At 57.3% G+C, this 139,995-nt stretch overlaps 1 protein-coding gene across 2 annotated transcripts; it reads left to right on the top strand.

Moving 5' to 3' along the window:
- Nucleotides 1-57,920: 57,920 nt before the first annotated feature.
- On the top strand, nt 57,921-113,639 carry PCDH1 (protocadherin 1). 2 transcript variants are annotated; one of them, XM_058815271.1, is made up of 6 exons: nt 57,921-58,205; nt 64,182-64,996; nt 66,523-68,715; nt 86,079-86,298; nt 110,419-110,461; nt 112,432-112,641. In XM_058815271.1, exons 1-5 carry the CDS (start codon nt 58,142-58,144, stop codon nt 110,442-110,444), a joined length of 3,318 nt encoding a protein of 1,105 aa, XP_058671254.1. In that variant the 5' UTR covers nt 57,921-58,141; the 3' UTR covers nt 110,445-110,461; nt 112,432-112,641. The 2 variants fall into 2 exon arrangements, with proteins under 2 accessions (XP_058671254.1, XP_058671253.1); XM_058815270.1 differs by lacking the exon at nt 110,419-110,461 and having other exon boundaries at nt 112,432-113,639.
- Nucleotides 113,640-139,995: the final 26,356 nt, after the last annotated feature.

Genomic DNA, 139,995 nt, shown 5'->3' with positions numbered 1-139,995 from the left:
GGCTAGGCAGGCTCTGCCCAGTCTGTTCCCTGCTTTTGTCCTGCCCAGTAATCAGGGCAGCAGCAGGGGATGGGGCTGGAGCAGGTTCAGTCTGTTTTTTGGGATCAGACCATCCCCCTGCAGGAGCTGTGTGCTGTAGGGTCCAGCTCCTAGCAGCCTGGAGATGCCCCCAGCTCCTGGAGCCCATGGCTGCATGGCTGGAAGAAGACTCCATGCAGGGAGGGTGTTGCACAGACCCTGAAGGATAAGCCTGGCAGAGCAGAGCATTCCCTGCCCCTGTTTTCCATTCTCTGCCCTTGTTTTCCATTCCCTGCCCTTGTTTTCCATGCCTCAGTTGGGAATTCCCTGGAGCACATGCACAGCCCATGGCCCAGGCCAGCCATCCCAGCTCTGGTCAGGAGGTCCAGTATCCCATCCTGGCTCCCAGAGGGATGTTTGGAGCTGTGGATTTCATGGAATTTGGGCCCCTCTCCCTGCTTAGAGCCATGGCTTTGCTGTCCCGGGCTCCCCAGGAGGGAGCAGCAGGGCTGGGCAGGGCAGCAGAGCAGGGAGGGGTCCCTGAGATCCCTCAGCTGCCTCCATCCCCATCTGGGTGCCCACCCAGCAGCAAAGCATCTGGAGCTGTGCAGCTGGCAGAGCAACCCCGTGATCCCAGAGAATCAGAGATTATCCAGGGGACAACTCGGGGCTTAAGTGGGATCGGGAGGAGGAGAGCAGGATTTGGAGCTGGCCCGATGGGTTAAGCCACTTGTACCAGCTGGGATTAAGAGAGAAGGAGTCTGATTTAGATGGGAAATCTGCTACACCCACTCGGAGCCCTGGCCACGCATTCCAGCAGCTCCTGGTGCAGGAATGCAGCAGCTGCTCCTGAATAACCCAGCCCAGGGGGCAGGAACAGGGCTGGAGAGCTCCTCTTCCCTCTCTGGGATCCTGTGTGGGGTTGTGTAGGAGCATCGGGGCGTAGGACGGTCAGGATGGACAGAGACGAGAGATCTCTGCAGCCAGGTCGTGGAATTTGGGGTTTATTGCAAAGGGCCGGGGTGCAGGGCCCTGCTGGGAGCGGCCAGGCACAGCTCAGAGCAGGACTGAGAGAAGAGAGGGGCAGAGAGGATGAGAGGAAAAGAGAGTAAGAGAGTTAAAGGGGTGAGAGCGTAAAGGGGTAAAAGAATAAATGGGGTAAGAGAGCGAGGTTCCCATTACAATACAATAAATCTTCTGTGTTGAATATTCTAATTCTCACTAACCAATCCAGTACAAGATACAAATCCTATAGCATTTCCATACAGCCTATAAGAATCATTACATTACCACACTGTGTTACATTTCAAACCCTAAAAACTCCTCTTTGGGCCCCTTCTGCCAAGCTGTAGGGTCTGCTCTGACCCTTGGGCCTGTCTGCAGGCAGAGGGTGTTGTTCCATCAAAAGGGGATTACCTTCAGCTGGCCACACCATTGTTTTCCAGTTGTTCAGTAGCTGAGGTATCTCAAAGATTGCTTTCATTTCAATCTCACTTATAGTTTCCATATTCTCAAAATCTTTTGCCAGACAATCATGTTTATAAGGCTTTCCTGTTTCATCTTCCCCAACAGGGTTGGAAGTGCCTGCACCTCCTTCCTCATGGCCAGCATCAGTCTGGATGGCTTCCCAGGGGATCCTGCCCCGCTCCCCTTTGGACAAATCCCTTGCTGGGCCTGCAGATGAGAAGAGATGGAATGAATTGGCATTTCCTGCTTCCCTTTCCCACAGGGATCCATCTCCAGGACTGCCACAGCTCCAGCCCTGTCCTGGGGACACCTCCATGCTTGCCAGTCCCTTTCCCTTTCCCTGCTCCAAGGGATGCAATTCCTTAATTGCCTTGAAATTCCACCTGCCAGGAGGGGCAGCTGAATGCAGCCCTGAATCCCACAGGGATGCTCCACTGCCCAGGACAGCCATGGTTCCCGAGGATCTCTGCTCTCTTCTCTCCTGGCTGCACAGCCAGTGGAAGCCCCCAGCCCCACCACGCTGGTCTTTCCTTTCCTGCTGGGATCAGGATGCTGCTCCCCTTGGAATCTGGCAGGCACAGATGGCTCTGGAACATCCTCCATCCAATGGGAGCTGGGACCTGGCAGCTTTTTCAAGGGTGAGGATGAGATGAAGGAAACTGAAACAGAGCCAGAGAAGGGAGACAGGGTTTGGAGCAAAAAGAGCAGTCAGGAGTGACAGCCCCTCATGGCTCTGCCCTTCCTCCCGTGGCACTGCCAGGCCCTGTCCCCTGGGGGCTGTGCAGACACGGCTGGGAGAGGGTCCCAGCAGCTTCCCCTGGCTGCTGGCTCAGGGAAGCAAAAGGGACCTTGAGCAGCTGAGAGAGGAGATGTGAAATTGATCCCTGAGAGCAGCCCCGGTGTCTGGGGGTGGCCAAAGCAGCAACAAAGCCCTGCCGTGGCCACCATGGCCAGCCAAGCCCAGCCAAGCCCAGCCCGGAGCCTGGACTGCCCTTCCACACCTCTGGATCCAACCCAGGAGACCCCCGTGTGCCCCTGGGGAGGCTCTGGGGGGCAAACCCCAAATGCAGCCCCCTGTGCCCCATGAGTGCTAACGCCCTCAGCCCTGGAGCTTGTGGGGATGCAGAGAGCCCTGGGAGTGAGGAATGCAGGTTTGGGTTGGAATGAAGCCCCAGGAGCACAGGATGAAATGTTAGAGCCCTGGGGATGCTCTTGGATCCCCCAAAATGAACAGGGCCTGGAGCAGCAGCCCCCTCCAGGGATGGATTTGCATCCTGCTTGTCCCTCTGGGTGCCCTGGGCATGGAGAGCTGTCCCAGAGCTGGGGGACACCTGGGCAGGAGCCTGGCGGGGTAAAACCATTCAGATCCCATCACATTCCAGAGAAATCAGTGCCATCTCCAGCTGTGGACTGCCTCCTGAGGGGAAATGGGGAAGGAAAGGGGAAATGGGGGAAGGGAAAGGGAAGGAAATGGGGAAGGAAATGGGGAAGGGGAAGGGGAAGGGGAAGGGGAAGGGGAAGGGGAAGGGGAAGGGGAAGGGGAAAGGGAAGGGGAAGGGGAAGGGGAAGGGGAAGGGGAAGGGGAAGGGGAAGGGGGAAGGGGAAGGGGAAGGGGAAGGGGAAGGGGAAGGGGAAGGGGAAGGGGAAGGGGAAGGGGAAGGGGAAGGGGAAGGGGAAGGGGAAGGGGAAGGGGAAGGGGAAGGGGAAGGGGAAGGGGAAGGGGGAAGGGGGGAAGGGGAAGGGGAAGGGGAAGGGGAAGGGAGAGGGGAAGGGAAAGGAAAGGAAAGGAAAGGAAAGGAAAGGAAGGAAGAAGGAAAGGAAAGGAAAGGAAAGGAAAGGAAAGGAAAGGAAAGGAAAAGGAAAGGAAAGGAAAGGAAAGGAAAGGAAAGGAAAGGAAAGGAAAGGAAAGGAAAGGAAAGGAAAGGAAAGGAAAGGAAAGGAAAGGAAAGGAAAGGAAAGGAAAGGAAAGGAAGAAGGAAAGGAAAGGAAAGGAAAGGAAAGGAAAGGAAAGGAAAGGAAAGGAAAGGAAAGGAAAGAAAGGAAAGGAGAAAAAGGAAAAAGGATCTCCTGAGAGTAGGGGAACAGGAGCACCAGAGCTGGCAGTGGGAGCTGCACACCCAGACAGGAAGGAGACCTAATGAGGTGCTTTATTAATTGCATTGTGAACTTTTCCTTTAATGATTCTCCCCGCAACTCCCTCTAGTTAAAGCTAATGGCCTGTAGCATGTTCAGCAGATGGATTATGCAGAGGTGCCCAGGCAGCTGGGCCCTGCTGCCAGAGGGGTGTGTGGGGCTGCCAGCCTCAGCTCCCAGTGTCCCACAGCCCCCTGGGGACTCTGCAGGACCCCCAGGGATCATGGGGCACCCTGTCCCTGCCCCATATTGGTCCCAGTGTGTCTCTGGAGGTGTGGAATGGCAAAAGCTAGAGGGGTTCCCATCTCTGGGAGTGCCTCTCTGGGGGATCTGTGGGCTCTCCTGCCCCATGGCTGGCTGGGACACCTTGTCCCTGCTCCAGGACAGCTCCTCCTGCTCTGCTGCTGCACAGGGTGGCCTGGAGATGGCAGGGACAGAGAGCAGGAGCCCTGGCAGAGCAGGATGTATTAAAAATTGCAGTGCAAGATATTTTCAATTGCCATCTGTATGGCAGATTACCTTTGTCAAGTGGGCAGTTTGCCTTATCTCTCTTTGAGTGACCACATTCACACCTCCCTCGGGAGGGGACATTGCTAATAGCAGACTATTGAATGTCACTGCATGGCTGATAAGAACTATAACATCCCATTGGGAGATGTGAGCCCAGAGGGAGGAGCCAAGCATTCCTACTCAGATATAATCCAGAGGTTTTGAGACACCAGCGCGGCTTTCTCCATGGGATTCCCCAGAGGAACAGCAGCTGCCTCTCCTTCCACTGGATCTTCAGAGGAAGAATTCATCCTTCTCTACAGATCCCCCTTGCTCCAACAGAACCGCCCCTGACACTGCAGGAGGGCTGCAGCCACATTTCCAATGGGACTGCCACCAACACCCTGACCCACAGGGTGTCAGGCTGGGTTCTGACTCTGTCAGTGTTGTTCTAGTGTACTGCATTGTTTATTTTATTATTTTATCCTTTTTTTTCCCAATTAAAGAACTGTTATTTTCTGCTCCCATATTTTTGCCTGAGACTCCATAATTTAAAATTGATAGCAATTGGGAGGGGTGGGGAGGGTTTATATTCACCATTTCAGGGGAGGCTCCTGCCTTCCTTAGCAGACTCCTGTCTTTCCAAACCAAGTCAGGGTGGCACTCAGTGACAGTGACCAGCCACCTCTGCCCAGCCCAGGACATGCTCCAGGGGTGACACAGAGCCTGCCTGAGCTCTGCCTTGTTATTTCCATCAAATGACAGCAGATGCTGCCCAAAAGGACCACGTGGCACCAGGACAGTGCCCAGCCCCTGAGGGCAGCAGGAACCTGTGCTGCCCCATCCTGGGATAACCCTGGCAGAGCAGGGGGGCCTCTCCTGCCACCCCTTGGATTTCACAGAGCCTGGTGAGAAAATATTGATTTCCAGCTGCTGCAGAATATGGGGTCACAGCCACCAGCTGCATTTAGCACTGGGAGCTGTCAGAATGTGTGCAGGGAGAGGAGGGAGCTGTGATCCAAGAAACCCAGAGGAGCCAGGGAACACTGGGGCCACAGCAGTGCAGCTCAAACCCTGTGAGGTTCAGCTGGGAGCTGTCCTCCCACAATTCCTCTCCCCCTGCTCCATCAGACCCCGTCAGAGCTGCCTCCTGCCCTGCCTCCCTCCCCATTTCCTTTCCCTGCCCCTTTCTGCTGCTCTTTTCCCGGGGAAGGTGGGCACGGGCAGCTCTGGACTCATCCTACACCCCGTCTACAGGCTGAGCAGTAGCAGCAAGGGGAATAAATTAGCAGCTCCAAGAGGAGCTGGAGGTTTCCATGTGGGAGTTTGTTTCATTTTTAAAGCTGCTGCTGGGGAGGGCTGGGCGCTGCCGCCCGGCCGGGGCCGTGTTTGCATTCAGTGCTGCCATTAATTGCTGCTGGAGATACTGAGCGTGGGCTGAGCTCTCTGAGGTGACTCAGCTATCCCCTCCTCGGCACCACAGCCTCGTGGGGTGGCTCTGGTGTGGCCTCAGCTGTCCCCAGTGCCCCATGGAAATTCCAGCTGCTCTGCTGAGAGGATTCTCCCTCTTGGAGCAGCTTTCCTGTAGATGCAGCAGCCTGTGCTGGGGTCTGCTGTCCCCTCCCGTGGCTGGAGCTCTCCCTTGGCTGTCTGTCTTGGTTAGGAAAGACAGGAGTCTGCTAAGGAAGGCAGGAGCCTCTCCTGAAATGGTGAATATAAACCCTCCCCACCCCTCCCAATTGCTATCAATTTTAAATTATGGAGTCTCAGGCAAAAATATGGGAGCAGAAAATAACAGTTCTTTAATTGGGAAAGGGAAAGAAAAGGATAAAATAATAAGATAAACAATGCAGTACACTAGAACAACACTGACAGAGTCAGAACCCAGCCTGACACCCTGTGGGTCAGGGTGTTGGTGGCAGTCCCATTGGAATTGTGGCTGCAGCCCTCCTGGAGTGTCAGGGGTGGTTCTGTTGGAGCAAGGGGGATCTGTAGAGAAGGATGAATTCTTCCTCTGAAGATCCAGGGGAAGGAGAGGCAGCTGCTGTTCCTCTGGGGAATCCCGTGGAGAATCCGTGCTGGTGTCTCAAAACCTCTGGATTATATCTGGGTAGGAATGCTTGGCTCCTCCCTCTGGGCTCACATCTCCCAATGGGATGTTATAGTTCTTATCAGCCATGCAGTGACATTCAATAGCTGTTATCAGCAGATGTCCCCTCCCGAGGGAGGTGTGAATGTGGTCACTCAAAGAGAGATAAGGCAAACTGCCCACTTGACAAAGGTAATCTGCCATACAGATGGTAATTTAAAAAATCTTGCATTGCAATTTTCCCCACTGTCTCAGGGGGTTTGGGTTGTGGAGGTGCCCAAACCCAGCCCCGCTCCCAGCCAGGAGCCCCTTGGGTGGGGTTGTCCCTCCATCAGTACCTCTTGGTGCTCCAGGCAGGTTCAGGAATGCTGGGGGAGCTCTGGGCACTGCCAGGGTCACCTCAGCCCCGGCAGTCGCTCATCCCATGGTCCCCAGGGAGCAGCCAGGCCCTGGGGATGGGCTGGATGCAGGGAAGGGATGGGGCAGGACCCCCAGCCAAGAGGAATCTGCCCCACAGAGGGGCTGGGGGCTGCTGGGGGGCAGGGAGCCAGCAGAGAGCAGGGGAAGGGACATTTTTTGGGATTGAGTTTCAGGATCACAGCAGATGGGCAGCATTTCCTCTGCACTGCCTCTCCCTGAGGTCTCCGAGCCCAAAGCCAAGCTCAGTTCCATGGAAGTGAAGCCTGGCATGGATGTTCAGGGGCTCTCTTGGCCATGGAGGCGGCCAGACCTGCTGGGTAGGGCTGAGGGATGGCTGCAGGGCTGTGGGAGCCAGGCTGGAATGGCAGGGGTGGGCTGGGAATGAGATCAGAGCACAGTGACCTGCAGGGAAACACGTGCAGGGCTTTGAGCTGCAGCAGCCACCCAGAGCTGGGCTGTGTGGGGACCCCTGTGCTCCTCAGGGTTCCTCAGAGACCCTCAGAACCCTGCCCATGCCCTTTTAGCTCCCACTCCTCCTCAGGAGGGCAGGGATGGGAGGTTCCATTCCCTATGGGGGGCTGATGGACAAGCCAGCAGCTCTGAGCTGAGAGAAGCCCCTCCCTCTCTGGGATGGACATTCCCCAGAGCAGCTCTGTGCCAGAGCCACAATTCCAGAATTGGAATTGTGCAATTGCAATAGTGCAATTGGAATTCCAGTGGTGGAATCAGAACTCCTCCAACGCCACTGGACAATCCTTGGCCACACCTGAGCTCCCAGCCAGCAGCTCCGTGTCCCACCAGGGATGCCACCAACCCAGGGTGGCCTGGACCAGCCAAACCCTGCTCAGTTTTTGGCAGCAGAGCAGTGAAATCCCCCCCAGGCCCCTCCATAAAAAGGCAGAGGGAACAGAGGGGTTGTGGCCACCAACCCAAGGGGCCCTGGATGTGCCTGCATCCCATGAGATCCCGGCTCCCTCCCTCTGGAGCAGATGTGTTGTTAGGTTTTTCCCTCCCTGCCTCTGGAGCACAAGGCAGATCTGTGGGCAGGTTTTTCCCTCCCATAGCTGGAATTTTGCTGAATATTTTGTCCTGGATCAGCTGAAAACATCTCCAGTCACTGTTAACAGTTCATTAGCTCGGTTTTGTCGGGAGCTCTTGTTGCTGCTGCCTTGCTCAGGGGGAAATGGCTCCGCAGAGCCCAGAGCTGCCCAAAGGCTGCTCCTGCTGGGGAGAGGCCTCCAAAGGCCCCTTCCATGGGCTGCACTTGCCTGACCCTGCTCCTGGCATTTAGAACGTGCTGGATTGTGCAAAGCAATCCCAAGGAATTCACGGAATCACTGGGTTGGGAGAGACCTTCAGGATCATTGAGTTCAACCCAGCCCCAACCCCTCAACTCAACCCTGGCACCCAGTGCCACATCCAGGCTTTGTTAAACACACCCAGGGATGGTGACTCCACCACCTCCCTGGGCAGCCATTCCAGAACTTTATCACCTTTCTGTGAAAAACTTTTTCCCGACATCCAACCTGTATTTCCCTTGGTGCAGCTTAAAGCTGAGCTCTCCCCTTATCCTTGAGCTTGTCCCAGCCCATTCCCACCCCTCCAGGGACACTGCTGGAGTGTTGTCATTATAGTGCAAGAGTTCTATTGTCAGTATGTGGCAAGGGTTCCACATTGCTAGAGTTTCACACCTCCTTGATGTTTCTCGTATGCAGTTCCTCCAGGCACTGACTCGTCCTTGCAGTAACCAACTAACTCCAGTTCCCCTCAGCCAATCCTCTCTTTTATAACACTCTTCTGATAGGTGTGGCCTGTTAAAATCAGGCCTGCTCCTAATCTTTAATAATTAACCTAGCTGCAACTCTTTAGGGGGTAAGATTACTTTCTATACTACCTTTACCTACTATTGTTCTATCCTCCTACACTGGAGCTCAGCACAACACTCTGAGGGTTTTGTCATTTTTGGAGCCTTTCAGTGCCACACAATCAATTGAGGGATGAGAGAACCCAGCACAGTCTTGGCAGCTGTCTGTCCCTCCCCACTCCTTCTGCCACAGTTGATGTTTTCCCATCTCCAGCTCTGTGCCTTCCCATTTCCCGCATGGGGAGCAGGGGTTTCATTACCAGCAATGTCCTTTCCTGGCTGCCCTCCTATTTATGGCAGTCCTTCTTTTTTATAGCCAATTTTGTAGAGTGCCCAGCAGTTAGCTCAACTGCTTCCTTTCATTTCGGCATTATTGCCAATTTCCTGTTCCACGGGCTAAATTTATCACTTCTTTAATTGTTTGATAACTCCAGGAACCAGCTGAGAGTCACCCTGCCCTGTGCCAGCCCCTTCCTGGGGGAGGGCCCCACACTCCACCTCCAGCTCGTCTTGGTGAGGAAGATTCCAGCCTCAGAGCCATTCCCAGCCTCTCCCGGGTGTTTCTCCCGGCCTCCTTTCTCTCAGTTCAATTTGCCCAGCCCAGTTCAGCATCCGTGCCTTGGTCCATTGCCAGCTCATCCTGGGAATCCTCGTGGGGTGTGAGGGCTGCCCAGAGCTTTTCCTGCAGCACTGTCAGCGCTGCCAGCTCTGGCCTCGGCTCAGACCCGGCCCAGAGGAGATGCAGGACTTGGGCCACGTGGGTTTCAGCCCATGGCACCCCCTCCCTGCCTGGCTTTGGGCTGATCAGCAGAGCAGAGGATGGATTCTGTGGGGTCAGGACAGCCCAGCCCTTCCCAAAGATTGCTCCAGGGAATGAGCCCATTTCCCACCCCGGAGCTCTGTGAGCTCTGCAGAGTCCCTGAGGACTCTCTGGGTACCTGTGCAGGGCTTCAGCAGCATCCTGGCTGCTGCTCCCAGCCCCAGGCCTGGCAGGGAGAGCTGCACACCAGCTCTGGTGCCTCCTGCTCCAGCACACATTTCCCTTCTGACTGCAGGCTTTGCTGGGAACCTTCCAGTTTTTCTCCTTGATTGGGCTGGAGCTGCTCTGTACTGCCTGCAGAGCTTGCTCTGGGTTCGTGGTGCTTCTTGCACCTCCTGACTGCACCTGGATCCCCATTCCCTCCCTGTGCCTGAGCACAGCTGGCTGGGGCTCCCTGGCACCAGCCCTGGCACAGGGGCCCATCCTGGTCCCAGTGCCCTCCCCTGGCACCAGCCCTGGTCCCAGTGCCCTCCTCCCAGTGCTGCTGCAGCAAGCTGGGCTCTGGGGCAGGGTGAATGCCTGGAACCCAACCCCAAGGCTGATCCCACAGATTTTCCATTTTTTCCATGTCATCCCATTCCAGGGGCATGCCATGGAGGTTGTGTCTCAGGAAGAGCAGTTTGAGGACACCAGTGTGCAGAGAGGTTTGGGCTCTGCTGCCCCAGCGCTCCACTTCACCCCATCACAGCTCAGTGACACCAAGCAAACGCCCTGCCAAGGCTTCCTGCTGGATAATGCCAAAATTCCCAAGACATGCAGGGCAGTGATCACAGCCCTGAGGCTGCCAGAGCTCCAGGAACATTGGGACGAGACCCCAGGCTCAGGGTGGGGTTGTTGGGATTTGCTGTGCAGCAGCAGGAGCTGCCCTGGGTGATCCTTGTGGGTTCCTCTCCATCAGCCCAGCCTTGCTGTCACAGAGGGGGTTGAGCTGTGCCTCCCAGGAGCTCCACACCTTGTCCTTGTCCTGCCCAATCCTCATCCATCCCCTTGGGGCCAGTTTTTTGTCCTCGGCGTTCCTTTGATGCAGTAATTAAACGGGGCTGGGTGCTGTGAGAGCTCCCTGTGTGAAACCCCCCAGCCCAGCGGGGAGCAGCCTCTCCTCACTGAGGTCCTGCCCCAGCCTTTCTGTGCCCTCCAAAACCACCCAGTCCTGCAGTGCTGGAGGTGACAGCTCCCTCCGAAGGGGAATTTGGAGGCACAGAATTACCAGGGGGCTTCACGCCTTGCATTGTTAGTGCTTGTCAAATATTTATGAAAAAACAATCTGGGGATAATTAATTCAGCAGCAATGGCAAAGCCCTGGCTGAGATTTATGGGATGGATGTGATTGGAGCATGGACAGAGCTGTGCCAAGCCCAGGGAAGTGCATCATCAATAATAGATTTGTCAATAGATGAAAACATCAGCAGATAAACTAGCCTTGAGTGCCACCTGGCCAGCACATCCCCGCAGCCACCCATGGCCAGTGCCTGGCAAGCAGCTCCCAGTGCCACCTATCCCTGCTGGCATCCTGGGGACTGTCAGAACTCAGTGAATCCCTCTGGGTGTCCAGAGCTGCTGAGGACCCCGCCGGGGGGCTCAGAGACCCTGGCACACAGCCCATAGCACCTGGGGATTTGATTTTGACCTGTGGAGCAAATTACCAGCTTTGTACGAGGACATGAAAGTCACAGAAGTTTGAATAGTATAATAATAAAATTATCACAGGGTGAAAATGTAGATTTTAGGAGTTTTGGTATGGGGGTTTTGGGGACAAGATGGAGGAACTTGGGCTTGTCCAGCCTTTCTTCTTCTTCTTGGTCTCCATTTTCTGCTGTGATGTTGGCACTTTGGGATTGGTTTAGAATAGGAGTTCACTGTCTAACATAGGTGATAGGTATTGGGAATCAAGTGTAAATATGTAATACATAGTTTGTAGTATAAAAGGACAACACCGCCTCGGGGGTGGTCAGAGTGCCTCTGGCTGCCCTGCTGAGCAAATCTCCACTGGGCAGCAAGAAAATTTTATAGATAAGAATTAATAAACAACCTCAAGACCCAAAAGTGAAGAGTCCAGACTTGTTCTTCAGCCGCACGGGCTGAAGCAGAGACATCCTGCACATCTCAGGGCAGCAATTACCAACAGCAGCCCGAGAGGGGACCGTATCCACCTCCAGAACCATCTCAGAGCCTCCTCCAGAGCCATCTCAGAGCCACCCCCAGAGCCACCAGCACAGTGGGGACGAGGGACCAGACACAGCCTGGGGGCAGCCCGGCCAAAAGGAGCCCCAACGCTGGCCGGGTGCCACCATCCCTCCCTTTGGTGTCCCCGCCCGTCCCCAGGGCAGCCGCGGCTCTCGATTCATGGCACAAAGGCGACCTTGAGCAGCTCCCTGCCCTTTCCCCGAATAGCTCCGAGCCCGCGGGGTCCCGCTGACCCCAGCGCCGCCGGCCGGGGCTGCGCACACTGAGCCCATTGACGGGGCAGAAAGGGGCCCTTGTTCCCTGCAGACACAACCGCAGGGCCCCGAGCAGCTGCGGCGACGCGGGGCCACCCGGGCCACCAGCGGCCCTGGGCCATGAGCAGCCCGGTGGCTCCGGCGGGAGCGCCCCGTGTCCCCAAGGCTGCAGCTGCGCAGAGCCTGGGCAATGTCACCCCATCCCCAGTGAGGGCAGGTCACCCTTTTTTTGGGGTTTTTTGGTTTTTTTTCCCTTTTTCTTTGGCCCTGTTTAACCTGCTCTGGCCTGAACACCCAGCAGAGCACTGGCAGCTGCACCTGAGGCCCACCGGGCCGGGCCTGGCCTGCGACATTTCCAGCACTGAGGGACTGACCAGAGACTGAGTGAGCTGAGCTGCAACCCAGGGAGGGATTTTCTCAGTTTGTCATCTCTTTTGGAGCAACAAGGGGTTTTATTGTTTAACATTGTTTAGGTTTTATTGTTTAATAAACGGGTTTTTTCCACTTTTCTCCAAGGAGGTATTTTCTCCCGGACCAGCTGGAGAGAGGGGCTGATTGAATCTGTTCTGGGGATTCTCTCCCAAATTTGCTCTGAACCAGGACAAATACATCTCTTGGCTGTCACCTCCAGCACTGCAGGACCTGGGTGGTTTTGGGAGGCACAGAAAGGCTGGGGCAGGACCTCAATGAGGAGAGGCTGCTACCCCCTGGGCTGGGGGGTTTCACACAGGGGAGCTCTCAATGGGGCACAGCACCCAACCCCAACCTGTGCAGGGCAGGGTGACCATCCCCATGCCAGGGGACACCGGGCAGCACAGCCAGGACTCAGCTACGATGGGGGATGGCCAAACTCAGCCCTGCAGCCTCTCCCCAGCATTCCTGCGCTGAACATCCCCCATATCCCTGTGCCAGGACATTCCGTGGGGCAGGAGATGCTGGAGGCGGCTCTTCCCCCTTTCCCCGTGGGCACCGAGGCTCCCCGGCCGGCCGGGGCGCTGGCTCAGCCTCATCGTCATCCATCTGCTCTCCTGTCACATCCCCGTCTCCCTGATTATTTTAATGAGGATAATGATTCACACCTGGGCAATTCAAACCCGCTAACAATAACAATTTTAATTAGTTTCCACTACAAATCTGAAACGTCGTCATTAACATTTAAAACGCTCGCGATTGGCAGCTCCGTGGAACGCCGGGGCCGGGTGGGAGCTGTGGGAGGGGTGGGCAGAGCTCCAGGGTGCAGGTGGGATGGGGAAACTGCTGACTGATGGGGTCAGGGCCACGGAGCCACACGCTGAGAGTGGCACTGAGCTGGCTCCTGCCAGCCCCCAGCCCTCCACGCTGTGAGAGGGAACTGGATCCTCTTCAGTGGGCGTGGGCAGGGACCAGCACCTGGTGACACTTTGGTGGCATCTCGGCTGCTCGCTGGGAGCTGTGGCCTTTGGGGACAGTGCAGGCAGGAGAGGGGACGTCCATCACTCAGGCAGGGACACCTACCTGCCCTATGCCAGGCACACAGGGCTCCAGGAGAAGGGATTGTGTCCCGGGGCTCAGCCCGCTGCCCCAAGGCTTTCTTGAACCCCAAAAGGCATTTTCTGCCCCCAAAAAAGCTTTGCTATAGACTACCCACAGCAACCACAGCATTGGGGTCAGCCTGTCTCGGTCCCACACCCCTTGGGGTGCCCCTGGTGCCAGCCCTGCCCTGGCCATCCCTCTGCCCAAACCATGCCCCTGTCCAAACCATCGCTCTGTCCTGCCCATCCAGCTGTGCCTGAGGAGCCCTGAGATGTGGGCAACACCCCCAGGAGGCCGGGTAGGGGTGCAAACAGGATCTCCTCTCCCATGAGGTGTGAGACTGATGGACAGGATGCCATGGTGCCCTGGGGATGGGGATTGGGAACTCCTGGGCACAGGGATTGGGAGCTCTCCTGGGGACAGGGATTGGGAGCTCCTGGGGACAGGGATTGAGAGTTCCCAGAGTGTGAATTCAGTGGGCAGCCCTGGCTGGCACAGCCCATGTGAGATCACCATGCAGGGACACACCAAGCTCCCTGGACCATCCCTGATCCCGGGTACAGGGATGGGCTCTGGATGCCGGGAGTGGTGCCTGGGGCTGGGGGTGCTGCCACAGGGCCCTGCTGCTGTCACCCCACGCACCCTGGGGTCCCTGGGATCCCACTGCCCACCCTCCCCACTCAAGCCAAGGCAGCTCCTCATTCCCAGGGCTGGGTTTTCCCCCTGGAGGCAGCCGTGGCTGCAGTCACAGGCTGTGCCCTGGCCCCACACTGCGGGAACCTGCTGCAGGCACCACAGGAACACGGCAGAGCACATCAGCCTCGGTGCCCAGGTCCAGCTGCTGCCAGGGAGGTGCCCCCGAGGGTCCCAGCTCGGTCTGGATGAGCTGAGCCCTCCCAGCCTCTCCGGCAGCTCCTCCTGCCCATCCCTGGAGGAGGCTGGGGTAGAACCAACCCCGCAATGCCCAGCCTGGGCAGCCTGGCAGCGATCACAGCAGCCACTCAGGGCTCCCAGGGCTGTGGGATAACGCCGGGCTGGGACGGGGGTGGCACATGAGCATCACCCCCCAGGCTCCCCCCCCCGAGCAGCAGCAATGAGCAGCCGAGCTGGAGCTGTGGTTCAGGGCAGCAGGGACCCAGCAGCCCCCTGAGGATGCCCAGAGAGGGGGGAGTGGCACAGCTCCTGCCCAGGTGTGCTGGTTGTTATGGGCTACAGGAGCTCACTGGGTGTGGATGGAGATGTGGATGCCAGGGAAGGATGTCCCACAGCCAGGCAGAGACCTTGGGGTCACACTGGGGGCTGTTTGAGGTCCTTGGAGCTCCTTGCTGGAGTCTGTCCAGCTCTCTGAATGCAGGTGGAGGGAGCTGCCTGATTCCTGCCCTGCTGAGAGCCTGGGCAGCACCAGGACTGCAGCTGCTGCCACTGTCCCTGCCCTCCTGTATTTTCAGGGACACCTGAACTCTCCTGGAGCCCTGAAGGACCCTGGGCTGGGGGCTCTGGCTGGGAAGGGGACAGGGGCTCTGGGCAGCAGCCCAAGGTCACCAGAACAGCCCCTGAGCCCTCAGGTGAGCCCCCACAGTGCTGGGGCAGGGCAGGCTGTGCTGGCAAAGCCCAGTGCAGCCACATCCCTGAGCCAGAGCTGTCCCTCTGGGCAGGACAGGGCTGGGGACCTTCCCTGCATCCTGTGGACAGTGAGGGACTGGCAACTGAGTGTGGGCAGTGCCTGGGGAGGGTGGCTCTTGCTGCCCCCCTGATCCTGCTGCCCTTTCTCTTTCCCATTCCCCCAGACTCCGTGCCCAGGATCAGGTGGGAGCAGCCCTCTGGCAGGCTTCAGTCCCCCAAAACCCCCTGAGTCCCCCCACAGGGGACCCCTGGGCAGCCTTGAGTGACACTCAGGGCTTGGGACAGACTGATGGCATCACTGCTGAGAGCCTTGCAGCCTGGGCCTGGCCTAAGCTGGGCTCAGCATCTCCTGGGGGACAGAAAGACTGAGTGCAGATTGCAGCCACCTCCCCTCCCCTCCTTCTCCCAGCTCCACCGGCTGTTGTCTAAGTGTAAACAAGGTATTTAATATGCACAAGCACTCATTAGCATCTCCTGCTTGCAAGGCACCGTGTCTGCAGCTGGACTCACGGGACGTGTCACAGGAAATCTCTACACACAACTTTTAATTACAGACAAACGGGTGGGCACGGTGGCACTGCCAGCCCCCAATGGCACTGCCAGCCCCAATGGCACTGTCAGCCCTGCTATGTGCCCCCTCTGGGGGGGCTGGGGATGGTCCCAGGATGGTGGGACTGAGGGGACACTGCAAGTGGTGGCAGCAGGGACCTTCCAGCAGCAGGGATGCACTGCCAGCATCACTGGGTCACTGTGCCAAGGGGAGGAGCCCCATCCCTGTTTTGGGATTTTGGAAGGATCTCAGGGGTGGCTGTGGCCCATAGCTGAGCCAGTGAGCATTGAGGGAGGGCACCCTGAAGCTGGGCAGGGGCTTCATCCATGTCACCTCACGTGTCACGGGTTTGGGTAACCCTGCCTGTGACCGTGTTCACAGGGGTCTGAGGATGAGGGAAGAGATGAGGATCTGACTCCATGGTTCAGAAGGCTGATTTATTATTTTATGATATATATTATATTAAACTATAGTAAAAGAATAGAAGAAAGAATTTCCTCAGAAGGCTAGCTAAGAATAGAATAGCAAAGAATGATAACAAAGGTGTGTGGCTTGGGCTCTGTGTCTGAGCCAGCTGACTGTGATTGGCCGTTAATTAGAAACAACCACATGAGACCCATCCCAGATGCACCTGTTGCATTCCACAGCAGCAGATAACCATTGTTTACATTTTGTTCCTGAGGCCTCTCAGATCCTCAGGAGGAAAAATCCTAAGGAAAGGATTTTTCATAAAAGATGTCTGTGACACCCTGCCAAGACCCCAGGAACTCCTGACACCCCCTGTGACCCCTCAGGGTCCTGTGGCTCATCACAACCAACGGACAAGGGGAAACCCAGCCCCCTGCTGGGTCATGGGAAGGATGCAGGATGGGCCCTGCTGTTCCCAGTGTGCCAACAGAGGCAGCTGGGTGGGCATGAAGGCCCTTGGGCAGGCAGATGGTTATTGTTATCCATTTTTGCCCAAAATCCCAGGTGCTGGCCCAAACCAGACCCTCCAGCAGCCCAGTGCTTCTCCAGAGCCTGGAGCTGCTCATTTGTGGTGGGATGGACAGCCAGGCCCTGCAGGGAGGAGCAGGGGGTGGGAAATCTACATCTCCTCATGAGGGGATCAGCCCTGGGCTGGTCCAGCCTGAAACAGCCAGGAATTGGGAATGTGCAGAGAGCAGGGGGATGGCACCCTGCACGCCGTGCACACCCTGCACACCCAGCTGGAGCCAGCACAGCACACAAACCCCTCTGAGCCCCTTGCAGAGCAGAGCCTGGCCCAGGGCACGGGCAGAGGTGTCCAACACCTCCCATGGCACAAGGCAACCATGGGAGCTCCAGGCCTGGCTCCTGACCCTGGGCTGCTGCTGTTCCCTCCTGAGCTTCAGCAGGCACTGCCTGCTCAGACAAACACTTCTGGGAGCTAATTTGGGGCAGATTTTCTTTCAAAAGCAACTCACTGCTGATGATTTCTCACTTGCCTTCCCAGGGGAGCACTCATGAGGAGAGGGAGGGAGGGTGGGGAGGGCACACAGGCACCTCACACACACCTTGGGATGGATGCTCTGGGGCACAGCAAAAAGCTGGAACTGTGACCACACCTGGCCCAGACTGCAGCTCCCGGGTGGCTGCACCCCTGGGGAGGGATTTATCCTCGTGGAATATCCCAGCCTGTGAAGCTTTGAGGAAGAGCTGTTTGTTGGGGTTCACTGGAGAGCATCCAAAGAAGGGGAAATGAGGCTGGAGAGGACTGGGAACACAAACCCTGTGAGGAACTGCTGGGGGTGCTCAGCCTGGAGAAAAGGAGACTCAGGGGTGCCCCCATCACTCTGCACAGCTCCTGAAAGGTGCCTGTGCTCAGCTGGGGCTGGGCTCTTTCTCCAGCAGCACTGACACAACCAGAGCACACAGCCTCGAGCTGCACCAAGGGAAATTCAGGTTGGATAGCAGGAAAAAGTTTTTCACAGAAAGGTGATAAAGCTGTGGAATGGCTGCCCAGGGAGGTGGTGCAGTCCCCATCCCTGGGGGTGTTTAACAAAGCCTGGATGTGGCACTGGGTGCCAGGGTTGAGTTGAGGGGTTGGGGCTGGGTTGGACTCGATGATCTTGGAGGTCTCTTCCAACCTGGTCATTCTGTTCTGTTCTTTGTGCTCACACCATTCCCACAAGGTCATTTCCTCTGCAGTGGTCACCAGTGACACCAGGACAAGAGGACACAGCCTCCAGCTGTGCCAGGGGGAGTTTAGGCTGGACAGGAGGAAAAAATCCTTCACAGAAAGAGTGACTGGGCACTGGAATGTGCTGCCAGGGAAGTGGGCACTGGCCCTGGAGGTGTTTAACAAAGCCTGGATGTGGCACTGTGTGCCAGGGTTGAGTTGAGGTGTTTGGGCTGGGTTGGACTCGATGATCTTGGAGGTCTCTTCCAGCCTGGTGATTCTGTGAATTCTGTGATTCTGTGAACCTGCAGCATGGGAATGTCCCTCCCGAGGTGGGCAGCAGGCAGGAAGCAGCAGCTCCTCAGGAGCTGGAGGATGCTCTGCTCACCAGCACCAGCCTCCCATCCCGGTACATCCCAGCCAGCTGAGGAGGCTGGGAGCTGTGTGGGGTTTCAGGCTCATTCTCAGGGAGTTTGGGCACCTCCAGGGCACAGGGACACCCTGCAGGAAGAGCTGGCTCTATCACATCTCTGTGGTCTGTGGGGCAGCTGTGGCTTCCCCTGCTCCCTTGGAGCGGCCAAAGAGACCAAGTTCAGGAAGCTGGGCTGGATTTCAGGGGTAGCTGTGGCTTCCCTTGAAAAGAGAGAGAGAGACCAAATTCATGGGGCTGGGCTGGATTTTGGGGCCCCCACCCCTGCGAGAGCACAGACACCCCCTGAGCTGCCAGGCTGGGAGGGAATCACAGCAACTCCCCCGTGTCACACCCTAAACCCCCATCTGTGACAGTGCCAGCAGGCTCTGTGCCCAGCCCAGGCCTCAGGGGACATTCCCTGCTCCTCCTGCTGCTCCTCATCCCCTGCAGCTCCTCCCAGGCGCTGCTGGCTCCGCTGTGCTGCATCCTCCCCCGGGAGCAGCCAGGCAGGCTCTGCAGCCCGGGGTCACTGCAGGTGACACACAGGTGACGTGTGCCCATGTGTCCTCCCCTCCTGACTCACCCCGGGTCTGCCAGGCGAGCTGGGGTGCCTGCAATCGGCAGAGATGCTGATAAGGGATCCCACCCATCCTCCTGCTCTGGCTGCTGTCACTTCATCCCCGCGATTCTCCATGCCAGGCACAGCCCCAAAGCCCCACAAATAACCCCCAAACCCCCCAGGCTGGCTGGGCAGGGCTGGCAGGGAGCAGAAGTGTGACAGTGTTCACAGGGGTCTGAGGATGAGGGAAGAGACGAGGATCTGACTCCACGTTTCAGAAGGCTTGATTTATTATTTTATGATATATATTATATTAAAACTATACTAAAAGAATAGAAGAAAGGATTTCCTCAGAAGGCTAGCTAAGAATAGAATAGCAAAGAATGATAACAAAGGTTTGTGGCTTGGGCTCTGTGTCTGAGCTAGCTGACTGTGATTGGCCATTAATTAGAAACAACCACATGAGACCAATCCCAGATGCACCTGTTGCATTCCGCAGCAGCAGATAACCATTGTTTACATTTTGTTCCTGAGGCCTCTCAGATCCTCAGGAGGAAAAATCCCAAGGAAAGGATTTTTCATAAAAGATGTCTGCGACACAGAAGGAGCAGCCTGGGGTGCACCATGCCCTCCCAGAGGGGTGAGCACAGGCTGTGGCACCGGGATTTCTGTAAAACCTGGGAATTGTGCCCCACTGCGGGCTGGGAGGGCCGCTGCTGCCACCCCTCCCCAAGGGGACACAGTGCCCATCCCTGGGAAACGGCAGAGAGGGGACAGAGCCGGCCTGGCAAGTTTGGGAGTGGGATTGGGAGGGGGGATGGCTTTGGCAGGTTTGGGATTGGGAGGGTGGATGGCTTTGGCCATCCCAAGTTAATTTTCCCGCCTTTCCCACTGGTTAGATAACATTAAAATTAAAAAACTCCTCATCTTAATGAAGCAATCCTTTTCATAACACTTCATATTTTATTTTCCAGAATAAAGAGAGAAGAATTAACAAAGATTTGTGATGAACTGATTGCCAAAATGGGGAAAGCTAACTTTTAACCTAATTTCTGGACTTCGATATTGGGATTGGGAGGGGGGATGGCTTTGGCATGTTTGGGATTGGGATTGGAGGGGGGAATGGCTTTGGCAGGTTTGGGATTGGGAGCAGGGATGGCTTTGGCATGTTTGGGATTGGGATTGGAGGGGGGAATGGCTTTGGCAGGTTTGGGATTGGGAGCAGGGATGGCTTTGGCATGTTTGGGATTGGGATTGGAGGGGGGAATGGCTTTAGCAGGTTTGGGATTGGATGGGGGAATGGCTTTGGCAGGTTTGGGATTGGGAGCAGGGATGGCTTTGGCATGTTTGGGATTGGATGGGGGAATGGCTTTGGCAGGTTTGGGATTGGGAGCAGGGATGGCTGTGGCAGGTTTGGGATTGGGATTGGGAGCAGGGATGGCTTTGGCGGGTTTGGGACTGGGAACAGGGATGGCTGTGGCGGGTTTGGGATTGGGACTGGGAGCAGGGATGGCTGTGGCGGGTTTGGGATGGGGAGCAGGGATGGTTTTGGCAGGTTTGGGAGCACACAGACGGATTTGGGCTGTCCCATCAGGGAGGAAGGGCAGAGCCAGGCTGGGAAAGCTTTCCCAGAGATGCTGCACTGGGGACACCGTCAGGATTTCCACCTGGGATGGGGGAATTGCAGAGGGAGGGCCAGAGGAGGGTCCCAGGCGGGGCAGGGGCGACAGGGAGCGCTCCGTGGTGCTCTCCATGGCAACTGCCGGGCTTGCAGGAGGATTAAGGGAATCGCTTTGGTGTGCTGAGCCTCAGCCACCGCCTGAGGGGCTGGGTGCTCCCAGGGGTGTCCTTGTGCCTCCTGTGGGTGTCCCTGTGCTCCCATGGGTGTCCCTGTGCCTCCTGTGGGTGTCCCTGTGCCCCCATGGGTGTCCCTGTGCCTCCCTGTGGCTTCCACCAGTGGCTGTAGGGGCATCTAGCTGCTGCCTGGCCAACATCTGCCCTGGCAGCAAAGACAGCACTGCTTTGGGGACAAAACCCCTGCTTTGGGGACAAAAACCTCCCAAAACCCACCAGCTGGGCATCCCCAGCACCAAACCCAGCCACAGGACATCCCGTGTGCCTGTGTTCACAGGGGTTCTTGGATGAGGAAAGAGACGAGGACCTGACTCCATGTTTCAGAAGGCTGATTTATTATTTTATTATATATATTATATTAAAACTATACTAAAAGAATAGAAGAAAGGATTTCCTCAGAAGGCTGGCTAAGAATAGAAAAAGAAGGAATGATAACAAAGGTTTGTGGCTTGGACAGAAAGTCTGAGCCAGCTGACTGTGATTGGCCATTAATTAGAAACATTCAACATGGACCAATCACAGATGCACCGGTTGCATTCCACAGCAGCAGATAATCATTGTTTACATTTTGTTCCTGAGGCTTCTCAACTTCTCAGGCGGAAAAATCCTAAGGAAAGGATTTTCCATAAAAGATGTCTGTGACAATCCCCGGCACCAAGCCCAGCCACGAGACATCCCCAGCCCCAAGCCCAAGCACAGGACACCCCTCTGGCACCAGGGGAGCCTCTGCCCTGCTGGGGATGATCCTCCTGCTCCCTGGAACCCTCCCTTGGCCTCCTGGTCAGCGCTGGGGTCCCTCTGAGCTCCTCAAGGGCAGTCTCCTCCCTGGGGAGGTGTTTTGGGGTCTCCCTGCTGCTCCCACCACTTGAGGGTCTTATTCTGGGACAGGAACAGGGATAGAGATCAGGATAGGGGCAGGTTCTGTGTGAGCATGCAGAGCCCAGCCCATCACACGGAGCCCGGGCAGGGCAGAGGTGTCTGAGAAGGAAGGGAGAGCCTCCCTGGCCCCACGTCACCGCCAGGGTGACCTGGATTCCTCCCCGAGGCACGAGCCGGTGACCTCAGCCATAAACAAAGCAGTGCAATCAAACCAGGCCAAGATAGATGCCTGCTTTAGAGGCTTTTAAAAAGCTTTTGACTCATCCTGGCAGGCTGGACTAACCTTAAATTGCCGTGTGATGGGACTGGGGGGGAAATCTTCTGGCACCATCGATGCTGCACACGGATCCATGAGAGAGGATAAAAATAACCGGTGTGGAGAGGGCCCTGGGGCTGCCAGGAGGGGCTGCACCCCACAGTTAACCCCTGCACCCCAGTGCTGCAGCCAGCAGGGATCAGCAGGGTGGCCTGGGGGCTGGCAGCTCTCCCTTATAGGATTTTCTGGTGGGAATATGCTTGGCTGGGATCCCAGGCCTCTGCATGGAGGCACAGCAGACTGGCTTAGAAAATGGACCTGGGTTAATGTCCTGCTCGGAAGGAGGAGGGGGGATGTCCCCAAATGGATCTGGGATGTCCCAAAGAGCTGCAAGAGCCAGCTGAAGGCACCCTCTGCCTGTGCCCATGGGGTCTGGCTGCGACAGAGGGGCTGGATGTAAAACCTGGCATCTGGGAAAGGCATCTGGGAAACCCCAGCCAGGAGCCAGCCCAGGGTGAGAGGGGCTCTGTGGGGCAGCATTTGGGGTTTTCCTGTCTGTCCCCTCCTCCTGCCTCAGGGGAAGGGACCTGCTCGATGCTGCAGCCCCAGGGCACAAATCCAGTGTGATCCCCCTGCCCTTGGCACACAGGGGGGCACACTGGGAGCATTCCTGCATCCAGGGAGATGGGCTGGCAGTGGGCACTGAGAGGCACAGCTCTTCACTGACACCCCAGGAGCACCCACACATTCCTGCATCCAGCGGGATGAGATGGCAGCTGGCACTGAGGGGGCACAGCTCTTGCCTGGCACTCACTGGGTACACAGGCCCAGGCTGGAGGCACCACCCTGGCACCGTGTGGGGGCACAGGGCAGGCAGAGCCCTGTGCCAGCCTGCTCCTCCTGCCTCAGCACAGAGCATCTGTGCCATCAGCCGCTGCAGCTCCCATCGGGGAGGGTTTGAAGCAGCTCCTAATGCATTTCTAATTCCTGCTCGCCGCCAGAGCCCGTCAGAGCTGCTCCCCCAGCCCTGCTGCAGTGATCTCACAGCAGCAGCTCAGCTGGGAGCCCTGGGCTGTGCCTGGAAAGCCTTCCCACATCCCCCTGCCCATGGAGAGGGAGCTCCCACCACAGCAGCTCCCACCACAGCAGCTCCCTGTCCTTGTCCCTATCCCTATCTCTGCCCCTGTCCCTGTCTATATCCCTGTCCCCATCCCTGTCCCTCTCCCTGCATCTCCTGGCCCTTGTTAGGATGCGATTCTGATCACTGCCAGGCTCTGATGGCACAGCTGGTCACATGTCCCTGTGCCTCCTGTCATCCACAGGCCTGGGAGATGAGGCAAGGCTTTGTAGGATGAACTCTGCAACCCATCCCCAGCCCCAGAGTGCCTGAGAGACCTTTTGGAGGTGACAAAAAGTGCTCAAAGGAGAGAACAGGTGAAGTCCCACCTCTGCTGGAGGCTGTGGGTCACAGGAATGGATCCGAGTGTGTAGGAGTGTTAGGGGATAGGATGGTGGGGACAGATGGAGACGAGAGATCTCTGCAGCCAGGTCAGGAACTTGGGGTTTATTGCAAAGGGCCGGGGTGCAGGGCCCTGCTGGGAGCTGCCAGACACAGCTGGAGCAGCCTGAGAGAAGAGAGGGGGAGAGAGGATGAGAGGGTGAGAGAGCAAAAGGGTGAGAGAGCGAGGTTCCCGTTCCAATACAATAAATCTTCTTCTGTGTTGAATATTCTGATTCTCACTAACCAATCTAGTACAAGATACAAATCCTACAGCATTTCCATACAGCCTATAAGAATCACTACATTACCACACTGTGTTACATTTCAAACCCTAAAAACTCCTCTTTGGGCCCCTTCTGCCAAGCTGTAGGGTCTGCTCTGACCCTTGGGCCTGTCTGCAAGCAGAGGGTGTTGTTCCATCAAAAGGGGATTACCTTCAGCTGGCCACACCATTGTTTTCCAGTTGTTCAGTAACTGAGGTATCTCAAAGCTTGCTTTCATTTCAATCTCACTTATAGTTTCCATATTCTCAAAATCTTTTGCCAGACAATCCTATTTATAAGGCTTTCCTGTTTCATCTTCCCCAACACCAGCCCTTTTCCCTCCCGTTCCGGCTGTGGAAGGAGCCCCCCCGGCATCCCACACCCCCGGGCTGGGGAATGGCTCGGTGGAAGTGCCCTGTGCTCTGTCATTAGCGCTAATGGCTCTTTGCTGGGGATGCTCAAACAGCATCCGCGGCTCCAATTTCACGGCAAAGCCCCCCTGCCCTCCCCGCTGCCCGGCACGGACACAGAGGCTCCTCCGGGACCCCCGGGGGGCAGCCGGGGCCGCTCATACAGCAAAGGGACCGGCAGGGAGGGGATGCATAAAGATCCCTGTGCCGGGAGCGGAGGGACACGGGGGACAGGGATGGGGACCCGGGGATGGGACAGGGACGGGGATGGGATGGGGATGGGGATGGGGATGCGGACGGATAGGGGCAGGGACAGGGATGGGGACGTGGATGGGGACAGGGGACAGGGATAGGGATGGGGATGGGGATAGCGGTAGGGATAGGGGCAGGGACAGGAAAGGGGATGGGGACAGGGACAAGGACAAGGACAAGGACAAGGACAGGGAGGGGATGGGGATAGGGACAGGGATGGGGATAGGGACAGGGACAGGGATGGGACAGGAATGGGGACAGGGATAGGCACACTGATAGGGACAGGGATGGGGAAAGGGGTAGGGACAGGTATAGGAACAAAGACAGGAACAGGGAGGGGACATGGATGGGGACAGGGACAGGGATGGGGGCAGGGATAGGAACAGGGATGGGGACAGGGAGACAGGGACAGGGGTAGGGACAGGTATAGGAACAGAGACAGGAACAGGGAGGGGACATGGATGGGGACAGAGACAGAGATGGGGACAGGAACAGAGACAGGGACAGGGGGGACAGAGGCAGGGACAGGGACAAGAATAGGGACAGGGACAGGAAAAGGGGCAGGGACAGGGAGAGCAGACACAGGGGGACAGGGACAGAGATGGGGACAGGGACAGGGATAGGGACAGGTATGGGAACAGGGACATGGACACAGCCCGATAGCCCACGGGGAGCAGTCTCTGGCAGGTGGGGGTGCAGAGCACACCCTGCACCCAGGGATGGGGTGGCACCCTGCCCACCTGGCACCTGCAGCTCCATTTGCATTTCACGGATTCACGGGAAACGAGAGGGATGTTTTATAATTTTTTCCCCCTTAGTAAGCACGGAGTTTATGTGAGTTGAAAATTGACTCAATAAATATTTCAGGCGCTGTTTTAACGGCGTGTGCGGGCTTCAAAGGCTCTGAGGGCAGCAGCTTCAGCCAGGCAGGCACTGAATCGCCCTGGCCAGAGCACAGCACGAGCTATGACACTGCCCCCAGGGCAGCTGTTCCGGGGGGATAAAACTGCTTTCCCTGCGAGGAGGGAGGATGCTGAGCTATGAATCTGCAGCATGGGCAATGCACGGCGGGATCTGCGCTCCCTGGGAAGCCTCATGCGGGTGAGGGCCCTGCAGGAGGGTTTGGGAGGATGAGGGGATGCTGTGGATCCAGGATCCAGCCCTGCCTGGTGCTCGCTGCCGCTGCAGGATGAACTGGAGGGTTCAAAGCCCCGGGGAATCCTCCTCCTCCTCCTCCTCTTCCTCCTCCCGTCTGCCGGGGAGAGGGAGGCGATTCCCGCTTGCAGAGCCCTCCCCATCCTCCGCTGCTCCGAAATGGCCCCACGGGCCCCGTGCCAGGCAGGGCTGGATCCTGGATCGGCTCTGCAGCTCTGGCAGCGCTGCCGTGCCCAGCCCGGCCGGGCACAGCCTGGGCACCCTGCGGGTCCCTGTGCCCATCCCTGCCCAGAGCCCAGCAGAGCTGGAAACGCTCATAGCCAGCCAGACGAGTGCAAACCACTCCTCTGCATTTGGAAATTAAACGGGAGCTTTAAATATCGCTGGAGCCGATTGGCGGCGCGGGCAGGAGCCCAGAGTGGCCCTTGCCAAGGGCTGCCCGGCACGGGAGGGCTCTGGTGACAGCGGCCCCAGTGCTGCTGCCCTCGGCCACTGTCCCCCGTGTGCCCCTGAGCCTCCCTGGTGACATAGGGGGTGGCCCTGGTGCCATTGGGGTGGCCTGGTGCCATTGGGGTGGCCCTGGTGCCATTGGGGGTGGCCCTGGTGCCATGGGCGTGGCGCTGCCCCCTGGGCATCCCCGCCCGGTGCGTTCGGTGCCAGCTCTGTGGGCGGGGGGGCAGGGAGCCGTGCTGCAGGATTAGAGCAGTTTGCTGTGGGATTAGAGCACTGTGCAGCCATGGCAGGGCGCAGGAGCCCCGCTCTGCCTCGCTGAGCTGCCGGGATTAAGGCTTTGTTTCAAGGGATTAGGGCGATTAGGAGCGGGAGTGCTGCGGGATGCGGGGCTGCTCCGTGCAGAAACTGAGCCAGAAATGGGGCTGGGGGGCTTGGAGGGCTCCAGAGACACCCCAAAATTGTGTTCCTATCTCTGCGGGCTGCCCCCATCCCTCATGGGTCCATGCCCAGGGTGTCAGGGGCACGCACAGAGATGCAGAAAACAACTGCACCCACGCCCTGGTGGGATCTATCCCCCTCAGAGGGATCCAGCCCCTTCAGATCCAGCCCTCTTGGAAGGATCCAGCCCCCCTGGTGGGATCCAGCCCCCTCAGATCCATCCCCCTCAATGGATCCAACCCCCTTGGAGGGATCCAGCTCCCCTGTTAGGATCCAGCACCCCTGGTGGGATCCATCCCTCACAGTGGGATCCAGCCCCCTTGGAAGCATTCATCCCCCTCACTGTGATCCAGCCCCCTCAGGGGGATGCAAACCCACCTCGTACAGCGCCAAGCCCAAGCCTGGCCTGACCCCACTTTCCTCATCCTCACAACTCAGCCTTTCCTCCCCTCCTGCACATCCTTGGCCACAGACTCATGCCTTGGCCACTGACCATGGCAGGGAGCAGGGGCAACACATGGGAAGATCATGGAGAACAGGGAAATGTGGAAAAATGACAGCATGAGCTGTCCCCAAGTCCCCACGGCCAGCAGGGACCTCTCATCCCTGGCACATGGAGCAGCAGCTCCTGGCTCTGGACCCTCTGTGTCACCCTGGCACCGCTCTGGGGGGACAGGAGGTGCCAGCACAGCAGCTCCTAGCTGGCCCCAGGTGAGGATGGGGCTGTCCTGTCAGTCCCCAAGTGTCCCCAGGGCCCCCAACTCCCTCTCTGGGGTAGGAACTGCTGGAGCTCAGCTGGGAGCAGGAGCAAGGGAACAGCCCCAACCTCTGCAGTGCAGGAGTGAAGCTAAAACTGCGAATCCCACCCAGGGTTAGAGGCTGGAACTGCCCAGGACCAGGAGCTGGAATTGCCAAGGATCAGGAGCTGGAATTGCCAGGCACCAGCAGCTGGAGTTGCCAGGACCAGCAGCTGGAATTGCCCAGGACTAACAGCTGGAACTGCCCGGGACCAGCAGCTGGAGTTGCCAGGGATCAGCACTGGAATTGCCCAGGATCAGCACTGGAATTGCCAGGGACCAGCAGCTGGAATTGCCCAGGATCAGGAGCTGGAACTGCCCGGGACCAGCAGCTGGAGTTGCCAGGACCAGCAGTTGGAATTGCCAGGGACCAGCAGCTGGAATTGCCCAGGATCAGGAGCTGGAGTTGCCAGGACCAGCAGCTGGAGCCTCCAGCCCTGGTCTCTGGTTGCTCCAGAGCTGGGGGCACTGGCAGCAGCCCTGCAGGGTGGTGGCAGTGCCAGGGACAGGTGCCAGGCTCCCAGATGCCAGTGCTCATGCCATCCATGTGCTTTCCCCATGGTGCTGCAGCCTGCCCTGAGCCAGCCACAAGGAGCTGGATCAGAGGAACCAGAAATGGAGCCAGGGGTGGTGCAGGGGTCCCTCACCCTGCAGCTCCTCATGGCTGAGGCTCCCTGGCCCAAGCTGAAGAGCTCGGGGGGCTGCAGGGAGGGGAGCAGCCCCCAGGCCTCTGCTCTGACGTTCCAAAGTATCATCTGTCCTGATGAGTTCAGATGGACACAGGGCCCTTTGCTCAGGCCCCTCTTCTCCCCCCTCAGACCCAGAGCTGACCCTACCTGGTGGTGGCATCATGGAATCATGGAATGGTTTTGGAAGGGAACTTAAACTTCATCCCACCCCTGCCATGGCAGGGACACCTTCCACTGTCCCAGGCTGCTCCCAGCCCCAGTGTCCAACCTGGTCTTGGGCACTGCCAGGGATCCAGGGGCAGCCACAGCTGCTCTGGGCACCCTGTGCCAGGGCCTGCCCACCCTGCCATGGAGGAATTTTATCCCAATATCACACAGAATCACAGAATCACAGAATCACAGAATAATGAGGTTGGAAGAGAGCTCTAAGATCATCGAGTCCAACCTGTGCCCTAACACCTGAACTAGACTATAGCACCAAGTGCTTTTTTAAACACATCCAGAGATGGTGATTCCACCACCTCCCTGGGAAGAGCATTCAGTGCTTTATTATTCTTTCTGTGAAAATTTTTTTCCTAATATTTAACCTATCCCTTCCCTGCTGTAGCTGGGGACTGTGTCATCTGGTTCTGTCAGAGACCAACCCCACCTGTCTGCAGCCTCCCTTCATGGAGGTGTAGAGAGCAATGTCCCATCTAAGCCCCTCTCTGTCCCTTTGAAGCCATTCCCTGTGTTCTGTCAGCCATTCCATGGGTGCACCTGGGGCAGTGCCCCCCCAGCCCCCCTGTGCCGTCCCCAGGCATCTGCAGAGGGGGAATTTGCATCCAGGGACATTTTCTTCACAAAGGAAATGTGTAAATGCTGCTTTGGGCACGGCCGCTCTCAGACCTGCAGAACTCTGGGACATCAGGTCTCTCCTGGCCCTGTGCTGTGCCTGGTCCTGCTGAGTGCCACCCCCTGCCCAAGCAGCTCTTTGGGACAGGAGCAGCTCTCTGGGGCTGGCAGAGGGGATTTGCAGCTCTGGGGCTGAGCTGGGCATGGCAGCAGAGGGAGGATGAGGGGGTTGGATGGGGGGTGAGCAGGGATGGATCCCATCCTTCCCCCTCCTCCAGGCTGTGAGGATAGCTGGGTTTGAAATCCCTCTCCCCTGCTCACTCCCTGTGAGCTGGCACTGTGCTGGAAGGGATTGATGTGGAGGAGACACAAATGAGTGACTCACACACACTTGGGGAGGATAAAAATACCCGGGCCCATGTGTCCCACCCGTGTGGGGTGGCTGGGATGCTGCAGGTGCCATCCCTGCTCCCCAACCACGCCAGGACAAACCCTCAGGGGGCTCAGTGGGTGCTGCCCTGCTGCTCCTGCCCCAGGCCCTGCTGCTCCTGCCCCAGCAGCTCCAGCTCTGCTGCCCAGGAGTGACAGAGATCAGGGCCCACGTGTCCTGGGGATCAGGTGGCCCCTGTGTCCTTCAGCAGGCAGAGGGTGACACAGCCCTGGCAATAAACCTGGTGCCAGCACTGGGGAGCACCAAGCAGAGCCAGCAGCTCGGGGTGGCAGCAGCACTGTGGGCACTCAGGGTGTACCCAAGGGTGCCCACAGGGCAGGATTTGGTCTCCTCTGGCCTCTACAGGGGTGGCACAGCCACTTGGGCACTGCCAGCAAGGTGTGCCAGCTTTCAGTGCCACTCCTGAGTGTGCCATGTGCAAGGGTCACACAGAATTCCCCATGCTCCCCTCACTTCCCTGTTCCTGGGGGGAGGAAGGAGGTTTGAAAGCAGAGACTTCCCTTCACATCCATTGCCTTTTGCAGTGCCATTTTTGAAAATGGGACACTTTGCAGTGTTTTCCCTGCTCTTTGTAGGCTCTCTGACACAACTATGCCCTGTTGCAGAGGGCACACGGTGCCATGAGCAGCCAGGGGTGATCCATGCCCATCCCTGCGGGGCTGATGGGTGACAGGAGAGGCTGAGGGGGATGGCAGTGACAGGACTGGGAGGGGACATCACTCAAATGACTCTGGAGGCCGGCATGGCAGTGCCACACAGCAGGGGCACAGAGGGCTGTGCTTTGTGCAGGGAACCTGCAATCCCTAAAGGGGCAGCGATCAGTGCTGGGATGTGGGAAAAACACCAGGAATGGTGAGAAAAAGGGAAAAAAAACTGGAAGAAAAGCCTTTGGATGAAGGTTTCCAGCACTCAGCCTGAGGGTGTGGAGGGGACTGAGCCTCTGCTGCCTTCCCCTGTGCCAGGGAGCCACAGGTGTCCCTCGGGCAGGGGGCACAGATCCACCTCAGGGCAGGGGAATGGGGCAGTGGGAACGTGGGGAGGGGTCTGGGTGCACCCAGCCTCATCACCCCCCTCCTGGGCATTCCCTGGTGATTTCCCACCTCGCTTTGCCTGGGAAGGGAGCAGGAAACTCTCCTGGTGTGGGTGAGCTCTCAGCAACCCCCAGGCCCTGCAGGAACCTCCCCAGAGGTTCCCCTTGCACCCCCGAGCTGCAGGTGCCCACCCAGGGGTGCCTTGTGAGTTACTCAGAGTGCTTGGGGTCAGGCAGGGCACAGGGCAGTGCTCAGCCCGGGGTTGGCACACTGGGGTGAGCACCCCAAAGGGTCTCGCTGAGCCCCCCTGAGCCGTGCCAGCGCTGCAGAAGGTCCCTGCCGTCACCTGGCAGCTCCGCAGAGCACGTTCCTGGCATTTCGCTGGAAGCTGAGCGCAGGAGCCGGGCTCTGGCAGCGATCCCAGCACTCTGCGCTTTCCTGGCAGCGGGGTGGGAGCTGCCACGGCTGGGCGGGGGCTGCCGGGGGAGGAGGACGAGGAGGAGGAGGAGGAGGAGGAGGAGGAGGAGGAGGAGGAGGAGGAGGATGCTCCTGCCGGGATGCGGCCCCGGGAGCTGGCTGGCGTGGGAGGGGGTGGGAAGGCAGTGAGGGCGGAAAGCAGGGTGGGAAAGCGAGGCAGAATCCCCGAGGGGGCGAGGGAGGCCGAGGCGGGAGCCCCGCTGCAGCCCCACCTGGGGCAGGTGCAAATCCCGCTCCCTCCGCTCTGCCGCGGGATCCAGGTGCTCCTCTGCCCCCGGGACAGCGAGGGGAGCTTTGTCACCTTCTGTACCTTGGAGAGGGGAGCTCTGTCACCCTCTGTGTCCTGGCGAGGGTAACTTTGTCACCCTCTGCCCCTGTGACAGTGAGGAGAGCTCTGTCACCCTCTGTGCCCTGGTGAGGGGAGCTCTGTCACCTTCTGTGCCCCTGTGACAGCGAGGGGAGTTTTGTGCCCTGTGCCCTGGCGAGGGTAACTTTGTCACCTTCTGCCCCTGTGACAGGTGCTGCTCAGACCCAGATCAGGGCATTGCCGGGGACACCAAGGGACCCCACTGCCAGGGGGTCCTGGCATTCTGTGTCCCCTATGTTGGGGGACTCTCCCCACTGCTGTCCCAGTCATACTGGGATAACTGGGCAGTAGTTGGGACAGCGCTGGACTGGAGGAATTTCCCTGCAGAACTGAGGCAGTTAAAATATCCAATAAAAAAGGAGCATTTTAAGGCAGGATTGGTTCCTGGATGGGGATCTGACCCACTGGCACTCTGCAAAGGTGGCAGAACTGAGGGGACAGTGCTGGCAGGACACACAGCCAGACACAGGGACACCCCCAGGGGTTACACCCTGCCCAGGGCATTGGGAGCACCTGGAGGGGCAGAGCCCCATCCCCACCTGCACGGCCATGGAATCCCAGGTGATTTGGGAGGAGCCTCACAGAGCATTTCCATGCCAAGGCTGCCCTGGGCAGGTGATCCTGCCATGCTGACTCACAGCAATGCAGACATGAGTCAGTTGGGAGAAAAAACCACTCCTTTTCCCTTTTCCCCGTTCCCTGTTCCCTCTGCAGGATCCCTTCCTCCCTGGATCTCTCCCCAGCTCTCTGCTCCACAGCCTCCCCTTGGCCAGGGGAGCAGCTCCCAGAGCAGGGATGGATTTGGGCTGTTTATTCCTGGGGGAAATGGGAATTCCCTGCACATGACAGCATTTATTTTCCCCAGGGCTCCACCAGTACCAACGGCCCCCTGACTGTTCCTGTTCCTTCCCTACACATTTATCTGTCTTTCACAGGAATTTCAGCCCACCTTGGGCTTCCTCAGCTCCCAGCAGCAGCTCTCCCCTTCCCTCAGGTTTGCAGGGATGCTAAACCTCACTTCCTACTGCTCCTGCATATTTCTTCTCCACAGCCCAGGCTGGGTTTGGCAGGAGCAGCCAGCACTGCCTGTTCCCAGCTCCAGCTCTCAGCTGGGGGATGAAATAGGGATGCTTGGATCAGCCTGGGCTGAAGGCTGCTGGCTCCTCATCACTATTTACTGCCCTGCCAGGCTCCCGTGTCAGCTGCAGATATCAGCAGAGAAATTGGGGATTTATTTCCAGCCACTGCTGAAAGGTGGCTCAGCCAGGGCTCCACATCCACTGGGGAGTTCTCCAGCAGGAGCATCCCGGGGTGGATTCAGGAGAGGAGGGGACCTGCCCCGAGCTGCCTGGGCACTGTTGGGCTGGAGATGCCCCCTGGCACTGCAGGAGCCCCAGGGATGTTTGTCCTGCTCCAGCAGCGGCACAACCAGTCCGGCAGCACCGGGAGGGTGGAGCAGGAGCAGGGACAGGAAACTGCCCTGAATGAGCCCACTCGGTGAATCAGAGCCTTTCCTAACCCCGGCTATTCAGCCCCGAACAAACATGCCAAAGGAACAGCTCAGGATCTGCCTGTGGCACCCACTGATCACGGGCACCCTGATCCCAGGAAAGATTCTGATGGAAACCATCTCACCTGCAGGAAGCATCTCACCTGCCCCTGGGAAAACCTGCACACAGCCAGGACAGACTTCTCCAGGCTTCCCAGCTTGAGCTGTGCCCCAGGAGGAGCCAGGCTGGTCCCCACCGTGCCACACTTCAGGATGGTGGCTGGTGGAAGAAGAGAAAATGTAATCCTGGTTTTTCTCCCTCAGGTCCATTATAGCCGACATGAGGCAGCAAGAAGAGTGGATGACTCAGTGCTGTGCAATGCAGCGACTCTGCAGCAGCTTCCTGGGCCCTGAGCACTGCCACGGGCTCAGGGTCCTGCCTCGGTTTTCTCCCTTTGGATAATATCCTGCTCAGTGGGAAATCGGGATTCTCGCAGCTGGGATTGCCCTGGGAAATCCAGGGGGGAGCTCGTGGGGACCCCCGGATTTGGCAAAACATTCAAATCATGAATGCTTGGAGGAAGGGGAAAGAGGGGTCACATTTGGGGTACGGATCAGCTCAAGCAAGGCCATCCTGAGCAAGAGGCTCTGCAGCCCTGGGTGGGCTCTGGGTTATGGAACCAGGGAATGGTTTGGATGGAAAGGACCTTAAATCTCATCTCATCCCACCCCTGCCATGGCAGGGACACCTCCCACTGTCCCAGGCTGCTCCAGCCCCAATGTCCAGCCTGGCCTTGGGCACTGCCAGGGATCCAGGGGCAGCCACAGCTGCTCTGGGCACCCTGTGCCAGGGCCTGCCCACCCTCCCAGGGAACAATTCCCAATTCCCAATATCCCATCCATCCCTGCCCTCTGGCACTGGGAGCCATTCCCTGTGCCCTGTCCCTCCATCCCTTGTCCCCAGTCCCTCTCCAGCTCTCCTGGATCCCCTTCAGGCCCTGGCCTGGCTCTGAGCTCTCCCTGGAGCCTTCTCCTCTCTAGGTGAGCACCCCCAGCTCTCCCAGCCTGGCTCCAGAGGGGCTCCAGCCCTGGAAGCAGCTCCATGGCCTCTCTGGACTCATCCAGCAGCTCCAGATTGTTCTGGAGACCCCAGAGCTGAAGGCAGCCCTGCAGGGGGGTGGGCCCTGCTCAGGCGGTGCTGCTGCAGGGGCTGTGGGTGCTGCAGGGGCTGTGGGTTCATCAGGGGCTGTGGGTGCAGATGTGGGTGCTGCAGGGGCTGTGGGTGCTGCAGGGGCTGTGGGTGCTGCAGGGGGCTGTGTGTGCTGCTGTGGGTGCCCTGGTGCTGTCAGGACAAACACCCAGCTCGGGGGCTGCTGGCTGTGGGGATGAGAGGAGGTTCCCCCCTGGGCACTGGGAGCAGGTTTGCTCCATGGCTCTGGCATGGAGTGTGGTAGTGTTTTCATGCACTGATAATCCATAAAAACAGGGTGAAAATCTCTCCTGTGTTGTTGTCAAGTTTCAAATCTCCAAAGGCCTGGAGCAGAGAAAGCTCTTCTGGCTCCTTTTCCATGGTTCCAGCTCTGGCCTGAGTGGGCAGATCTCTGCAGAGCCAGGCAGGCAGGGAGCTGGGAGATGTTTTCTACTTTCACGCTCTTTACACTGTGATGTGTCCTGCAGGATCTCAGCTCTGCATTTTAGGGGGTGAGAGGCAGCATGTGGCCCATCACATCCTGTCCCTGATCTCCTGGGAGTGAAGGGAGCAGCTTCCCACAGCTCCTGAGGAGCTGCCTGCCCAGAGATCAGGGAATTCCAGAATTCACAGAATCACAGAATTCAGAATCACAGAATTCAGAATCACAGAATTCACAGAATGACCAGTCTGGAAGAGACCTCCAAGATCACTAAGTCCAACCCAGCCCCAACCCCTCAACTCAACCCTGGCACCCAGTGCCACATCCAGGCTTTGTTAAACACCCCCAGGGATGGGGACTGCACCACCTCCCTGGGCAGCCATTCCACAACTTTATCACCTTTCTGTGAAAAACTTTTCCTGATATCCAACCTGAATTTCCCTTGGTGCAGCTTGAGGCTGTGTGCTCTGGTTGTGTCAGTGCTGCTGGAGAAAGAGCCCAGCCCCAGCTGAGCACAGGCACCTTTCAGGAGCTGTGCAGAGTGATGGGGGCAGCCCTGAGTGTCCTTTTCTCCAGGCTGAGCACCCCCAGCTCCCTCAGGGGTTCCTCACAGGGTTTGTGTTCCCAGCCCCTCTGGATGTGCTCAGTGTCCCAAGGTCCTTCCCAAGCTGAGGGGCCAGAGCTGGGCACAGCACTCAGGGTGTGCCCGCACAGTGCCCAGTGCAGGGCAAGGATGCCCTCCCTGCTCCTGCTGCCCACAATCCATATGGGGTCATCCTTGGCAGCCCAGGAGCTTCCAAAAGTGGGAGCAAACCTTGTTCCTTCTGAGCACTTTGATAAGAGCTGAGGCTGAGCCTGCAGGACATGTGGGGCTAGGGCAGCTGCCTGTGCCCTCCCGCTTGCCCAGGACACTGCTGGCCACCCTGGGAAGGTGCCAGCAGCACCCAGAACTGGGGGTGCCTGGTGCAGGGTGATGGAGGCTCAGGAGCACCTCCCCACCATCCCCATCCCTCTCTCCAGAGTGGGACAGGCTGCTCTGATGTCCCTGTCCCAGCCCCACAGCAATGCCTCTGCACCCCTGTGCCCAGCACTGTCCCCCACCCTGTGCCAGCAGCTCCATGGCCTTGCCAATGCCATTCCCCTGCTCTGGCAGTTCTGCTGTCCCCTGGGGAGGTGGCAGAGGAAGGTGTAATCGCCCTCAGGGTGTTCCTTGCCAGGATCCCTGCCTCCCACTGTGTCTGCAGGCAGCATGGGGAGCTGCCAGCTGGGCTGAGCTGCCTGGGCACCCATCCCAGCCCCAGGAGCCCATTCCAGCAGCCAGGGCAGGAATTGTGCCTGTTCCCGAACCTGTGGAGGGTGCCTGGCCCTGCTGGGGTGGCTCTGGCACTGCTGGCAGCAGGCCCTGCTGGGATTGCTGGCAGCCATAGGGGAGGGTATTTTTAGCTCTCCCCTCCCTCTGGCTGTGGGTGGTGTTTGGCATTTATTTGTTGTGGAATTATTTGGAGTTGGGGTGGCAGGAGGCACAGAGCTCACCATCACTCAGGGCACCCTCCTGACCCCAAAATCCTGGATTCTGGGGTGGTCCCATGGGCTTGCACCCCTCATCCTGAGCCGAGGGCTCTGCCCAGGTCACAGGGGAGCTGCATGGAAGCTGAAATGCAAGAGACCCAAAGAGCTGCTCATAAGCTGTAGGTAAAGCCCAGGTGAACTTCCAGGGTCACAAATCATGGAGTCAGGAATGATTTGGGTTGGAAGGGACCTTGAAAACCATCTCACTCCAACGCCCTGCCATGGCAGGGATGGCGCCCGCTGGCCCAGGCTGCTCAGGGGTTCACCCAGCCTGGCCAGCACAGGTGAACCCATGAAACCATGCTCAGGCCCTGTGTGGGAGCATTTCTGTGTCCTGACCCTGGGAGCTGCCTCCTCCCCTCCACGTGCCCATGCCCAAACTGAACCCACTTTTTCTCCTGCCAGTGCCTTGACTCAGCTGTTGGCATTCCCAGCCTGTCCTGCCTGCACAGGAATGCCATGGAGCAAACACCTCGTAGCTGTGGAACGATGCCCTGCAGGAAAACGCTCCCCAGCCTGTCAGGTGCCTCCCCAAAGCTCCTCGGGCTGGCAGAGCCTCCCTGGCACACGAGCCCTCCCTACAAGGATCACACATTCCCTGGCACAGGCAGAGCCCTGCTGGATGCAGCTCTGGGATGGGCTGGGCTCGAGCAGGAATGTTGTGCCCGCACGTGTGGTTGTGGTTCTGATGATGTGAGAGCTACCAGCTCATCTGGACCTTACTATCTGTTTTTTTAAATGCATTTCAATTTCAATCTTTATTTAGATGTTTTAAGCTCTTGAACTAGATTTTATAAGCTGGTGAACACTGGCAGAAGTACTTCTCCCACAGAACTAGAACCACACATTCCCAATTCAATATAAATACATGGTTGAACTAATATTAATACAAATCACCATTTTGTCAATTACCTAATAAAACAAGTTATCAAGTATCCAAATATTAAGTTATGCAGCTTGAAAGGCATACAAAATATTACAGAGATCTGCCCAAGTCATAGCAGAAATTCAAGGAGGAAAAATGAAAAGGGAAGGGAAGGGAAGGGAAGGGAAGGGAAGGGAAGGGAAGGGAAGGGAAGGGAAGGGAAGGGAAGGGAAGGGAAGGGAAGGGAAGGGAAGGGAAGGGAAGGGAAGGGAAGGGAAGGGAAGGGAAGGGAAGGGAAGGGAAGGGAAGGGAAGGGAAGGGAAGGGAAGGGAAGGGAAGGGAAGGGAAGGGAAGGGAAGGGAAGGGAAGGGAAGGGAAGGGAAGGGAAGGGAAGGGAAGGGAAGGATCACACTTTAAACAAAGCAATAGTTGGTAAACAACTCTCAATAGGTACAGTCAAAGAAAACTACAGGATTTTTCAGAAATTTTCTGTTTAAGAATTTTTAGCTACAATGACAAAGCATTTCTATGTTTTTAAAAAAGTATTTACAAAAGTAAAGGGCATATTCCATACTTTTTGCCTAAGACAAAGACAACATTTTACTGGAGACATTGTGGAGTCCCCTCCTGTGAGGGGAAAGGCTGGGGGATGCAGGGGTGATTCCAGCCTCATACATTCCTTGGATGTCACCTCTCAGATCCACAGGGGCTGCTCCCAGATCCCCCCAGGGGCTGTGGGCACTCCAAGGTGCGGCATGGCAGAGCCAGAATGCCAGCACCGGCACCAGGCTGGGTTTGCTGCCACAGCTCCTGGGGCTGGCATTGGGAACCTGGGGCAGAGGCAGGGGCAGCATTCCTGGATATTGCCAGCTGTGGTAACTGCTCAGTGGGGATGGAGCACGGGGACAAAACAGAGCTGGGGAAGTAGCTCTGAACCTTCGGGCCTTTTCCCAGGGCTGAGCAGGAGGGAGCTCCCACTGGATTGCTGCCCCAGACCCTCTGGGGCTCATCCCATGATAACATCATGGATCATGGAATGGTTTGGGTTGGAAGGGACCTTAAAGTCCATCAAGCTCCACCCATGCCGTGGGCAGAGACACCTGCACAGTGCCAGGGTGCTCCAGGGCCCATCCCTTGCACACATTGGTGTCATATGTGTGTCTCTGTAGGCCTCTGTCCCTGTAGTGACACAGCTCTGGGAACACCCCGCCATGGGGACCTGCAGCCTGTGAGGTCCACATGGCAGAGAGCAGCCATGGCTGACTCACTGCAGCCCAGACACTGTGGGAGGGCTGGTTTCGGTCCAGCAGGCTCCCAGTATAACCAGTAACGCTCCTGGCTGTGCCTCAGTGCCAGCTGCAGCAGGGGCTCCACCCAGGAGCCTTCACCTGGCCTGGGGAGAGCTGAGGGTGAAAGAACACCTGAGTGCTTTGGCCTGTGGTGTCCAAGTGACATTCCTGTGTGGATCTGTGTGTGTGTTCCGCTCAGCAGCTCAGCCCCTGCCCCAACCCCTGCTGGCACACAGCAGGGTGACACAAATGGGGGAACAGCCAGGGCAGGTGCCTGGTGTCCCCAGGGCTGCAGTGAAGTACCAGGAGCAGCCAGGGAATGTCACAGAATCCCGGAATCTTTGAGGTTGGAGAAGCTCTCTGAGATGTTCCACTCTAACCATTGCCCTGCACTGCTCAGGACACCACTGCCCCATGCCCCCAGGTGACACACCTGTGTGCTTTTGAATTCTGCAGGGATGGTCACTCCATCAGTTCCCTGGGCACCTGTTCCAGTGCCTGACCACTCTTCCAGTGAAGAAATTTCCCCAATATCCAAACCCTGAGCCTGCCCTGGCCCAGCCTGAGGCCGTTCCCTCTGCTCCTGTCCCTGTTCCCTGGAGCACAGCCCGACCCCCCCGGCTGTCCCCTCCTGGCAGGAGCTGTGCAGAGCCACAAGGGCCCCCTGAGCCTCCTTTGCTCCAGGCTGAGCCCCTGCCCAGCTCCCTCAGCCTCTCCTGGGGCTCCAGCCCCTTCCCAGCTCCGTTCCCTGCCCTGGACACGCTCCAGCCCCTGCAGGGCTCTCTGGCCATGAGGGCCCAGAACAGGACACAGCCCTCGAGGTGCCCCAGCAGTGCCAGCACAGGGGACAGGCCCTGCCCTTGTCCTGCTGCCACTCTGGTTTTGATCCAGGCCAGGTGCCCACGGCCTCCTTGGGCACCCCTGGGCACCCCTGGGCCTGTGTCCAGCTGCTGTCACCAGCACCCCCAGGCCTTTCCTTTCCCCCTGCAGAATTCCCAGTCACTCTGCCCCACCCTGGAGCATCCCTGGGGTTGTTGTACCCCAAGGGCAAGGCAGGAAGGCAGCGATGCCCCTCAGGTGAGGGAGGAGCAGGCCCAGAAACCTCCCCGAGCTGTAACCGTGGAGACCAGCGAGGTAATTGGGAGAGAGGAGCGCTCTGCAAGCGGCACCCGCTGCTGCATTCAGGCTCTTTGAGGTAGCTGTGATTTCCACATCAAAAGAGGAAGCTGAGAGAAGGCAGCCCAGAGGTTGAGGCTGAACTGTGCTAGGGTCCTTGCCCAGATGGCAGCAGGCCTGGGCAGATTGGGTGGGATGGGTTCCTCAAGCTCAAAATGCCTCCCCACAGAGGCCATGCTCGCTCGGCCCTTTACAGGCCGTGGGGAGGATGGACACCTCCGGATGACAATTTGTGACATCCTCAGTGTCTTGGTTAGGAAAGACAGGAGTCTGCTAAGGAAGGCAGGAGCCTCCCCTGAAATGGAGAATGTAAACCCTCTCCACCCCTCCCAGTTGCTATAAATTTTAAATCTAGGGGCTCTCAGGCAAAAATATGGGAGCAGGAAATAGCAGTTCTTTAATAGGGAAAAAAAAAAAAAAAAGATAAAATAATCAATGCAGTACACTAGAACAACACTGCCAGAGTCAGAACCCAGCCTGACACCCTGTGGGTCAGGGTGTTGGTGGCAGTCCCATTGGAAATGTGGCTCAGCCCTCCTGCAGTGTCAGGGGTGGTTCTGTTGGAGCAAGGGGGATCTGTAGAGAAGGATGTATTCTTCCTCTGGAGATCCAGGGGAAGGAGAGGCAGCTGCTGTTCCTCTGGGGAATCCCGTGGAGAAAGCTGTGCTGGTGTCTCAAAAACCTCTGGATTATATCTGGGTAGCAATGCTTGGCTCCTCCCTCTGGGCTCACAGCTCCCAATGGGATGTTATAGTTCTTATCAGCCATGCAGTGACATTCAATAGCTGTTATCAGCAATGTCCCCTCCCAAGAGAGGTGTGAATGTGGTCACTCAAAGAGAGAGATAAGGCAAACTGCCCACTTGACAAAGGTAATCTGCCATAGGGATGGTAATTAAAAACATCTTGTATTGCAATCTTCAACACTCAGGTAGCTCTGAGATAAGACTCAGACGTGTGGATGTCTTGGCTTTGTGAGGGAACAGGCAGAGGGATGAAAGCTCTGCTGGCCAGGGATCCCACCAGCACCTCTGAGGCCTTCTCTGCCTTGCTGGAGTTGTTTCAGCTTTTTGTTTCGTGCTTTGTACCCCTTTGCCTTGGCCCAGGGATGGGCACTGGAAGGGGAACTCAACACCCCTGGGTTCCCTTCCACCATCAGACATTTCCATGTGCCCACTCCAAGCAGGATGGAGGCAATTCCTCCTGGGCCAGAGAGACCGGAAGATTCTGCAGAGCTGGCTGAAACAAATCAGAGGGTGCCAGCAGAGTTTTGCGTGGTTGAAATGCAAGAGACCCAATCTGAAATCTCTTTGGCACAGCAGATTTCAGACCATGATCATCAGTTCCAGTTCCAACTCCTTCTGCTTGTGGAATTGGGCCTGGGGAGATGAGAATGGGGTGCAGAAGGAGCAAGCAGAGAAGCTGCTCCACAAGGGATCTCTTCTTGGTCCATCCTCACCCTGTGCACGGCTGAGCTGGGGACATTGGGAGGGGAGGCTCAGCTGCAGCAAGCCAGGGTGACAACAGCAATTTGCACAACCTGTCAGAGGAACAAAGTGGCTCTTGAGGTCCTGCTGAAGGGGACAGGCATGGCCTGGTCCCCATCTTCTGTTTGTTCCTCCAGCTCTTGTCCTATTTCCCAGTTTGTCCACACACAGCCCTGCAGTGCTGCCTTTGCAGGGCTCTCAGGAGGCTGACGTGTCCTTTTCCATACCCCACAGAGACCTGAGCTGGAAGTGACCCCAAGATCCCTAAAGTCCTGCACAGACCCCCCAGCAATCCCCTGTGCATCCCTGGTGTCCAAAGGCTCCTGGAGCTCTGGCAGCCTCGGGGCCGTGCCCATTCCCTGGGCAGTGCCAGCACCCTCTGGGGGGAGAATCTTTCCCTGATCTCCGCCCTGACCCTCCCTGGCTCAGCTCCATGGTGTTCTCACCTGGACAGCTGCTCTGGAGCAAGGGATGGGCCCAGGCTGGAGCCCCAATGGGATCCTGGAGCTCCCATCACCCCTGGCCATGGCATTTCCCACCAGAAGTTGTTGGCCAAGTGCAACAGAACCACAGCTGATTTTCACAGAATTCCAGACTCACAAAATGCGTTGGGTTGGAAAAAACCTTAAGGATCATCTCATGAGCAGAGACACCTTCCACTATCCCACCACCAAACATTTCCATGTGCCCACCCCAAGCAGGATGGAGGGAATTCCTTCTGAGCCAGAGAGACAAGAAGCATTCTGCAGAGCTGGCTGAAACCAATCAGAGGGTGCTAGCAGAGTCTTGCAGGCCGAACTCTCTTTGGTACAGCAGATTTCCAGGTTGCACCAAGCCCCATCCAACCTGGCCTTTGACACTCCCAGGGATGAAACAGCCACAGCTTCTCTGGGCACCTTCTCCAGGGTGTCCTTTACCCCTCCTCCAGGGACGTGGGGGTGAGGAACACATCCCACATGCAGCATCCAGTGAGGGATGTTTCTTCTAGTAAAGAAATTTCCCCAGAATCCACCCTGAGCCTGCCCTGGCCCAGCCTGAGGCCGTTCCCTCTGCTCCTGTCCCTGTTCCCTGGAGCACAGCCCGACCCCCCCGGCTGTCCCCTCCTGGCAGGAGCTGTGCAGAGCCACAAGGGCCCCCTGTGGCTGTCCCAGGTGCAGGGAAGGCAGAACAGGAACATCCTGTGATAGATGAGTAATGTGATGATTGACTCTCACAATTAACAGACAAATATCATGTATGAAGTTAAGAAAAGTTTATAGATTCACAGTTATGTTGTACCCCTTATGTGGTTATCAAGGGACATTTGGGAGGGCTGGCTTGTCACTATGGTGACATCTGAGCTCCAATCAGGATTTGAGAACAAGATCTCCACCACTGGACAGTGAAGAAGAGGTTGATGGACAGAACTTTGGGAAAGATTAAAGGGTTAAAAAGGGAAACCCTCCCTTGAGAGGGGGCTGAGCACATGGCAGGGGAAATCCTTTGCTCACAGCTCCCTAATATTTTTTCTTTATTAAATCTTCTGTTGTATTTTTGGTAAGGTTTAATAAACCTCCCTAAACTCTGACAAGTGAGGAGCTATTTCTCACAATCCCAGCCCAAACCCGGGGCTGTGCCCAGCAATCAGGGCCAGGCTGGGGATGGCAGCAGTGCCAGGACAGGGGACAAAGCAGAGCCCTGGCCTCGCTGGGCTGCAGCCCACATTAGCAGCCCCGAGTTGTGTATTAGCCGTGAATTAATGTCCTGCAGAGACTGGGAACCGGGATCATGCGGGGATTAAAGAGGCATTACCCCTTTGTTAAAGCTGATGTTTTTGGGATAATCTGGAAGCTTTAGCTAATACATTATTACAGAAACTCCTTCAATCACAGCGGCAGACAGTAAGCAGATTTGGATATTACTGCATAACTGCGCAGGGCTGCTGCTGCTGCTGTTCCTCCCTGCTCACCTTCCTGGGCAGCACCACGGCACAGCCAGGCCTGGGAGCTCCCCAGGGACCTGGGCTGGTCTGGTCCTGGAGGAGATCCTGCCTGGAGGTGCCCAGCTGAAGGGTGGCTCTGTGCTGGCCAGGGTGCTCAGGGCTGCTCTGGGGAAATCAGCAGCTCTGGAGACACTGCAGGGGCTTTGTCCATGGAGGGAGCACTGGGAGCTGCAGCCTGGATAAGTGGATCACCAATCAAGCAGCAGGAAGCATCCCTGGAGCAGGGGAGGTTGTTGCTGGGGGCACATTTATCCCTTGATGCTGCTGCCCCATTGGAGGTTCTGCTGCCTCGAGCCCAAACCTGCTCCCTCCTGTTTGCTCAGGAGCCTCCAGGGCTCTGACAGAAGGAATCCTTCCCTCATCCCAAGGGGACAGCAGCCCCAGGATTTGGGGCCTTGGGGAGGAGCCATTTGGATGTCACTTGTCCTTGTTTCCAGTGGCTCAACACATGAAGGACATTGTGGGTGACTCTGGCACCACATTCCCAAGGCTCTCTGGGGCTTTGGTGGAGGCACATTCCCAATTTTCTGTGTGACTCCACAGAGATCCTGGCAGAGATGGCTCCCTAAATCCACCTGGGAGGGCAGGGGAAGCTCATATGTTCCACCCTGCAGGGATTCCTGCCTGCTAGCAGAGCAAACTGGAGCTCAGCACTTCCCACCTCTACACAAAGGCTCAAGGAAATGGGAAAGGTTCTCATGGAATCATGGACTGGTTTGGGTTGGAAATAAAAGCTTTTCTCATTCCAAGCCTCTGCCACAGGCACAGACCAGGATGCTCCAAGCCCCATCTAAGTGCCCCATAAGCCTGGCAGGAGCCAGAGCTGGGTTTAATCTCAGTCCCTACCCTAAGTGTGGCTCTGATCCTGCCTCCCAGGGGTGCTGTGACTCCCACAAGGCAATCACAGAGACACAGAGCCATGCCTGGGGCCAGAGCAAGAGCAACTCTCACTGCACCACGTTTCCTGGGACATGGAGATGGCTCCAGACCTGTGGGAACGGCAGGGACTGGAATGTGATGGGACCAGGGCTCGAGTCTCTGCTCAGCAGAGCTTTGGGAATACTGGAAGAGAAGCAGGGAAGGGCCATATTGCTCTGATGGCAGATGCATGACAGGGAGCCAAATGCTGTGGAGAAAACAGGGATTAAGGCACAGAGAGCCAACAGAGAGGGGGAGAGAATGCAGGGGGTAAAACATGGGATGGAAATCAGGAGTCAGAGATGGCTGGGAGCACAGGGAGCACAGGGACTGTTGGAACTCAGTGCATCCCTCTGGGTGTCCAGAGTTGCCGAGACCCCTGCCAGGGGGCTCAGAGACCCTGGCACACAGCCCAGAACACCTGTGGGTTTGATTATGACCCGTGGAGCAAATGACCAGCTTTGTATGAAGACCTGAAAGCCACAGAAGTTTAAGTAGTGTAATAATAAAATTATCACCAGGTGAAAAAGTAGATTTTGAGGTTTTTACAATGGGGGTTTTTGGGGACAAGATGGAGGGACTTTGGTGTGTCCAGCCTTCCTTCTTCTCTACTTCCATCTTCTGCTGCAATGTTGGCACTTTGAGATTGGTTTAGAGTAGAAACTCACTGTCTAACATAGATGATAGGTATTGGAAAGTAATTGTAAATATTGTACAGGTAGTTTGTAGTATAAAGAGGCAATACCACCCCAGGGGCAGGCAGAGTGCCTCTGACTGTCCTGCTGAACAGACCTCAGCTGGACAGGAGAAAATTTTTATAGATAAGAAACAAAAAACAACTCTGAGACCAAAAACTGAAGAGCTCCGGTTCATTCTTTGGACGCGCGGGCTGAAGTAGAGACTTTTCCCGTGTCTCAGGGCTGTAATCAACAGCAGAACCCCCAAGAAGGGAGCACAGGGAAGGGGGGAAATGTGGGAATACACGGCCAAACCCTGGGACAACCTCACACACGAGCAGAAGCCGTGTTCCCAAACCCATCCTCCTCCTCCTCAGGCAGAGATGGAGGATTCACAGCCACGAGGCCGGGATGCACCGAAGGCAGCAAATCCCCTGGCCCAGATGACACATCTGGAGCCCTCCACGAGCCCCAAGCCTGGTGATGGAGCTCTCAGCAATAACACACAAATTCACATCCTCCAACTGCGGCTCCGGGGGCACTAAAGGCTGGGCCTACATTTGAAAGCAGGCCCCGGGGTGTGCTTGGCCTCACAAACCAATAAGCTTTGCTCCAGCCTGAGCAAATGCTTGGAACAATTATGCAGAGGCGTAATTAGAAATCTTGGTGAGCAGGAGCTCCTGAGCTGCCGTATCCAGGACTTCAAAGGAGCACATCAGCTCCTGCTTTCCAGCCCGCTATTCCTGGGGCTGCTTCCCCCCACGGACACACCAGCCGTGCCCAGGCAGCAGCAGGAACAGTTTGGGCTGGGATGGAGGGGTTGGCAGCAAGGAGAGCTCTGAGCAGAGCTCAGGGACAGCAGGACCCAGTTTCATGGGGGTTTAGACTCTGACAAACTCCTCAAACCCACCCCAAGAGCTGTAGGTCCTTCACAGCAGAGCTCAGAAGGCTCAGGGGCAGCAGGACCCAGTTTCAGAGGGGTTTGAGCTCTACCAAGGTGCTGAAAGCCACCCTGAGAGCTGCAAGTCCCACTCAGCAGAACTCAGAGACAGCAAGACCCAGTTTTAGAGGGATTTAGGCTTTGCCAAGCTCCTAAAACCTACCCTGAGAGCTGCAGGTCCCTCTCAGTAGAGCTCAGAAGGCTCAAGACTAGCAGGACCCAGTTTTAGAGGGATTTAGGCTCTACCAAGCTGCTGAAACCCACCCCAAGAGCTGCAGGTCCTACCCAACAGAGTTCAGGGTCAGCAGGACCCAGTTTTAGATGGGTTTAGGCTCTACCAAGCTCCTCAAACCCACCCTGAGAGCTGCAGGTCACCAGCTCATGGGGGCTGCAGTGCCAGGAAGATGCTGCCAGTGGTGGTTTGCTCCTGGAGGATCTGTTCCTCCTTGAGGGCACCTTTTGCACCTCCCTATATCCAGGCACCAATCTGGGGACACCTCAAATTGAAGCAGGTCCCTGGAAATGTTCAAAGCCAGGCTGGACAGGGCTTGGAGCAACCAAGTCTAGGAGAAGATGTCAGCCAAGGGGGTTGGAATAAGGTGGTGTTTAATTCACAGAAATCACGGAATTCACAGAATCACTGGGTTGGAAGAGACCTCCAAGATCAGGAGTCCAACCCAGCCCCAACCCCTCAACTAAACCCTGGCACCCAGTGCCACATCCAGCCTTGTTTAAACACCTCCAGGGCAGTGCCCACCTCCCTGGCAGCACATTCCAGTGCCCAGTCACTCTTTCTGTGAAGGATTTTTTCCTCCTGTCCAGCCTAAGCTCCCCCTGGCACAGCTGGAGGCTGTGTCCTCTTGTCCTGGTGTCACTGGTGACCACTGCAGAGGAAATGACCTTGTGGGAATGGTGTGAGCACAAAGAACAGAACAGAATGACCAGGTTGGAAGAGACCTCCAAGATCATCGAGTCCAACCCAGCCCCAACCCCTCAACTGAACCCTGGCACCCAGTGCCACATCCAGGCTTTGTTAAACACCCCCAGGGATGGGGACTGCACCACCTCCCTGGGCAGCCATTCCAGTTTAGGATCCCTTCCAACCCAAATAATTCTGTTATTAGAATTTTTAGAACCCATGTTTCTAAAAAACGTGCAGATGTGGCACCTGGGGACATGGACACATGGTGAACATGGTATTGCTGGGTTAACTGTTGGGCTTGATGACCTTGGAGGTTTTTCCAACTTAAACAATTCTCTGATTCTGGGATCTGAATCCTGCAGAGCGCCCTCACATCGGTGACATCAGCCAGGAGCTAAAATCACCTCATTGCCTCAGAAAACCCGGCTAAAAGAGAAGGAAATGAAACCCAAGCCTGCAGTGCCCCAGGCCCTGGCAGTCCCCTGAGGCACCAGGGTGTCCCTGCAGGGCTGGCCCTGCTGCTGCTCTGGGGTTTATTTTTGCCCTGCTAACAATAGGATTGCAAACCAAACCTCAATTATGGGATCCTGTCCATGGCTTCCTCCCCTCCCACTTTCCTGAAGAGGTGGAGTGGCACGGAAAGGTCCACAGGGTTTTAAATACCTGACTCAGGCTGGAAAAAAAAACACCAAATAACAGCTGAGAAAGACATTTCTGTGATAATTTTGGGGACAAAAAGCACCTTTGGGATCATGCTGATGCTCGGGGTGCCCGGCAGGGGCACGGGGGAGCGTCGCTGCCCCAGGCTGTTCGCAGAAAGGAGAGCAGGGCTCCCTGCAGAGCTGGCAGTGCCTGCTGCTGCCCCGGGGCGTTCGTGCTCCTTCCTCGGAGCCCTGGCACCGCCGGGACCGCGGGCTGGGAGCTCCCCCAGCACCAGCCCAGGGGCCTGGCAAGGGAAGCCAGAAGGGACCCCCGCCCTGCTCCTCGCTGTTGGAAAGTAGGACAGATCTCCCAGGCTCTGCCTGCTTCTTCCATCAGCCCCAGAGTGTCTCCTGCTAACCCTGCCCTCTCCTGCTCCTCCAGTGTGATCCTCACAACCGAGGGAGCCCCAGATTTCACTGCTCCCCTTTGAGCTGGGCCTGGCTGCTGCCTCCCAGGGCAGCTGGGGGGTCACACAGAGCCCAAGGGAAGTTCTCAGCCCCTTCACCCACCTAAAAAAACACTCAGGAGCCTCTCTTGGTGCTCGGTGAGGCACCTGCACCCCCTGGCACCCCCAGGAGGGACTGGGAGGTGATGGACACCCTGAGCATCACCATGGAGGTGGTGCTGGTGTCCTTACAGGGGTGGTGGCACAGCAGTGGAGCTGGCACAGCCGCAATGGGGGCTCAGTTGCTGTGTCCTCTCCATCCCTCCTTGGCTTTCTGCAACTACCCCATCCCACATCTCTGGGAGGTGACACCTTCCCCACACTCCACAGGGGCTGAGTTGCTCCCTGCCCTCTCCACAGTGCCCTTGGATGTGCCCTCAGCCCTCTCCAGGTGTGAGTGGTGCTGCTACAATCAGACCAAGAGGTTTCATTTTGTGAGCAAGATTGTGACCAGATCCACTCCAAACATCTTGCTGTGAGCTAGGACAACACTCTGCAGTGATTTTCCTTCCTCTGCTCCTCTGCCCCTCCCTTGGTGTGCCTGGCACAGCCCTCCCTAGCCCTGGTGGCACCTCCATGGGCCACAGCTCAGTGGAATTTGCTGGATGGGGGCACCATGGGTTCAGCTTCCTGCAGCTCCTCCCAAAGGCTGCACTTCCCTGTGATCCCCCTGTGCCATCTCCACGCTCATCCTGATTTCCTGAGGGCTTTTGGGTCAGCTCATGGTGGCTTTGCCAGGGACCTCAAGCTGAGGTGGCTCAGGGATCTCATTATCCCATGACAATGGGATTTCATCACCCAAATCTCCCCTCCAAATTGTCTCATTCATTTTACTCCTTGCTGGAGTAAAGATCCAGACACCAGAAGAGCTTCTGCTCTTGACCTCCACATCCTGCAGCTCAAAGCCTCTTTTGTGGTTGAAGCCTTGAGGACTCTGAGCCAGGATGAGGCTGGAGGGTCAGGGCCAGGCTCTGACTGCAGGAGGGGTGACAGGAAGAACATCCCCCCATGGTGAGGCTGTCCCCATCATTCCCAGACTGTCCCCATCATTCCCAGACTGTCCCCATCATTCCCAGACTGTCCCCATCATTCCAGACTGTCCCCATCATTCCCAGACTGTCCCCATCATTCCAGACTGTCCCCATCATTCCAGACTGTCCCCATAATTCCTACACTGTCCCCATAATTCCTACACTGTCCCCATAATTCCTACACTGTCCCCATCATTCCAGACTGTCCCCATAATTCTGTGTGTCCCCATCATTCCCAGACTGTCCCCATCATTCTGACTGTCTCCACCATTCCAGTCTGTCCCTATCATTCAGACTGTCCCCATCATTCTGTGTGTCCCCATCATTCCAGACTGTCCCCATCATTCAGACTGTCCCTGGGCCACCAACCCATTGTCCCAGCAGTGCTGGAGGGAGGCTCCTCCCTGTGCCCAGGAGGTGCCCAGCCCATGCCCAGGTGTCACAGCCTCTCTCCAGGTCAGCCCAGCACATCCTGGCCCTGGCAGAGGGCAGTGCCCAGTCCCATGGCAGCAGGGCCAGCTCCTGTCCCATGCCAGGCCACCAGAGATGCTGCTGGTGGCCACAGACTCGTTTGCCTGCTCAGCTCTCAGCCCGTGGCTGCCAGGCTCGCAGGCATGTGGGCTGCAGTCCCTCCTGGGGGCCCTTGCACCGTGCCAAGGGAGCTTTTCTTATCTTCACAGGAATGAAAACCTTTCTGAAATCAAAGTGCTTGGGTGGCTTTGAAGAGTTTCCTCTGGAGATGAAACAAGGCTGTTTGTGAGCGCCAGCAATCTGAGCTGCAGCTCCTGGGGCCACGGGGCTGCTGGGCAGTGCCCAGCCTGGGGGTGCCCTGGCCTGGCACCGTGGCACAGGAGCTGCCCCCAGGCTGGAGGGTGCCCCTGGTGCAGAGCCCACCCACACAGCTGTTCTGGATCATTCCCAGGCTGGAACTGTGTGCCATGAAACAAAGGGATGGAGAGAGGATTATGTGGAGGTGCTGGAGATGTTCAAACACACCCTGCACTGCCAGGGGCTGCTCAAATCCCCCAGGGCCCCTTTGCAAGGGAAAAGGGAATTCAAGGGCCAATGCAGCAAATGAGCCTGGAGAAAAACTGCCCCTCTTGAGGAACCCACCCAGGCTGGCCTGATTTGAGGTGCTGGATGTGGAGGGGCCAAGCAGGCAGATGTGGACATGTGATGTGGCACTCAGCAACACAGGCTGTACTGCCAGCCTGCCCTGGGGAGCACAGAACGCCTGGCAGGCCCCTGTGCAGGGAGATTATTTGTTGTTTGATATTTTCCCTTCAATGCTTTTGTCCTAAAATAAACACACAAAAGTTCAGGGCCCTGCAGGTTGTGTCTGTTAGGGATGGTGGAGTCAGGGATTGTTTTGGAGTGATCCATGCTGTTTGTTTACCAGCATGGGCAAAGTCTGCTCTCCCTGCTTGCTCCCAGTGATCCTTCCCCAAAGCTGCCTCACCTCCTTCCCTGCTCAGCCCTGCCACCCTTCCCTGCTCACTCCTAATTCCTCAGGATCCATCCCCAAAGCTGCCTCACCCCTTCCCTGCCCAGCCTTGCCACCCTTTCCTGCTCCCACAGTCTTCCCACCCTGGGCAGGGCACGCAGGCCTCATGGCACCAGCAATGTTTCTGTCTCTGGGGACAGACAGACTGGACAGACAGACTTTGTCCCCCCACAGGAGTGAAGGTCCACGCTGGGTGCCAGCCTGGGGTGGTGATGCTCAGGCCCAGGGGGAGGCAGGATGTGCTGTGAGCTCTGTGCCATCTCCCTGGCACCTGGGCACAGCTGGGAGTGATGTCCCATCCCCACTGCATCCCATTCCAGCACAGCCACTGTGCCCTAACCCCAAGAGAAGGTCCCCACCAGGATCCCCCACTGCGCCGTCCCTCTGAGGCTCTTCTGTCCCTCAGGATGGGCTGTATCTGATCTTGGCTGGCCTTTCCTGTGGATTCCAGTCTGTCTGACACTTGTTTAGCCCTGCATTCCCCGTCCATGCTCACCCCAGGGCCTCTGGATTTTGACCCCAGAAGTGCTGGCTCCAGGATATTGCAGAGCAAACACCGAGCAGAGATAAAGGGGCAGCATCACCCCTGGGAGCAAACACAGCCCCAGCCCTGCAGGGGTCACTCAGGTCCATCAGGGCTGCCACGCTCCCCTCCCCAGCCCCTGTGCTCCTGCCACTGCCAGCTCCAGAGGGACAATGACCTGACCCAGAGCCTGCCCTCAGTGCATTCCCATTGCCCATTACCCATTCCCATTCCCATTCCCCATCTCCATTCCCCATTCCCAGCCCTGCTCTCCCCTTCCCAGTGCCAGGCTGCCCATTCCTGCCCTCCATGCCCACAGGGATCTGTTCCTGCCCTGCTGGTGCTTGTGGCAGCTTGGCTCCCTGTGCCCCTTGTCTCCTCTGCTGTCCCCATGCCCTAACCCTGCCTCAGTGTGTCCCTGCTGCCAAATCCACCCTCACCCTGCTGTCCCCACCACAATCCCTGCCCTGCTGTTGTCACCCAGCACCCTCCCATGGCCCCCATCTGTCCCCAAACCCCACAGAGCCCTGCTGGCCGTGGGTCCCTCCTCTCTGGGGATGAGCCTCTCCCTCTCTCCATGCCCAGAGCTGCTCCTCTCCCGCCCAGCCCAGGCTTCAGGGGCAAGTCCCAGCCTGAGCAGAGGTTTCTGTGTGTCCCATCCCCGTGCCAGTCACGGGCAGGGCAGGTCTGGTCTGGTCTCCCCTCCCTGAGTCTGCTCCTGCTCCCTTGGGCCGCAAGATCCTGTGCAGGGAGGTCAGGGCTCCCCGACAGCTCCTGTTGGAGGATGTGGAAACTTCCCTTCCCCGGTGCCTGCTTGCTTGTCTCCAGGGCTGGCCCACCTCCCAGCAGCAGCTGGAGGTGGGATTTCAGGCAGGAGACCGTTGGACCCTAACAAAAGCAGGAAATGGGTGTAATTCTCCTTCGGAGGAGGAATGAATAGCAGATCCCCGGAGGAGGGGAGGCGAGGCCAGCTCAGCAGCAGGACGTGAGAAACTCGGCTCATTCCTCCTAAGGCTGCACTTCCTGAGAGCTTCCCCCTTCCTGCTGCTCTCCAGCCTCTCCCCAGCTCTGCCAGAGCCTCAGCAGCCCCAGCAGCAGGGCAGGAAGCACCAGAGTGCTGGCCAGGTGCCTGCTCCCAAACCTGCTGCTGCCAGGCCATGGGCAGCCCAGCATGGGGACAGCCCAAGGGGACAGGGGACATGAACGATGTGATTCAGTGGGTGACATCCCTGTTTTGGATTGAGATGAGTTTGAAGGCCATTTCCAACCCAAACCATGCTGTGATTCCATGACTCTGTGACCCCACACCTCTGTACAGCCCCACTCACTCCTTCCTTATACCCAGGAGCAGGAATTTGAGTGGTTTGGGAATAAAGAGAGCATCAGGGGCAGGGGTGGGAGGGAGGCCAGCACAGCCCAGCCCACTGGCATGGGCACAGTGCTGGGAACAGCAGGAGCTGCCCTTGGGGGTGGCTCCCAAAATGGGGAAGCTGTTGGAGCATCCCACGGGTTTCCAACGGCCTGGGAGTGCCAGGGAAGCTCCTCTCCAGTCTGAACCCCAGGATCAGCTCAGGCACTGAGCACCAAAGCTCCATCAGCACCCAGGGTTTCATTTTGGGGCTCTGCTGCTGCTTCTTGAGGAGCTCTCTGATGCCGCAGAGGATGGGTGGGGACTGGAGAAACCTTCCTGAACCCTGGAGCAGGGCATTGATTAATCAGTGCTTGAATAATTGCAGGGCATTGCAGACATTGTGCTCCCTGTGGAGGGAAGGGATGAGGTGGAGGATAGGGCCAGGCAGGTCACTCACCCCGGCCCATCCTCGCCTCAGCCTCAGGGCTGCTCCCAGGATTAAATGGTTTCTTTTTAAAAGTGAGATCTAATCTGGTGACAAAAGCTGCAGCAGCGCTGAGCCCATCATCTCCCCAAGAAAAGCTCCTCCAGCCTTCAAATGCTCTCACCACTTGGATGCTGGATTTCAATCCAAGGCTGAATCTGCCTCTCTTCAGCTCCAGCCCTGCTCTTGTTCCTCCTTGCTGTGGGATTTGAGGGCTCCCCGCTCTGTTTTCCATGTGGGAGCCCACGGGCCAGGTGCTCAGATCACCTGATAACAGAGTTTTAGCAGCATCACACCCCCAGGCCTGGCTTTCCCAGCCTGTGGTCGGGTCTGTGTGCTCCTCCCGGCTCTCTGGTGTTCTCCTGCCATCCCCGAGTGTGGGTGCAGACAAAGAGCTCCAGCAGGGCGCTGTTCACTGATTTGCAGCCCCCACACATCAGCACACAATGATCCCTAATTACCCTTTCACAGACAAATCTGCATCGCTGGACCAGGCAGATATTCCTGGGAGGGCTTAAAGCTGGCTTGGTTGCTGGTTAAAAGCCAGGGTTCCTCTCCCCAGCCTGTACGGGCATGTCCAGAGTCGCTGCTTTCCAAGATCCAGCCTGAGGGCTTCAAATCCAACCTTCAGCCACAGATCTATTCCGGATATCTGCAGTCAAACACCCCCTGACCATTTAACCAGCTGAAAACATCCTCTTGCCTTTCTGTCTCATCGCTCTGGGTGTCATTTTCCAGCTTTCCCAGCAAAGATTTCATCTCTTCATCTCCATCATTGATAAAAATGTTTCATAGCAGCGGCCAAAGCGCGGGGCCCCGGGGGAGGGAGGTGGGAATAATGCTCCTTTCTGCTCTCTCCCCATTAGCAGCCCCCTCGGAGATCTGCCAGGGAAGCAGTTTGAATCCATCTCATCTGTGCCCTGTTAATTCCTTCTAATGCAAGTTTTAATCAAAATGTCAGGTGGAAGGAAGTCAAATGCCTCGGAGAGATCCGAGTGTGCTCTATCAACACAAGTGCCTCTCTTCCCCAGCAGTGTCACACACAGACAGGTCTGGGTGACAGCCCTGCTGGCCCTGCCACCAACGCTGCCTGCAGCTCCTGAGGCTGGGGACATGACATCACCAGGTGGGACCTGTCCCAGGGATGGAAACCCATGGGACACCAGCAACCCCCCCTGAACAATGCCCTCACCACCTTCTCCAGGCCTAGACCCACATTTCTCCCTCCTTATCCAGGGAATGCTGCTCCCTGAGGAGGGGAGGAGCTGCCTGTGATGCTCAGCCCCCGTGTCCATCCCAGGAGGAGCTTCCAGTGTGGCAATGGTGGAGCTCATGTGGCCCTGAGGGACAGTGGACAGTGATCCCTGAGGAAGGGTCCCTGAGGAAAAGTCCCTAAGGAAAAGTCCCTGAGGAAGGGGATGAGCCTTTCAGGGCTGGATGAGGAAAATGGAGACGCTCAGCCCCAATGTCCATCCCAGGAGGACCTCCCAATGTGGCAATGGCGGAAACCATGTGGCCCTGAGGGACAGGGGACAGTGATCCCTGAGGAAGGGTCCCTAAGGGAAGGTCCCTGAGGAAGGGGATGAGCTTTCAGGGCTGGATGAGGAGATTGGAGATGCTCAGCCCCAATGTCCATCCCAGGAGAAGATCCCAGTGTGGCAATGGTGGAGCTCATGTCACCTTGAGGGACAAGGGACAGTGGTCCTGAGGCTGGGAAGAGCTTTCAGGGCTGGATGAGGAGAGTGGACATGCTCATCCCCAATGTCAATTCCAGGAGGAGCTCCCAGCCCTGTGCCCTGGGATGTGGGGTGGGCCGAGCACTGTGGGAGAACCAGGGCTCAGGGGCTTCCCCAGCTTGCAGGATCTTTCATCTTTCGTCACCACAAAGCCAGGCCAGATCTGCATTTGCAGCAGCCCACAGAAGCTGCCTCTGTTGTCTTATTTTTGTTATTTTTGAGAGGATATTTTAGCGCTGAGCACATTCCCTCCTGTTGCCATGGCAGCCGTGACAGGGGTTATATACCGTGAGAAAAATACCAAAATTAATGAGTGAGTGAAAGAGCAGCCAAGAGAAAAACAAGGTTAAAAAAAGAGTTAAAACAGTAATAAAAACAATCTCCCAATAATTTGGCAGCGAGCATCCCACAGGCAAGACAGGCAGCGAACACGGGAGCCCCGCGGCTCCTCGCTGGATCCCAGCTGGGGCTGGCTGCCCGCAGCCCATGACCAGAGCACTACAGCCCATGGCCAGAGCACTGCTGCTGTCTGAGGGCCGTGCTGGATCCCAGCCCGTGGCCAGAGCATTGCTGCAGTCCCAGGGATGCTCAGGATCGCAGCCTTGGCCGGAGCATCGCCGTGCTCCCAAGGATGCCCTGGATCCCAGCCCATGGCTGGAGCATCACCACAGTCCCAGGGACACACCAGATCCCAGTCCCTGGCCACAGCATGGCCATGCTCCCAGGGACATGCTGGATCCCAGCCTGTGTGGCATGAGAATCACTGCAGTCCCAGGGATGCTCCAGATCCCAGCCCATGGCCAGAACTTCATCATGCTCCTAGGGATGCCCTGGATCCCAGCCCATGGCCGGAGCACCGCCGTGATCCCAGGGCCATGCTGGATCCCAGCCCCTAGTAGGAGCACCACTGCAGTCCCAGGGATGCTCCAGATCCCAGCCTCTTGCCGGAGCATCGCTGTGGTCCCAGGGCCATGCTGGATCCCAGAGCATTGCTGTGATCCCAGGGACACACCAGATCCCAGATTATGGCCAGAGCATCGCCACACTCCTAGGGCTGCACTGGATCCCAACCCCATGGCCAGAGCATCACCATGGTCCCAGGGAATGCTCCACATCCCATCCCATGGCCAATGCATCGCCACAGTCTCAGAGGTGCTCTGGATCGCAGCCCATGGCCGGAGCATCACTGTGATCCCAGGGACACTCTGGATCCCAGCCCGTGGCCAGAGCATCACTGTAGTCCCAGGGACACACCAGATCCTGGCCCATGGCCGGAGCATCGCTGTGATCCCAAGGATGCTTTGGATCCCATCCCATGGCCTGAGCACCACTGCAGTTCCAGGGATGCTCTGGATCCTGGCCTGTGGCCGGAGCATCACTGTGATCCCAGGGACACACCAGATCCCAGCCTTGGCCGGAGCATCACTGTGATCCCAGGGACCACCAGATCCCAGCCCTGACCGGAGCATCGCCGCCATCCCAGGGCCGTGCTGCTCCCACTCCATCCCACCGACGCTCCGGATGGGGCTGCGCCCACCCAGCTCCTTCCCCCGCAAACCTGCAGCCCTCGGTGACGCAGGAGGCGAGCGGAGGAGAAGTTCTTTAATGTGCTCATTTCCTCGCATTTGGGTTTTGAGGATCTTTTTGTTTTTAATTGTAGAAACAAGCGGATTGTCAGAACATCTGTGTTATTAGCATTTGCTGCCCAAATCCGAGCTGCTGCTTCTCCTGCGGAGCCCAGAGCTGATGAGAGAGAGAACAGAGGAGCCTTTGAACTCCTTGCAGCAGACGGCAGCCAGGTTGCTGCGTGTGCGTGTTGGGGAGGGGGTATTTATTCTCTTGTAAGGTTCATTTGCTCTCCGTGTTTCCCTTTCTTCTCGCTTTCCCAGAGATTTAGCTGGATGCTCTTCCCTCGCAGGCTTTGTTCTTCTGACAAGGCCCCACCGGCAGCAGGGAGCAGCTGCCTCTGTGTGATGCCAGGGCAGCCCAGCACGGGGGACCCGGAGCTGGGGGCAAGGCAGAGCCTCCAGCAGCAGCTCCGGGGGTGGTGGCGCTGCCAGCCCTGCAGGGGCTCACCGAGTAACTCTGCAGACAGAGCTGCAGCCTCAGGGCTTCTTGTTGCTCAGACTGGCTCTGCTTTCTGGGAATGGTGAAGACAAGGTGAGGATGGGTGACTCATCTGGAGCTGCTACATACACGGGGTGGAATTCTTCCCCGGTAGGGTGGTGAGACTCAGGTTGCCCAGAGAAGCTGCGGATGCTCCATCCCTGGAAGTGTTTAGGGTAAGGTTGGATGGGGCTCAGAGCACCTTGGGATAGTGCAAGGTGCCCCTGCCAGACAAGGGTAGAATGAGATGGTCTTTGAGCTCCTTTCCAGCCCAAACCATTCTGGGATTCTACAATAACGCTCAGGAGAAGGAAGTACAGGGAAAAGCAAGCTTCCTGTGTTGTCAGAGGGCAAGGAGCACTTTGGGAGGGGCATTCAAAGGCACTGGGGTGGAGGAGGAAAGCAGAGATGGATGAGGCAGCCCTGGGATACCAGGCCAGCAGGGGCCTGGACACGGTGTCCCCCCGGCTCCCCAGGCCACTGCAGAGGCTCTGCCAGGCTGCTCCCCTGGGCTGCACAGAGGTGGCTCCTGATGCCAGGCCACATTTCCCCTGCATTCCTAGAGCCTGGACCTGTCCCTCAGTAACATGTGTGATCAGAGGCTGAGGTGACAGTCACGGGTGTCCCACAAACCAGCGGCATCCAGTGATCCCTGTACGTGCCCAGCTCCCCGGCACTCCCTGTGCTGCTGCCCATTGACTCCTTCACTGCCCCGTGACTCTTGTGAAATGCAAACCTTTGGTCCCCAGCAATCTCTAAAGTTTGCTGTCCCTGTTCCACGGGCAGCCTCAGATCCACGGGGTCATTCTCTCGGTTTCTCCCTTCTCTCCAGCTCTCTGTTCCTCCGAGGAGGGCTGCCAGTTACTGATCCATCAAATCTCCCCGTGTCTCCGGAGAATTTCCTTCCCTCTCCCTGCCCAGCTCACGCTGGATCAGCAGGGCACAGCCTGACAAACCCCACAGCTCCTCTCCCTGCCCCAAAGGTGGGCTGTGACCTTCCCCGGCTTCTCAATTCACATCTCCTGCTAAATTGGCTTCATGTGAATTGACACTCGGAAAAAAAGCCCTGCACATACACACGGAGGAGCCGACATCTCTGGAGGAGCAGAAAGTCTGGGAGGAGAGCTGGGCTTGACTCGCCAGCCCCCTTTTCCTGCCCAGCGGGATGCAGCCCTGCCACGGCCTGAACCCGCTTGTTGCCGGGGAAAAGCGGGGAGATTTGGGAGAAAAGCACGGCAATTTTGGGGGGGAAACGGAGCGATTTAAGGGGTGCGATAGAGCCGGGCTGCTCCGAGCAGGCAGGCGCAGCCTCTAGATGGTGCAGTCATGCAGCCGAGCTGAGCATGTGTGCAGCGAAGGGCGCTGCGCAACAGGTTGGCGTAGCTCAGCGGGGAGACGCGCTCCCATCCTCGCTGCGGCGGAGCGGGAAGGACTTTCCAGCATCCTGGCGAGAAATCCGCGCCGCAGCTGGCCCGGAAAGCGGGTGAGGGGCAGCGCCACGGGCTGCGAGACCCTCGGAGGGTGCTGAGGGTTCTGGCAGGGTCGGGCTGCAGCTGCAGCCCCCGGCACGGAGCGCGGCCGCTCCTTGCAGAAGCGCGGAGGCGGCGGAGGCAGCACGGGAAGAGGCAGCCCTGGATGGAACGCGCTGTCCTCAGGCCCCGGGGACCTGGCTGGGCCAGCCGAGGTGCCGGGTGAGGAGCCAGCTGAGGGAGAGCAGCTTGTGAAAGCATCGCAGGGGCGCTGGGAGCTCTCGGTGCTTTGGGAGCCGCAGGTGCTCCGTGCCGGCTGCGCCCCGACACCCCGCGATAAATAAAGCCGTGATTCACCGAGGTGTGCCGGCTCCGGCCCCGGCCCCGCAGCCAGCAGGGCGGCTCTGCAGCCTGCCCGCAGCCCTGCTGGGCTGGGGGGCCGGGGAGGGTGGGCACAGCCCCCGCCGAGCTCGGTGCCACACGGAGGGACCCTCCCGGCTGCGCTGGCCCGGTCCCTCGCCCTGTGCACGGGGTTGCGGGGCTGTGAAGGGCGCCGGCTGGAAGAATAAACGAGCGAATTAATTATTAAGAGCACCGAGAGGGGAGTGAGGAGGGAGACCCGAGCCGCACGTGTGGGGGCGCGGAGCGGAGGGGTCCTCGGGGTGAGGGAATCCGGGGGACCGCGGGGACCCCCGCTCTCTCTGGGCACGGCGCTGGGCGCGGTGCCGGCAGCCCCGGGCCGGGCAGCTCTGCCCGGCAGGCGCTGCCCGCTGGTCCCGGCAGCCCGGCCGGGCTCGGGATCTGATAAGGAGCCGGAGCTCCACCTCCCCGTGGTGGCGGCGGCGAGAGGCGGAGGCAGCGGCGGGCGGGGGGGGGAAGGGGCCGTGCCTGCGCTGCGCTTCCCCTGCACATCCTCACACACACCGAGGGACGGAGGCGGGCACGGACCGAGCTGCCCACCGGGGCTGCCTCCAGCCTGAGCCGCCGCTCCGCCGGAGGAGCCGCAGCCCCGGCCCGGGGAGGGGGGCGGTTCCCACGGGACATTTATATATTTTTTGCCCCCCCTCCCCATTTTTTTCTTTTTTTCTTTTTTTTTCCCCTTTTTTTCCCCCCCCAGTATTTTTTTTCCGTTTGATTTCATCCGTGGATAACGCTCGAGAGGAGCCGGGGGGGTGGGGGGAGCGCGGTCCCGGCGGGAAGGAGGCGATGGAGACGCCGCGGGACCAGCGCGCAGGGGCTCGGCACGGAGCGCAGCGCCGGCACCATCCAAGTAAGAGATGCGGAGAGGCCGGGACCCCCGCCCGCAGCCAGGCACAGCCGCGGGGGGGTGCGGGATGCCCCGCGCCGGAGCTCGGCGCTGTGCGGGAGCGCGGGGCCGGGCGGCGGCGGGAGCGGCGCTGGCGAGCATCCCGCTCCCGAGCATCCCGCATCCCTCCGCTCCGCGCCGGGCTGCGCGGGGCTCCGCACACAGCGGGGCGGCTCCCGCTCGTCTCCGGTCCCGCCCGGCTCTGCCACTTGTTGTGCGGCGCGGAGCGGAGCGCGGCCAGCCCCGCACAGCGCAGGGCGGGCGGGGGGTGCGGGAGGGCGGCTGTGGAGGGCGGTGCGCGCGTGTTTCGGGGTGTTTGTTTTTCCGCGTGGGGGTGGCCCTGGGTGTGTGCCCCTCGTCCAGCCCTGGGTGTGTGCGCCCGCGGGGTGCGCGGCTGCGTGGGAGCCGCACAAGTTGCGGGTGAGCCGGGAGCCGGCTGGGAGCGGGGCTGTGCGGGAGCCGGAGCGGCGGCGAGCGAGAGGCTCCGGGGTGAGGAGGGGTGTCGGGGTGTCCGCGTGGGGTGCGTGTGACACCGGGGTGCGGGGACGCGAGTGGGGTGCGTGTGTCTGTGTGCGTAGCTGTGTGTGTGTGACGGGTGTGCGTGCGGTGAGTGTGTCAGCGGGCTCTGAGTGTGTCAGCGGGCTCCGAGTGTGTCAGCCAGCTCCGAGTGTGTCAGCCGGCTCCGACCGTGTTAGCGGGTTTCGAGTGTGTCAGCAGGCTCCGAGTGTGTCAGAGGGCTCTGAGTGTGTCAGCGAGCTCCGAGTGTGTCAGTGGGTTTCGAGTGTCTCAGCGAGCTCTGAGTGTGTTAGCGGGTTTCGAGTGTGTCAGCGGGCTCTGAGTGTGTGAGCCAGCTCTGAGTGTGTCAGCCGGCTCTGAGTGTGTCAGCGAGCTCCCAGTGTGTCAGCGAGCTCCCAGTGTGTCAGCGGGCTGTGTTTGCCCGCGCCGCGGAGGATCCCTGTTTCCCGGTACGCGGGGCTGAGCGCGGAGCCGGTGCCGGCAGAGCGGCTCCCGTGGTTTTGTCACGGGTGTCTGCGTGCGTGTGTCCGTGCGTGTGTCCGTGTGTCCGTGCGTGCCTCTGTGCGTGTGCTCGGGGCTGCCTGGGGGAGCCGCCTGGGGGAGCGGGGGCTCCGCTCGCTCCGTGCCCGCAGCCGGAGCCTCAGCCCGGGCAGCGCCGCGGGGAGCGGGGGAGCCTCGGCCGCGGGGCCGGCAGCGCACCCGGCCTCCATCCTCCCTCCCGGCCCCGCAGCGGCACCAGCGGCTCCGCGGAGCGCTGCGAGGCCGGGGGGGACCCTGTGCCCCTTCCCCAAGGTTCCCCCGACCCTCTCGGCTGCATCCCCCGAGCGGAGTCGCTCCCGCTGTGCCCGGCTCCCAGTGGCCCTGCCGGCCTGTTCCAGGCCCGCGACATTTCTGTCTTGCCCCAGGGCCGGTCTCCAACCGGGGTGGAGGGTGGGATGGTGGCGGGAGGGGACAGAGCCCGGAGTGGCTGTGGGGAACCCACGGCTGGAGGATGAGGGTGCCGCTCCAGGGAGGCTCTGACAGGTCTCTGCCTCGCCGGCTGCCAGACTTGGAAGGGATGTGGAGAAGGCAGCAAGAGGAGAGAGGGCCCTGGGCTTTGCCGGCTTTTCATCGCCGCCCAGTTCCTCAGGGATGGTTTTGGGGTGACGCTGTTGCCAGGCCAGCGGGGTTCCTGCTCGCGGGGTGCTCCGGCTCCCGGCGCTCGGGCCCAGCCTGCAGAATCGCCGAGCAGCCGCAGTGGCGGCCGGAGCTGGAGCAAACCCGGGGACGTGCTACGGAATACCCAGGATTCAGCCCAGCCGTGCCTTCGGCGCAGGACTGACCATCAGCGGCGGCGTTCTCGGCTCGCACGGTCCCTGAGCTCCGCGTGGAGCTGCGATGAGCTGTTCGCTGCTCGCTCCAGCTCCGGGTGTCGGAGCCGGGCTGGGGGGAGCGTGGAGGGGGGATTAGCACTTGTGTGCTCAGTGCAGGCTTTGGACAGACTTGTGAGCCGTGGCTCCGAGCCACGCAATCAGTGGCTGGGAGAGAGGAGAGGCTGGACTTTGGTGCCCATTGCCGAAGCGGCGCTGCCTCCCGTGGAACGGGGCCAGCAGGCTGTGGGAATCACAGGGAGCACAGGCTTGTTCAAGCAGTTGCTTAAATTCGCGGCGCTTTATAACCTCTCTCTCATTAAGGCTTGTTTTTTTTTTGGTGGGGATGGCTGAATTCTGTCGGATTTTGCATGCCACTGTCCTCCGAGAGCTTCCCAGTCATGCATTAAGCAGCGTGACTAACGCCTCTCTCATGTGGTTCAGTCTCTCTCACACACTCCCCGTAGGGAGAATTGTGTGTGCGGAGGAATAGTTGTTTTGGGAGGGGCTTTTATTTTTAAGTGCTCTGTGCTTTGCCAGCAGGTTGGAAAAAGGTGCCTGGCACCAGAGAAGAAAGTGTGGGATGGTCCTTAGATCCCATGGGAAAATAGCCTGGTGCCTTGGACTGGCCCCTGGGAAGCCTGTGTCTCCTGCACAGACGTGCTTGTGGAGGCTTCCTCCTACTCCTCCTCCTCCTCACGCCCAGCTCTGGGCTCTCACGTCTTCACCGTGTCATTCACACCCCTGGGTGCCGAGCAGGATTCCTGACCCTGCTGATTCCTTATCCTGCCCAGTCCAGGGCCCCTCGTGCCTTCCAGCAGCGCCCCTCAGGCTCTCAGGCCCTCTGCTCTGCAGAGTGCCTCCCTTCACCTGCAGGAATGGGGCTTGGGCTCAGAGTCCAGCCCTGGTTTTGGAGCAGAAATCCTGGGTGCTGGGCACCTTTGGGTGACACCCTTCCTCCTCCAGGCTGGCACAGGGCTCCTGGCGTTTCCAGCTGCTGGGCTTTCCCTCCCAGCTCCCTCAGCTGTGTGAGGCACCAGCATTGCCTTGAGACTTTCCCCTTTCCTGGCGATCTTTCACCTCGCACCAGGGCTTAGTCAGGATGTGGCTACGTCACCAGCACCAGGCCCAGCCCAGTGCAAACAGCCCAGCGGCAGGCACGGTGCGTCTCCCAGCCCGGGCATCCTCCAGGAGCCCTTTCCCAACAGCTGGAGCTGCCCATGTTCCCTGTCCTCACTCACAGGAGCACAGACCTGGTGGATCTCGGGGCAGGTTCACCCCATGGAGGCAGCTGGGTGAGGGGGGTCTGGTGTGAGCACAGCTGGGCGGTGGCAGACACGAGCGTGACCCAGGTGCCGGTGCCCCCGCACGGGTGACATCACACACATGCACTGGGGCATGCGCACACGCGGGCACACGCGGGCACACGCGCTGTGTGGGGCGCACACACGTGCAGGAGCGCGAGCTCACACCTGGGGCACGGGCCCGGAGCGGGCAGGGATGTGCTCCTTGCCCCGTGGGACACAGCTGCACACCCTGCCAGGGCACAGGTGGGACAGCGTGCCTTTAGCTATGGACACAGGGCCGTGCTCCAGGCAGGGGCACACTCTGGAACGCTCACAGTGCACACTCAGCACGGACACACACGTGTGTGCACAGACTGCCCGTGCTAATGCAAAAATCTGTTGTGTTTCTGCCTGGCTCCTGACCTCCTCCATCCTCAGCCTGCTCCAGGGATGGAAGATGTCCTGCTCTCTTTCCTCATCCCTTCCTCCTGGAGTCACACATCCCTTGCTGGTCAGGGCAGCTCTACACGGCCTCAGCCAGCTGGGGATGGCTCTGCTCTGCACAAAGGAAGGGGCAGGACAAGGGAGCAGAGGCAAGCTTGGCTCCAGGGCCACAGGCTCCTCTCCAGGCACGGAGATGTATTTCCACTGCAGAGGCAGAGCTCATCTCGCCCCTGTCTCCATGTCCATGGGGAAGCAGAGGGGTGGAGGGACCGGGAGCTGTTGGCTTGGGAAGTACCAAGGAGCACAGTGCAGCATGTTCCGCTTGCTGATAATCTGTGCCATGCTAGGCTAACCAGGAATGAAGCACTTGCAATGTGGCACCACGGAGGGGGATCGTGATGGTGATGGAGCGCTTGCCCATGGAGCATTCACTTGTCCTTGGGTGCAGAGTGTGGAGAGAGGGAGCAGAGTGGCGAGAGCAGGGTGATGCTGTGGGGCCTTGCCAGATGTTTGTGGCTATTCATTTTAGGGCACCCAGTCCCTGGGTTTTTGGGTGCCAGTGAGCTGTGTTGAACCACTTTATGCTCACAGCTCAGCAGAAGCTCCTGGACCCTGGAGGCGGAAAATGTGTTCCCAGAATGGAACAGGAAAGCTGGTGGCCAAGCACATCACCAGACAGGGGCTTGGTGGCAGGGCATGTGGCTTGGCACAGGAGGGGACAGCCTGTGGGGCTGGCATGGCCTGGGCAGTGTGTGGGCACGGAGAAGAGGTACCCGTGGCGGGGGCAGTGGTGCAGGGGTGCAGCAGTGCAGGGGTGCAGTGGTGCAAGGGTGCAGCAGTGCAGGGGTGTCTCTGCAATGCAGGGGGGCAGCACTCCCTGCACTGTGCTGCAGCAGCGGGGTGGGCACTGTCACGGGTGGGCATCCAGTGCGTGCCATGTCCCAGACTGGAGTGGGAGGGAAGGAAGGAACAGTGTGTCTGCAGTGAGGAAGGGAACAGGAGCTGCTGGCGCAGGGTGTGGGGTTGCCTAGTGACTGTGCAGCGAGGGGGATGCTGTGCTGCCATTGCAGTGAGCCAGGGCTGGGCACTGCCGGGGGCTGCCCGGGGGCTCCTGCACTGCAGCGCAGCCTGGGCAGGGACCCCGTGTCCCTCTGACTGCCGGGACACCGGGGGTGGCAGTGCTCCACAGGCCGTGCAGGAGGGATGGGGCTCAGGGCCCTGCATCCCTGCAGTGCCGGGTGGGTGGTGCCTCTGTACCTGGCAGTGCGAGGCTGGCAGTGCCACTGTGCTGGCAGTGCAGTGAGGGCAGCGCTGCTCTGTTCCTGCCACACCGGTGCCCTGCAGTGCTGGAGGGGTGGCAGCCCTGCATCATCACCCCATGGCCCTGCAGTGCCCTGCAGCCCTGCAGTGCTGGACAGGCAGCATCCCTGGAGCGCCTCATGTTCCTGCAGTGCTGGATGTGCGGCAGTCCTGCACTCCTGCAGTGTCCCGTGTCCCCAAATTGATGGCTGCTGCTGTTCCTGCAGTGCAGGCAGTGATGGATGGCAGGGAGCTGTATGCTGGCAGTGCCCCGTGTCCCTGCAGTGCTGGGTGTGTGTCAGTCCTGTATCCCTTCAATGTCCCATGGTCCTGCAGTACCGTGTGGATGTCAGCCCTACATCCCTGCGGTGCCAGATGGGTGTCAGCCCCACATCCCTGCAGTTCTGAAAGGGGGTCAGCCCCACATCCCTGCAGTGCTGGATGGGTGTCAGCCCCACATCTCTGCAGTGCCAAATGGGTGTCAGCCCCACATCTCTGCAGTGCTGGACGGTGTCAGCCCCACATCCCTGCAGAGCAGGCAGAATTCCCCGTTTGGTGCTCCCGTTTCTGCAGTGTTGGCAGCTGCGTGCAGTGCCCGCGTGTCCCTGCTGTGCATGGCAGGCAGTGCCCCTGCACTGGTGGCACACAATGCTCCTGTGTTTGGGTGGTGAGAAGCTGTCTCAGAGTCTGGCCGGCTCCCATCGGGTTGTTGGCAGCAGGCTGCCTGTAGTCCACCCTGTTAGTGTGCCTCGTTGGGTCTAATTACAGTTGGTGTGGTGACGAAGAGGGTGGACAGTGGCAGGAGTGGCTTCCTGCAAGTGGCAGGGCTGAGGTTTCAATGACAGGGTTACTCACTCCAGCAGGGCGTTGCAGGAACATTGCAAGCTGGGACGGGTCCTTCAGGGCACTGGAGGCTGCTGGTTGCCGGCCCCAGCAGCCCCTTCCCTTGGGGAGCCGTGCCAGGACCGTGTGCGGCCAAGCATGGTGCAGGGGTGAGCCAGGGAAGGGGGCTGGTCGCTAACCTCCGGTGTCTGTGTCTCCTCCAGCTCCCCTGCAGCGCAGGATGAACCCGCTGGCGTCCTGCCTGGGCCTGTGGCTCCTGTGCCAGCTCCCTGCCCTGGCCTCGGGGACACGTGCGGTCTACAAAGTGCAGGAGGAACAGCCCCCCAACACCCTCATAGGGAGCCTGGCCTCTGACTATGGCTTACCGGACATGGGGCACCTCTACAAGCTGGAAGTGGGGGCCCCGTACCTGCGTGTGGATGGCAAGACTGGGGACATCTACACCACAGAGACCTCCATCGACCGGGAGAGCCTGCGGGAGTGCCAGCACCTCCTGCCCGGAGAGCCCTGCTTCCTGGAGTTCGAGGTGTCCATCACCAACCTGAACGCCAACAGCAGCCCGCGCCTGCTCGAGGGGCAGATTGAGGTGCTCGATATCAATGACAACACCCCCAACTTCGCCTCGCCCGTCCTCACCCTCTCCATCCCCGAGAACACCAACGTCGGGACGCTCTTCCCCATCCCACTGGCCATGGACCGGGACTCGGGCCCCAACGGCGTTGCCTCCTATGAGCTGATGGCTGGTCCGGAGGCGCAGGAGCTCTTTGGGCTGCAGGTGGCCGAGGACCAGGATGAGAAGCAGCCCCAGCTGATCGTCATGGGGAACCTGGACCGGGAGCAGTGGGACTCCTACGATCTGACCATCAAGGTGCAGGATGGGGGGAACCCCCCTCGGGCGAGCAGTGCCCTGCTCCGCATCACCATCCTGGACATGAACGACAACGCACCCAAGTTTGAGAAGGCCCTGTACGAGGCAGAGCTCTCCGAAAACAGCCCTGTGGGGCACTCCGTCCTTCAGGTGAGTGCACAGGACTCTTCTCCTCACTGTTTCCCCTCCTGCCTGGCTGCAGGGACAACCCAGGAGCACTGACACGGCTGTGGTTCCTGCAGGGAGGAGGGAGGGTTGGATGGAGGAGCTCACAGTGTCACCCAGGGCCAGTGGGCAGGCAGGTCCCTGGGATATCACATCTGCTCAAGGGAGGTTGGAGAGGATGCACAGGAAGGCACAGCTGGAGTGGGGCTGCAGGACACGGCTGAGGGGCAGCAGCAGAGCTGCAGGGAGCAGGGTTCTGGGTTACTGGGAGGGTGGGACCTGAGGGCCACCGGGAGCCTGGCTTGGGGCCAGCGCGGTCTCAGTGCTGCCCGCAGACAAGACATAGAGCCTTTCATAAGTTGCATTCCCTTGGCTGCTCCATGGAAACTCAGGAGGTGGGGACAGGGAGCATCCCTGCTGCCCGTGCGCGGGGCTGGCCACGCTCCGGAGGTGCCCTGCTGTCTGCAGGGAGCGGGGGCTCTGCCTCGTCTTGGGCAGCACTGCAAACTGGCCCAGAGAGCCCAGGGGCCTGGATCTTGGTGGATTTGGCTTGGAGGGGGCATTGAGATGATAGTAGTCGACATCTGTTTATCTACAGCTGCCATCTTAATAAGCGGAGCACGGCCAGCTCTCATCTGCCTGCTAATTCTGATGTGAATTTTTTAAGAATTCATTTTTCACTGTTAAGAGAATGGGAGTTGGAAGCAGATAAGGGAGCTGCATGGCCGGGAGGAGAATGGGCTGAGATGCCGCTGCTGCCATTGCTCAGCTTTTATCTTTCAGGGGGAAAATGACTTCTGCCTGTTTTGTGAGTGGAGGTAAAAGGTGGAATTTACATTTAACAACTTTCGTTCTCCATCCAAATCTGCTGAGCAAGATAACGGCGGAGCAGCAAATGGTGCAGAGAAGAGGCTGCTCAGAGAGCCGATTAGGGAGGCAAATGTTAGACAAACCTCATCTTCTTTAGAAAGCAAATAATAGGCGTAGAGGCAGGTTTATGGGGATGCAGGGCTCCTGGCAGGGATGGACGGTGCTGTGTGGGGCTCAGGCAGCCCCAGCCCCTGCGTGCCTGCATCCCCAGGTGCCGCGATGGAGCTGCTGCAGCTCTGCACAGGGTTACCTCCCTCCTCGCCCTCACCTGAGCCAGGCAGCTGCTCCAGCCCCTCCTCGGGGGCACAGCTGGAGCAATCCCTCCCTGCTGCTGGCTGGGTCTCAGCGGCACGGTTCCATGGTTCTGGAGGATTCCCTGCATGCCGGAGCCGGCTGGGAGGGGAGCACAGTCGACCGGTCCAGCCGGTTTCTCCGGAAGAGTGAGGCAGAGCCTCCATGCCCGAGGGTGGCTCCCAGCTGCTCTGCCGGTCCCAGGCTCTTTGCCCCACAGTCCTTGGCCCCAGAAGAGGAAATCCTGGTTTTTCCCCCCGGCTGTCCTCAGGGAAGGCCGCAGTGGTTTGCGGAGGGGCTCGCTCCGCCGTGCCCTTGTCCTGCTCACCGCTTGTCCCTCTGTACCCCAGGTGAAAGCCAACGATTCGGACCAGGGCGCCAACGCAGAGATCGACTACTCCTTCCACCAGGCCTCGGACATGGTGCGGCGGCTGCTGCGCCTGGACCGTGCCACGGGGCTCATCACCGTGCAGGGCCCCATCGACCGCGAGGACATCGGCACCCTCAAGTTCTCCGTCATGGCCAAGGACAAGGGCGCCAACCCCAAGAGCGCCCGCACGCAGGTGGTGGTCACCATCAAGGACATGAATGACAACGCGCCCTCCATAGAGATCCGGGGCATAGGGTTGGTCACCCACCAGGATGGCATGGCCAACATCTCGGAGGACGTGCCAGTAGAGACAGCAGTGGCTCTGGTGCAGGTGTCCGACCGAGATGAGGGTGAAAATGCTGTGGTGACCTGTGTGGTGGCCGGTGATGTCCCATTCCAGCTGCGCCAGGCCAGTGAGTCGGGGAGCGACAGCAAGAAGAAATACTTCCTGCAGACCACCACGCCACTGGACTACGAGTCGGTGAAGGAGTACACGATTGAGATTGTGGCCGTGGACTCAGGGAACCCGCCCCTCTCCAGCACCAACTCCTTGAAGGTGCAGGTGATGGACGTCAATGACAACGCCCCTGTCTTCAGCCAGAGCTTCACTGAGGTGGCCTTCCCTGAGAACAACGAGCCCGACGAGCTGGTCATGGAGGTGAGTGCCACTGATGCTGACAGCGGCTCCAACGCCAAGCTGGTTTATTCCCTGGTGACAGACCCCTCCTCCAAGGGCGCCTTCACCATTGACCCTGACTCTGGGGAGATCCGGGTGAAGGCGGTGCTGGACCGAGAGCAGCGGGAACGCTACGAGTTCTCGGTGGTGGCAGAAGATAAGGGCAGCCCCAGCAAGCAGGGCACAGCGTCTGTGGCCATCAACGTCATGGACAGGAATGACAACGACCCCAAGTTCATGCTGAGCGGCTACAACTTCTCAGTGATGGAGAACATGCCGCCCCTCAGCCCTGTGGGCATGGTGACGGTCATCGATGCTGACAAAGGAGAAAATGCCCGGATCCAGCTGTCAGTGGAGCAAGACAACGGGGATTTTGTCATCCAAAATGGCACTGGCACCATCCTCTCCAGCATCTCTTTCGACCGGGAGCAGCAGAGCACCTACACCTTCCGACTCAAGGCGGTGGACGGTGGGGATCCCCCCAGGTCTGCCTACGTGGGGGTGACCATCAATGTCTTGGATGAGAATGACAATGCCCCCTTCATCACTTCCCCCTCCAACGCCACCTACAAGCACATCCTGCCCCACACCAGCCCCGGCCAGCAGGTGAGCAAGGTCAAGGCGGAGGACATCGACTCGGGCATCAATGCCGAGCTGATCTACAGCATCACAGGAGGAAACCCCTTCGAGCTCTTCCAGATCTCCCCGCAGAGCGGTGACATCACTCTGGAGAAGGAGATCCTGCGCAAGCACCACGGCCTGCACCGCCTGGTCGTGCGCGTCAACGACAAGGGCAAGCCCTCGCGGCACGGCACGGCCCTGGTGCACTTCTACGTCAACGAGACACTGGCCAACCGCACGCTGCTGGACACGCTGGTGGGGCACAGCCTGGACACCCCGCTGGACATTGACATCGCCGGCGACCCTGAGTACGAGCGCAGTAAGCAGCGGAGCAACATCCTCTTCGGGGTCATCGCTGGCATCGTGGCTGTCACCCTGGTCATCGTGCTGGTGGTCCTGGTGCGCTACTGCCGGCAGCGCGAGGCCAAGAGCGGCTACCAGGCGGGCAAGAAGGAGACCAAGGACCTGTACGCACCCAAGCAGGCCAGCAAGGGTGGGAAGAGCAAGAACAAGGTGAAGAAGAGCAAGTCTCCCAAGCCACCTAAGCCCACGGAGGATGAGGAGGAGACGGGGCTGCAGAAATCACTCAAGTTCAACCTCATGAATGACTCTGTCAGCGACAGTCCCCGGATCCACCTGCCCCTGAACTACCCTCCAGGCAGCCCGGACCTGGGCCGCCACTACCGCTCCAACTCGCCGCTGCCCTCCATCCAGCTGCAGCCTCAGTCACCCTCCGCCTCCAAGAAGCACCAAGTGGTGCAGGACCTGCCAGCCACCAACACCTTTGTTGGCACCGGGGACAACAACTCGACGGGCTCCGAGCAGTACTCGGACTACAGCTACCGCACCAACCCCCAGAAATACACCAACAAGCAGGTAGGAGAGCTCATCCTGAGGCCAGCAGCGGCACCCCCGCTGCACCGGGGAGCCATCTGGACAGAGGTGTGGGAGTGAGCGTGGACTGGCCCCCAGCCCTGCATGTGTGGCCCAGGGGGCTGGCGTTGGACTACCCCGGAGCTGAGCCACAGAGCCTGGGCATGGTGCAGGGAGGGGATGGGGATGCTGTGGGGGAGGCCAAAACTGTCTGAGCCCTTGTCCGAGCGCCCGGGGCTGGGTCCTGGTGGCGCTGCCTGGGTGACGGTGATGCGAAGGGCGCTGCATGTGTGTGGCTCTGCATGTGGGGCTCCGGGCAGGGAATGCCATCTGCCCGCATCCCCTTTGGGGACCACTCTAACAGCACCAAGGAGGGTGATGCCCACCCTCCCATCCCTCCCTCCGCTTGGGCTGGCTCATGGGGAGGAGGGACTGGTCCTGCTCCTGCCACAGCTGGGTTCCAGCCCTGCCCTGCTCCAGGGAGCAGTTGGGAAGGCTCTGGCCTCACTGCCTGGCTCTGCTGGTGCGGCTGAGCCTGCCACCATCCCTCAACCAGGGCGCCTCAAAGGGAGCTGTGGCTGCCTGGGCAGGTGGGGCTGGGCGGAGGAGCACAGCTCTGCCTTTTTCCCAGGCTCAGGCCCCGGCTTCCCCCAGGCTCGGGCCCTCTGCCACAGCCAGCACGGTGAAATCCGGGCTTCCCATAGCACGAGCACCGAGCCTGAAGCTGTGGCTCAGCAGGAGAGGGTCTGCAGATCCTGGTGGCACAGGAATGACCCATCCATGTGGCAGGGCTGGGGCTGTGCTGGGGCCAGGGTCCAGGGGCACTGAGATCTCTGCTGCAGTCGGGTCACTGCTCTTGGTGTTGCCGGGGGGGTCTCTGTGTGCAGAAAGGGTGGAGGCAGGTCTTGGCTGCTCGCTGGTGTGCACTGGAGCTTGGAGCTGAGCCACGAGGTCGTGGGCTGAGTGTGGAGCTTGCGGGACCCTCTTTCTCGTGCTGTCTGGCCACTTAAGAGCTTGCACCACATTTCTGCTTTGGCACTTCTGTCTTTAACCAGCCAGGGAGGGAGAGGGGGAGCGAGTGCCTGTGGCTTTGTCTTCTTCCTGGGGCCCCACGGGTGAGGACCACCCACTCTCCCTCGTGCTGTACCCCCTGTGCCCCATGAGACCCCTGCCCTCCTCTTTGTACCCCAGTGAGCGGCAGGCTGGGCTCCTGCCGTGGGGCTGAGCTCAGCTGCCCTGTTGGATTTGACTTCAATAAAGTTTTCTATTTTTGACCGGTTGTGCCTTATTTTCCCTGCTGCCCCTGAGAAGGCTCTCCCAGCAATTTCCCAGGCATATTTTCCATGTCCTTGGCCACTGGAGCACTCAGGCCCTTGGAGGCCAGAAGTGATGCTCATGTGAGCTGGCCATCTCCACAAACCCTCCACCAAACCCCAGCGTGGTCAGTCCTGAGGCCTCATGGTGCTGACCCTTCATCCCCAGGTTGACATGTCCCATGTCTAGTCACTACCTGGCCCTCTGAAGATGTCCCTCCAGGACAGGGTTCCCAACACCTGCACACACACATCTGTGTGGATGTGGACGCAGTCCGAGCCATAGCCCAGCTTCCATTTCGTTTCACACCAACATCCTCCCTCAAAGCTTCTCCTGGTTGATCCCCACATCCTCTTGAGCCACACCCATGTCCCACAGCCAGAGCATGGAGGAGCAGATCCCCGTGCCTGGCTAGCCTGACCCAAATCCCTCTGGCACGGGCTGGCAGTGCTGCTCCGTGCGCCGCAGTGCTGCAATGAGGGCGCACGCGGTTGCAGATGGAGCCTTGGCGTGTCACATCCCGGTGCTCCCCCACCCTGGGAGGGGATGGGAAGGAGAGATCCTCTCAGGAAGGCTTGCTGGAGCTGGGTGGTCCTGCTCCCCACGCAGAGGGCTCTGCCCTGAATGGGATCTCCTGGCAGGATGGATGGGGGTGATGCCAGTGCCATGGGGCTTGCTTGGGGTCTTGTCTCCAGCTGTTTGGAGAAAAGATGGACCCTGGTAGGCAGGAACAGTCCAAGACCCCTCTCCCACCATGCCACCACCCCATCTCAGGGCCCTCCTCCCTGGCCACCCGTTCCTGTTTCTCCTGGTTTTTCTTCCAAACTGGGGCACCCATCCCTGCGCCTGTCACACCAGTTCACCTCTTCCCCAGGGCCTCCAGTGGCCTCACCAGGCTGCTGGGGCTGAGGAGCTCTGGCGCTGGGAGAGATTAGATCAGCCAGGGAAACCAGTGGTTCTGGCTTCGGTGGTTTGAGCCCTGTGCCAGCCTCGGCTCTCACAGCCTCCTCGTTTGTTTTGCTAACAGCATAAGGTTTTATCTTGAACCATCCAGGAAGTGTCTGGGCCTCCTGGGCAGGCAGGGCTGGGACCCGCAGGGAGATGCGATGGCTGCAGAGGAGGAAAGGAGACACCAGCAACCACCTCAATAAGTGCTCCCCGCAGGGCTGGGCCGGGCAGTCTGGGGGCTTGGCTCAGCCCTGCTATCTGCTTCCCTTTGGGAACTTTCTGAGAGAAATTTCCCTCCCTTCCTCGTCCTCGGCAGCTCTTTGATGAACCTGGGCTGAGAACTCAGGCGCTGGCGTGGGGAGCGGCTCTTTCTTCTGCCTGGCTCCCAGGCTCCATCCCTGTTTTACCAGGAGGGGAAATTCTCCATCCTTTCCCAAGATCTGCCCTAGGTCCTTGCAGCCCCCCAGCACCCGGGAAGGCAGCTGGAGTGGTGTGAACTTGAGCGAGCTCAGCAGAGGTTCCTGCACCTGCCCGCGGGCTCGGAGCACGGTGCAGCATTAATTACTCTCTGCGGGAGGGGAGGAGAGAATATTGTAGCTGTAATGGACAGAAATGAAATCGTCTTGTTTGAGAATTTAGCTCAGAGTCTCCATAAATTGCAGGTTTAGGTGCTGGCAGATGTCTGGGAAAGTCTCCCACTGTCCTGGGTCAGTGGGTTTTCTCAAGGCCGTTCACGTGGAATGAGCTGATAAATGGATCCAGCAAGGAGCTGCAGATGGAGCTGAGGGTTCATGGGGGACCTGCCCTGCTTTCCCCCAGTTCCAGAGACAAGCTGTGCTGGGAGCAGCTCCTCCACACCGTGAATCAGCTCCTGCTGCTGGGATCCACTGGGCCTGGATCAGATTTGGCTCTGCCTGGCTGAGGTGGAATGAAGGAAGTGTCATTGAGGGGCTGCAGCTCCCTGGATCTGCTGGGAAGAGTGGCTGTGTCAAAGCACAGCAGCTTGTGAGCATCACTGGGGCACCTGGGGGGGCACAGGACAGGGTGGGGAGTAGTCAGTGACTGTGCTGGAGCATTGCTGAGGATGCTGAGGGCACCAGGGGCCCAGCAGGAACGGGTGGTGGCTCCTGGTGCATCTGTGCTGGGCACTTGGGTTGATGAGTGAGAGCACCGTGGGGCATTTGGGACCTCAAAATGAGGAGATTCAGCCACAGAAGAGCAGCCCCTGGTACAAGCTGGATATGCAGGCAGAGCCAGCGTGGATGTGTGCTGGCTGTGCTGCAGGGGGAGGTGACAGCGGGGTGTACCCAGCCCGTGCCCCCACATAGGGGAGGTGACAGGGGGATGCTCACTGCCAGCACCCTGTGCAAGTGGCACAGAGGGGAGTGTCACTGCCAGCACCCTGTGCAGGTGGCACAGAGGGCAGCGTGGTCTCGGTGACAAGGGGGACAGGGACACAGGCACAGGCTGTGTGTCAGGGGCAGGGGATGCAGGGGATGCAGCTGGCACAGGGCAGGGTACAAGGCCTGTCCCCAAGGAGGTGGCAGTGGGGACTGTGCAGCCTGGGCTGTGGCAGGAGGTGGCACAGGGGGTGCACAGCCCCAGGGAAAGGGGCACAGGGGGTGCACAGGCTGTGCTGTGTGCAGGATGGCAGTGGGGTGGGCACAGTGGCAGCAGGGGACAGCAGGGTGGGCAGGCTAGGCCAGGTGACAGCTCTGTAGGCAGTGTCCACAAGGACACAGTGGCACTGATTGTCCCCAACACATATCAGGTCTCTCCTGCCTGGCAGTCCCTGGCCCCTCCAGCACTGGGGACCTCGTCCTTTCTCCCCTGAAGGCTCCCCCAGCCTGTGCTCCTGGGGCTGGGTGACAGCACTGCCCAGTTCCCCTCTTGCCTGCCCTCCTCTTCCTCTCCCTCCCCACAGCCTCAGCCTCTCCCCTGCCTGATGCCCTTGGAGCCAGCATTGCCCTTTCCCAGCTTGGATCTGGGGAACTCCTCCTTTGCCCCCCAGATCTTCCTGCTCCTTTCCCAGCTGTGTCTGCTCCTCTCCACCCTCTCTCCTGATCTCTCCCTTCTCCCTGGCTCGCCCCAGTCTCTGCTGACCGTGCTGGCTGCAGTACAGAGGGATGCTGAGCCCTCCCAGCGCAGGGCTGAGCCCCTGGCTGGCTGAGCTGTGGATCCTGGGGGATGAAAGCCCTGGCTGTGTGTGCAGCCTCCTGCTCCAAGGCTCCCTGATTGATATTCCCAGCACTGCTCTGCCCGCTCGGGCTCTCAGCTGCAGTGCTGCTCCCTGGAGCGGGGCCCAGCCCTGCAGGCTGCAACAGCCAGCCCCAGAACCTGGGGCAGAACCTGGGGCTGGGACAGGACGTGTGCTCGTGGTCTCTGTGTGTCCCCATGGTTTCTGTGTGTCCCCATGGTCCCTGTGTGTTCCCATGGTCTCTGTGTGTGACCCCATGGTCTCTGTGTGTCCCTGTGTCTCTCCCATGGTCTCTGTGTGTGTCCCATGGTCCCTGTGTGTCCCCTGGTCTCTGTGTGTCCCTGTGGTCTCTGTGTGTCCCCTGTCTGTCCCTGTGTGTCCCCATGATCCCTGACTGTCCCCATGGTCCCTGAGTGTCCCCATGGTCTCTGTGTGTTCCCGTGGTCCCTGTGTGTCCCCATGGTCCCTGTGTGACCCCATGGTCCCTGAGTGTCCCCATGGTCTCTGTGTGTTCCCGTGGTCCCTGTGTGTCCCCATGGTCCCTGTGTGACCCCATGGTCCCTGAGTGTCCCCATGGTCTCTGCATGTTCCTGTGGTCCCTGTGTGTCCCTATGGCCCCTGTGTGTCCCTGTGTGTCCCCATGGTCCCTGTGTGTCCCCAGGCACTCGGTGCCCCTCAGCCCACAGAGCACCCAGAGGTGTGGACGGGGTGAAGCACAGAAGCTGGAGGGGGTGGAGGGTGGGGTGTTCCCAGGTGAGGACAGAGCTGGGCAGTTCTGGGCTGTTCTGGGATGGGATGGAAGGAGGTTGCAGTAATGAGAGGGTGCAGGATGTAGGACAGGCCAGGGAGGTTGTTGTGGAGGGAACAAGGGCTGAGGAGTGCCTGGAGCAAAGGGCACAGAGTGGCTGGGATTGTGTCAGGGCTGGGGAGGGCAGCCCTGGGACAGCAGCAAAGGGGTGTTTTGTGCTCTGGGGGACAGCTGGGACCCCCAGAGTGAATTCCCCGTGTGGGGCCATGCCAGGGCAGGTCCCAAAGAGCCCCTTGGTGGTTTGTGGGTGTTGGGCACTCAGCACCCGTGGTGCCCTGGCACACCTCCCGCTGGTTGGCACATCCTTAGGAATGCTGAGCCCTGTGCCAGGCCCAGATCACCTTCCTGCCCTCCGCCCTCATGCCCACACACCCCTGTGCTGTGAGAGCCCTGCCAGGAGCCCTGGGCACGGCCCATCCCCAGGGCATGGCTGGGCTGCCGTTGCACAACCCAGCCCTGCTCCCGGCAGAAACCAAGATGGGCACTGCAGATTATCCCAAAAGAGGCTCCTCCTGCACTGTCCTGACCCTTCAGCACTCCAGAAGGCACAGACAGCTCAGCTGGGGCACAGGAGGGTTGGGCAGGGGTGAGGAGGTCACCCCTGGCATCCTGGTGCCCCTTTTCTGGTCACCCCTGACTGTGGCTGCAGCATCCCCCAGCCCAGCCTGGGTGAAGCTCAGCCTGGGCTCCACCTCTGGAGTTAGACCTGCAGCTCAGCCTCACTCAGCTTCCCCCCAACAGGTCCTTCACTGTCTTCTGTCCTGGCCCTTTCTGTACTTCAAGGAGAGCTACAAAATAGATGGAGAGAAATTTTACACAGGCAGATTGTTACAGGACAAGGGGAACTCTTTGAAATGAAAAGAGGAGAGATTTGGATGGGATATTGGGAGGGAATTCCTCCCTGTGAGGGTGGGCAGGCCCTGGCACAGCTGTGGCTGCCCCTGGATCCCTGGCAGTGCCCAAGGCCAGGCTGGACATTGGGGCTGGGAGCACCTGGGACAGTGGGAGGTGTCCCTGCCATGGCAGGGGTGGAATGAGATGGGCTTTAAGGTTTCTCCCAACTCAGACCACTCCATGATCCTATTCTCTGACATTCTGAACTTTTCTGGGGGTCTCTCACCCCTGAGTACCTGGTTTCCACATCCTACCTGTAGCAAAGGCTTCTTTTCCGAGTGTGATTCCCAACCCAACCCTCTCAAGAGGAAGAGGAGGTCAGGCAGAGGACCAGAAAGAAAACAACTCCCCCAGATCCCTGTAGAAACATTCCTGGTTGTTTTGCATCAATGCCTGGTGTGGTGGGAGCTGTTTACTGCCTCAGCCCTTGAGCTGCTGGCAGGGAAGCGTGGGTGGGTTTGTGGTGGGAGCGTGGGCTGTGACCTGCCAGGAGAGCAGCGAAAGCTCCACCACCTCATTATTTCCATCCTCGTGGCACTCACAGCCAGGCCCTGTGGCTCCTGCCCAGAGATCCCTGAAGATGCCCCTTTCCTGGGATGTAAACATCCTGCTGAGCTCCTCCTGCCTTGCAAAACACCCCTGTGATCTGTCTGCACATGGCACAGGGATCCTGGCACGCTCCATCAAAGCTGGAGCCATCCTTTGGGGAGGGCAGCCGTCCCACCTCCCTCCCTGGGAGCTGTCAGAGCAGCCTGCCCTGATTCAGCTCCTCGGAGACATCTTGAAAGGCCCCAGCAACCTGAGAGCCTGCAGCTATTTTGCTCCCACATGGCCTGGTTTTCACATCCTGCCAGCTCCCCTGTGCTCAGCAGCAGCTGCTGGGGGGGCTCCTCGTGGCTCAGCTCTGCACTGAGATCCTGCTGGAGCCATGTGTGATGGGGATCTCTCTGCACTGAGATCCTGCTGGAGCCATGTGTGATGGGGATCTCTCTGCACTGAGATCCTGCTGGAGCCATGTGTGATGGGGATCTCTGCACTGAGATCCTGCTGGAGCCATGTGTGATGGGGATCTCTCTGCACTGAGATCCTGCTGGAGCCATGTGTGATGGGGATCTCTGCACTGAGATCCTGCTGGAGCCATGTGTGATGGGGATCTCTCTGCACTGAGATCCTGCTGGAGCCATGTGTGATGGGGATCTCTGCACTGAGATCCTGCTGGAGCCATGTGTGATGGGGATCTCTGCACTGAGATCCTACTGGAAGGGTCCTGCTGGAGCCATGTGTGATGGGGATCTCTGCACTGAGATCCTGCTGGAAGGGTCCTGCTGGAGCCATGTGTGATGTTCCCCTCACACTCCTCCATTCATCTCCCTGCTTGTTCATCAGAAGCTCTTGAGCCCCGTTGTAGGCAAAACTCATGTTTTAGATGTTCCCATTGAGACCTTCTGAGGTGGTGTGATTCCAGGCTCTGTAAGCACCTGGAGGAGATTGGGTGGGATTTTTTCCCAAGGATTTCCAGTGGATCACAGTTTATTAGGGACTATTGGGGCGTCTCTTGCCCAGAGAGCTCAGAAACCTTTGCTAATGTGCTGGAAATTTGTCTGGACCCAGGAGCTGGTTTGGCCAAGGATGTGATAGCAATCCTGGGATTTGAGGAGCTCATCCATCCCAGGGGTCCTGTGCCAGTGGGAATGGGAATTGGGGCAGTGTAGGCAAGATAAGTGGCCCTAAGAAACCTCCCTATGACTTGTCCTACCTGTTTGATGTCTCCAAAGGAAGGTTTGTCTCACCTGGTATCTCCACTCATCAGGAGGTGCAGACCACTAAAGTGAGGGCTCTGCCCATCTCTGCAGCGTGTGGGTGCCCAGACCTCTGGAGCAGGCACAATTCCTTGGGCAGACAGGAAAAGCTGCTGCCCTTTGCCTGTGGAAATAGAGCTGCTTGCAAAACAGGTTTGCCCTCAGAGGAAAATTTTCAATTTGAAAGCAAATCAGGAAGAACTGACAGTTTTCCCCCCTGTTTCCCAGGTCAATCAGAATATATATGATATATAAATATTTTTTTTTCCTAGTAATGTCTAAAGGCATGATTTTGCCTGACCTTTTTGAGTTGAGCTCCATAATTAATACTTGGCTGGAGTCCTGAAGTGATAGGTACCTTTGCAAGAGCATCATTTTTTCATTTTCACGTGTCAGCAAAGATCTCCCCCCACGCCCCAGCCCTGAAACAGGGAGCGCGCTTGAATAATGATCTGATTCCAGCAAATTGACAGCTTTTCTGTGGAAAGGCTTCCATGGAAGCATTCCTGGTTATCTCCATTTTTTTTTTATGGAGTCCTGAGTCTACAGCTTCGGACCCCCTGCTCTCCCCAGAGCCTTCAGTGCTCCCTGTCAGCTCCACTGGCTGCAACTGGGAGCCAGATTAGCTCATTACTTTCCCAGCATCATTTCTCCACTCTGCAGCTGTTGGATTCCTCGAGGGTTTCATTCAAGTGTTGCTCCCAGTCCCGGAAAGCTTTTTCTCCCTGGGATCTTAAGATGGTTTTAACGTGATTATGAGGCCTCCTGCCGCGTCCAGGGCAATTTCCACTCCACACCAACCATCTCCAGAATAGCTCCATTATCAGCTGGATGGTGACAGACATTCCAGGGCAGCACAGCCAGGCCAATTTAGACATCATTCCATAAAGATTATGACCCCTTTCCATTTTACCGTTCGCCCTTCCGTTGATTTATTTCCGTATTTTCCTTGGCCGTCTTCATTTTCACCCAAAGAAAAGCCAAATGGCACCTCCTGGATGGACTCAGAGCTGGGATAGGCTGAGGGTTAGGCAGGCTCTGTCCCCAGGCTGCCTAAATGGGTCTCTAATTGCGTTAGATCTTGCTCTGTGTTAGATAAATTCGATCTGACCAGGCAGGTTGGCACCGGGCTTTGGCGGCTTCTTTGAGCATCATGCAAATTTCAGGAGGCTTCAGGGCACCTATGTGGAGTCAGCCCGCATTTTCCTGGATTTATTCATTAAATAGTGCCTCGGGAGCTGATGTCCATTTGAGGCTGGCTGCTCTGCTATCATTATTTGCGCAGGACTTGGAGACTGCCTCTGCTGACTGCAAGGTCAGCACTCGCTAATTGTCAGTGGAGCAGCCACTCAGGAGGGGAGCAGGTGCTTTTTGGGATGATACCTGGGTTTGGGAGCTGAGATTCCATGGGTTCCTGTGCTTTTTTTCCTCTGGTTGTGGGTTCCTTCTCTGGTTTGTCAGCAGTGGAAGAGCTGAAGGGGTGTTGAGAGCTGGTTATGGACACAGGGATTTGTGGGCAGACACAGCCACCACACAAGACCCCGTGAGCATCATGGACCAGAGCGGTCAACCCATGGCTGATGTGCCCTGTGGGACCCCAGTGGCTGTGGTGGGGGTGATCCCAGTAAAGCCAGGCTGGCAGATCACAGATCTGGGCCTCTATCTGTGCTCCAGAATTGTCAGGGTTCTTTGGGAGGGACAGAATCTTGGGAGGTCCTGAAGGAGTGTTTTGAATAAAAGGATGGGTCTCACAGGTGTGAGACCACAGATCTTGGCTTAGAGATGGGTCCATCCATGTCCCTCTCTTGTCCAAAGCAGCCCCTGGGACCTGATCCCAGCCCTTCCCTCAATTCCTTCATGTTGGGCACACAGCGAGCAATCCTGGGAATGCAGCTGGGTCTGCTCTACCAACTGAACCCCTGGAGATGCTGTGCCAGGGCAGGGAGGGGCTCTTGGGGCAAACAGGAGCCCCAGGCCACCGAGGGCAGGAGCAGGAGGTGACACCAAGCCAGGGCAGTGCTTGCCTTGTCCTTTGTCCCCTGTCCCCTGTCCCTGTCCCTCAGGGTGCTGCTGTGCAGGAGATGCCCTGAGCTCTTCCCGTCACCTGCAGGGTGAGTGCAGAACAAGCAGGGAGGGCTCTTGGAGGCTTCTCCTCCACAAATCAGTGCAGTGAGCACACAATGTGCTGCTGGAGGGTCATGGAAGGATGGGAAGAGCTGTCTCAGCTCCATTCTCACCCCAGCAGGGCAGCAGAAGCTCTGGTGGCTCAGAGGAGCTGTAAAATGGTCGGCTCAGGGACGAGCTGTGTCCTGTTTCCTGGAGCTCGAGCGTTGCCCTGGGTGGTTTTGGCAATTCAGCTCCAGCTTTCCTCGAGGCCTGCCCTGGTTTCCGTGGACATAAAATTCCCCTCAGCCTCCTGCTCCCAAGGCTGAGCTGCACTGGAGCCCTGCTCCTCGCCAGGCAAAGCAAACAATTCCCAAGCCTCCACCCAGGGAGAGCTGGCTCTGGGTCACTCAAAGCACAATCCCTGGGCTTATCCTTCTCTCTTCTCTCCATATCCAGGGATGGCTCCAGGTTGGTGTGTGAGGGAGAGGGGCTGATGAATCCATGTGGAGTTGGGTGACTCCAGTGCCACAATGGCTCCCTTGTGGCTCAGTTTGATATTCCGGGCGCTGGCTCTGACATTGCCTTTCACTCCCGGCCCTGTGAGTTGCTGCATTGTGGCGGCTGCAGGGGAAGCAGCTCCCTTGGCAGCTGCCTGAAAGGAGCTTCTGGCCTGTGGGGAGGCGCAGGAGGCCAGGGCAGCGTGGATGCTGCTTTGGGATCAGCAGTGAGCCAGTTAACAGGGGCTGGATTTTCCCCCTGTGCTCAGGGTGGCTCCCCTCCGTCCCTGCCAGCAGGAAAAGGGTGCCCGGGGCGGATTTGGTGGTTTCCTTTGTGAACAATGGAATTCCTCCTGCTGCTCAGTCCCTGCCCTCTCCCTCTGCACAGGCAGCGGTGCCAGTGGGTTTGTGGGGACATGGTGACATCCTGAATTCCTGCTGCTCAGTCCCTGCCCTCTGCACAGGCAATGATGCTGTGGGGACATGGTGACATCCCAAATTCCTGTTGCCTCCTGGCACTGCTGCCACTTGGGCTGATTTTATTTTTGCTGGGTTTAGCAAGCAGAATCATCCTGATGCTGGTCATGCTGGGAGCTGGGGATGTTTAAATGAGGGAGCAGAGGGGCTGAGGAGCGCAGGATCCCCTGACCCCCGTCCAGAATCCATGAGTGGGAATCCTCACAGAATCATTAGGGTTGGGAAAAAGCCCTCCAAGATCATCTAGATTTGATGTCACCCAGCCCAGAGCACTGAGTGTCACCTCCAGTTATTCCCTGAACACCTCCAGGATGGTGATTCCACCACCCTCCTTCTGATGCCTGACCACCCTTTCCATGAAGAAATATTGGAAGAAATGTCTCCCAGTATGATTTTTCCTAGTGTGCCCTCCTGGCAGAAGGAATCAGCAAAGTCAGGGATTAGTGCTGGGGGGTTTGGGATGTGCAGCCAGGACCAGGCAGGTCGGGGCAGCCCATAGAAATTCCTCACCAAAAACAAAGCTCCTGCTACTGCCAGATGAGCCCCAAAGCTGGAGCTGTGGGTTTGGGGCTGGCTTCCCTTGGCTGGAAAACTGGGGAAGGGCTGGAAGGGGCACAGGGAAGGGCAAATGGGATGGAAGGGGCACAGAGACAGGCAGCACGGCTGGAAGGGGCACAGGGAAGGGCAGATGGGATGGAATGGGCACAGAGACAGGCAGCACGGCTGGAAGGGGCACAGGGAAGGGCAGATGGGATGGAATGGGCACAGAGACAGGCAGCACGGCTGGAAGGGGCACAGGGATGGGCAGATGGGATGGAAGGAGCACAGGGAAGGGCAGCAGGGCTGGAAGGGGCACAGGGATGGGCAGATGGGATGGAAGGAGCACAGGGAAGGGCAGCAGGGCTGGAAGGGGCACAGGACAGGCAGATGGGATGGAAGGAGCACAGGGAAGGGCAGCAGGGCTGGCCAGAGCTGCCTTGTGTCTGCAGCAGGACCTGGCAGAGCCAGATGCAGCCTGGATTTGTGGAATTGGAAGGGGGGCAGAGCGAGGAGTAATTACTGCCGTTCCTCACAGCCCTGCAGGTAGGAGAAGTTCAAGGCAGAACGAGCAGGCAGCAGAGGCAGGAGCAAAGGGAAGAGCTTTTCCAGAGAGCACATGGGCTGGAGTTCACTGCTGCCGGAATCTGCAGAGGCCGGAGAAGGCACGGCCTCAAAAAGGCAGGAGAGCACTTCACAGAGGATGGATGGGGTCAGCAGAGGGAGAGCTGCCAAGGATTCCTCCTCAGGAAAAATCCCTGAGCTGTGGCAGCACGGAACATGCAGGATTTTCATGAACATCCCCATCAGAGCATCCCTGCAGGAAGAGGGGGACAGGGGCTCAGTTTGTCCCTGGTGCTGGTACTGGTGTCCCCATCAAAAATATCACAGTGAGCACTGGGGAACCCTGAAAATGCAGGTTTTTTTATCCAAAGCCGCAATTTCTCAGCTGAGAAAATAGACAGCTCTGCCCCAAATCTCATTCCAGCACAGTGGCAGCAGTTGGAAACCAATAAATACTGGGGGTAAAAGGAGGGAGTTACAGCAATTAGGAGAAATGAGTCGTTCTGGAGTGTAGAAAATTAACAAGCAAAGCCAAAGACATTGGGGGAAAATCAATTATTACAAAGTCAACACAATAAGTACTTTAAAAAATGCGCCGGGAAGAGGTGGAATTCAGGAACTGTCAATTCCAAGTGGAGATTGCAAAATTGTTAATTATGGAGAAAAATGCAGAAGTATTGACTAAATAGGTGGAGTAATTTGGGCTGAGACATAACAACGTAGGATGTGGGACCTGCCCATGTGTTGGGAACCAGGAAAAGCATTCAAAATAGAAATATCTGGCATAATGGAATGGAATAATTTGCAGTAAAGAGTGGGATCTCTCTGCTCTGGAGATGTCCATGGGGCTTGGGAGCCTGGGGAGGGCAGGACTGGCAGGGCAGCGATGCCACGAGCAGCTGGAGGAGCTGTGCAGTGCTCCCTGCCCTGGGCAGCCCCAGGGAACAGCTGGATTAATGGCTAAAGCAGGGAAGGGCTGATGGAAATAGCACTGACGTCAGTCACTGTGCCTGATGGCAGGGGACACTGGGCACTGGCATTACGTGACAGGTCTGGCTTTTAAACCTCTCCTTAGGCATGGTCCTGGCCTCTGTGAGGAACAAGGGCTGCTGCAGGCATTCCCACAGGGCTGCAGAGGCAGAGCTGGTTTGTGTTGGGCACAGAGCAGCTGGAGACTGATGGATGCTCCCAGCTGATAATGGGGATTTTATCACTATCATTATTATTGTTTTTATTGTTTTGCATGAACACTGCTCTGAGGTTGGACATCAGCAGGAATTTCTCCATGGAGAGGGAGGTCAGGCATTGGGAGGAGCTGCCCAGGGAGGTTTGGAGTGCCCAAGGAACACCTGGATATGGTGTTTGGCACTCGGGGCTGGGGATCAGGCATGGCTTGGACTCCATGACCTTGGAGGGCTTTTCCAGCCTGGGATTCTGGGATTCTGAGCACGGCATAGTGAGGCAGATCTGGTTTATCCAGAGCTTAGGGAAGGGAAGGGAGGCTTGGCTGGGATCCCTTGTGGAGCCAGGTTCTCCTGGAGCTGCTCCTCAGCACTTGCTGCCATTCACCACTGCAATCAATGGTCTGGAAGGAAATCTGAAATCACTGCTGATAAACCCGTGGCTGCCACAGAGATTGGTGGAGTGGGAGATGGTGCTGGGGACGGAGCAGCCATGCAGAGCAATCCAGATTGCCTGGTAAACTGGGCCCATTTAAACAAAGTGCATTTTAACGCGGAGCTGCGCACGGAGGAACGGAGCTCTGGCTGATATCCTGGGAAGTGCTGGCTGTAAAATGGATTCAAGGGTCATGCTGCATGAGTAGCTCAGGGTTAAGAGGCTGGCACAGACCTCAGGTGGAAAAACCTGTGAGGTTGGAAGGGCAGGAAGGCGCTGCAGGAAGCCCTGGTGAGATGGCACCTGCAAAGGTCACCTCTGATGAGGAACGGGGAAAAACTGGGGCAAGCAGAGATGAGGGCCCCAAAACAGATTTGCTGTTTGCAGGTTGTGACTCGGAGCTGCTGTGTTTGACTCCTCACACAGAAGGCTCTGCTGTGCCTGGACTGCCCTGCACAGGCAGCTCCTTGTGCAGAGGGCACTGCCTGCTCCAAGGCTCTTTACCCTCCCCAGAAAGGTCACACCAAACCCAATTTCTGTGAGTCAGGGCCAGACAAATCAATTCCGTGCTTTTCCATGATTCCAGAGCCGGGCTGAGGGGGGTGGAGAGCATCCCAGGGACCTGCTGGTGGGGCTGGGCACAGAGGGAGGGGGCACTGCCCGTGCCAGTGCCACGCTGCCCTGTGGGCTGCAGGGACAGGGCTCAGAGCCCTGCAGTGAGAGGAGCCCTTTCCAGGGCTGCCTGGTGACATTTACAGGAGGTGTTTTTCAGGTACAAGCGCTGCTGTTGGGATGCAGCCCCCCGGGCTGGGGGGATGGTGGCTGTCACAGGCTGGCTGTGGGACGTTGTTGATTTGTGTTATCTCAGCACCCCAAGGAGCGGGGCTGGTGCAAGCAGGAGGGAAAGCAGGAGGGAAAGCAGGAGCTAGGGATGGGCCAGGCAAGGCAGGAAATTGGTTTCAGCTGGGTGGGCAGGGCCAGGGGTAGGGCAGTGCCAGGCTGTACACGATGCCTGTAGGCTGGGAGGGGACTCCAGAGTGTCATTGTCACCTGGGCAGTGCTGCCTTGTCCTCAGCTCCTCCAGAGCCCTCCCGGGAGGAGCTCACTTGTGCCTCAATGGCAGGGGGTGCACCCTCTGCTCTGGCAGCCCCATCCTGTGCCCCCTCTGCTGTGCCCCATCCAGTGCCCCCTTTGCTGTGCCCCCTTTGCTGTGCCCCATGCTGTGCCCCATTCTGTGCCCCCTGTGCTGTGCCCCCTGTGCTGTGCCCCATTCTGTGCCCCCTGTGCTCTGCCCCATTCTGTGCCCCCTGTGCTGTGCCCCCTGTGCTGTGCCCCATTCTGTGCCCCCTGTGCTCTGCCCCATTCTGTGCCCCCTGTGCTCTGCCCCCTGTGCTGTGCCCCATTCTGTGCCCCCTGTGCTGTGCCCCCTGTGCTGTGCCCATCCTGGCAGTGTCCAAGTTGGGCTGGACAGGACTCGGAGCCACCTGGGCTGGTGGAAGGTGCCTGCCCATGGCAGGGGTGGGATGAGATGAGCTTTAAGGCCCTTCCAGCTCAAACCCTGCCATGATCCTGTGATTACTACTGGCCAAAGCCTCCACTGTGGGGTTTTTGCCACAGTGATTAACCCGGTGTTCCCCACTGCAGGTAGAGGTCACTCCTTCTCATCTGCCAGTGGTCCCAAGCAGAGGCTTTTCCTTTCCAGCCTTAACCTTCTCTTCCCTGAACCAATTTCTCTCTTTTTTTGAAATATTTCATCATGGATTCTAATGACTGCTTGTCTGTTCTTCTCTGCTGAAGTGGGGCACTCTCCCAGCTCAGCCTCCTGGCACCCAGCAGAGCTGGCACATCCCAGCCCATTCACACATCCCAATATTGATGCATTTTTGGGTGGGAGGCTGGCAGCAGGGGTGGATCCCCATGATGTGCAGTGATCCTCAGCCAGCTGTGAGTGCTCCTCATGAGGGTGCAGATGTGACAGACCCATCCCACATCTGTCATGCCAGCAGCTCATGAAAGCACAGCCCAGCCACGGATTTGGGACACAACCCAGAGCTTTAATGTGATCCATGATCCCAGCAGAAAAGGCTGTCTGCAGTAATTCCTTTGGGAATAACACTTTCCAAATGATTTGCACCCACATTACCCAGACAGGGATGTACCGTGCTGCATCTCTGCTGTTTGCTTGCATTACTTATGAGAAAATCAGCTAAAACAGTGTCAAAAAAAACTTCCTCAAGTCGAGCTAGAACATTTACTGCTCCTCCTCCCTCCACGAGGCCTGCTGTCTTTTCAAAGGAAGGAGTTCAATGGCTTGACATGTTTGTTTGTGACAAACCTACAGTGGCTGTTACTCATTTCCTTGTTATCTTGTAGGTACTTACAAAGAGTTCTTTTATCTGCTTCAGTATTTTTCCAGGAACTGAAATTAAGCTAACTGTTTTATAATTCTCCAGCTCTTCTTTTTTCTCATCATTAAAGACAGGCGCTATTTTAGCTCCCTTCCAGTCTTCTGGAAGCTCCCTGATTCTCTACAAATTCCTCAGGAAAAAAAAAAAAGTCTTGGGAAAAAAAAAAAAAAGCAGCCCTAACAGCTCTGAAGTTACTTAAATCAGGTCTCTAAGCATCTGTGGTGAATTTAATCAGGTCCAACCAACCTTAAAGCAGCTCATCTAAATGCTCCCTCTGTGTTCCTTCCCTCTGTTCGTCTCAATTCCTTCCCCTTCCTGGCCAGTGCTGGCTCTGTGTGGGACGCCTGATTGCCACTGATTTGTAGGAAAGACACCAGCACAGAAAAAGGTATTCAGCCTAAACGTTGTGTTGGCTCCTCTCTCACCTCATCACCTTCAGATCCCCATCAAATAATTCCTGTCTTGGGCTTTTCCCCATGTTTCTGGTGGGGAAATATTGTGGTGGTTTTTTCTTGCTCTTGGTGGTTGTGTTTCATTCCCCTCTCTTGCCCCTTGAACTCTCCACTCCACTCCTCGGTAATCACACCAAAGAAGGATTTGGTGGAAGGATTTGGAGCGGGATAATGATGTGGCTTAATGGCTGCTGGCAGGGAGCTGCTCTGAGCTGAGGCAGAGCTGGGGAGGGAGAGTGTGAACTGGGGTCTTGGAAAGGCTTAACGAGGTGAATCCTGAGGATGGGAGCTGGGGTCAGGCCAGGGGCTGGCAAGGGAGGGAGGATGTGGCTCTGTGCTGGGCAGGGATGCCATCAGAGAGGCTTTGGGGTGGCCTTGGCCACGCGAGACTCTGGGGCTGTGTTGGGAACCTGCCAAGTGGGGATCCCTGGTCAAGGGTGGGAACAGTGATTCAGGAGGCTGTGCTGATGGGCGGGACTTTTCCAGAGGTGTCCTGACATGGGAGGGGACACCTGGGTGGCAGACGAGGCTGGGACAGAGCTGTGGGGGGAGTGATGGGTTGGGGCAGCACAGGGACCGTGCAAAGTGTGCTCCCTACATGTGATGGGGAGCTCTTGGCTGGGATGGACCCTGCTGTTGAGTGTGCCAGGACGGCTCTGGGGGCTGAGGATGGGGTCAGGTTGGATGTCCCCACCCTTTGCTTTCACCTGTCAGGTGGGTGATGCAACATCTTCTCTCTTGCCTGCAGTTACCTCATCGCCGAGTGACGTTCTCTGCAGCCAGCCAGGCTCAGGACCTGCAGGACCCCTCCCAGCACAGCTACTACGACAGCGGGCTGGAGGAATCCGAGACCCCCAGCAGCAAATCTTCATCAGGGCCCCGCATCGGGCCCCTGGCCCTGCCCGAGGACCACTACGAGCGCACCACGCCCGATGGCAGCATCGGGGAGATGGAGCACCCCGAGAACGGTACGTGCCCGCCCGCGCGCCTGTCCCCTCCCTGGCACTGTCCCCGAGGCTTCTGGCCCTCCATGATCCCTGTCCCCAGTGTGGGTGACGTGGGAGCTTGGCTGGGACACGCTCGGCTTGGTGGGGATGAGGATGGAGAAGAGGGAAGGCTCAGAGCAAGGGAGCAGCAAGAGGGGTGAGGAGGGGACAGGTGGGTGAGGGAGGGGAGGTCTGGTCGTGCTGGGGGAAGGGAGGAGTCAAGGAGACAGGTGGGTGGGGCAGAGGACAGGTGGGTGGGGCAGGAGATGGGTGTGGCAGGAAGCAGGTGGGTGTGGCTGGAGATGGGTGTGGCAGGAGATGGGTGTGGTGGGGCAGATGGATTTGGCCCAGAATGGTGGTCTGAGATGGCAGCACCACCATTGAGCAGAGGGGCTGTATGCCAGCCCATGGGGAGCTCGTGTGCTGCACTCAGGGGTCCCCTGGTTGCCCGTCCCCACCTCAGGGGGATTGGGGTGTGCTGGAGCTCCCCGTGTGTGTTTGGGGTCGGAGCTATGGGAGGTTCCAGGGGGCAGAGCAGGTTTAGTGGCACTGGCTGGGCTCAGGAGATCCGTGGAGCGGAGGCTCATCGAGTGTGGTGGTGATGGTGGCAAACCCCAGAGAGACATTTGCCTTCACCTTGCCCCTCAGGTCACCTCCCCGCGGGGTCCAGCTTTCCCTGGGTACCCTGGGGGTGTCTGTGGTGTCACCACCAGAGAGCTGCTTCCCCGCAGTCGTGCTGCTCATGCTGCCCCTGTGCTGCCCCCTGGCTGCAGCCCACCCACCCCCCGGCTGTCTTCTCTGGCCAGCTCCCGTTGCTTCCTTGGATTTGGCTCTGGCTGTGCACATAACATCTTCTCTCCTGTACCTGCTGCCTTCTGTGCTCATGTCCCCAGGGGAGGTGGCTGTGGAGGTGGCAGGGTCAAAGAAACTTCTGGGAGAGAAGAGGAGCAGGGAGCAGAGGGTTCTGCTGAAGTCTCCTCCTGTTTCTGGAAGCATCCTTTGCTTTGGGACAGGTGTGTGTGTGGTGGGAAGAGGCTGAGTGTGTGTTCAGATGGTTTTTAGGGAGCTGCAAACCTGCTGGGTCCCTCTGTTCTGGAAATGGACAGGTCTAGTGGAACATCCCTTCCCAATTCCCAGGTTATTCCTGGAGTAACCTCGAGTTCTCTGTGTTACAACCATTGGAGTGAGGCATGGTGGGGTTCCCAAATCCATCTGTTGCACCCTCCTGTCCATGAGTGTTGTGCAGATGACTTTCTCCCCAAAAGTGCCAGTCAGTCACCTGGGAAGAGCAGTTTGGAGCAGTTCCTGGAGCCCTGGCACATGGTAGCAGTACTCGGAAGAGAGGCTGGAAGGGTGGTGAGCAAGGAGATGCCCCATGGATGAGCTGAGGGACACAGTGAGGTAGTGGGGGTGATGGTTCTGGAAGAGGAAAGGTTGAGCCCTGGAATGTGACAGGAAACTCAGGGATGATGAGGGAGGAGCAGGGCTAAAAGTAGAAACAGGGGAGAGAGAGGAGCACCTGGGAGGTGGAGGGCAGAGAGGGTTGTCTTGGGATTTTCCTTGGAATGTTCGTTGTGTGCCCGGCTGGATGGGCAGAGGTGAGCAAGGCCAGGGGACATGGCCTGGAGATGCCAGGGATGGCTCCCTGCCCACAGCATCACAAACCTGCCCTGCAAACCAGCTCCCTGTCTTGGCACAGGGTGCCCTGTGGGTGCTCACCTGCCAGGAGAGCAGGAATCACCCCACACCCAGATCCCTGTGTGGTACAGACCCTGCGGAGTTATTCCCAGGAATAACCACAACCCTGCTCCGCTCTCCATCCCCCAGAATGTCCTGCCTTGTCTCCCTTCCCATGGCAGGGGTTGGGAATCAGGCTCCAGTGGCTCCAGCATCTGTCCTGATGCCAGAGGACATCCTGTGCTGGGTGCAGAGGCCATGGCAGGGCAAGGCTCTTGGGATCCCCCAGCATTATCGCGAGCTGGTCCTGGTGCTGTGCAGATAATCTGGCACAGCAGTTCAGGGGGGACCTGAGGAGCTGGGCTCAGGGTCGTGATCCTCTAAGCAGACTGTGAGGGCATCCTGGCACTGGGACAGGCAGTTTGGGGATTAGGAGGCACTGGGGTGTTAGAGCAGCTCACCAGAGTTGTGTTTGCTCTGTCCCCTGCCTGAGGTGTGGCACATTCACATCTGTGCTTCCAGCCAGACCTTGTTAGTCCCGAGAAGCATCATGGCTTGTTCCTGCAAAGGTTCTCCAGTGATGTGGGACCATTGTGACCTTTTGGGGACCGTCCCACCATGTCCTTGCCTTGGCTGCATCAGCAGCCCCAGCCCCTCAGAGAGCTCAGATGTTGGGTTTTTGGGCAGACTGAGCTGTTCCTGACCTTCTGTTAAACCACAGAGCCGCGCTGATCCCGCACCCCCATCCCGCGGCACGAGCGGCAGGCTGACACCACTGTGCATTTTCTCAGCTTTCATCTGGTTATAAATATCCAACATAACAGGGCTTCCATTGCTTTCTCCAGGAGATTATCCCTGCAGCCGAACCAATCTGATAAGCAAGTATGCAAGGCTATTTATAGCGTTTCAACTGAAGACAGTTCCATGCCTTTTCTTTGTAGATGGTTCTTCACTTGATTAACACACATCTCAGTGTCCTCCTTTTTTGGACCCTTTCTGCTGTGCAGACTGCAGTGAAATGCTGTATTGCAGGGGCTGAGCCAGGCCCTTTGCAGGAGGAATTACGCTGGTTCTGGTGAAGACTTCTCCGGGAGCTTGGCACTGACGTGGCAGCTCCTCAGTCATCCCAGGCGTTTGTCATCCCTGCTATTTTCCCTCTCTGCCCACTGTTTCCTCCCCAACATTTCCCTGTGCTGTTCCCCACCTTGGTGGGGCCTGCTGAGCTGGGAATGAAGCTCAGGCTCCCACTTGGCCACCCGGTGCTTTTCCCAAAGACATCTGTTCCCCCCGGATCCCAGATTTGCTTTGGCTGGAAGGAGCCTGGGAATGCTGGTGCTCCATGGGGGCTCTGCCCTGCCATAATGCACGGAGGGCTTGGATGGGGACAGTGCCAGTCACTCTCCATCAGCCATCAAGGGAATTTAACAGGATTTCAGGACCAAATATGAGAAATTTGGGAGTTGTTACACGGAGCTTGTTTTCCTTCCATCCCTGTGTGGTGCAAGTGTATCTGAGATTGTGTTTTATTGGATGAGGCATTTCTGATTCATGTTTTTCCACCCCCAAAATCTGTTTTATGGCTGTTATTTAAAGTGACGACCCCATGCCATTTTTAATGCATGCAGTTACAACTGTGCTCTGAGTATGGAATAAAAAACCACCTCATGAGCTTTCCCAACACTCTCAGTGCCGTAGGATCTGCTCTTCCCAGATGTTCATGAGTTTATCCTCACAGTTCCAGGGAAGAAACTCCGCCATAGGTGGGGAATGAAATAGGAAATTGCAATTTGCATTTTTCTGAGGTGTCTGCTCGCTCTGGGTCACCCTGGATGAGCTGGCAGCTCCTTCCTTTGCTGTTGGGATCCTGGTGTTCCAGAGGCACGGGGCAGGAATCTGGCTGCTCCCAGGTGCCAGAGCCCAGGCTGCTGCTGGCATCCGAGGTGGGAGCAGAGCTTGGCTTTGGGACTTTGTGGCAGAGCAGGTTTCAAGCCCTCCTGCCTGGTTCAGGCTTTGCTAAGCCCAGCCTTGTCCTGGTGCTGTCTGAGCCCCTCCCAACACCCCGGCACTGCTGGAGTGGATGGATGGAGATTCCACTATCCAGGTTTGGCTGCTGGGCTCAATAAAACCCCCACCCCTGTCCAGGTTTTGCTTTGTTTCAGGGAAGATTTAAGGGATGCACCGCAAAGGAAGAAGAAGCAGCTTGTCTTACCTGTGTGTGGCATGGTCATGAAATCCCAGCCTGTGATTCTGCTGGAAGCATCCCTTTTAGGAATTGCCCACTTGTTTAGCATAGTGTGTGAGACCCCAGGTGAGCCCTCCCAGAGGAAGGTCCTCTCTGCCCCCAGTTTTACCAGTCTACACTTAAACTCTGCCTCAGCTCCTCCCATCTCTTCCCACTGAGTCCCACAACACCAGAATTCCCTCTCCTGGTGCGTACTTGGAGATCCCATTCAGGCAACTCAACATTTAAAGATGTCTTTGAGAGAAAACTGAGTCAAGTCCCTCCCTGTAAGCAGAGCCAAGGCAAGGGATTTTGGCAGCTGGGTGTCTCTTCCTCCCTCCCACCCTTCCTCGCGCTCCTCCCAGCCATTGCCATCTGCTCCTGCCACCACCACAGACCTGCAGCCTCCTTCCTGGGCAGCAGCAACATCTGGCACATCTTGCATGTGTGCGGTGCTTTTTGGCAACCCTTGCAGAGGCAGCCTGGGGAGAAGTTTCCCTCCTCCTCTCTACTAATTTCTGATTATAGTTCAATCCTTCCTTTCCTCCAGTTCATTTTCCTCTCTGCATGGTCTCCAGTTTGTCCACAAGCTTTTGGTAGGCTGGATGTGTCCAGGTGATGTCCCACAGCCCCCCAGCAGCACTTGGAGATATCCACAGCAGCTCCAGGTGCAGGGATGATGTGTCTGGGAGTGTTTGTGTTCACAGTGTGACCATGGCATAGAATCGTGACTGCACCTGGCTGTGTGTGCACCCTGCAGTGCCAGGGATCAGGGAATGGTTTGGATGGAGAGGACCTTAAAGCCCATCCAGTCCCACCTGCCATGGGCAAGGACACCTTTCCCTACCCCAGAGTGCTCCAGCCCAGCCTTGGGCACTGCCAGGGATCCAGGGGCAGCCACAGCTGCTCTGGGCACCCTGTGCCAGGGCCTGCCCACCCTCACAGGGAACAATTCCTCATTCCCAATATCCCATCAATCCCTGCCCCTGGCAGTGGGAGCCATTCCCTGTGCCCTGTCCCTCCATCCCTTATCTCCAATCCCTGTCCAGCTCTCCTTCAGGCCCTGGAAGGGCTCTGAGCTCTCCCTGGAGTTTTCTCAATGCTGGGCACCCCCAATTTTGAGCTCCTTGAGAAGGTGGATGGCACAGAGTACTCCCGAGCCAACCATCCTCTTTTCCTGCTCACCACAAGGATGGATTTGCAGCCCTGGGCAGTCGCTGCCTCCTGCCTCTGCTTTAGTACCAGTCATGAGCTGCTTTTTAAGGTTCTCACTGCGATTGTTGTTCAGTTCCTCGCAGCCAACAGATGGGACAAAAAATTACATTCTGTCTCCTTCCCTGGCACAGAGACTCCTCTAGATCTTAAAATCTATTCTCTTTTTCCTACATTATCTCTAAATGTCCCTTTTGTCTTGCAGAAAGAGTTCCAGGCACATTTGCAGTCTGTGGAGTTGGGTTTTTTCTCAAATGTACCATGCAGCACTTCTGCTTTTTTGCAGAGGCTGAGGGATGCCTTGGGGTGGGCTTTGTCTGGGATGTGGGATTCCAGCTAGATCCGTGCCATTCCTGGTCTTTGCTGACTAGGATCCATCAGGTCACACAGCTGGGCTGGGGTCTGGCTGCTGCTTGGGCTCCTCTCTAGCTGAGACATTGTGGGTTTGGGGTTTTTGTTACTGATCTTCGGCCCTTTTTAACACTTCAGGGCTGGAATTCCTTTTCTCCTGACCAGCAGTTCCCACTGCTGCCTGGGTTTAGGGTGTCCACATTCTTTGTGACCATGTTCTGCTCGTCATCTGCCTCTGAAAATTCTTTCTGTGTCCCTCAGTGATCCTCTTCTTCTGCAGAAGAAATCGGGGGCTTCTCTCCTTTCCATACTTAATGTCGGTTCATCCCCAAAACCAGCTCCTGGTTTGCTTAATCACTGCTGGGAAAAGATTTTTATCAGGACAGACAACATCCAGTAGATTGCAAATGGCCCTGGATTACCCCATCCCAGTTTCAACATTTCTGCCTGAGCTGTAATTCCAGCCCTATTTCCTTATTTTCCCTGTTTTCCAGTGGCTGTGTCTGGGCAGACTCTGATGCCAGAGCTGCTCAGGGCAGGGCTTTGTCCTGCCATGCCAGCCAGGTGACCTTCCTTAATTGTCCCCAGAGCCCAGGGTAAGCAGGGGACGCTGCTCTCCTGCCCCAGGAGCAAGCACATTGCTCCCAGCTCCAGACACTGCCTTTAATCCTCTCAAGACCTTCTAAGAAGGCTGCTCCTCGCTTCAGACGTTGTCCAAAATAGCTGCAATAATTTATCTGCCTCTCCTGCCTCACAGGATTATGTGGTAGCACACACACAAGGCTGTCCTCGAGTTCTCCAAAGATCCTTGGCGGATCCTGGGCATCTTTAGAGGAGTTATTTGTAGAACCCAAATTTCCCTGTTGGATTCTGGTTGCTTTTTACCCCTTTTCTGTCCCTGAGCCCACATGGTGTGATTGTGAAAGGTCCAGGCAGTGCAGTCACTCAGAGTCAATGTCCAAGAGACAAAAACTCTGTATTTCAGTGGGAAGGTGCCTTCTCTTGGAGCATACCCAGGTCCCCATGGCTCTGTGTGTACCTGCTGCATTCAGGGTTGTATTTTGGGAGTTTCTTGCTGGTCCTTCCCATCCTGGGCTGGGCTGGGATTTCTTCCATCCCCCCTTGCAGTCTGTGGCAAGCTGGTGGAAATCCATGAATGCCCTCTTGCTTGTGTTATGTCCATCACATTCCTCCTACTCTGAATTTATTGGGCTGAGATAATTCCATCCTTTCTCCTGCTCTTTATTCCTCTTTCCCTCTGGATGCCCTCCCCAGGATGCTGCTGTCCCTGTGCGTGGCAAGGTGAGCCTGCCCTCACTGTGTGGATTTTCTGGGCAATCCTGCAGAGACCCCAGGCCTGGGGAGCAGCTGGGAGCTGCTGACCCCAAGCTCACCCTGTTCCTTGGAACCACTCTTGGGCTTGGTCAGCTCCATGGCAAACTTTGAGACTTTCCTTAAGGGAATAAGCTACACACAGATGGGAATGTGGAAGTTTTTAGCTAAGAATTATAAATGAACTCGCTGAGAGAAGGCGGCTTCTTCTGTCCCAGGGAAGGGATGATTTCCCATCTTCCCAACAAGGGAGGCCAAACTGTGTCATGGAACTCCTCCAGTCCAAGGCAGGAACGTTTTCCATCACATTCCACCTCAGCAGGCTTGGGAAAAGGTTCTCACCTGGCAGAACATGACCCCAGTGGCATTCAAACAGGAACCCAACCCACACAGGACTTGGTATTTTCCTTTTCCCTGGCAATGGTTGCAAATTCCGATGCAAATGCCCATGCAAATGGTCATGCACAGCTATTCTTATCTCTGGGCCAAATCTCAACATCCCTTCTTTGGTAGAAAGTAGATTTTCCAAAAATACTTTACGTCAGCTTCCAACTATTCATGTCTTCAGCTCGAGTTTGTTAAACCCGGCTCCAGGAAGAGTTTTCCGAATTAGATCTGCAATGGGAACGGGAGGGTGGGGCCCTTCTTTGCTTGTCCCACGTTCCTCTCCAGGGAGGACATTTCCTCGAAGTGAGGGGTTGGGTGAAGCTGCTTCAGGCTCTTCTTTTGTGTTTCCCAGACCATTTTAAAATGAACACTTGAACTTGGGCTGCCGTTTCTTTGGACAGGTGAGGACAGCCAGGAAATGGGAATGATGATTTCTCCTGAGCCACAATGCTCTGTGTGTTTTGGGAGCACACCTGTCCCTCCTGGCTGGCTCACCCCTGTCCCTGGGCCATCCTGCTATCCCAGCACAGCTCCATGGTCAGCTGGACAGGGGAGTGACCAGGCTGAGGTTTTGCTGGGTCACATTTTTTTGGTCAATTTTGCTCTCCAGACAGAGCAGTTTTCCCACCCTGCCTGCTCTGTGGCTCCACAAAGAGCTGAAGTTGCAGGAAGCCGGGATACTGCGGGAGGCAGGGATTCTGAGCTTGGCATTCAGCTTTAGAACACGTCTAAACCAGAAAAAGCCACTGAGTGTAAAAGCAACAGACAGGCAGGATCCCTCAGCAGCCCCAGACTATTTGTTGTTTTCAAAGACCTGCTTCCTTAGAAAGCTCCTTTTGAAGTAATTTGACGTGCCATTTCCAGCTCCTGTGTGATCTACCGCAGTTATTCCCCTTTATCTGCCTCCCAATGCTCCGTAATGTCTCCATAAACCTGCCTGGCACTGCCTCTGCCCGTGCAAGGCACCTGCATTAGCGTGGGATTTAAACTTAATGCCAGAGGAGCTTACAAACTCTCCCATTTGAGCTTCTCGTGGACTCCACACTGCGGTTTCTTTCTCATAAAAATAGCAGGTGGCTGAGTTTGAAGGATCGGTCAGGTGTGGATCCCTCACATGGAAAATCCCTCTCGCCGGCAGGAGATAGAGGATAAGGGATTCATCCCTGTCCCTGCTGAAATCAATGGGAGCTTTGCTGTTGAGACAGGTCAGGTGTCAGTCTCAGTTGTTGGCTCTTCCCTGGGATTTGCTCCTTTGTGCTGTCACCATTAAAGAATCTCTCTTCCTGTCTCTTCCCACGGGCTCTCATCCATCCTGGTTTGAAGTCCCCTCCGTTAAGTGGCTGGAACGCCTGCGCTCCGCTTGCCCGGCAGAGAGGACACTCCATAAATCTGCCATTAGTCATGGATGTGCTGAGCCATCCAGGGCCAGGCTGCTGTGCCTCAGAGGTTATCAAACCATGGCAGCCCCTGCGTTTGCCTCTCCTTCCCCAGGGCTCCGTTCCCTGCCAGCATCCAGGGCTCATTTCCCGGGAGCTGAGGCGGCCACGCTTTGCTCAGGGACACCACAGCGGCCACGTGGGGCTCTGCCCTTGTTCCCTGGCCAGTGTGGCTGGAGCTGGGCTCCCTTTCCAGCTCCTCTGAGCAGGACAAGAAGCTTCCAATGAGTAGGAATGGGGGAATTTATGTGTGGGTGGCCAGAAGGCTCCATTTTCCCAGCAGAGACATGCAGGGACATTGTCTGTGTGTGTTGTCCCCAACGGGGTGAAGAGGGGCTTGTGCCTCTGAACGGGGTGCAAAGCTCCCAAATGATCCCTGTGAGGCATTTCAGCCTCAATCCTCATGGAAAAGGAGGGCTGAACCTCACTGGTGGAAGAATGGAACCTCACAGGGTGTCATGGACACCGAGTCCTACCTGGATACTCCTTCCCCAAAAACAAACATCCAGACCTCTTTCCTGGTCTTGGGGGACAAGAACAGGGAAGGATCCCCCCAAAGTGCTCTGTTCCAGGGCTCTTGTCTGGCAGGGAGCTCACGTCAGAATGAGCTGGATGATGAGGACTCTGCTCGTGGTAGCTCTTGGACATGCTTGGATTTACACTTGGCGCCTTTACTCTGGTGTGATACTGGTGTTGGGCTAAAATAATATCATTTTTCCAATAATTTGGGGGAGACTGGCTGTGAATCAGGAATAAATCAGCTCAGGTGGCCCATGGGTGAAACCTGTGACTCTCCTGTAGTCTGTGTTCTGTATCACTCAGGTATAAAATGTTCTTCCAGGGATGAACCCTCTGGACAAGAGGCTGGGTAAGGGATGCAGCAGGGAAGAGCAGGGTGCTGGAATGCACAGGTTCCTGAGAACAGCAGTTCTCAGTCAGCTGTGTGTGTCTGGGTTGGTACAACCTGCCTGGACGTGAGGAAACAAGGAGGAGGAGGAGGGGGTCAGGATGTGATCCCTGCTCAGGGATGTCGGAATGGCTGTCGTGTTGTTTTATCGCTGCCGAGGAAAGAGAAAATGGAGCAGGGAATGCAAAATGACAGAGAGTGAGGAGATGTGATATTTGCTTGATGTATTTTGCTGGTAATTAGTGTAATGCCAATTAGACAGAAGTAATCTTTTTTTTTTTTTCCCTTCTTCAGCTGTATAAATTATTGCTGGAATATATGCCAGCTCAAACTGAGATATTAAACTCAGAGTGATGTGGAGATCTGTGCTCCTTGAGGATCTCTAGATGAAATTACCCAGACAACAGGGATCTTGACAAAAGTAAGGCTGACTCTATCCAGAAAGAAAACGAATCAAAGCCAAAGGAATTTTTGTATTCCACGTCTGGCGTCTTGCTGCTTATTAGCCACACAGGAAGGGGCCTCCACAGAGATGCAGCAACATCAGTGAGAAAAGGCAAATATCTTGCCTTTCCTGCAAACAATGCCACTTGCAGGCTATTGTTCCCCTATCAGCCTCCCTGAGGAGCAGATCCCGAGTCCTTCCCGTGCTGGGGCTGCAGGTAAACCCAGTCGCCCCCGCGCATCCCATTTGTCATTCCCCGAGCCCTGTTTGCTCCCGCACCGGGACAGCAGCGCTGGGGCTGTTTCGCCTCCGGGTCCCCCGGGACGAGGAGCTCTTTAATGATGATGTACGGCTTCCTTCAAAGGGTCAATTGCTGGCCAGGACCTCTCCAATCGCAGATCCCTCGGAGCTGTGTACCTGGGCACAGATGCTGCTTTGCTCCATGCCTCCTTGCATGAGGAGCAGACCCACTCTTGCCGTCTCCTCCCTTTGGAAAAATAACTGCAAAAAATTATGCCCGTGGACCAATTCTGGAAATTTTCATCCATCTCTGTTTTATTGTGAAACTCAAATCATCTCATGCTCATCCTGCTGCTCCCTGGTGCTGTGCTCTGGGCACATCTCCCTCTGACATGGGGGGGGGATGATGTATCCCGCTTGTCCTGCCTGGGTTTCAGGATTTTGTAATCCTCGCTGACTCTTTAAAGCGTGTTTTATTCATGGCAGCCTTTAGGACTGCCTCTGGCAGGCCTTCCTTGAGTGGTGCAAACTTTATTGCATCTCTCCTCCAGCAGCCTGTAAACTGCAGCACCCAGGGGTAGCTGGAGGTTGATATTCCCTATCGGAAGCGATTTTCTGTCTTTTCCCTGCTTTCCCGCAAGGGCTTCTTGCTGCCATCCTAAAAACAAACACAGGGCACAGCAAAATTCATCAGGATCAGGGTTTTTTCCCAAATGAGCCATCACCAGGCTGTCCTGTTCCTAAACATCCCCATATTCTGTGTTTGCTCCTTCAGCCGGAAGCTTTGGTGCTTTGGTGCTGATCCCTCTTGCTTTACCAGGAGAGGGGGATTTCTCCTCAATCCTGGCCATCTGAGAAGGGGATTTCTCCCTTATCCTGGCCATAAGGGCAGCAGATCCTTTCAGTGCTTGGTGGGGAATCACATTAGGAGGGCAAATGCTGCAATTCAAGGCCCGGGGTTGATTCTTTGGGGTGAATTTTGCCCGCACCACAGGAGGATGTGACCGGTGCTGCTCGTGCCACGTGCCAGCCACAAACCCTCTCCCCGTGGTGCTCCCACTGCAGATTTTCAGCCTCACAGTCTGTGGGCGTTTGAGGCGTCAATAAGGAGCGTTTTTAGCTGCTTTGTGGCACGGCTGCACTGCAGAAAAAGGGGCTGGGCAGCCCAGGGGTTCGGTCTCTGGATCTTAGAGCAATCGGCAGAGAAACGGCCCCATTTGATGTGGGATCATTCCCTGGCTGTATCCCTGCTCTAACACTCCCAGGAGTGCTGTGTGATGGATTTCAGGTGGGTTTGGCTCCCCCGGGCTGGGTTTGGGATCCAGGGCTGTGTGTGCCTCCAGCAGGGACAGCACAGCCCAAGAGCCTCACCCTGCACTGAGCACCCATCCCCTGATCCTTCCCACAGCCACCAAAAATTCCAGCAGGGATCTGCCTCTTCCCCCTGGGTGTCTGCAGGACAGGCTCAGGACAGGCTGTAAGGGAGCTGCAATGATCTGGGGGTGCTCCCCTTTCCAGGAAAGATCCGTGGCAAGGAAACAAAGCGTCCACATGCAAATCCACGCTGTCATTTCCTCTGCCGGTTTCCTTGGGGTTTGGCTTGACTCTCTTCCAAGGGCTCTTCCTTCTCCCTGCTCTGCTTCCCTCTGAGTGGTCTCGGTTCCCTTTGTTTGCAGATCCCCTCCTTGAGAGGAGCCCTTTTCATAAACTTGTGGGGTTTTTGTCATTTAAACACCTCCCTGACTTCAAAGGCCGGGAACAGCACTTGGCTCTGCGGCTCCCGGCCCCCCTGCGCCCACCATTTCCCCCCATCCATTGTCCTGCCAGGGAAGGATTATTAAATTGTTGATGGAGCTGAACAATGGTTTTGTTCAAAGGCAGACATGCGAACGCCACTTCTTTTCTCCTTGACACAAGAGCTTTAATACCCGGGAACAATGAGAGGCAGCCACCAAGGAGCAAACACTGGAGAGGACTCACAAAGCCAGGCTGGGATTCCCAAATCCCTGTGTGCATGAACTGGTGCTCCTTGGAGTGCTGTAGGTGAGGTGAGAGGCCTGGCCATGCTGAAAATTAATTAAAAATAATCCAATTATTGCCTGTTAATTCTGGCTTGTGTGATTAGGACATGAGCAGCGGGTGGGAGAGGACCACCCTTTGCACAGAATTATGGAATTAAGGTTGGAAATCTGAGATCATCAAGTCCAACTATTCCCCCAGCAGTGCCAAGACCATCACTAACCCCTGTCCCCAAGTGCCACATCCACATGTGAGACAGTGTCCACAGGGGTCTGAGGATGAGGGAAGAGACAAGGATCTGACTCCATGTTTCAGAAGGCTTGATTTATTATTTTATGATATATATTACATTAAAACTATACTAAAAGAATAGAAGAAAGAGTTTCATCAGAAGGCCAGATAAGAATAGAAAAAGAAAAATAATAACAAAAGCTTGTGGCTCGACAGAGAGTCCGAGCCAGCTGACTGATTGGCCATTAATAAAAAACAAGTCTATGAGATCAATCACAGATGTACCTGTTGCATTCCACAGCAGCATTTTGCTTTTTTTTTTTTTTTTTTGCATTTTGCTCCTGAAGCCTCTCAGCTTCTCAGGAGGAAAATTCTTAAAGAAAAGATTTTTCACAAAATATCATAGCTACACACATGGCTTTGAAATCCCTCCAGGGTGGCTCCACCACTGCCCTGCACAGCTCTGACCATCCCTGTGGGATGAAATGTTCCCTGATGTCCAGCTTAAAGCTCTCCTGCAGCAGCTTGAGCCCACTCATCCTGGGAGCAGCTCCTGATTTCCTCTCGTGTCAGGGAGTTGTGCAGAGCCACAAAGTGTCCCCTGAACCTCCTTTTCCCCATCTGAGCCCCTTTCCCAGCCCCTCCCTGGCTGGTGCTCCCGTTCCCAGCACAGCTCTGGCACTCGGGGCGTGCCGGGCACACACAAGGAGCAGCAGGAAAAGGAGGAAGGGGTCAGGATGTGATCCCTGGCTCCAGCCAGGCTGTGCCTCTGGAGCAGCTCTGCAGTGAGGATCCTGCCCTGCACAGCCTCAGCTCTGACATTTTGTGCTGCACAGGCTCCTTTCTGATGCCTTATCGCCTTAGCTGCTTTCCAGCACCACAGCTTCAATTTTCCATGCTGGGTTCCCCTCAGGTTGATTTCTCTTTCTGTTTTTCATGAGGTTTAGCCAAGCTGTTCCAGCTAGTTTTGGAGAACAAGCTGTGCTGCCTCAGCCCTGCTAACAAAGTGATTATGAAAATTTCCTTTCAAGATCCATTAGCTTAACCACGCTTTGGGAGGGAGGGCTGGGATTTGGCATGGGAGCTGCCAGCGGTGTTTGGGGGCTGCTTGTCCCAAAATGTGCTCTGAATGTACCTCAGAACACATCCCTGGGGAGCTGTGCCCACACTGCCCTGTGTGGCCTTCACATAACAGCAATCCCAGGGTTTATCCATTGGGGAATGGATTCCAACTGACACAGGAGATTTAGATTGGATATTAGGGAAAAATCTTTCCTTGTGAAGGTGGTGATGCCCTGAGCTTGCCCAGAGCAGCTGTGGCTGCCCCTGGATCCCTGGCAGTGCCCAAGGCCAGGTTGGACAGGGTATGGAGCAGCCTGGGACAGTGGAAGACGTCCTTCACCCCACCCCAAAAATGCCACCCTGTCCTGGTCACATCTCCCACCAGGGATGGGGGGACAGGGAGAGAACACAGTGCAGGGTCTGTGCGCTGCTGGTTCATTAATTCCAGCAAAATTCCAGCTCTGCCTGAGTGGGTAAAGCAGCATCAGACTTGAGAGGAAACGAGCCCAGAGGTGCCCAGGGGTGCCCAAGGAGGCCGTGGGCACCTGGCCTGGATCAAAACCAGTGTGGCAGCAGGACAAGGGCAGGGCCTGTCCCCTGTGCTGGCACTGCTGGGGCACCTCGAGGGCTGTGTCCTGTTCTGGGCCCTCATGGCCACAGAGCCCTGCAGGGGCTGGAGCGTGTCCAGGGCAGGGAACGGAGCTAGGAAGGGGCTGGAGCCCCAGGAGAGGCTGAGGGAGCTGGGCAGGGGCTCAGCCTGGAGCAGAGGAGGCTCAGGGGGCCCTTGTGGCTCTGCACAGCTCCTGCCAGGAGGGGACAGCCGGGGGGGTCGGGCTGTGCTCCAGGGAACAGGGACAGGAGCAGAGGGAACGGCCTCAGGCTGGGCCAGGGCAGGCCCAGGGTGGGCACAGCAGGAATTTCCCCATGGAAAGGGGGCTCAGGGATTGGGAGGGGCTGCCCAGGGGGGTTTGGAGTGCCCATCCCTGGAGGTGTCCCAGGAAGGGCTGGAGGTGGCACTGAGTGCTCTGGGCTGGGGACAAAGAGGGGATCAGGCACAGCTTGGACTCTTTGATCCTGGAGGGCTTTTCCAACCTCAGTGATCCTGGGATTCCATGGGAGACCTGCTCTGGGGGTTCTGTGAGATGGAACCACTCTGAAGTGCCTCCCCCAAGGCCTTTCCTTGTCTCACTCCCAGGCTGTGACAGTGCCCAGGTCCCCCTGGAGCAGATCTGTCCCCACATCACCCATGCCTGGCACACTTTGGGATCCCTCACTGCCTCCCCAGTCCCAGCCAGCACACAGGGACTCTTCCTTTATCTCTTCTCCCTCTGATTGTCCTTCCCAGGGCCTGTTCTCCCTTCTCCTGCCCTTCCTGGTGCGCTGGCAGAGCTGCCTCAAGCTCCAGTGCCCTCGGTGATGAGCTGCTGGCAGCCAGGGCAGCAGGCTGCAGCTTTAATTAAATGATAAGGGCAGAGCCCCGGAAGTGGGTAGATAAGTGCACTGGTGTCTGCCACCACACTTGCCCAGGCTCTTTCTAATTAGCTTTGAGGAGCTCTGGAGAGGCAGATTAACCCTTGCAGGTGCTGGGATGCAGCAGGAGAAGGGTGCCCAGGCCAGCCCCAGGGATGCCAGGGTGGAATGCCATGGTTTGGGTGGGATGGGGCTGCAGGGGACCCTCTGTGCTGCCCCCAGCCCGGGGCAGAGGGGACAGGTCAGGGAGGATCAGAGCTGGCCTCTCACAGACTCAGGCACTTTCAGAGCTCAGGGATTATGTGCTTTGCTCCTCCTGGAAGGAGCATTTGCTGCTGTGCCATGTCCCTGCTGGGTGGGGGGACTGTCCCCAGCCCCACAGGGCACAGTCTTGCCATGGCTCAGCTCTCCAGCCCCTCTGGGACCATGACCAGGGATTCTCTGAGAACTGGTGACCTGGGGACATGGGGTAAGAGAACAATTGTGTGTCACCAAGCCCTGATAAAATGGACTGGCAGCTCCCCAGGACCTGGTGCCACCAGGGCCACTCCCTGTCCCTCACCCAGGTGCAGCTGACAGTGAAGCACACCAGAGGGCTGGGAAGGGCCCCTGGGCTGTGGGCACGGTGTCACCAGGGCAGTGAGTGCTCAGAGTGGCACTGGTGACACTGCTCCTGCTGGCATGGCCTCTTGTGGTCACCCTGGCTGGCAGCACAGGGCACCCACAGTGTGCCAGGGAGCTCTGGGGTGGGCACTCCTGTGTCCCCTGGGAGCTCTGGAATGGGCACTCCTGTGTCCCCAAGGAACTTTGGGACAACCATTCCTGTGTCCCCAAGGAGCTCTGGGACAGCCCATGAGGACAGCTCATGGGACAGCTCCCATGTCCCCAGGGAGCTCTAGGGTGGCCATTCCCTGTACCTAAAGAACTTTGGGAGAGCCATTCTCATGTCCCCAAGGTGGCCATTCCTGTGTCCATAGGGAACTCTGGGGTAGCCATTCCTGTGTCCATAGGGATCTCTGCCAATCTCATGTCCCCACGGAGCTCTGCCATTCCTGTGTCCCCAAGGAACTTTGGGAGAGCCATTCCCTGTCCCCTGGGAACTCTGTCATTCCTGTGTACCCAAGGAATTTTGGGATAGCCATTCCTGTGTCCCCAAGGAGCTCTGGGGTGGGCACTCCCATGTCCCCAGGGAGCTCTAGGGTGGCCATTCCCCAAGGAACTCTGTGACAGCCATTCCCATATCCCCAAGCAACTCTGGGGTGGCCATTCCGTGTCCCCAGAGAGCTCTGTCACAGCCATTCCCTGTCCCCAGGGAGCCCCTGCCTGCAGGAGGACAGGCCATCCCCAGCCTCCCAGGGGCAGAATCGCCATCAGCAGAGCAGGTGGGGATGGGGAATGCAAGCAGGAGCAATCAGGAGGGATTTGGCCAGCAGGAATGTGCATCCAAGGCATGCATGAGCTGGCAGCCCCGGGGGTGGCAGGTGCTGCTCCCTCCCCTGGGATTTACATCATTAACCCTGAGCTCCCCCTGTCCCAGCTCCTGGGGCAGGGAGGGCAGGAGCTCCACTGCCCCATATTCCATGGTTTTAGGGCCTTTGTGTGCCCCTAAAGGAACCTCAGGTGCTGTTGTTCCCCTGGGTGCTGCAGGAGCCAGTGCTGGAACAGGGTTTGGTTGTTCCATGGATTGGTTTGGACTCCCCAGCATTTCTGGTGGATATTTGTGGAATGCCCCTGGTCTGTAGGTTGGGATGTGAATGGATCCAGGGTTTCACTCTGGAGCTGGGTTGTGTTGTTTTATGCACAGTGAGTGAGGGGATTGCCCAGCAATGCTCATTCTGTGCCTTTCCTTTTGGCTGCTGTGAGTTTTAGCTGCAGGGACCTGATTTTTCATAGAGGGCGTGTGTCAGGTACCAAATATTCTGAGAAGTGCCAGTGAAATGTGCCCAGATATTTTATTTCTGGAAAGATAAGAGAAAATTGCTGTTTCTTCTCATTAGGAGAGCAACACCCTCCATCCTCCAGCCCCTTTTTATTTAGAGGAGGAGTTTTCTGTGATCTCTTGACCCTTTCCTTGTACCCTCCCCAGTTTCTGGGGCAGAGTCTCAGTGGCAAATCAGCTCGTTCCCTGTTAAACCTCCCAGGAGCTCTGTGCTCTCCCTGGAAGCCACAAAGGGACCCCAGGGGAAATATTTCCCTCCAGAGTGAGACTCTGCTCTGCATCAGGAAGCAGGAGGAGAATTAAGGCTGCCTGGACAATCCTAATTTTGGCATTTCCTAACCTTTGGACCCTGTAATCCTATTTAGGTGCTTCTTAACATAATTATTCAGCAGTTTAATGGAATAATTCTGCTTTTTATAGTCCAGTGAAGGTTGAAGCCCCTCTGTGCCGGGGTAGGAGATCATGGGGGTGGCACCACAACCACAAAATCTGTTACAGGGGGGTTGAATTTGTTTTGCTGGGTGTCACAGGGAAGCTGTGGGGTGATGGGGATTTTGGGAGCCCTCAGTGTGTTCTGAGCCCTGCAGGGACATTCTCAGTGTCTGGGAACATCCATCTGGGTGCTCTGCCTGCCGTTGCTGTGGCGATGTGGCCGCTGTGACTGCAGCAGGGAGGCGGCTCCTCCTGCACACATAGGAAACACAACCCTGAGAATGGGGAAAAAAGGGAAAACACATCCCTGGGAATGGGGAAAAAAGGGAAAATACATCCCTGGGAATGGGGAAAACACATCCCCTGGGAGTGAGGGAATGGAAACAGATCCCCTGGGAGTGGGGAAAAGGAAGGACACATCCCCTGGGAATGGGAAAAAAGGGAAAACACATCCCTGGGAATGGGGAAAAGAGAAACAGATCCCCTGGGAACAGGGAAAAAGGGAAAATACATCCCCTGGGAATGGGGAAAAAAGGGAAAATACATCCTCTGGGAATGGGGAAAACACATTCCCTGGGAGTGGGAAAAAGGGAAAATACATCCTCTGGGAATGGGGAAAACACATTCCCTGGGAGTGGGAAAAAGGGAAAATACATCCTCTGGGAATGGGGAAAACACATTCCCTGGGAATGGAGAAAAGGGAAAACACATTCTCTGGGAATGGGGAAAAGGGAAAACACATTCCCTGGGAATGGGGACAAGGAAGAACAGATCCCCTGGGAGTGGGGAAAGGGAAACACATCCCCTGGGAACAGGGAAAAAGGGGAAAACACATCCCCTGGGAGTGGGGATAAAGGGAAAACACATCCCCTGGGAACAGGGAAAAAGGGGAAAACACATCCCCTGGGAGTGGGGATAAAGGGAAAACACATCCCCTGGGAACAGGGAAAGCACATCCCTTGGGAATGGGGAAAAAGGGATAACACCTTCCCTGGGAATGGGGAAAAGGGAAAACACATCCCCTAGGAATGGGGAAAGGGAAAACACATTCCCTGGGAACAGGGAAACACATCCCTTGGGAATGGGAAAAAAGGGATAACACATTCCCTGGGAATGGGGAAAAGGGAAAACACATCCCCTGCGAATGGGGAATGGAAACACATCCCCTGGGAATGCGGAAAAAGGGAAACACATTCCTTGGGAGTGGGGAGAAGGAAGAACACATCCCCTGGGAGCCAGACAAGGGAAGAACACATCCCCTGGGATCTGGGAAAAGGAAGAACATCCCCTGGGAGCCAGGCAAAGCTCCCCAGCCCCAGCTGTGCTGCAATACCGAGCCGGGTGGGTCCATCTGTTCCCATCCCTTCCTGGCCGTGCTGGGCTGCCCTCGGCAGGGGCTGGGAAGGCGTTTGCAGCTCCGGAGTGCCGGGATGTCCCACAGGGGCTGGGGCTGATCCGTGCGTGCAGAGCCCGTTCCCTTCGGGCCGAGCTGAGCTGTGCGTGCTGCCCAGCACAGGGGCAGAGCAGCGGGGCCGGAGGGGCCGGGGGATGCCGGGGCTGTTCCATCTCCTGGAGCCCATGAGAAGCCTGTGCGTGCCCGGCAGCTCCGGGGATGTGTGGAACAGCGGGTGCTGCTCGTTCCCTCCCCGGGAGCTCGAGGTGCGGCTCGGAGCCGCAGTCACCCCGCGGTGGGCAGTGCCGGGTCGGGCTCCCATAGCGGGAGCCATCTGGAGCGAGGGTGGGAACCTTGGGCAGCCATCTGGCTGGGTGTTGTAGTGCTAGGAGCGGTCCCGCAGCCGTCTGCCTGGGTGATGAGGTGCTGGGAGCGGTCCTGCAGCCGGGGAGGGTGCGGGGGGAGCCCGGGGCTGCGGGAGCTGCTCCCGGCTCCGAGCCCTCCGTGCCCAAACATCCCCGCCCCAGCAGCTCTGCAGGGCACATTGCTGAGCTCTGGGCTCGTCTTCACGGGAATATGGGCCAGAAATGGGTGAGGAGCTGCGGGAGGGATTCTGCATCCAAAGGTGATGGGGATCAGCCAGGGAGGGATTGTCCCGCTCCAGGGCTGGGGCACTTCGAGTGCCACAACATCAGAGCCCCAAAGCTGTTCCAGATGCCCAAAGGAGGGGCCGGGCTGGGGAAGGCTCTGCAGGGGCCACCCGAGGAGGGCTGAGGGCACTGGGCTGGTTCAGCTGCACAAGGAGCCCAGGGCAGAGCTCAGGGAAGGAGGGAACGGCTGCAGGGGAGCTTTGGGATGGACACCAGGGAAAGGTTCTGCCCCAGAGGGTGCTGGCACTGCCCAGGGAATGGGCACGGCCCCGAGGCTGCCAGAGCTCCAGGAGCCTTTGGGCACCAGGGATGCACAGGGGGATGGATTGCTGGGCGGTCTGGAGCTGGACTGATGATCCTTTTGGGTCCCTTCAGCCCAGAACATTCCCTGATTCCCTGCTGGGATAATGCACTGGCTGTGCCTCCCTGATTTGGAGACTGTGAAGGGGCACCTTGTCTGTGAGCTTGTGAAGGAGATCCTGGCTCCAGAGCCACCTGCAGCACAGCTCCCCTCTCCCTACAGCCCTGGCAAGGGGAAAACGTGCTGGGAATGAGGCACAGAGCTGCCACAGGCCTGTTCCCTGCAGGAAACTCCTGCTGGGATGGGATGGGATGGGATGGGATGGGATGGGATGGGATGGGATGGGATGGGATGGGATGGGATGGGATAGGATAGGATATCAATGGGATAGGATAGGATAGGATAGGATAGGATAGGATAGGATAGGATAGGATAGCATAGCATAGCATAGCATAGCATAGCATAGCATAGCATAGCATAGGATAATAATAGGATGGGATGGAATAGGATGGGATAGCAATGGGATAGGATAGGATGGGATTCTATTCATGGGATGGAACAGGATAGCATAGCAATGGGGCTAGCCAGTGTAAGAACATGGCATGTTGGGCTGCACAATCCCAGCTGTTTCTAAGGTTGTCTGAGCAGGGAGCAGCAGCACCGGTGCCTGGAGGAAGCAGCTCAGCAGGGAAGTGGTGTCTAGAGGGAGCAGTGTGTAAAACATGGAGCCTGGAGGAGATGGCTTACTGCAGCAGGGCTGCCTGCAGGGAAGGCAGCAGCAGGGGGGGCAGCACCTGGAGGCAGCAGCAGCACAGAACATGGCACCTGCAGGGGGACCCGTACCTGGAGGCAGCAGCGCCGTGGGGATGGCATTTCCCAGGAATGGCACTGCAGGGAATGGCACCTGGAGGGAGCAGCACCATAGGAGAGCTGTGCCTTCGGGAGTGCGCCGTGGGGGATACACACCTGGGGGAACACACCTGGGGGAACACACCTGGGGGGAGTGGCACTGTGGGAGAGTGGCACCTGTGGAGAATGTTGGCACCAGCAGCTCTGCCATGGGCAGCAGGGAGCAGCATTCCTGGGAATGGTTCCTGGAGGAGCCATGGTGCAGGAGAACAGCACCAGGAATGGTGAAATAGGGAATGGTGCTGACTGCCAGGAGCTGTGGGGTGGGAAGGGAATCCTTGTTGCACAGGGAGGGGGGACAGTGCTGCTGGGAGGTGATGCCAGGCACCCCAGAGGAGTCTGCAGAGCCCTGAGGGCCAGGAATGGGAGAGGAGGCATTCCCAGGTGGCCAGGCTGCCTCTCCTGGGAGCCCTGCCCCTTTCCCTGGCTCAGGACAGACCTCTGGAACCCTGGCAGCCCGGGGTGCAGCGTGGGCCCTGTCTGTCCCTCTGTCCCCAGGGCCAGCACAGGTCAGGGCTCTGGGGCTCTGCTTTTGGGGCAGCTGGCTAGATGAGTTCTCCCCAGGGAGGGAAGAAGGCTTGTTCTGATCCCAGCTCTGTGAAAGCATCTGGTTTTCCTCCCAGCTGCTCTCCCCACACTCCCCTTCCCCATTTCCCTACACCACTGAGCCTTTCCAGTCCCTCCTGGCATGCTGTGCTTCCCTTTCCTGGGCTTCTCTGCATCCTCTGCCCTGCTCTGCTCTGTCACAGCCCCTCTGCCTCCCCTCCCAGAGCTGCTCCAGCACTTCCCCTCCCTTCCAAGGCTTCTCCTGTGCTGCATCATCCATCCCTGCTCTCCCTGCACTGACGCAAGTGGAAGACACAGGAAGACCAAACCAGGCTGGGGATAAAAACCAGGCTGGCACAAAAAACATGCTGGGGGCTGGCTCAGCCTCTGCTGGGAGCTCCCAGGCTTGCAGAGGGTGAGGGAACCTCCGCCCATCTCCTGCAGGAGATGGAAGCACTGCTGGCTGAGGCTGCTGCTTTTGTGTTGTCCCCAAAGCGCCCCAGAGCTGTGCTGGGATCCCCCAGTATGGTTTGGAGGAGCTCTGTGACAGGATGAGCTCCTGCCCCAGGTGGGGAGAGAGGGAGACAGGAGTAATTAGCAGCAGCACCAATTTGTGCCTCTTTCCAGAGGAGCCAACCTGGTATCTCTGAGGGTGTCCTGGTGTAAAACCCCAATGGTGCACCCCAAGAAACCAAAGGGATCCAACTTTTCCTGCCCTGGGTTCCTCACTGAGGAGGAAAACACCCTGAGGCTGCTGATGAGGGGGTGCCAGAGAGAGGCAAAGCTGCAGGAAAGGGGGGAGTCAGGAGGATGTGAGGGCTGTGAATGCCCAGGCAACCTCTTCCCTGCCTGGGAAGCACAGTCTGGTGGCCTGGAATAACCAGGATGGGCCAAAGCTCAGGAAAACACAGCAGATGCACAGAGCTTTACTGGGTGTGACCAGGACACCCTGATACCAGAGAGGACGTGGCCATCCTCTTCATCCCTGGGAATGTTGTCACATTCCAGGGCCTCAGAGGCACAAAAGTGCATTATGAGTGGAGGAGGGATCAGAAATCCCGAGCACCCTTTGTGCACCCCGAGGTGAGGGCCTGCCTCCTCTCCACCCCACAAAACTGGGGAAAATCCATGGACAGAATTCCCACCGAGGAGGGATTTGTGCTTGCCTGGTGGCACACTGGAGTCCCTGAGCCACCAGCATGTGCTGGGAATTAGGCCATGGGGTCGTGTTTTCCCTCAGTCCCAGCTATTCAGGAACTGCACCCTGCCCCGTTCCGGGCTCATGGCACAGAATCCGCTCTGCCAGTGAGGGGACAACGCTGGAAAAAGGCTCCAGTGCCAGGAGCAGACAATGGGTAGAGCAGAATAAAAGACCCTGAACACAGCGTTCCTGCTTGATCCTGCCATTCCCAAGCTGCTGCTGGCACCAGGACATCTCCGTAGCTTTGTTCCCTGCAGAGGTGGATTTTATTTCAGTCCTGCCAGTCCCCTCTGTGGGCTCGGCAAAGCTCCCTCTGCCCCAGGAAGAGAGGATGGCTCCCATCCACTCCCCTGGGAGCACAGAGCACCAGGGCCTCTCTGAGAGAGGAAAGGACGTCCAGGAGGAAACCTGGTGAGGAAAGGATGGCGATAATTCCATGTGGACATGAGGGAAAGACCACAGAACATGACCTCAAAGTGCCCAAGGCTTTGCGTGGCCACTGGAGCATCCTGTGGTCCTGACAGGAAAACCTGATAGATTCTCTTGGGTTCAGATTCCGTTCTCTGCTTGCCCAGAGTAGGGATGGAAAGAGAGCCCTTGTGCCTCTGGTTGTGTATCTCATGTGGGAGAGAGAATTGAGGCGATTCCCCAGGAAACAGGGCACTGGTGCATGACCAGCCCCGAGGACGTGCCCTGCCAAGCTCCGCTCCTGTGCTGCCCGTGCCCTGCCGTGTCCCCTGGGCTGCTTTTGTGCTGCTGCTGCTGCTTCTTGTCCCCACCGTGTGAGCATGGCTGTCCCCACGCCGCGAGCAGGGCCAGCAACCTGAGGGATGGATCTGGGTGTGGTGTCTGTGTGTCCATGTGTATGTGTCTGTGTGTACGTGTCCATGTGTGTACCCGTGTGTGCGTCCATGAGTGTGTATCCGTGTGTGTATTCATGTGTGTGTATCTATATGTGTATCCATGTGTGTATCTGTGTGTGTGTATCCATGTGTGTGTCCATGTGTGGGTCTGTGTGTGTGTCCATGTGTGTATCCATGTATGTGTGTATGTGTGTGTGTGTACCCATGTGTGTGTCCATGTGTGTGTATCCATGTGTGTGTCCATGTCTGTATCCATGTATGTGTGTGTCCATGTGTATGTGTCCATGTGTGTGTATCCCTGTGTGTGTGTCTATGTGTGTGTCCATGTGTGTGTATCCCTGTGTATGTATCCGTGTGTGCATCCATTTGTGTGCATCCACATGTGTATCCACGCGTGTGTATCCATGTGTGTGCATCTCTGTGTGTATCCAGGTGTGTGTATCCCTGTATGTGTGTCCATGTGTGTGTCCATGTGTATATATCCATGTGTGTGTCCATGTGTGTATCCCTGAAGGTGTCCATGTGTGTGTGTCCATGTATGTCCATGTGTATATCCATGTGTGTATCCCTGTGTGTGTGCACAGCCCCAACCCCTCCATGTGCCCGAGTTTCTGGTGTCACCACCCAGGTGGCTCCCAGTGTCCCCGTGTGAGTCTTCCCAGGGATGCTGGGCTCCAGGGAGGATCAGGATGAAGCTGGAGCCAGGAATGAGGGAGGAGCAGCAGTGGCTGAGCGGCCTCAGGAGGCTGGAGCAGGGCCAGGAGAGGCCAAGGAGGCAGTGGGGACCAGGGGACAGGGGTGTCAGAGGCTGCAGGGGGTGTGGAGGCCGGGGCTGTGCACTGATGTGACGCTGTCGTCCTTTTTCTGCCCCTCATCAGAGTCCCCTGAGCGGAGCAGGCTGTGAATGGGGGCTGCCATCAGGTATGTCCATGTGCCTCCTGCCAGGATGTCCCAGCTGCCAGGGGGAGCTCCAGTGGGTGCCAGGGATGCAGTGTGGGCACAGGCCCCAGCCCCCAGCTGAGGGTTTGGGGAGCGTCACTGGGGGCTGGTTTAGGGCAAGATGTGCTCACACCATGGTTGGCTGCTGACTTTGCCCCTTCGTCCATGCCGGTGTCAAGCATTCCCAGCATTGTCTGGAGCCTTCTCCTGCATCCTGTGTGTGAAAGCTGTGCCAGGGTGACTCGGGTGTGTGGCAGTCCCAAACTGGTGGCAGCAGGGAGCATTGGCCAGGGCAGAAACCCCACTGTGGTGCTCTGGTTTGCTTCTTCCCCAGGCTGAGGGAGCGCCTGTGGGCCCGCCCTGCTTTTGGGATGAGGGAATTGTGTGGACCAATGTGTGTCCCGTGTGAAGGGGGTGTTCCACATGTCGCAAGTCCCCAGAGCTCCTCAGCATCTCCCTCCATCAGTCTGTCAATGCAGAGAGCTCCACAGTGGTGGAGACATGGAAAGGATTTCTGGGAACCACAGAGACATCTGGAAGTCTGAGCAGCCTCAAGGTCATGAGCAGCACCTACTTCCACCCCAGCATCAGCACCAGGCTGGATCTGCTTGTGGCAGCAGGCAGTGACGTGTCCTGGGGCACTCTGTGATGTCCCAAATTTGGGCAGAAATCAAGGAATGGCTTGTGACTGGGATGGCTCTGGGAGGGACACTCAGCTCTGCATGGAAGTGCCAAATTCCAACCTCAGAAGCCTCGTGACAGGTGCTGCCTGTGCCAAGGACACCTGGCCAAGGCTCAGGGACACCTGGGGCAGGGGGTGGCTGGTGTGTGAGGACACCAGTATGTGAACTGGTCTAACTGGTGCTCATTGTTCGGCTGTGCCAGGAGCAGGGAGCTGTGGTGCCCTGTGGTGCCCTGGGGTGCTGGGCTCCCTCAGGGGCAGGGATTTGGTGCACAGGGCACCCCGGCATCTCCACAGGGCACCCCACGGCATCTCCAGCCTCTCTCGGGGTGGGCATGGCTTTGCCTCAGTGTGCTTGGGGGTTGCAGGCTCCACAGGAGACCAGGACTTCTGGCTGGAGGGTGCCAGGGGAGGCTGGAATGTGGCCTGGAATGCCTGGTGGGAGCAGGGCAGGGATGCCCAAGGATGCTGCCCAGGACACACGGCTGTGTCTCGGGGCTGAGTCCAAGGCAATTCTGTCTCTGCACAGTGATGCCATGGGATGCCATTGGTGGTGCCCAATGGGAATTCCTGGAGTTTAGCAGGTTCCAGGTGGTGCCTCACCTTCTGGGATCACAAGCCTGGTATGGCAGCTCATATCCTGCTCTGCAAATCCAAGCTGTGGAGCCTCCCTGTGCAATCCTGGTCTCCTGAGGGGCTCGGGGAGCTCTGCCCTGTGCTCTGCCTCCTGTTTCTCTGTGGCTTTGGGTTTCCCTCCCTGCTCTGCTTTGCTCCCGTTTTTTTGTCTGTGGGTCCAGCTCCTGGGTCTCCATGTGTCCAGTTCCTGGGGTGTCCATTGGTCCACCTCCTGGATGTCCATGGGTCTGGCTCCCAGGGTATCCATGGGTTCAGCTCCTGGGGTGTCTGTGGGTCTGTCTCCCAGGGTGTCCGTGAGTCCATCTGTCTGTCCCAGCACGGGTAGGACGGAGATGTCCAGTCTCTGCTGCTCATCCCTGCATCCCGAGAGGGGGTTCCAAAGGCGGGGTTCCTGAGGAAGGGTTCCCAAGGCGGGGTTCCCAAGGTGGGGTTCCTGAGGTGGAGTTCCCAAGGAAGGGTTCCCAAGGCAGGGTTCCCAAGGTGAGGTTCCCAAGGCAGAGTTCCTGAGGAAGGGTTCCTGAGGAAGGGTTCCCAAGGCAGGATTCCCAGGGTGGGGTTCCCAAGGTCAGGTTCCTGAGGCAGGTTCCTGAGGGAGGTTCCTGGGGCTAACATTACTGTCCCTTGTTCCCCGCAGATCTCCGGCCTCTGCCCGATGTAGCCATGACTGGGACCTGCACCCGGGAGTGCACAGAGTTCGGCCACTCCGATACCTGCTGGATGCCTGGCCAGTCCTCCCCCAGCCGCAGGCCCAAGAACGCCCTCAAACTCTCCACTTTTGTGCCTTACCAAGACAGAGGGAGTCAAGAGCAAGTCGGGAACGGCAGCCCCAGACTGTCGGAAGAGCGCAGCACCAAAATGGCCAACCTCCGCCTGCTCCCCACGTACAGTGCCTTCTCCAATAGTAGCCATGAGCCCTGCAAGGACTCTCCCATGGAAGAAATTCCTCTCACCCAGACCTCGGACTTCCAGCCAGCCACCACCCCCTCAGCCCAGACCACCAAGAGGGAGATCTACCTGTGAGGCTGGGCATGAGGGGCAGGGAGCTGAGGCCAGAGGAACATTTTCCACTTCGATGCTTTATGGCTCCGGCGGCTTCTCCAGGCAGGGGGCTCTGCGGAGAGCAGGGCAGGGCGAGGCAGGGATGAGAGGAGCGCCTTTTTAACCCCCTGTTGCCCGGGGCTGGGGGTGGGTGGGAAGGTGAAAAGCATCCCGACCCCATTGCCGAGCATCCCAAACTGCTGCCGGGGAGGGCTGGGCAGGCTCCTGGTGCGGAGGGCACGGAGAAGGGAGAGAAGGGCTTACGTACCAAAGGTCCACGCAGAGCTGGTGGAGTTCCTGGGGCATAGGACGAGGAGTGTCCCCGAGCACGGGGAGCCAGCTGCCTGTCTCTTTGCTGTAGACTCCTGTAAATATGAATCTTATAGGAATGACATTGAAGTCCTGCCTGATCGCAACTTTTTATTGTCCTTGAAACAAACAAAAAGACATTTAAAGAGAAAACAAAACAAAACAAAATGAGGAAAAAAAAAAAAGCAGACAAAAAAAAAGAGGAAAAACAAAACAAAAAAAAGAGAAAAAAAAAAAAAACAAACCACAGGGAGCAAGTTCCAGCTTTGAATGGTTTCCTGCGTGGAAGAGCCCCTGGGAGCGCAGCGTCCGGCCCGCACTCGTGTTCTATATTGTAAATAGAGATGTGATCAGTCCCTGAAACAGCAGCTGGGGAGCTGGAGGAGAGGGGCAGCATCCTGGCCGGACTGTAGGGACTTTGCTGTTTTTCAGCCTGGATCTCTTTCTGAACATTGTCACTGTGCCCACAAGCTGCAGGGTCCCTAGGGACTGCCCGGTGCCATAGGTGGGGGCTGCTTTGGGGGTGGGGGGTCCCGGTGGTGGCCCTGCGCCTGGCGGGTGGAGGAGGGGTGGGGAAGCCCCCAGACAGGGGACCGGCTGGGTCCGGGGAGGGGATGACCCCAGGAAGGGACCGGCTGGGTCCGGAGAAGCCCTCAGTCCGCCTCTGCTGGCAGGGAGGTCGCCAGCGGCCCCGGCTCTCAGCCCATCGCCTCGGGCCTCCTCCGGGGCAGGGGATGCCCACGAGGCCAGGCTGTGCCGTGCCCTCGACCTCCGTCCCATCCGCCTGTAAAGCCACCATTGCCTTTGTGAGGAGGAGCTTTGTCTCAGGGTCACACTGGGGGCCGCCGAGCCCCTGCCCGCTGGACTCCGCTGCCCTTAGGCCCCAGGGCCACTCTCACGGGGTCCAGCTTTCTCTTCCATTGTCAAAGGTCCACCGATCTCCCGGCAGGTTCCTGCTGCCCCGGCGTCCTCAGCTCCCGTGCAGGGTCAGAGGAGCCCCTGCCCCTCACAGGGCTTCCTGAGGGGCACCCCTGGCTCTGCCGCTGCTCCCTTGGCAGCGGGGCACAGCCCTGGTTTTGGGGTGCACCCCTGGCCAGAGGGGTCCGGGCGACTCGCGCCTCATTCCTGGGTAGCCCTTCCCCTCCGGGCCGCGGGAGGGGCCGTGCTGCACCCTTGTGCTTCCAGCTCTGGCACCTTCCCGAGGGAGCGAGGCCGGCAGGGCGGCTCTCCTGTGGCTGGCACGGGGCTCCGGGGGCACAGGGACCCCGCAGGGCTGGGGCTATGCCCTGCCATAGCTGTAGTGCCTGCCGGGACCCCCTGCCCAGCCTCTCCCCCAGCTCTGAGCAGCTCCTCTCCCCCATGGGGCGGTGGCACACACAGCCACCTCCCCTCACGGCTCCCTGAGGGCACACGGTGCCAGCCGAGCCCGGGGCACAGAGGAAGGGTGGCAAAAGGGGCCTGCTCGCACCGCTGCCTCGTGTCCCTCGTGTCCCTCATTTCCCTCATGCCCTGCCTTCCCCGGGTGGCACCGCTGCCACACACCCCGCACGGCCCCGGCCCCGGCTGGGAGGAGGCAGGACCCTCCTCCAGCTGCTGCTCCGGGTGGGGATCCAGCGGCCCGCACGGCCCGGGGTGCTCCCGGTGGGATCCAGCGGCCTGCCCGGCCTGGCCGGGATTTTCCCGGTGGGATCCGGTGGCCTGCCCCGCCCGGCCCGGCCGGGATTCCTGCTCTGCCCTGCGGGGCCGCGCTCCCCCGCTCTGGCTGCCGGAGCAGGTGCCGCTCCTGACCTTGTTTTTATTGTAGCTCTGTAGTTTCAGGGCCAAACTGGGCAGAATGTGCAATTTGGCCGCGCTGGCCACGATCTTAGACTCCACTGCCAACTCAGCTGCTCACGCCTCCCCTGGGCCCAGGCAGTGGCAGTGTCCAGTGCCCCTCTCGGGGACCCCCGGCAGAGCCACATCCGAGGGGGGCTTGTCCAAGACCACCTCATCCCGGCGGGGGGGTCCCTGCCCTGTGCTGGGGTCTCCAGAGGGATCCCTAGGCTGGAATTCCTGTGGCTGGAATTGCTGTGCTGTCTCCTGGAGCACCTGGCGAGGTCCTCAGTGCGAGCACGGTGTGGAGGGAGGGAGGGGGGAGCGCAGGGGGTCCCCGGGGATGGGGCTGGGAGTGGGTTTGGGGGTGGCTGAGTCCTGTGGGGGTGCACAGAGGGCTGGGGGGGTTTAAGGGGAGCACGGTGGGGTAAGAGTTGGGTGTCTGCGGGTGCAGAGGGCTTGAGGGTCTCAAGGCACTGGGTGGGTGTGAGGGGGGCAATGGGAGCAGGGCCTCAATGGGGTGCCAGGGGTGCAGGGGATGGGTGCCTGGGGAGGAGAGGGTGCCGGCCATCAGTCCTGGGAGAGGGGTCTGAGGGGATTCATCCCGGGGGGAAGCTGCCAGTGTGGCTGGGGATCAGTCCTGGGGGAGGGCGAGGAAGAGGTGCTGTGGGAAGAAGCTCATTTGCACAATTATAAGCCAGAAGGATAAAGCCTCTGTGCGCGTGGGGGGAGGACAGCTCCCCACGGGCTCCAGTCCAGACAAGCACAGGGAGGAGGAGGAGGAGGAGGGTTCACTGTATCTCACACTGCACTAGGACAAGCCAGGGGGAAAACCAAAGGTGGGAGCCAGGGAGCAGGCGGGCTGCGTGGGAAGGATCTAAGCGACCCCTTTGTAGCTCTTCAGTGTTGGTTCTATTTATACGAGATTTCATTTCCTTGCTTGTGATGCCTTGTTTTTTGTACAGTTTTATGTACATGCAGGTGTAGCTTTTCTAAAGGAGAAATCCTATGGCAGAGTAAAGTCCCCCCACTATTTTTCAGATGGTGCCCTATGTCTAAGGCGACGCCTCTTGCTAAGGTTGTACTGCTCAATGTGTGATGCATTTCCCTGTGCGGGGAAGCCTTTGGGCCTTGGGCTTGGTTTTCCCCGGGCGCTGTGAGCACAATTGATTCCCTTGTAACCCTTTCTGTTCGGAGCCGTGAGCATGACACCGTCGTGATGCCCCTTTCTTTCCGTTCTCCCCTGTTCCGTTCGTTTGCTGAGCTGTCAAGATGACCAATTCCATTGTAATTAGCCCTTCCTAAAGCTTTACAATAAAAGTGTGAAAACCCGGCTGCTTCTGGGCCTGGCTGCTCCTTCCCACGCCTCCCCCTGAGCGCCCTCAGGGGAAGAAAGATCTGGGGAGGCTTTGGGATCTGCCTGCCTCCCTGCCCTGCTCTTGGCTCCCTGTTTGCCAGCCTGAGGATGTTCCTGCACAAGGACAAGGGGGATAAGCCCCCAAAGCACTTCCCCCCAGACCAGACTCCTGCAAGGCCAGGTTGGATGGAGTTTGGATCATCCTGCTCCAGTGGAAGGTGTCCCTGCCCATGGCAGGGGGTTGGAGCTGGAGGAGCTTCCAGGCCCCTTCCAACCCAAGCCACTCCATGATTCTGTGATTGATTCTATTATTAAACCCAAATATTTCAGTGAAGAAACACCTCCAGCTCCAAGGCTGCCTGCACCTCTCACCAGCCAAGATGGGAATCAGGGAAAATCCCATCAAAGTTCTCTGGACCCCCTCCCATCTCCACCACCACTCCTTGAAGACTTGCTCCATTTCACCAGCTCCTTTCCCAGGCATGGCCGGGGGTTTTGTGGTATTTCAGACCCTTAGGGAGCACCTGGGTCACTCCAAGCCAGGCACATTTGTGGCTGTTCCCACCCCAGCTCCTCCAGCCCTGGCTGTGGGGTTTCCCTGCCTGCCTTTGCACAGGATCCCGATGATCCCAGGAGGTTTCCTGGCTCAGGGTAGGGCTGTTCCCCTCTCTGGTGGGTTCCATACAGCTGTGGCACATCTGGGCTGTGCTGGGCTCACACACAGCCTTGCACCTCATCCTGCTCAACTCTGGGCTCGCTGTGCTTGGACCACCAGGCCAAGGCTCCTTCCCAACTTGGAGTTCCCTTGTGGAGATGAAGCTCAGCTTCCCCTCCCCTTGCAGGGACACCTTTTGAGGAGGAGGGCTCTGCAGGGCCCTCAGAGGGGATCCAAGCCCCCATTCCTGAGGGGTTCCCCTCGTGCTGGGGCCTGGGGGTCTCTCAGCTGCCCCTCCCTGGGAGCAGGGATGTGTCCCCAGGAACCCTAGGCAGCCCTGTGCCCTTTGCTGCCATCCCAAGGAAACAGGGTCTGGTTGCTGCGGGTGGTTCCAGGCTGGCACAGAGGGCAGAGCTGCCCCAGGACAGGTGGCCAAAGGGTGTTTTCCTAAGCAGAGACAATCCCAGACCCTCCCTGTCCCTCCTGAACATTCCCTCCTCCTCAGCCATCCCAGGATATCCAGACCCCTCCCTGATGCCATCTGTGCCTCCTTCCCCTCTCTGCCAGCCCTGTCCCACCCATCCCACCCACTCCCTGCCCTCCTCGTTCCCTCCTGGCCTCTCCTGCCGTTCCTGTGCTCTCCCCTCACCCCACACCGGCTCTCAAGCCTTCCCCTCCTCCGGCAGAGCCCTGAGCTCGCATCCAGCCGGGCTGGAGCCCTCTGGTTTCCATGGCAGCACACATCAATTACCGGCTGCCTGCGAGGGGCTGCGATGCTGCGGCTGCTGCAGAGGCTGCCAGCACGGCCGGGGGGCTCAGGGACCCCAGCAGCACCTTCAGCATGGGAGTCAGTGCCCACAGAGTTCTGAAGGGAGTGGGCACAGGAATGGGCACGGGTATCCCACCAGCACCACATCTCAGGAAGGGATTGGTGCCCACAGAGCTCTGCGGGGGATGGGAAATAGGAATTCACACAGGGACCCCAGCAACACCCTCAGGATGGATTCAGTGCCCACAGAGTCCTGAAGGGGGTGGGAAAACAAGAATGGGCACAGGGATCCCATGAACAGCTCTCTCTGGATGGATTTGGTGCCCACAGAGCTCTGCAGGAGGTGGGAACAGGAATGGGCACAGGGACCCCATCAGCACCTTCAGGATGGGAATTGGTGCCCACAGAGCTCTGCAGTGGGTGAGAACAGGAATGGGCACAGGGATCCCAGCAGCAGCACCCTCAGAATGGGATTCAGTGCCCCCATAGCCCTGCAGGGTTTGGGCACAGGGATCTTGCCCCCCAGCACTGTCCCAGCCTGGGCTCCGTGCCTGGGGTGATGTGGCCTCGCTGTCCCTGCCCAGTCCCTGGGGATTCATTCCTGGGGAAGGTGGAGGAGGTGGGAGCTCCTGGCCATCCCTGAGGGGTGGGGGGTGGCTGCTGGGGACACGTGTGACAGGGCTGGGCTCAGCCAAAGCTCTGCTGTGACCTGGCTTTCCCAGGTACCTCTGGTTTAATTGGGTCCCGGCTTACAGCAGGAGCTGGGAGAGTGCCAGGGCAGGGACATCCATTTTGACGGGAAATTTAATTCCTGTGCCTCCCCAGGGCCTGACCTGCAGCCCCAGCTGTCCAGCTGCTTGCACAGGCCTGGCAGGGTCATTTCCAGGCCTTGCATGGTAATGGGGATGAGCTTTGGGATCTCTTGCTGGCTCCAGCAGTGCAGTGGCACCATTTCCTCCTGAGGGTTCTCCCAGCAGGACTTGGCTCAGCCATCAGCACTGGCAGGTTTAAAGCTGGATTTTCAGTAGCCACAGGATCACAGAAGCACAGAAGGGTTTGGGTTGGAAGGGATCTTGGAGATCACCCAGTGCCACCCCTGCCATGGCAGGGTCACCTCCCACTGTCCCAGGTGCTCCAGCCCCAGTGTCCAGCCTGGCCTTGGGCACTGCCAGGGATCCAGGGGCAGCCCCAGCTGCTCTGGGCATCTTATTCCTTGTCCCACCTGGTCAGGGGAGGGGAAGGAGCTCTGATCCCAGCTAAATCCACATCCTTGGGTGTTCCTGGTGGCCATGGGTCCCTCCAGTCACGTTTATGCTGCACATAGGAAACTGATTCCTTTTATCTGCTTTCATTGGGAGCCTTCTGCCATCCTGCTCTGGCACTTTCCACCTGGAGAGAAGGGGAGAGGGCACAGGGCTGTTCATGGCCCCTGTGATGGGCAGGTGCCTGCACCACATCCCAGCAGCATCTCCTCCCCACAGAGTGACCCAGCCATGGAATCAGGGAAGGGTTGGGGCTGGGTTGGAAGGGAAATTAAAGCTCATCCAGCCCTGCCATGGCAGGGACACCTTCCACTGTCCCAGGTGCTCCAGCCCCAGTGTCCAGCCTGGCCTTGGGCACTGCCAGGGATCCAGGGGCAGCCACAGCTGCTCTGGGCACCCTCGGGGCCTCACTCCATTCCCGTCTGTGCTTGCCCAAGTTCCTCCCTCCCACAATGGGCACTTCTGGCAGCTGGACACAGGGAGCCCATGGGAACCTCAGAACAGCCTGACCTATCCTCACTGCATCCTTAAAAAAGTTGCTGAGGCGGTTCCTGGACCAAACTCCGGAGTGAGCCAGCAGAGCCCTGCCCAGAGCTGCCTGAGCAGGGAGGGCCCAGCAGGGAGGATTTTCCTTGGATGAGCCATGGGACAGCTCTTTCTGCTGTGCTGATGGCCACAAATCCCCCCTGGCATGGCAGCAGGGCTCTGGATCACCGCTGAGCCAGCCCAGCGCTCGGGGTAGAGCTTCCAAAAGAACAAGAACGGAAAAGCTGACACCACCTTTTTTTTTTTTTTTTTTTTTTTTTTTTTTTTTTTTTTTTTTTTTTTTTAATCACGAAATGTGTTTAAATCCACGATTCCCGAAGCAGAAAGCTCCGGAGCAGGACCATGGAGAGGGCAGGGAGGGCTGGGCACAGAGCCCGCCGGGCTGGGGCAGCCGCTCGCTCCTTCCCGCAGGCTCGGGGGCTGCCCGGCCCTCCTGGCAGTGCCCGGCTCCCCTGGCACATCCCTGCCAGGCTCTCCGCTAATAGGATGAGCAGAGACAAGCCCGGCGTGGCCCCGGAGCCTGGCCCTGCATATGTTGCAGTGGCCTCTGGGGGAGATTGGATATTGTGCTCCAGGAGAAGCCCCTGTAATCGCCCGCAGGATGATTGGGATTTGCAGCAGCTCAGAGGAGCAGGGGGGCCCAGCCCCAGGCAGTTTGCTCGGTGTCTCTGCTTGTCTGGCACTCTGATGAAGGGGATTAGGAGATTTAGAGGCAGCCCAGCCCCCTCCCCGGGGGGCTCTGGAGCTGGAGCCCAGCACAACGCTCGGCTACGTTTATTCCCACCGCAGACTGATGGGGACAAGGCTGGGGTGCTCTGCCAGCAGCTGGGCAGGGACAGGGCTCTACTGCTCTGAGAGTCGGGAACTGTGCTCCTCCGGCACAGGGAGAGCCTCCCTGGCCAGCTGATCATCCCCCACGCTGCTGTCCCTGTCCCCTCATCCCCCAGAGCTCTCACCCCAAACTGTCCCCATCCCTCATCCCCAGAGCTCTCACCCCACTCTGTCCCTGTCCCCATCCCCAGAGCTCTCACCCCACTCTATTCCTGGTCCCTCACCCCCAGAGCTCTCACCCCAAACTGTCCCCATCCTTCATCCCCAGAGCTCTCACCCCACTCTGTCCCTGTCCCCTCATTCCCAGAGCTCTCACCCTACACTGTCCCCATTTTATCATCCCCTGAGGTCCCACCCACCCTGTTCCCATCCCTCATTCCCATCCCTCATCCCCCAAAGCTCTCACCCACACTGTCCCTGTCCCTGTCCCCTCATCTCCAGAGCTCTCACCCCACCCTGTCCCTATCCCTCACCCCCAGAGCTCTCACCTAAAACTGCCCCGGTCCCCTCATCCCCAGAGCTCTCACCCCACCCTCTCCCTGTCCCCATCCCCAGAGCTCTCACCCCACCCTGTCCCTGTCCCCATCCCCAGAGCTCTCACCCCACCCTGTCCCTGTCCCCATCCCCAGAGCTCTCACCCCACCCTGTCCCTGTCCCCATCCCCAGAGCTCTCACCCCACCCTGTCTCCATCCCTGCCCTGCTCCCAGCCCCTCCCAGTGCCAGGCCCCCCCTTTACCCCAGTATGAATGCCCAGGCTGGCCTGGCACCATGGTTTAACCCCCCCTGGATGCCCATCAGCCCGGTCAGGGCTCTCCTGCCCACCCACCCAAGCTGAGGCTGGTCCAGGGCACAACCCAGAGCCCCAGGGCTTAGTGCCAGCAGCCCTGATGGGATTAACGTGAACAACAGGAACCACCACGCTCTGCTCCATGGACAGGGAGCTGTGCCTGCTCCCCCTGCCTGTCCTTCAGCCCACAGGTCCCAATCACATCCCAGCTCCCACATTCCTGGGGATAGGCAGCTTTGGAAAACTGGGAATTACTTCCCTGAGCCCATCTCACTGCTCTGATCTCACTTGGACACAGCTGAGGCCACTCACACTCCTAAATAACCCCACACTGCAAGGTTTGACTCCAGAGAAAGGAGATTCTTTCCCAAAACCTTTAAAAAGGAGGTTTTAAAAGAGGTTGGACATGCAGCCCCTGCTCAGCTCCCTGTTTGCAGCAGCCCTGTCACAGCTCCAGCACTGCAGGGACACTTTGGCTTTCTGGGAAGCACAGAAGGATCCCACAGGAAAACCATCAGGGCCAGTGATTAATTAGTGCTGTGATAACATCGAGGAATGCCCCATAACCAACTGTGGTGTTACCCTGCAGGCACAGGGCAGAGGGAAGGGAAGGGAAGGGAAGGGAAGGGAAGGGAAGGGAAGGGAAGGGAAGGGAAGGGAAGGGAAGGGAAGGGAAGGGAAGGGAAGGGAAGGGAAGGGAAGGGAAGGGAAGGGAAGGGAAGGGAAGGGAAGGGAAGGGAAGGGAAGGGAAGGGAAGGGCTCTGTGGGGTCCTGCATGCTGAGCTGGCCATCTGGGTGTGCCCCTCTCCTCCTGGGCTGGGCTGGATGTGTCCCCAGCAGCTGGGGACCGTGACAAGTGGGGGGACAGTGCCACCCGGGTTTGCACACCCACACACACCCCCATCCTCCTCCCAGGGGCACCAACACGGCTGTGAGTGCAAGGCTGAGCTACCAGAGCTGGTCTGTGCCGGACCAGTTGTGTGTCCTGGGCAGGGGTGGGTGTCACACACACACACACACACACACACAGAGCATGTCCCCGTGTCCCCAGGGCAGGGGTGGCTGTCACACCCAGCCTGTCCCCCCTCCCCGCTCAGCCCGAGGCGGGTGCAGGCGCTGCACAGGGCCAGGGGCTGTTATTATTCTTTATTAGTTTTCCTGTCCGTCTGACATATTCTTTATCACTCTGTCTCAATCTTTCACTCATCCTCCTGCTCTCCCTCAATCATCCCCGATTAGTTTTTCTGTCTGCCTCCCATTCCCGGATTCCTCATCAGGCGCTCCCTCCCCCGCTCCTCCCCGCTCCCCTCCCCTCTCCCGCACTGCCGGCAGCGAGGAATGCTCGGGAGGTGCGGGGCCATCGTGGCTCTTCTCCAGTGCCACCTCCATCCCTGCCGGGGCTGCCAGGAGCATCCCAGGAATGCCAGGAGCATCCCGGAGCTGCCCAGTGCCTGCAGCCCTGGCGGAGCTGGTGCTGAGTCGGCTGCAAGCTGAACCCATGGCTCAGGGCAGCTCAGGAGGAGCCAAGATCCCCTTGGATCCCCTTGGATCTGCTCTGCTCCTGCTTCCCCATCCCTGTGCTCCTCCTGCAGCCCATCCCAGCAGTGCCCGGTGCCTCATTCCCATTTCCACCCCCATTCCCATTCCCCATTCCCATTTCCATTTCCACTCCCATTCCCCATTCCCCTTCCCATTACCATTGCCATTCCCACTCCCATTCCCCATTCCCATTTCCCTTCCCATTCCATTCCTATTCCCATTCCCCTTCCTTTTCCCATTCCCAGTCACAGTCCCAGTCCCATTCCCATTACCATTCCTTCTCATTCCCATTCCCCATTTCCCATTCCCCATTCTGCTTCCCCTTCCCCATCCCATACCCATTTCCCCTCCCATTCCCACTCCCATTCCCCTTCTCCTTCCACTTGCCCTTCCCATTCCCATCCCCATTCCCATTCCCGTGCAGGTCCCTGTCCAGGCTGCCACTGGAGCACTGGGTGAGGCTGAAGACTCTCTCCCGGCATCCCCAGAGCCCCTGGCTGGCAGCCCCAGGGCCATTCCCAGCTTTTCCAGCCTCTCACCCTCAGGTGTGAGGGCTCAGAGCCAGGGATGGGTGCTCAGGAAGGAATTCTGGCCAGAGCCAGGGATGAATGCTCAGGAAGGGATTTTGGCTAAAGGCAGAGGATGGATGCTCAGGAAGGAATTTTGGCCAGAGGCAGAGCATGTATGCAGACCTGGCTGCATCTGCATCCCCCAACAGAGGGCACAAATATTTCACCTCATGCTGCCCTTTTTGGGAGCCAGAGGTGAAAATCTGCGGTGCTGGAGGACTCAGGAAAGCAGAGTGGCCTGGCTGTGGTTGCAGAGATATCCCCCAGTCCAGACTGGAGCAGCTCCCCGCGGAGCTGGGCTCTGCTGGGCTCCCTGCTCCTGGGGGATGAGCTGGGGCTCTGCTGGGCTCCCTGCTCCTGGGGGATGAGCTGGGCTCTGCTGGGCTCCCTGCTCCTGGGGACACCGTGCTGGCAGCTCTCTGTGTCCCAGCATGGACAGAACCCCAGCTGGAATTGGCCCTCAGTGCCACAGCAGCCCCTCCTTGGGGGTGAGGGGGGTGCTGACCCATCAGCTCGGGATTTCTTCCCCTGGACCCGTCCTCTCCAGCCTGATTTCCCAACACTGCCCTCACTCCTGTTCCCTCATCCCTGAGCTGCCATCCCTGTCACCCACAGCCCCAGAAAAACTCATGCCAAGGTTTGGGAGCCCTCCTCAGCAGGACCCCCGTGGCACCGGGGCTGCGGGTGCTGCTGCATCCGCTGCCGTGATGGATGTGACAGGCGCGGGGGTTGCCAGGAGATAACATCCTCCTCCTCCTCCTCCTCCTCCTCCCCGGGCGCTGCAGCCAACGCGGCTCGGCGCTGGTGAGGTAATGCTGCTTCGGCACTGCCCGCCCGGCCTCTCCCTGCCAGCAGCCAGGGGAAAAGGGAAAAAATGGAAAAAAGGGGAAAAAAGGGGGGGAAATGAAAAAAGGGGGAAAAGGGGGGGAAAGGGTGGGAAAAAGGGGGAAAAGGGGGAAAAAGGAAAAAAGGAAAAAAAAGGGGGAAAAGGGGCGAAAAGGGGAAAAAAAGAAAACAAAAGGAAAAAAAAGGGAAAAAGCCTTTTCAGCCATGCCCATGGCCATCCTCACTCTGCCTCCCTCCCGCAGGGGTCCCAGAAACCCAAAGTGCCCCCTGCCCTTCCCAGGGCATCCCCCAGCCCCTGCTGGGGTCCGGTCCCAGGGATGGGAATATCCAGAGAGGTTTTCATGGATCTGGGAGGGACAGGGGGAGGCAGAGGGCTCCTCACGCACACAGAGGCTCGCGGAATAAATATCTGGCTACAAATTATCTGCTGATCTAATAAAAAAGATATTACCTAGCTCTCCAAACCTGGTTTCAAATTATTCCTCCTGCTCTGCTCAGTAGCCTCCTGGGAGATCACTGGCAGGTTAATTTGCTATTGAACGGGTCCCAACTGGAATTAGGCTCCAGCCTGGCTCTGCTTTCACTTGACACTTAATGAAAGTCGCTGTTATTCACTCCTGCCTCTGAACTTTATGCACTGCACCACGTTTCACAGGTGGGAAAGAGCTGAGCAGGAGGTTTTGCTTTGGATCCAACACTTGCAAGGCCCAGAAGGTGCTGAGGTAGAAAATAAACTGCCATTTGTGTGCTCTGCCACGAGAGCCTGGCGTGCTCCTAACAGGAGTGGCCTTTATCTGGGGACTGTCATTTTGATTATTTTATATCTGAGCAGTGCCCCAGAGGTGTGCATAGAAAATGAAAACAGATAAAGAGCCTGGACGAGGCACAGCTCTGCCAGAGGCCCCCAGAAACAGCAGGGCTGAGGGGGGACACTGAGGGGGGACCCCAGAGAGCCACCAGGGCTGCTCCAGACAGGGATAAGGCACACAGAGCAGCTCCGTGGCGCTGGAGGTGTGCCTGGAATGGGGGTGATGCCTGCAGGGATGGATCCCAACCCCAGCCTTCCCCTGTGATTGTGTCCTGGTGACCTCTGTCCCTGTGCTATTGGAATAACTCCATCCCTGAGACTGGATTTCTGCATGAGGGACCCCATTCCCTTCTCCTGGGCTCTCCCACCACGGATCCTGCCTGGACATCCCAGGAGCAGCTCCCTGCAGGGCTGATGGAGCATCACACGGTGCCAAACCAGGGTCTGGAACAGCACAGATATGACAGAAATTCCAATCTTGGAATTTTCAATCTTGAAATTCCAGTCTTGGAATTTCTCAAGCTTTCAGCTCCTCATCTCTCCAACCTTTGCATCTCAATTTTTCAGCTCCTCATCTGTCTAGCCTTAGCGGGTTTTACCTGTCCCGTCCCACCTTCCTCACCCCACTGCTCTCCTTGCACAGCCATTTTCCTACCTGGTTCTCTGCTCCATCCCCCATCCCAGATAGATCCTACAGACCTCCTTGACACTCAGCCATGGGCCAGGAGCTTTCCCTGCTGCCCAGGCACCCTTTGGCTGGGGCTCAGAACCCCCATGGAGGGCAGGAGGAGCTGGGTCAGCAGCCCTGACCCCCAGCTCCAGTGAGCAGTTTCCACCTCCTCTGTTCCACCCTTCAGGCACTCAGGGATCCAGCCCCTCCTGTGTGATTGATCAGCAGAGCTGCACACATTGAGTTCATCTCATCTGCCTCCCAAACCCCTCAGCAGCTCCCTGTGCCTCTCTCCTGGGGCTCCTGGGGCCAGCAGGGCCTCCAGCTGTGCCCAGGCACTGGGATCCTGCTGGGAATCTGCTGCCAGCACCACCAGGCCTGATCCTGCACAGTGCTGGGTCCCTAAGGATGCTTGGGGACATCTGGGGGGTCCCCTCTGCTTGGAGTGGTCCTCAGCGACCCTCTGAGACTCCTTTTATGGGGTGGGTGTGGGGGGACAGCTGTCAGAGCAGCAGGGAGGGCAGAGGAGCCATGGGATACTCTGGAACCATCCCTCTCTCCATGCTGGTCCTGCAGCATCCCCCCCTTGCCTCAGCATCCCGCTGTCCCCAGCCCAGCCCCAGGCACTGCAGGGCTCCTCCAGGGCTCTGCCTGGTGTTCCCTCCTGCAGGGCTTCCTCCTGCCAAATCTGGGCCAAAATCCCTGCTCTGGGCTAAACCCAGCTGTGGTTCTTATATTTGTGGGGGATAATGATACAGAATAATGTGAAACCTCCTGGGAGTGAGGATGTGGGACTGATCCAGCCAGGCCTCCCTGATCCTGCAGAGAGCCAGCAGCTGGGACAGGGGGATCTGTCCTGCTCCTCTGGGTCAGGACTTGGGGCATCCTGGCTGAGGGCACCTGGATCATTCCCAGAGGAGCCTGAGGGCACCAGGGGCTGCAGCTCCTCCCCAGGGACAGCTCTGAACTCTGAGCTCTGCTCTGGGACAGGGACAGCACCCAGGGAGGGCTGGGGCTGGGCCAGGCTGGGTTTTGGGAGAAGTTTCTCCCCCCAGAGGGTGCTGGCACTGCCCAGGCTGCCCAGGGAATGGGCACGGCCCCGAGGCTGCCAGAGCTCCAGGAGCCTTTGGGCACCAGGGATGCACAGGGGGGATTGCTGGGGGGTCTGGGCAGGGACAGGGGTTGGATTGATGATTCCTGGGCATCCCTTCCAGGCCAGGACATTCTGTCATTCAGTGATTCTCCCATTCCTGTGCCATAACACATTTTATCCAGGTGCCATGGAAATCACCATTCCCATTCCAGAACCATCCCACAGCTGGACCTACAGCTGCTGTTCCCATCTCTGTGCCCAGTGAGGACGTTGAGTTGCTTGAGCGTGTCCAGAGGAGGGCAACGAGGTTGGTGAGGGGCTTAGAGTACAAGCCATATGAAGAACCACTGAGGGAGCTGGGGTTGTTTAGCCTGGAGAAAAGGAGACTCAGGGGCGACCTCATCACTCTCTACAACTTCCTGAAGGGTGCCTGTGGTGAGCTGGGGGTCGGCCTCTTTCTCCGGGCGACAACAGATAGAACAAGAGGACACAGTCTCAAGTTGCGCCAAGGGAGATGCAAGTTAGAATTAAGAAGGAAGTATTTTACAGAAAGAGTGGTCAGATACTGGAATCATCTACCCAGTGAGGTGGTGGAGTCATCATCCCTCAAAGAGTTCAAAAAAAGACTGGATGTGGCACTTGGTGCCATGATCTAGTTGAATTGTTAGAACATGGATTGGACTTGATGATCTTATAGGTCTCTTCCAGCCTTGAATTTCCATGATTCTGTGATTCTGTGACTTCCCACCATTTCCTCTGACTGTCTGGATCCCCCAATGTGTTCCCAGACCCAGAAGCCCAGAGTGGCTCCCCTGGAAGCAGCTCCAGAGGGGAGAAGGGAGGAAAAGCCTTCCCCCATTGCCCTGGGCAGTGTAGGGCAGAAATTCTGTGGGTGGGCAAAGCCCCTGCAGCGGCTGTGCCTGCTGGGCTGGTGCCCTGCCCCAGTCCTTCCTTTCCAGCAGCCTCCCTGGCTCTGGGCTCCCCTTTGGGGGTTGGAGAGGATCTTGCAGTTGTGGCTGCTGCTGTCTGTCCCTCCTGCAGCTGCTGCACTTCCCTGCCAACCCCTCGGGTCAGTTCCTGCCCCTCTCTCACTCAAACAACTCCACTCTGGAGCTCTGCTTTATTCCTGGTCCCACCTCAGCCCTGCTCAGCTTCACCTGCCTTTCCTCAAGGTTCAAATGTGATAATTTGACAAGATTTCCTTTGTTTTCATATTGTCCACAGAAACTCTTTAGCTTCTCCTCCTTTTCTTCTTCTATTTTTTTTTTTAGTTAAAGGCAGATTTTAGAAGGCTCTGCAGTGCTTCAGCCATTTGAGAGTCATCATTAATTTAATCTTCTTCCTAATTTATTAATGGCTTCTACTTTCTTGCCAGTATTTGAGACTCCCCTGATATATTTGCAAAACCCATCTGATTCCCCTTCCCCTCTTTGGCAGCATGAGTTCATCTGCCTTCCCTCCCCCCTGAGGAGGTTGCAGTGAGTCACTGTCCCCCTGTCCCCAGGACATCACGTCCCTGCCACCACAGCTCTGCTGGCTGCTCTCTGCCTGCTCCTCGTTAGGTGATTGCTGGAAGCTGCCCTGTTGTTGAGGGAATATCTCAGGCTCTCCTCACCCCAAAAATGCCACCCTGTCCTGGTGACATCTCCCACCAGGGATGAGGGACAGGGAGAGGACACAGTGCAGGGTCTGTGCGCTGCTGGTTCATTAATTCCAGCAAAATTCCAGCCCTGCCTGAGTGGGTAAAGCAGCATCAGACTTGAGAGGAAACGAGCCCAGAGGTGCCCAGGGGTGCCCAAGGAGGCCGTGGGCACCTGGCCTGGATCAAAACCAGTGTGGCAGCAGGACAAGGGCAGGGCCTGTCCCCTGTGCTGGCACTGCTGGGGCACCTCGAGGGCTGTGTCCTGTTCTGGGCCCTCATGGCCAGAGAGCCCTGCAGGGGCTGGAGCGTGTCCAGGGCAGGGAACGGAGCTGGGAAGGGGCTGGAGCCCCAGGAGAGGCTGAGGGAGCTGGGCAGGGGCTCAGCCTGGAGCAAAGGAGGCTCAGGGGGCCCTTGTGGCTCTGCACAGCTCCTGCCAGGAGGGGACAGCCGGGGGGGTCGGGCTGTGCTCCAGGGAACAGGGACAGGAGCAGAGGGAACGGCCTCAGGCTGGGCCAGGGCAGGCCCAGGGTGGGCACAGCAGGAATTTCCCCATGGAAAGGGGGCTCAGGGATTGGGAGGGGCTGCCCAGGGGGGTTTGGAGTGCCCATCCCTGGAGGTGTCCCAGGAAGGGCTGGAGGTGGCACTGAGTGCTCTGGGCTGGGAACAAGGTGGGGATCAGGCACAGCTTGGACTCTTTGATCCTGGAGGGCTTTTCCAACCTCAGTGATCCTGGGATCTGTTAAATCTCTCCCAGTGAGCTGTGCCCTGGCACACAGAGCCCATGGATGGAGGACACGGATCAGCAAACAGCACCCATGGATGGGAGAGGAGCCCCAAGGTTGACCCACAGCAGCAGAGACATCCCCTGAACCCCTCACTGCTGATGCTCCCTGCAGGCCACCAGATTCCTGCTGCTAGGAATGCTCCTGACATGCACCAGGCCTGGCTGGAAGTAGTGTCCAAAGCTTCCCATCCCTTGGAATGTGGGATTCCAAGGGATGGGAATCATTCCATGATCACCAGAGGCTGATCCTCTGGTGGCCAAGCTTGTAGGAACTGGGGCTTAGGGCTGGGAGAAGGGTGGGTGACATCTTCTGGGACAGCTTGTCATGGAATGATGGAATCTTAGAATCATGGAATCAGGGAGTCATGGAATCCTGGAATCATGCAATAATGAAATAATGGCATCATGGAATTATGAACTCGTGGCATCATCATGGACTCATGGCATTATGGAATCATGGAGTCATGGAATCACAAAATCATGGAATCATGGAATCATGGACTCATGGAATCATGGCATCATGGAGTCATGGCATCATGGAGTCATGGAATGAGATGTTAAAACTCATCTCATTCTGTCCCCTTCCACTATTCCAGATTGCTCCAAGCCCTGTCCAAACTGGCCTTGGACACTTCCAGCTTCTCTGGGCTTCTGAGAAAACCAAGCTGGATCAGACTGGGAGGTCCCACAGCTGGGGATGGGGCCACCAGTCCCAGGTCCCAGTCTGCCCAGTGCCACCTGCACTGCATCCCCCCCACCCTGCCCAGCCCCAGCTGCCCATGATCCCATGGCTGGTTCCTCCCTGGAGCACGTCCCAGCCCTCAGAGACCACAGGGAAGGAAAGGAGCAGCAGTTTCCCGGGAAATGCTGAGGATGTGACTTTTTCTCCCTCTTTTTTTTCCCCTTCATTTGCAAATGAAACAGGCCCATCAAAGTCTGAGTGTTTTCTGGAGATGAAGTTCGGGAAGTGTTTCTTTTGGATTAATCCAAATGTTCCGTGTCAACAAAGCCCAAATACGTCACTGCAATTTGGACTGTTTCAAACACAAGTAGAAGGAACACTTAGATTCAATTTTGTTCCTAAATGTCATTTGGAACAGAGAGAGAAATTCCTCAGCCTGCAAATGTTGAAACAGACATTTTGATAGCACAAGGATACTTAATCCTATTAAAATAAAATAAGATGGGAATAGACATATTTTAGTACTTTTTTTTTTTTTTACTTTGATTTGGGCAAAATCACCATAAAAGATAAAATCCTGAATTGTTTGAGAGAGGATGTGTGCTCCAAGGAATGCTCTGTTCTGGAGGCATTCGAGGCTGTGGCAATGACTGGATCATGGAATTCCAGACTGGTTTGGGTTGGAAGGGACTTGAAGGATCAGATCCATGGGCAGGGACACCTCCCACTGTCCCAGGCTGCTCCAGTCCCCATCCAGCCTGGCCTTGGACACTTTCAGGGATCCAGGGGCACCCACAGCTCCTCTGGTTATCTTATTCCATGTCTCACCTGGTCAGGAGAGGGGAGGAGCTCCACTCCCTCATCCTGCAGGACCTGGGAGCACTCACAGCATCATCCCATGGTTGACCACATGCTGAGAAACCTCTGGAATAATCTACCCCCAAAAATTCCCTCTTTTGGGACAGGCCATGAAATGCTGACCTCTTGAGCAAGAAATGTGCTCACAGCACCTTGGATCTCAGCAGGGCTGCAGCTCCTCCATTTCCAGCTGGGGAGCTCCAAGTCTGGCTCCAAAGCTGCCTCCCAAGGAGGTTTTGGGACTGATGAACTCCTGGGCCACTTCATTCCTGAGCACAATCAGGTTAGGAGACAAAAATGTTATCAGGAACTGGACCTGTCACAGCAAAATTGTGTTTGAAGATTGCCAGGAATGAGCAAAACAGAGCCTGGCTGGCAGCAGCTGTGGCTCCTGTGTCCTGGGCTTTGCTCAGGATCCTGTCAGATCTCTCCCTGTATTCCCAAGCTGGGAATTTCTACATGTGGACAGCTCCTACAACTGCAGTGCCTGTCCCCACACCAAGGTTTGGCCACTTTGTCACCACCATTCCTTGTCTTCAACACTCTGCCCCCCAAAAATTCCCTTTAAAATTCCCCATTTCCCACATCCCTTCCTCCAGGCTCCCCAGGTTTTCTATCTGTTGACCAAGACATTGCTTAAAATATCTTTTTTTTTTTTTTCCCTCAAAATTGCACAGTTTCAGCCAACGTGTTTTGACTGCGCTGATGAGGTTTTTCATGGAAATTGCTGGCAGCTGGAAAACGCAGCCCCTGCCTAGGAGGGAGCCAGGGCTGTATCCCAGTCTGCCCCAGGCCAGGAGCATCCTGCTTCCCTAGCCATGGATCCAGCCAGGAGCCCAAATCCCATGGGAAATCCTGGAATTCCATCCCTGGCCATCAAATCCCAGAATTCCATCCTTGCCCATCAAATCCCAGAATTCCATCCCTGGCCATCAAACCCCAGAATTCCATCCTTGCCCATCAAATCCCAGAATTCCATCCCTGGCCATCAAATCCTGGAATTCCATCCTTGCCCATCAAATCCCGGAATTCCATCCTTGCCCATCAAATCCCAGAATTCCATCCCTGCCCATCAAATCCTGGAATTCCATCTCTGCCCATCAAATCCCAGAATTCCATTCCTGCCCATCAAATCCTGGAATTCCATCTCTGCCCATCAAATCTCAGAATTCCATCCCTGGCCATCAAATCCCGGAATTCCATCCTTGCCCATCAAATCCCAGAATTCCATCCTTGCCCATCAAATCCCGGAATTCCATCCCTGGCCATCAAATCCTGGAATTCCATCTCTGCCCATCAAATCCCAGAATTTCATTCCTGCCCATCAAATCCTGGAATTCCGTTCCTGGCCATCAGTGCACTCTGTGGTGCTGCTGAAGCTGAGGAGACACCATTCCCATTTCCAGTGCATCCACTGGGGGATGGGAAGAGCACAGCACTGTGGGGCACTCACAGTATTCCCACAGGAGCAGAGGGGAATTCCTGCTGCCCCATCCCATCTCTGGAACTGGGCAGGAGGTGGCTGCAGTCCACAGTGGGGCCAGACTGGCGTGTCAGGGTATCCAATGATTTTTTCCAGCTGGAGAAAAGCAGGAATCAGCAGCCCTTGTGATGCCTCAGGTTTAGATTTTATATTTTTCAGAATTATGTGTAATTCTGAGCTGCATATCAGGGCATGGTGAGCTCTGTGCACAGAGCAGGGAGACAGAACAATTCCTGCTCTAGCTGGGGACCAAGGACAAATGATCCAAATCTCAGCCCCAAGAGCACAAACACCGTGGGCTGGAGAGAGACAAACAAGGATGGGACTGCATGGGCTGGAGCTGGAATTGGACAATGAACTGCAAGATGCAAATGGAGCAGAACTGATCAAAGTGAGAGACCCCGTGCCCGGTTGTGCATTCTGTGACCATGTTGGTTCATTTTGGGTGCAGCCCTGGCTGGGCTCTTGTGCTGCCCAAGGTGGATCCATTGAGGTCTCCTCATAAATCCCTGCTTTATTCTTTAGCTCTGTCCAGCCTCTGTTCTAGGGCAGCCTGCACAAGGCAGCACAGGGACTGGGATGCCCTGAGAGCAGCAGCCAAGCATAGCAGTGAGCAGAACGAGGAGAGCAAATAATGGAGGGGAGAGGAGCAGCCCTTGTTTGGGAGAGGGCTGGATTTCCATGGCAGTCACTGAGGAAAGCAGCAGGAAACACCTCTCAGGGCAGACTCAGGGCTTGCTTGACACCCAGAAACAACATCCCCATGTCCTGGGGTGAGAGCAGAGTGGTGACAGGCTGGTGCCACACTGGGTTCTGGCAGGTCCCTGAGTCACAGAATTCACAGAATTCACAGAATCACTGGGTTGGAAGAAACCTTCAAGGTCACCGAGTCCAACCCAGCCCCAACCCCTCAACTCAACCCTGGCACCCAGTGCCACATCCAGGCTTTGTTAAACACCCCCAGGGATGGGGACTGCACCACCTCCCTGGGCAGCCATTCCACAACTTTATCACCATTTCCATGAAAAACTTTTTCCTGCTATCCAACCTGAATTTCCCTTGGTACAGCTCGAGGCTATGTGCTCTGGTTGTGTCAGTGCTGCTGGAGAAAGAGCCCAGCCCCAGCTGAGCACAGGCACCTTTCAGGAGCTGTGCAGTGATGGGGGCAGCCCTGAGTGACTCCAAGCCGTGCCTCATTCCAGGCACTCCCATCCCTGCTCCAGCACAGAGGCCATTCCAGTGCCTCCCAGGCCATGGATCAATATTCAATGCTGTGGAAACAGTCAGATCAGCAGGATGGGCTGGAATGGCTTGGAAGGGCTCATTCCCAGCTTTGCCCTGCTCTCAAGGCACGTCCTTCCGCTCCAGCTACAGAGCTGCTGCTCCAGGCACAAGGAGGCCCCTGGGAATTCTTTATCCACAGAACGACTTCCCTGCTGCTTCTCCCTTGCTTGGGATGCACAGCAGGTGATGGAGCTGCGACTGTGTGGAACTGACTCCCCAGCCAGGCTTTGGGGATCTCAAATCCCATTTCTGGGTGCTGGGATAACAGCAGGAATGTGGAGAAAGGGCTGAAGTGCCAGGAAAGAGCTCTGCACTGCAGCAGCAGCGGGGTAATCCCTCGCAGAATGGCAATGGGTGCTGGGGAAGCTGCAGGAGGGGACAGGGATGTGGTTGGTCCTCAGCACCAGGGATCCATTCTGCAATCCACACCCTTTCCTCAGCTCTCCCTGTGGTAAACAGGGATGGCCTTGCTGAGCTGGCAGCTGGAAGATCCTAAGGACAACTTAGGGTGAGACTAAGGATGTTCCTGGAGCTCTGTTCCCATCCCCTCAGGATGTCTGGAAAACTGCTCTGTCCATGAGCAGGGCCCAGGCAGCCAGGCTGGGTTTGTCTGAACGGGGCTGAAGCAGTTTGGGATCTCTGTAGTGGCAGTGGGGCTGTTTCCAGATGAAAACATGGAGAGAATGTCCTCCAGGGAAGGAGGGAGAGGCCCTGGAGGGAGGAGGTGAGGGCATTGGGCCTCTCTTCAGGAAACCTGGAGACAGGAGCACCTTCTGCCCAGGGAGGGGCTCCTCCCCTTAACCCACCCCCTCCAGGTAACCCTGTGAGCCCCCCATGTGTGCCATTCACATTCCTGAACAAGATTCCTTCTCAGGGCTTTTCTCCTGGGAAGCTGAGCAGCCTCAGAGAAAAGGAAAACAATTATTATCTCATTTGCTTCTCCTGTGTTGTGCTCACATGTGGAATGTGTTTGGAGATTGTTTACCCACAGGTGATTGTTCCATTGGATTCTGCTGTGAGTTGTTTTCACTCTTTGGCCAATCAGGGCCAAGCTGTGTCAGGACTCTGGAAAGAGTCAGGAATTTTTCATTATTATCTCTTTAGCATTCAATAATTATCCTTTCTGTATTCTATAATATAGTATGATATGATATGATATGATATGATATGATATGATATGATATAATATAATTAATATAATTAATATAATATAATATAATATAATATAATATAATATAATATAATATAATATAAATTAGCCTTCTGATAAGATGACGTCTGTCACAGACATCTTTTAATGAAAAATCCTTTCCTTAGGATTTTTCCTCCTGAGAAGCTGAGAAACTCAGGAACAAAATGTAAACAATGGTTATCTGCTGCTGTGGAATGCAACAGGTGCATCTGGGATTGGTCTCATGTGGTTGTTTCTAATTAATGGCCAACCACAGTCAGCTGGCTTGGGACACAGGGCCCGAGCCACAAACTTTTGTTATCATTCCTTCCTATTCTACTCTTAGCTAGCCTTCTGATGAAACCTTGCCTTCTATTCTTTTAGTATAGTTTTAATGTAATATATATCATAAAATAATAAATCAGCCTTCTGAAACATGGAGTCAGATCCTTGTCTTTTCCCTCATCCAAGAACCCCTGTGAACACGGTCACAGAGATCCTCATCATTCCTTCCTTTGTTGGTGGCCCTGCATTTACAACACACCCAGAGCTCTCTCCTGGCATTTCCCTCTCTCTCCACCCCACGTGCAGCTCCTGCCCTGCCCTGGCGGTGGGGCCATGTCACTGGGGCAGCCCTCTGTCACTGTCACTGTCGCTGTCACTGTCACCAGCCTGCCACGTGCCCAGGCCTCCTCCAGGAGCTGCCCTGCTGAGCAGGAGTCGCTGCCAGCAGAGGAGAAGCTCCAAGGGGTGATGGAGTGGAAGCAGCAGCAGCTGGCACCAGGATGAGCCACGCCAGGCTGCGTGTGCTGCCACCGCCATGGATCCCCCAGCCGGCAGCTCCATGGGGCAGTGACACACCAGCCCTGTCACCTCCCCCTGCCTGCAGCACAGAGGGGACATCTCAGAGGGACCAGCCCTGGGAAGGGGTGTCGGGGTGTCGGGGTGTCAGGGGTGTGTGGCCGTGTCCCCCACGACAGGAGCCAAGGCACAGCTGCTCCCAGGGTGGGGATGTGGCCACTGCCCACGGTGACACGGGGCCAGCTCATCACAGGAGCCAAGTGACATAGAGCAGATGACATATTTTGATGGATGTCCCTTTGCCCAGCTCGGTGCCAAACCTCTGGCAGCGGGCAGGGAAGAGAGCAGTGACACAGCATTGTCCCAGCTGGCTCCTTCTCCAATCCCAGAGCCACTGAGGCTGGAAAGCCCTCCAGGATCATCCCAGCCGTGCCCCATCCCCTCCTTGCCCCAGCCCAGAGCACTCAGTGCCACCTCCAGCCCTTCCTGGGACACCTCCAGGGATGGGGATTCCAAACCTCCCTGGGCAGCCCCTCCCAATCCCTGAGCCCCCTTTCCATGGGGAAATTCCTGCTGAATTTGTGCAAACCTGGAACATAGGGTTCACATCTCTGTTTGGCCACAGGGCTGGAGACTCTGGGGGTTCCCAGAGCCCTCCCAGAGTCACACAGATGTTCAGTAGGCATTGCTGGAGCTTGTCCTCTTCCCTCTGTTATCCCAGGGCTCATGACTTGTCCAGCCCTGTTTTCCTTTGTGCCACATCCCCCTGAGCTCAGAGGATTCTCCTCCTGCAGCCCCTGCCTGGAGCACTCTGGGCTGGCAGAGCAACCCTGGTGGGCAGGGAAACCAAATCCTTCCAAGCATGGGAAGGGGGAGAGGCTCAGAGGGAGCAGGAGTGGCAGGGCTGGCCCTGGAGTGAGGGATCTCTGCCCCAGGAGCTCCTGGAGCTCAGCTGACCATCTCTTTGCCCTCTGCTCCAAACTGAGCTGATGCTCCTTCTCTAAGGGACTCTCCAGCAGCTCCTCCTGCTTTTCATTTCCTGGAGCAGCTCTGGAGCTCCTGGATCAGCTCCTGAGCCCCTGACCCTACATTTGGACTCCTGAATTCCCTTCCAGGTCTCGTCCTGCAGCCTTTGAGGTCGCCCAAGCTCCTCTGTTTGATATTCCACTGCTGCCATCACCGGCTTCTCCTTTGAACCTCCAGCAGGTTTTATCAGCAGCCTCCTACCTTTTGTGCAAAGATCATTAGTGGGCATATTAAAGAAAATCAGAGCCCAAATGGATCTTTGAGGAACTCCATTAGCAGCCTGCCTGCAGCTCCGAGCTTGCTGGTTTAACTCCATCCATTGCCACCTCCCCTCCGGGCATTTCCCAGGTTCCTTTCTCCATTAATCCCCATCCTCACCAGTTTAATTAATAATTTCTTCTGTGCCTTACATCAAATGCTTGACTGAGGTTCAGGGAGATGAGATCTCCTGGAATTCTTTTGTCTGGGAAAGCAGCTACTTTCCTAAAAAAAGCCAACCTGCCATGGAGCGCCTTTGGTAAATCCATGTGGGATTTAATCCCTTTTTCTATTTATTTCAGTGCTTTTAATTACAGTTTCTTTTAAAGTCTGTCCTAAAGCCCAGACTCTTGCTCAGGTCAGGTCTCAAGTTGTCTTTTCTCCAGATCCTGTTTTTTCCCTGGTTTTGGTCAGTCAGTTCTTCATCCCAGGGAAGAATCCCCGTGGGCACATGGTGTAGGAGAAGGGAATTATTGGGAATCCAGCCTGGGTAAGGCTGAGCAGCTTGGAGAAACCTCTCAGATGTGACCCACCCTGGTGGAAAGGGGAGAATCAAAATAAAAGTTGTGTGTTGGGAAAAGAACAGTTTAACAATTGAAAATGAAGTAAATTGATGTCCTAATAGTAAATAATAATGGCAAATAATAATGGTAAATAATAACAATGATAACAATTATTATAATAAAGATAATAAAAATAATTATTATGATGATAATAATAATGATAATGACAAAAACCAAGTGATGCCCAAGACAATCCCTCCCCGCTCCCTGCCTGATGCCAGGCCCCTGTCCTGGAGCCCAGCTCAGCCCTTTCCCAGTAACCCCCAGTTCACTCCCTGGATATGATGCTCTGGTGTGGAATTCCCTCTGGTCAGCCCGGCTCTCCCAGCACGGCTGTGCCTGGCTGAGGACAGGGATGAGAGGAGAGCTCTGACTCTGTTCCCAATCCAGGGACCTGCAGCACCAGGCCAGGGGCTCTGAGGGTGCAGAGTCACATCCCTGGACACTCCAGGCCAAGCTTCCATGGAGAACATGTTCCCATCTCTTGGTGATGGATGAGGACACCAAAATGTGAGCAGCAGCCACATCCCCATGCCCAAAAGGCACAAATGTATTTTATATAAAGTACAAAGGTACTTTATGGGTTGGACACACCCTGTATTCCCCATTCCAGCACTTCCTTCTCCTCATGCTCTGTTTTCCAGGGGAGCCGGCACAGCTGGGATAGCTCAGAGCTCCCTCCTGACCTTCAGCTGATGGTTCCATCTGGAGTTCCACTGATCAACTCCCACTCTGAGCTTGCTGTGCCACCTACATCCCACAGCCCATCTCCCCTCTGCCCAGAGCCCCTTCCTGAATTTTCTGTGAGGCAGAAACCCAGGAGAAGGCTGTGTTTGTGTTTCTGGGATGGGTTGTATTCCACACCATATGTTTAGCAGCAGATGCTTCCTATGGGAATGTGACCAAAGCAGGGATGCTTTTCCCTGACCCCCTTTCCACACTGTGCAGACCCAAGGGGAAAAGGGAGAGCAAACATTTGGATCAGGAAGCTGCATTTGCAGCCTCCCAGCCCCTTCCCCCTGCACTCTGTGTTTGCAAAGCTCTGGTGAATAAACAGCCATGTCCCCTTGCCAGCTTCCATGGATGCAGGGAAAACTCAGAGCTGATTATAAACAAATGAGGTGGAATTTCTGGTCAGTTCCCAATGCAGCCTGAAGTGCTGAGAACATCACACGTCCTTGAACTGGGGGATGAAAGGATCAGAGGAGTTCCTGAAGTTTCCCCAGGTGGATTTTGGACACCAATTCCTTGTATGAGCTCTTCAGCCAGGCAGAGTTCACCACATCTCCCCAAAACCAGCCTGGAAATGCCCTTGAACTGGAGCAGCTCCTGAAGCTGGGAATCACAGGGAGCTCCAGAGCAGAGGCTGCTCATGGGGAGCAGCTCCTGCCCATTCCAGGAGCACATCTGGAATGTGTAACCAGTCTAACCAAGACGGTTGATTTCGACTCAACAAATCACAGCTTCCATGTCACTGTCAGGCTGGATGTGACACGCACACACACAAACACACACACACACACACGTGATCAGGGTCTAAGAGGAAAAAAGTTTTTTTTATTCTGCATGTTCTCCAGCTTATATACTCTCGAAAAAGCGTGATCTTAAGTCATTAACTACATCACAATAACTTCTTATATTCATTGGTGCAAAGCAATTAGCGTCAATATAATTGGCAAAAGTTTTACAGAAATTTAATATACATCTACTTATGCACGTAGTCAGCTTACAAGTATTTCCATATATCTTTTCTATTCTGTTTCCATGCTGACAGATTTGTCTTCTTCCTTGCTATGGATACACTCCAAAATCATCAATTGTTATTTTTTCTATTGACTCAGATTTGCTTGCAGGCCAGCCGTCAAGCCCTTCCATACTTCCACCCTATAACTTTCTTTATGTCCTATCTCCATCTAAGCTTCTCCTCAGCCTTCACCCCAAGCAGCCCAGGTTTATCCTTCCACCAAACTCCCCTGATCCCAGCCCTGTTATTTAGACAGTGGGGCCTTTCCTGGGACTGACTCTGGGATCAGCACACATCCCACGCCTGGCTGGCTGCAGGAGCAAATCCCTGCAGGGGAAAGGGATCCCTGGGTTCTGCCTGTGCCGTGGTGGCAGCAGCTCCAGGCAGGGCCTGCAGCAGGGAACTGAGGAATGCTGAGTGCGCTCCCCGTGCCAGGAGCATCTCCTGCCTCGGCAAAAGGAGCCTGGCTTTTGTCATTTCCCATTTCTCAGCTGGGAAAATCGGGATGTTCAGCTGGAAATGTCCCTCCTGCTCCTGCTGAGTCCCTCGTGCTCCCATCGCCACTTCCAATTTCTCAGGCAGCAAAATTGGGATGTTCAGAGGGAAATATCCCTCCTTCTCCTCCTGACTCCCTTGTGCTCCCATCGCCACTTCCCATTTCTCAGCTGGGAAAATCGGGATGTTCAGCTGGAAATGTCCCTCCTGCTCCTCCTGACTCCCTCGCGCTCCCATTGCCACTTCCCAACGGGAACCAGCTGATCCAGCAGGTCAGCGGGACATTCCCCCATCCCAAAGTGCACCTGGGATGACACCACAGGCAGTGCCAGGGTGGAGCCATGAGACACACACAGGGATGAAGAGGAAGAGGATGAGGATGAAGCAGGCAGGGGATGAAGATGTAGAGGATGATGGAGAGACAAGGAATGAAGAGGCAAGGAGTGAAACAAGTAGGGAATGAAGCAGGTAGGGAATGATGAGGTGTGCTCTGGATCCCAACTGTGTTTTGGATC

This window comes from Ammospiza caudacuta, chromosome 16 (genome assembly GCF_027887145.1).
Source record: "Ammospiza caudacuta isolate bAmmCau1 chromosome 16, bAmmCau1.pri, whole genome shotgun sequence".
Classification (NCBI taxonomy): Eukaryota; Metazoa; Chordata; class Aves; order Passeriformes; family Passerellidae; genus Ammospiza; species Ammospiza caudacuta.
Note: the sequence above shows the minus strand (reverse complement) of the source record. Positions and strands in the feature narration are given on the sequence as shown.

Excerpts from the sequence above, each read along its gene's own strand:
- PCDH1 (XM_058815270.1), top strand. The coding sequence starts at position 58,142 with ATGGAGACGCCGCGGGACCAGCGCGCAGGGGCTCGGCACGGAGCGCAG. Across the intron at positions 68,716-86,078 it reads AGAAATACACCAACAAGCAG|TTACCTCATCGCCGAGTGAC; the intron begins GTAGGAGAGCTC and ends TCTTGCCTGCAG. Across the intron at positions 86,299-112,431 it reads GATGGAGCACCCCGAGAACG|ATCTCCGGCCTCTGCCCGAT; the intron begins GTACGTGCCCGC and ends TGTTCCCCGCAG.